This window comes from Paramisgurnus dabryanus, chromosome 1 (assembly GCF_030506205.2).
Source record: "Paramisgurnus dabryanus chromosome 1, PD_genome_1.1, whole genome shotgun sequence".
In the NCBI taxonomy this organism is placed as follows: domain Eukaryota; kingdom Metazoa; phylum Chordata; class Actinopteri; order Cypriniformes; family Cobitidae; genus Paramisgurnus; species Paramisgurnus dabryanus.
In genome coordinates this window covers 67,285,656-67,429,834 of record NC_133337.1, presented here as the reverse complement: position 1 = coordinate 67,429,834, position 144,179 = coordinate 67,285,656, and the positions used below count along the sequence as shown (strand labels likewise).

Below are 144,179 nucleotides of genomic sequence, written 5' to 3'. Positions count from 1 at the left end.
ACATCCCATAATGCCTTATTCTGTATGACCATATTCTACCTAAACTTAACAATTACCCTACTAACATTAATAAACAGACATTTGGATTTTATTAAACAAAATATGGACAAAAGTCATTGTTAATATGTATGTTAGAGAGAATTAGGGATGGGCAATATGGCCTAAAATCCATTTTGCGTATACATTGCAGCCTCGTGCGATAGCGATATGTATTGCGATACAATGCTTTTAATATACTCGTTTCAGAACACATTATAAAGACCCTTAGAAAAAGTGTTTATTCTAAGTCCATAATGCCAGTTTTGCACGTGAAGCAGCAGTTAACTTATGTGCCATCTACCAGCATTACCAATCGACGTATTAGACATCCCTGCTCTACAGAGTATATTTTCCTGCTGCTTGTTGGGCGGCTAAAATCCAAACCAAGTCCAAATAATAGATGTTGCACCGGTCTTTTTCACGAGCTCCTCTGTTTCACTGACGCTTTCAGCCATGTTTATTCAAAATAACAAATATGATTATGCGTTGCAGCCGACTGCAGCTCGTGGCTCTAAATTTCACGGGTAGATAGCGTCATCAACATGCATTATCGCGATAGTGCAATAGAATTAAATTCTCTATCGTATGCCAATTTTGTATCGTTTATATTGCATATCGTTTATATTGCCCATCCCTAGAGAGAATTGGTCCCCAGACTAAAGTATGACTGATAATGAGATTAGTAATTATTTTATCAAGACCCTTGCATCCCAAAATAGTTTTGGCACAAATTCTTCCTTATAGTTGCAGCCTTTTTATTTAGTTTTTGTATTGCATCACAACCTGCTAATATCACTGCACTCAATTTTCGTTTTATTTGATGCATTTTCTCAGAGCAATACTTTGTGGAAATGGAAAGTGTAACCGCTAAGCAGCATAATTATTTTCTTACTGGTACAATGGGGTGCAATGATAACTAAAATTTCAAATGTCGGTTATTAATTTCAAGTGACTAAAAATCGAAATGTTTTATTTCTAATATCCATTTTAACAAAAAGACCTGATTACATGAGAAATGCTCTGACTTTGTAATTGCCAGTGTGTGTGTGAGAGTGTGTGTGTGTGTACCTGGTAATTATCACATTGTGGGGACCAATTGTCCCCACAAAGATAGGAATACCAGTGTTTTTGTGACCTTGTGGGGACATTTTGATGTCCCCATGAGGAAACAAGCTTATTAATCTAACAAAATGATGTTTATTGAAAATCTAGAAAGGTTTTTGTGATGGTTGGGGTTAGGGAATGGGGCAGGTAAGGGGAATAGAATATACAGTTTGTATGGTATAAAATGCATTACGTCTATGGAATGTCCCCACAAAACATGGAAACCAGAATGTGTGTGTGTGTGTGTGTGTGTGTGTGTGTGCGTGTGTGTGTGCGTGTGTGCGTGTGTGTGTGCCTCGCATAAGCTCGCAAATATTTTAATAAATTGTGAGAAGATATCCATTAATTTTGTGACTAAGCTAAAAAAGTAAAAATGTTGCAGTGGTAAGCCATCTTTTAAATGTAAACAGTCCCTGTTAACACATATCATGATTGATTATATTGGAGTGGCAGTCTGCAAATACAACTCACCAGAAGAGGCATCATTACGTCTGCAAGGTAAACAAACAAAGCGCCAAGACCAAAGCCAACGGCAACAGGGAGGAATGCAAAGTCCCCATATTTTCCAGATTCTTCAGCCATCTCAATCGCAGGGGCCAGAAGGGACCAGTATGAGGCCGCCAGCATGACCTGAGGATAAGAGAAGAGCGATAGATTTTGCTAAGTGCAGTTAGTCAGATTTCACTCCTTAACTCACAGCCTTTGCTTGGGATTATCTTCAGCTTTAAACTAGGGCATCATTCGCCAGGCAGCAAAAGAATACTGTGGATACAGCAAAAGTACCATTACAAAAGCTATTCCAGGAAATGTCTATAAGAATATTTATATCACCATTATTCAAATTGTTTTAGGTGTTTTCATGATAATAAAGAATATTTTGAATGATTTTGTTTAACAAGTGTTGCTTTTTTAAATGCACGTTATAAACGACTCAGATTTTACATTGATAAGGACTTCCTACTGACCAAAACCCGTAGTAAATGCACAAGCTGTGCAAGAAACAAAGAATCGCAGCCTTATGATTAGGGCTGGAACGACGCGTCGACGTAGTCGATTACGTCGATTACGTAATTACGTCGATTTGCCGGAAATGCGTCGATGCGTCGCATTGTTTACGTTTTCAAATGAAGGCGGCTTCAGCTCCGACCGGATAATACAAGTGTTATACCAAACAGCCAGAACGTGATCAAAAGTGTGGGAATACTTTAAGCAGAGACCAAATAAAACACATACTGTGTAAAACTGAAATGGCATACCACAGCAGCGCAACATCTGTGCATGATCATCTTAAAAGAAAACAACCTGGAGCTCTCCGACCTCAGAATGACGCGACGGCAGCGTAAGTATTTGAATTTTTACAGTAAGTTTTTATACAACAATAGAATCAATGCAGGCATATATGGTGCTTAATACAGCTGTGTTTACATCTTAGTTTAATACGAGTTGCGAGACGCCTGACAGACACGACATTGCATCGCGTCTGGGCAGTATGTTGAAACAGTAAATAAAGAGCGGGACAAGTTTAACTTTTTATATTAAGAAGTTATGAAATAATAAGTTACTGTGTTACACTGAGATAGGCATGTGCCCGCGTGCACTGAAAGCCAGCTGGCAGCGCGGAGTTCCCATAGCTTATTTTTTTGCTATGTGCGCAGATATTATAAAGCTCGTCTGGTTAGGTATTCCTGACATGCGTTTATTTAAAGTAACAGCAGCGTAAACGCCGTTTATAAAATATTAGAAGATCATGCTAACTAAATTTGTATTTACCCGAGACTTAAGAAAAGTTAAATGTTAAAGTTGATGCTAAATGAGAATGCAGTAACGTTACTACTGATAGTAATAATATTAACAGTAATAATATAATGGTTACATTTTATAATAAGGGTTCATGAATCACAATGAACTTATTTTTACTTCAGTCTGAACTAATGCTGAGTAAATGCATGTACTAATCATAAACGAAGTGAAGAGTCATCATTAAGTACAACATGACATGTTTTTTAGTTAATGTATTAATAAACAATGATTTCATGTGAGTCATTTTGTAGTTAAAGTGCGTTTTGCAGGTAAAATTTTTCCACGAATTTGGGCAATTTGCTTGTTGATAATAAACATTTAAATTGTTATCCATTGTATTTTATGTTGTTGGTTATCATAAAACGGAATAAAAAACGAAAAAGTACAGCGGTTTGCAAGGATTCTCCTTTCCCCCTCAACGCACTGCATGACGTCACGTTGGGGAGAGAATTTGCCTTAAGAGCATTGAGAGTGACTAGAGAGATGAGTAAAGTACAATATTCAGATTATATCAATGCAAATTATAGATAAATACATAGATATAGATAGACTAGATAGATAGACTAGATAGACAGAACGACAGATAGATAGATAGATAGACAGACAGACAGATAGATAGATAGATAGACAGACAGACAGACAGATAGATGGGCTAGTATAGAGAGATAGGCAGAAAGCCAGATAGCCTTAGCATAACTTCGTGTAGAAAGTAAACAAACAATTAACATACTCGTGCATGCTGGTTTGAGGGGGACCATAATCCTGCTGAAATGGGTGTATGCGATCTTCAGCACAAACGAATTCAGGCAGCATGACTCAAATCCTGGAAGCTGAGTGAGGCGTCACGTCGTCACATCTGGTCGCGAGGTAAGAGCCTCGAACACCGATCAAAACGCACACATTTCCCTACAGCCAGTAGCGGAGTTTCAGTCGGGAGAGTCGGGACTTTCCCGGTTGGCCGGTCTGATAATAGTTATACATTGGGAGTTATATTAGCAACACCGTCTGTCGGTCTGATGTGCGGCCGGTTCCCGCAGCCCGCTGGTCAAACTATGCAGCCTCTCTGCTCAACAAATATAAAAGTGCTCAACCCGTTCGGCCGGTCCAATCATGTCCAGGATTTATAAAAATACGGGGATCAGTGATTGGTTTCTAGCCTGTCATCCTTTGATGTAAAAAGCCGACGAACGCCTGTTTATTGCAGTATGCGGTTGGATTCAAGCCCGCTGCAGCTGCTGACCGCTGCTTCTGTGTATAAAATGATCGTGTGATTCGTTATGATCGCATAAACAATATAACAAAACTTCCTTTTATTTCACATAAAAATATATTTTAGATATTATATGATAGACTAGTAAGTGTGGATTAAGGATGTTTAAAACTCTCTAGCCTGGTGGTCAGGACATGAATGGATTGAATCAGCAGATTTGCAAAGTTTTATTTATCTCCACATATATCATAAATAATAATTAGCAGGGTAACTTTGCAGTATACCACATTATATATTTCCTATTATGTATATATGATTTCCATATTATAAACGTAAGTATTAATAAAACGGCAATAAATGTCTCATCTATTTCTATGGCTCTGGCTGAGGCTTTCATCTACTTCTACCCAACGTGACGTCATCGCCGAATTGCTTAAAAAAACCGTTAATACCAAAAACATTAAAAAAAAGGGTCTTTAAGACCTTTTTTGAGACATTTTAAAAATGATACACATATCTTGAGTGATTTATGTACCCATTAATCAACAGTGGTGGTTAACCTGCAACACGCCCTTTAATGATGACTCTTCATTAGTTTATGATTAGCACTAGGGCTGGAACAATAAAGAGCAGGACATGTTTTTATATTAATAAGGAGTTATTATTCAGTTTGATTTATTTTTATTTTACTTCTTTAATATTAATATATTTTATTTGTTTAAGGTGAATAATGCCCCTTTTGCACTGTTTATGTTAGGCTGAATTAATGTTGGACTTGTTTTTATGTGATTTGTTATATTTTCCTTGGCACTGGCACTGTTTGTGTATTTGTTTAATTGAGAAAATGCTTCAATAAAATGTTGGCATTAATAGCAGATGTTACATTTATTATTTGTAAAAAAAAATCTTTATTTAGACTATTCGAATAATCGAAAAAATAATCGATAGACTAATCGGTTGAAAAAATAGTCGAAATTTGCAGCTCTACTTATGATTCAGAATCGATTTTAATGGGACACGTGATTAATCGTCACAGCCCTAGTAGACGCACGGCAGGTGCGCTCAAATAGAGAGCAACACGGTCGTGATACCCTCTTGTTCCAGACGGGCCGGTAAAAATACTTCAACTTTTCAGAATGCTGCGTCAGAAAGCACGTTGGAAAGAAGGATTTTCTGCACAGTTTTAGATGCGAAATGTGAACCGTCCCTTAAAGGGGACATTTCACATCGTTTTTGGGTGTCCTTTTAAATGCAAATGGCTGATAAAATACAAGCACTGATCGCAATAATGATGCTTTGTTGAAATTGAAACTCAATATATAACAAAATCCCCTTCTGACATCACAAGGGGAGGCAAATTTCAATGACCTATTTTTCACATGCTTGCAAAGAACGATTTACCAAAACTAAGTTACTTGGTTGATCTTTTTTTCACATTTTCTAGGTTGATAGAAGCACTGGGGACCCAGTGCTAGCGCTTAAAGGCGGGGCGCACGATCTCTAAAAGCCAATGTTGTCATTTGAAATCATCTAAACAAATACGCCCCTTCTTTTTATAGACCCACCCCACACATACGCAACCCAGGCAACGATATCGGTTAGTAGACACGCCCCTTACTGCTGATTGGCTACAAGTGTGTTTTGGTACTCGGCTCGACTCCCTTTTCAGAAGTGTTTCTCAAAAATCGTGCACCCCCTTTAAACATGCAAAAGGCAGATTTTCATAATATGTCTCCTTTAAAGCTGTGCACGACAACAAGCAACACAGTCTTTGTAATGCAATGGGGCCTATGTGAATAAAAGGTTGCAAAAAAGACATGACCGATCACAACATAATATGTAAATATGACAATGTCATCACTGCCATATTTTGAATACATTAAACTATCAAACTGTTTGCTACTATATTCTGAATCAGAGGTTTCTTACTGGCGGGTATGCCAGTAAAGATTATTATTATCATGTTGCATAGCGGTTACACTTTCCATTTCCACAAAGTATTGCTTTGAGACAAAATTATTAAAAAGAAAATTAACTGTAAGTGCAGTGATATTTATTAGCAGGTTGTGGGGCAATACAACTCAAAACTAAATCAAAAAGATTGTAGCTACAAGAAATCATGTGTCAAAATTTCTTTAGACTAATCTCTTTCATTATCAGTTGCATCATGCCAATGACCCCCCTGTGTGCCACCATTGACTAAGGTTGCCAACCTCTGTAACATGCTTTATCTTAGTATGCCAATCTCCCTAAGCTTTCACGGCAGCTTATGTCAGTACAGTTATTAATAATTCAAGTATGGGTAGAATGGCCTTCAGCAAAAAACAGCATGCTTAAAACTAAATGTTGCTTTTTTCTATACTGTCCAAGACAATTGACAAAGCCTGATCAAAGACTTGACCTGTAGGCATCCTGGTAATGATATCAAAAACCGAAAGGCAGGCATTTCTGCATCTGTCTTAAAACAGTGTAAAACGAGTGCACAAAAGTCATATCAGGTTTTCAAATCCAATTTGAATTCTAAATGTATGCACTGCACGTTTGTCAGTTGTTAGTGTCTGAGTGGTGACACTCTTTTAACAATAAGTTGTAAAGCTTTGTACTGCAGATGATTTGGTATTCACTATGTGAATTTTTCAGCAGTGAATCTGGAACGAAAGTGGGTCGTCATACAGAACAAGACTAGGCTCATGTCTATTATGAAATCTCATAGAGGTGCTGAACTCATTATAAAACCAACCTATCTTCCAACCCATTTGATTGTTAAGGACGTTTGTTCATTTCCCCTAAATACGACCCACAGATAAGTTTACAAAATTAGTTCCTCTACAGGCTGCACTTAAAACGATAGTTCACCCAAAATGTAAAAATAATTTTCTCATTCTCATGTTATTTTAAATAATGAAAAATATATGATTGAAAAATGAATGAAAAATTTTTCATAGTTTGGCTGGTCCTGCGGCTTATAGTCAGATGCGAGTTATATGTCCTAGTAGGGCTGTCACTTTTTATTCGATATTCAAATATGCATTCGAACATGACGTGAAATATCCGTATTCGAACTTTAAATAAACCATCCGGTTTTTTAAATGCCATATGTAACGCATTTTTTACAGTAACACCTCGTAATAGGAAGGAGGCTGAGAGTGAGACCGACAACGGCCACTGTGCGCAAGAGAGGGAATCAAATTGGACCAACATGAACCTCATGTGCATGTCAAGAAAGAATTATAGTTTGTATATAAAATGACATATTAATGTTTATAGTGTTAAATATTATAGCAGAATAAAAGCTTGTGTTAATACGTTCGCATTATGAAATTAGCATGAATGAACATAATTTTATTATTTTTACAACGCAATGTAAACTTTATATTAAACAACAACAGCATTTGTCTTGTAAACGGATTTTTAATGATCATGTGCTGACTGTCACGCGTCACATAGACGACAGAGTCAAGTGAGATCTGCTTAACTCAGCGGTAAGTTTTATTTCATCTGAAGTATCAAAGGGTTTGTGCTCTCTATCATTAAAAACGGGCGAGCAAACAGCACGCGCAGGGTTAATGTACTCTCCATTGACAGCTCACAAACGCGTGAGAGAGGCTATGTATGTGTCCTTGTTGTCAATGAGATTACTTCTCACAAACACGCTCAAGCGCGGGATATGTGTGCTTGTCAATGACGGGCATTAAATCCGCAGAATTCCGCTGAGTTTTCTGCCGAAATCTGCGGGCGCGAATTCCGTTTGGGTCTGCATATATACTCCTGCTGCTATTTAAGTTGTCACGTTATTGTTTGTAACTGTTCTGAATCGTTTTTTTTTTATATATATATAAGTTTTGTATTCATAAGTTGATAACCTGCTGTTTCAAACATTAAGTGAAAAGGTAATCCAGACAGCCTAGTTTATGACTGTCACTGTTAATAATTTTGTGATTGAATCTCCATTAGGGTGGGTGTTTGATGCGCGCCGGGGGGGGGGGGGGGGGGGGGGTGCCCAGATATTCGAATATATTCGGATACATTGCATGATATTCGAAATCCGTTCGAATTAGATTTTTCTCAAAAGTGACAGCCCTATGTCCTAGGCTGGTCCTAGGTTAACCCTGAAAAAATTAACTGAAAACAACTGAAAACTGAAAAACTGTTAACTGAAACATTAACTTAAAGACTTAAATGTCTGTTCTTGGGCTTGAATTTTGTGAAATCATTTTCGAAATAAATGCGACTTACTGTATAGTCCAGTGCAACTTACAGTCCGGAAAATACGGTATATTACACCTTAAACGCTATAGGCTTTTTGAGCAAATAACGAACCTATTCATTAATTAGATAATAAAACAACATAAAAACTGTCACAATTTTTTTTTTTAAAGCCCAAATAGTGTACAAAGGTTAAACGATTGATTTATATGAGGAAAGACATAAATGTAATCACTATCAGCTGTAAATCTCAGATCCGGTACACACTTGTTCAAAAACTGTGAAACGTCATCTTGAGGGCGAAATAGCATTGGCTCTTGTGTGTCTTGTGACAGATTGCATCATCACGTCAGATGGGAATGTGAAACGCTATTGGCTCTCGTGACCAACTGCTTCATGCTCTAATAGTCCAGTTTATGTTTGAAGGAGATCTGACCATGTGAGTTCTTCATATAAAGTATTGTACGGCTTTAGTTCGCAAGGTTTGCAACAAGTTATTTGTAATACTTTTATTGTTTAATTTATGCAATAAATACCAATGAAATACATTTACTTGTTTGTTGTGTTTTATATGTGGATGGGTTTAGGGTAGAGGTGGGGTAAGATGCTTCTCAATATCTATACAATTATAAATGTTTATGAAACCATTTCTAATTTTACAAATGCAGAAAATTAAATGCGTCTAAACAGACGAATTAGGGAAACAACCTTGAAACGTAACCACAGGTTGTAATAACTTGCTGGCCAATAGAGGGCTCTTATCCTTAAAACGTAACTGTTTGTCATAATTAACTGCTTGCACAAATGAACTATGAACATGGTAAGCAATGCCATTACTTTATTTTCTACATTCATGCACATATGCAGTTAACAAAAAGTCTCATTCAACAAAGTAAACTGGTCAATATAAAAAGTGCAATTTGCAATCTGTCTGGTCAGATTGAGGCCCAATTGGCAGTGAGGCTGAACAAGATGAAATCAATGTGTGTGCAGGTACAGTAAACAAAGATCAAAACCCTAAAAAAAATCCTGGTGCACCATTTAAAAATATGTACACTCAAATATTTTAAACTAGTAATGCAAAACACCAAAATGAATCATAGAAATATTTAAGTTATTAAACGTAATTAAATAACAAATTGTTAATAATTAATTCACATAGTCCTGTGCTCAGAAAAAATTCAGTCAAACTCAAGTGGAGTTCTCAAGTAAAACAAGAATATTATCTTTTTACTTTTGGGAAAATATTTGGATAGCTCATTGCACATACTGACAAAATGTATGCTTGTGATAAGTCGCTCTGGATAAAAGCATCTGCCAAATGCATAAATGTAAATGTTTAATTATTACATTAAGCTCGCAAAGAAAACATCATTCAAAGAAATGTCCTTTTGTCAGACATTAATATATATGTATAAGCATTTCTTGGCTTAGAATAAATCATTTTATGAGAGAAACCCATTAGCACATGTTACCAGCACCTTAACAGGCTAGCGGCATTAGCACTTATTTAGTGCTAAAATATTTCAATTACTTACAAGGCTCTTGGAGAGACTGTGCTCTGAATCTCAAGAGGAAAAAGGTGGGAAAAAAACAAGCAACTGTTTTCACATCAGTTTGTTGTGTCTGACAGTCAGGTACTGCGTTTAATCGTCAGCCATTTATTATGTGATGCCAACTGTTTTATATTAAGCTGGAAAATGTGTGAGGCCTAGTATTTAACTTTGAGACTGCTTAAAAGTTTGATTTCACTCATTGATTTCACATTGATTTCAATCTTTGACATGATATTAAGTTTGTTTGTGGGACCTACAGTACAGCAAAAGTGACAGGAGTGCAAACATGACAACTTGCCCCATAGGTGGGTTTAATTGTAACAAACGGAGGGTTTGCTGCAACACCGGATAGAAAAATTTAACTAAATCAATAAAACTCTGTCTATATACTAAAGGTGGATATTGTTTATATATCTGCCTATAATAGACATCCACACATTGATCCATTCATGATCCTTCATAACCATCCGTCTATTATGCATCAATGCATATAAATATATTTTTAAAGGGCCGCACAATTTAGGCAAAAAAGTCATAATTGTAAGTAATTTCCCATGATATTGTATAAACAGTTATCATTTTGATAAATAGTATTTACATTGTTTTAACTCTTTCACCGCCAGCGTTTTTAAAAAAAGTTGCCAGCTAGCGCCAGCGTTTTTCATGATTTTCACCAAAGTTTAATGCCTTCCAGAAAATGTTCTTCTTTAAATACATAAACATACAATATACCAAATGAAAGAACAGACCCTCTGCTTTCAAACAAAATAAACCGTTTCATCCTACCTTTAGTGGTTCTTTTGCAATCAGCTTTTGAATATGGGTAGGTTTTTGCAAAAACACCATATTTTGAGCAAAAAGCAGAGATAATTCCATTTTTGTGACGGACTTTTCATAGAGATCATATTCAGAGCGATCTTTAAAACAGACACAGACATGCAGCAGCTTGCCATAGGGCAATACTTCCGGGTTTAAAAAGTTGCGGAAGGGCACCACCTGCTGGATAATAGCGGTATTGCGGAAAGACGGAAAATCTCGTCATTGGCAGGGAAGCGTTTTCTCTTAATTGACAAGATATCTCGTCAATGGCGGGGAAAGAGTTAATTTCATTATCATTGTATACCCGAGGATATTGTTGACAAATGCATTTCATGCTCTTCATGAGATTACTTAACACTAGTAGTACACAAATCTGTAAAACGTTAAGCGAAGCATTGCATCTTAAGAAGTTAATGCACTTTCATTCTGTTTAGTAATTAATGCCATTGATAAAACATTCACGTACAGTATACTAAATTGTACAAACTGCAAACGTGTAAGTTTCCTGTGTGAAACAGTATTTCAAAGCCATATTTTAAGACGGCGAAGTGTTGAAAATCCTCTCTCAAAATGCAGAAGACAAAGGTAAAATAAACATAACTGTCCCCTCGTTTGCAAAGGTAGATTTGACAAACAATGCCCAATTACAGGAATCGTTTGGAGCTTTTCAAGTTGTCGTCAAATCAATTGACACCCTCGACTTCAGATACTGTACAGTGCCGCTTCATCAATATTGTTAGGCAGCAGTAGGGAATCCAGGTCAGCAAAAACAACATTGGCATTGTGTTTTTTTCGGTTAGACCCAGGGATCTTAACATTTTTTGCAGTTACAAATGCTTTGGTTTTTGTCACAGTCTCCTTTTGGCATATCTAGGGAATGGTTGCAGCAATGCACAAATAAATAGGTTTGAAAACGACGGGTAAATAATTTATGGGTGAACACGTTTTGAACAACCTAGTAAAGCTATCAGAAATCTCCAGCACTTACAGCATCATTTCCTTAGCTGCTAGTTTAGCAGTTTGTGATTTATTGTTATGATTTAGCCTGAAGCCTAAATTTCCTGATGCCCCGCTTGACACCTCTTATCTTACAGAGGAAAGCTGTTATTACAATTTAACAAAGGCCTTTTATAATGACAATCTATTCTGTATTCTTAAATAATGATCTGGTCTTAGCTGTGAATTTCAGGTCGATTATGCGGTGAGCTTTTGACACCTGTAAGAGGTGTGCTATTTATTTTCTTTTGGGAAGGGGGCAATTACTTCATTTTCTTTGGCACTTTCTCTTTAAAGAGGAAATGGTTTGGCTATAAAAAAGGCATAATAAGTTCCTTACTGGAGTGTCCAGACACATGCTCAGGTAATAGCTCATTACTGACACTGTGATTGTACTGGGAGCTCTAAGCCCATTGATTCACTAATAGCATAACTGAAGAAGTCATGGGCAATCTAACAAATGAAGAAACAATGGAAAGCCTTGAGATATATAAAAAAACCTTAGTGCAATGCCATGAAACTAAAAAAAACAACCATTTCATGGCTCGATCAAGTCGAACATTGTGTACTGTATTAGAAGCGTTCTGAAAGTTAATACAACCATTATATATAATTTAGGTACACACTGTGTGTACCTTTGAGTTACCAATATGCACCTTTAAAGTACTAATAAACACGTTGTAGATACAAAGGTGGGTTGAGTGCGGGTTAAAAATGCTTTGGTACAAATTAGTCATCCAAATTGAAGTCACATTTTCAACAGTTCTTATGCTTCACATTGAAAATCTTTACGGAGCTATGACTTTTTCTAGTGAAACAATCTGAGCTCCGTAGTAAAAATACTTGAATTATGAGTACAGCATATATCTATTTTGCATATATCTGTGTGCACTTAGACAGACTACATGTTTGTTTATAATCTGATGATCTATGTTATCCCAGCAGGATGTGAAATGTACTAAAAAAAACATCTCAGTGATGTAATGGAAACAAAAAAGTATTAATGTGGTAAAAGTCACCAATTTGTTTACATCTTATAAATAGTGCAGAAATGAAAACAGACTTCTCCCCACACCACCTCTCCCGTTCCTGTTCCCGTATTGGATTGAGATCTGGTGAGTGTGGAGGCTATTGGTCCACAGTGAACTCATTGTCATGTTCCAAAAAGCAGTACTTCCTGCCGGAAGTAGCCATCAGATGATGGGTACCCTCTGGTCATTAAGGGATGGACATGGTCTGTAACAATACTCAGGTAGGCCGTGAAGTTTTAACGATGCTCAATTGGTGCTGAGGGGCCCAAAGTGTGCCAAGAAAATATTCCCAACGCTATTACACCACCAGCAGCAGCCTAAACTGATAATGCCAAACAGAATTCTGCCAATTCTGACTCTACCATCTGAACGTCGCAGCTCGACAGACCAGGCAAAGATTTTTCAATCTTCTATTGTCCTATTTTGGTGAGCCTGTGCGATTTGTAGCTTAGTTTCCTATTCTTAGCTGGCATGAGTGGCACTCCGTGTGGTCTTCTGCTGCTGAAGTCCAATCTGCTTTATGGTTCAACATGTTGTGCGTTCAGAGATGGTATTCTGCATACCTTTGTCGTAACAAGTGGTTATTTGTGTTACTGTTGCCTTTCTATCATCTCGAACCAGTCTGCCTTTTCTCCTCTAACATGAACAAATATGCTGCATGCTGCTCAAAAAGGGGCAACTGGCTGAGGCATGGACTCTACAAAACCCCTGATGGTGTCCTGTGTATGATATCTGGCACCAAAACGCAGCAGATCCTTCATATAGGCTGCAGGTAGGTCTTTCCTGTAGGCTGCATGGTGGAGCCACCATGGATCCAGCCTTTGGATTGAGATCTGGGGAATTTGGAGGCCAGGGCAAACACTTTGAACTCTTCATCTTCCCAAACCAAGGTCCAGTCAAGGTGGCAGGGTGCCCAGTACCCAGTTTGTGGTTTGTCACCACCTGTGACCAGCAGCAACCCATAAGGATTTTTAGGCTAGGGTTGTACTGCTAACAGTTATATTGGCACAATTAAAGTCTAAGTCTTTGTAGCTGAAAATGTTAATCTCTGTACAAAATCCCGTTTCTTTCTTCCAATTCCATTAATTAGCCTAACTACAGATGAAGACTTTCAATCTTCTTTGCTCTAAAGTTTACACTCCAGCTGTCTAGTGGGATTTCTCAAGACACCCATTTGATGTCTTTTTAAAAGTACCTTCAAACATGACAGCTTTTTTCTTCGATCAGATGGCTTTGTGTTGTTTCCAAACATAACATTATAGATCGCAACACACATCTCACAGAAATCTTGTGTAAATCAACCAATCAGAGGACGATTTCAAAAGTGTTCAGTATGAATCAGACGTGACTTCTGAGGCTGAAAGTCTGAGACTAATCAGAAAGTAACATTTCATGAATGGTCTTAAAATCATATTGCACCTTGAAAGCCTGTGACATTCTTACAATAGCAGAAAAATCACATCTGACTGACATTTGTGCCCCATTGCCATAATGATGATTCGTCCATTTTTCCAAACGCTGAAGTGCAAGTAAAAAGATGAAAAGTATGAATGTGTTTTTTTTTGTTTCTTTGCTGTAATATAAGCAGTTAGTAACAAATATATACAGCCAACCCATTTCCTCACAATCCATCGCTCACATTAAAGTTGCTGTGTGTAGAGTTCAGCAGCACCTAGTGGTAAGATCGCAAATTGCAACCAACAGCTCAGTCCACCACTCACCCTTCCTTTTCGAAACGCATAGCAAAGCTACGGTAGCTGCCACATTTCCCTTCCCATTATCCATTGATCTCAACCTCAGCATTCACACTCTCATTATAATTTGCGTCTAATTTCTAAATGTTTAACAAGGTAAACAGAAATACAGCGTGACTGGGGTGGTCAGATGTAGATATTCTGTTGTATCAGTATAGTTTATACATTCAGCCAATGCATAACCCTTCAATAACATTACTGCTGTGCATTTAATCCCAAAGCACATTTCATAAAACAAGCAGTTTAGCATGAGCAATTGCCCTCAAATCAATCTGCTACACATGAATGGATCCTCACATATACACAGGCGAGCAAGACTACAAATGTCGAAGGACAACTCAAATCCCCATTCAGAGCAACAGCATGAACAGACCGTGTGATTCATAAATAGTAATTGTTAATTTACATTTACATAAAAACAGGGAAGAACCAAACTGAAAAACAATGATTACCTCAATACATCTAGAACAAAGCTGTCATGTCCTATGCCATTTACAAAAGCACAACACCATTTGCACAAACATGCAATCATGTGTATTATTTACGGTCAGTAATTGGCCACATGCATTTCCACATCTGTGCAAACAGATGAAGTGTATTATACAAACCTGAGCATGTTCATCCACCGATACACAAAATGAGTGTGGCAACTTTTTCACATATAGATTATAATAACTGGATTCAATTTATACTGTTTTAAGGCCAGTAATAGTAGCAATGACAACAATGACGTACCTATTATTTAATTTTCCTGAAAGATAACAACCTAACCCTGAAGCTGCTGTGTTTCTGCACTGTTACCTGCACCAAACCGACTACCACATACAGTGAACCTTTTTGAATTTTATGCTTTTCTGAATAAATCTGTCATAAAATGTGATCTGATCTTCATCTGAGTCAAGGGTATTGACATAATGTGTCTAAAAATAATTACACAACAAAATATGATTTTTTTATATCTTTTTTTAACACAATCATTCAACATTCAAAATGGCAGTGGAAAAAGTAAGTGAACCCTAAGAATAGCTGGATCAGACCTGCAGATCATTGAGGTGGAATCTTAGCGCATTCTTCCTGGCAGAACTGCTTTAGCTCTGTCATATTTTTTGGACATTTCATTTCATTTTCTGAAGCCATTCTGTTGTGGACTTGCTGCTGTGTTTTGGGTCATTGTCCTGTTTCATCTCCCACCTTCTACACAGTTTCAGCTGACGTACAGACATTCTCACATTATCCTGAAGAATTGTCTGATATACTTGGGAATTCCTCTTCCCTCAATGATTGCAAGGCTGGCCAGGCCCTGATGCAGCAAAGCCCTAATCACGAAGTTTCCTCCATCATACTTTACAGTTGAAATTATGTTTTTATAATGATATGCCTGTGCCCTTTCTACGCCAGATGTAGCGCTGTGTGTTTGTTCCAAAGAGTTCAATCTCAGTTTCAACAGTCCATAAAACATTTTCCCAAAACTGCTGTGGAGTGTCAATATGCTCTTTTGCAAACTTCAGGCGTGTAGCAATGTTTTTTTTAGTGAGCAGTGGCTTCCTTCATGGTGCCCTGCCATGGATATCCAGCTTATTTAGCGTTTTACATGTTGTAGACTCTTGAATAGAGATGTAAGCAAGTTCCTTCAAATCTTTGGCTGTCATTCGGGGCAGTTTCTTTACCTCATTGATGAGTCTTCGTTGTGCTCTTGGTGTCATTTTGACTGGGCACCAACTTCTTAGTAGAGTAGCAACAGTCCCAAAAGTTTGAGGGGTTTTTATCAGTCAAAGCAGCTGTAGTCCACACCTCCAACTGATTATCTTAACCAGACTCCAGTTGTGCTAAAACCAGACTCCAGTCCGCTTTGTTGATGTTAATAACTCAAGGGTTCACATACTTTTTCCACAAGCATCTCATAATTGTCTGTTAATTAAGGGGCCATTTACACAACCAAATTTTCACCAAAAAAACAACAACAACTAATATATATATATATATAGGCTCAGTGTTTCCCATATATTCATTTATCTGTGGCGGGCCGCCACAGAATCAACACTGGCCGCCACAAATAGATTTTTCATGATTCCCATTAACATTTTAATTTTACTATTTAGAACGGCTTAATTCATTGCAGCGAGCGCTCAGCGCGCCTCCATCCTCCCTCTCTCGTTGTGTGCAGCGCCTCAACAGCGCGCGCCTCCGGCCCCCTCCCCTCTCTTTGCTACGCACCTGCGCCTCTCTCACATAACAGTGAAAAGTATTTAACTCTGTGTTCCTTCGTGTTCTTTCTCTTTTTCGCGTAAACGTCAACAGTCACGGATGTTACGGCTGATCAAGTTCATCATGAGAGTAACTTAACAAAAGGTTAGCAGTAGTGTTTCCCACACATACCCGTTCTGATGTGAGTCTGTGTCCGAGCTCTCTCCCTACCGCGGCATGCCCATGCACGTGTTCTGTAGTAACAGCAACCGTGTATTCTCTCATATTTCTGAATTTGCAACAAATTTTTTGCGCTATACGCAATATACAATAAAACTAACACTCGTATTTCAAATAAAAAAGCGCTCATAACACAACAACACTGATGAGAAAAGCAACATCAGTACAGCCTCCATGTAAACGTATGATGATTATTTTTTTTAGACAATGTCACATTTTTAGCAGCAGTTAAAGAAAGAGCTGATTGGATTAAACAAAGAGTTACTGAGTCGTGGGTCGTTACTGGGTCCTGTTAAGTCACTATTTTATAGACAACAGAACAGAAACTATGTAAAAATAGCATTCAGTTGTGTTAAAATGCAATATAATGTGACAGATCAAAGAGTTAAACACGATGCAATGACGTCACATATATGCTAATCAGCGTGTGACGTCATCACCGCCACAGTATCTCAAAATCCTGTGGGAAACACTGTAGGCTGTTTGTAGATGGTTTGAGACCCAGCTGGGTCAGGAGGTCTTTTACCGGGTTTACTCCAGGTACTCCGGTTTCCTCCCACTTTTCAAAAACATGCAGGTTAGGTTTACTGAGGAGGTCAAATTGCTCTTCTTGTTCACTTTACTTAACAAACACAAGTAACTGCATATAATTACTTTAACTTAGTATTTTCAACAAAAGACTGTGTCTTGTCAGCTTTACTTAAAAATAATTTGTTCAGCCAATAAACCATTGTTTCGTAAAAGTAACAGATTAATAAAAGCAATACAGACTTGCATCTCATTGGCTGATGATGCTGCAGTGTATTATGGGTAAATTGTTGTTCTTGCAGAAGTGTAGCACCATTAGATAGGTACATGAGTAATAAGTGGCCATGTATGAGTCAATTAACTTGTTCTGATATATTTTAGAACTAAACAAACCAACAAACGGTTTGAAATGTAACATTGCATTTCAAATATGTTTGTGATATGTTTGATAAACTGTAATTAAATAAGGGTTGTATTGAGCAGCTGCACTCTGATTGATTGATTCGTTGTTATGGAGTTATTAAATCATTATTTTTAATTTTGTTGTCATCAATTAAATGTTTCATAATAGTGACTTTACTAGGATTTCTTTAGGCCATGCAACATTTAAATTGTCAATTTTACACAAACTTTATTAGTAAATACAACTTACATTTTATTTGTTGACATTACTTAACAAAGCTATGTGGAACCCACTTGACGAAGTTTTTTTAAGTAAATTCAACTTTTTATTTTTTTGAGTGTAACAACATCTCTGTCCATACTAGGGTTGTGCCGATGGTCCGATGGTTGACTGACATCACAATGGAGAGACACTATCGTGATGCCACGCCTCCTCCCCACTCCACTGCGAGTCGACATACACTAACTCTCTTTTATAGACTATGGTTAACCTAAAATCTTTGCGGGAATTACTCTATAAATTTAATTGAAACTATAACTAATGCATATATGCTATTTTACTGTAGCCATATCTATGCCAGAGACATGAAGTGTGTTAGTCTGTGAAAATATCCTGTCAGGCATTTGACATTGCTAGAATCTTGTCTTTTTACATGTTGTACATTTCACTTAAAACATTTAATTTGTACAAAAAATAGCCCATACTATTACATTATTAGTACCCTATTATAGTGTCTCAGGAGATCGTGCTCATTGTTACATAGCTATGTGGCTATACTGCACTGAAGCGGAAGATTAATATATTAACCAAGTATTCAGCAAACGCGTCGCCAAGAACAAGAAAACTGGAACAACACTCCGACCGAAACGTGGGATTTACATACACAGACCATGTTTAAATTTCGATGTTTCTGGACAGAAATACCAACTTGTTCACTTTATCTAATTTTAATAAGCTGCGTATTGGAGTGCTGGCTGCTCGTCGCGGTGCTGAAGACCCACTCTGACGGAGTACTGGTGGCACAGATATTAACGTGCAACCTATTGGAATGCGCGGAGGAGTCATTGGGTTAGTAAAATAACGAAATTATAGCTTTTAAATAGAAAAAAAATATGTAAAGAGATTAAAAAAGTGCTTAAAAGTGCACAACTCTTCTTAAGTGGAATAAAGCTACTTTTTCCCCTTATGTGCAACCTATAGGAAAAAGTCATTTGTTGGGTTAGTAAAATAACAAAATGATAGCTTTTAAGTACAAAATAGTATTCATGTAGAAATATATATTAAAATAAAAAGTTCACAACTCTTCTTAAGTGGAAGTAATAAAGTAAAATAACGAATAATAATTATATAATAATGAATAATAACAAAAATTAAAATACCCCCCGCCTAACGATATCATCGTCCATCGCGATGGTTGAAGGTAACCATCGTCAACTGCCAATTTAGGGGACATCGCCCAACCCTAGTCTATACAAGCATCGTTTTTTTTTTTTTTTACTTAACAGGAAAACTTTTCTGTTTTTTACTAAATTTAAATGTAATATAAACAAACGGAAAGAAGTCAGTCCAAGATAGCCATGCACAATGTGTATACCAATTTAGGTGTAATTGGATAATTTCTCAGTCAGAGGTTACAGCCACAGTATTTAGACAACACTGCTGTTCTCCACAGGTAGCATTGGATCTCTTAAACTCATTGACCCACTATTGATTTAAAATCAAGTTCAGTGAGGGGTATCGGGTGCTCCAGACCATACTTAAATACATCCTGTTTAATTAAATCCATCCAACAACCAACAGAGGTCAGTTCAATACACTGCCTGAACATCACACACAGGAGGCCTGGTTCAAATATGTCTTGAGTGTGGGTATTTTCAATTTCTTAGTGACTCGCTGATCTGGTATGGACCACAAGAAAACTTTGTCTAAGAAACAAGGATGTAAAAGTCTGCTATACCTCAAAAACACACATATACATAGGAAATTTTAATTCAATTACCTTCAATAGTCAATAATAATGCCTTCAATCATTTTTCTCATTCTTATTATAGTACTGTATGTACTAGCATTCAGTTGTAATTACCGGATTAAAAAATACTTTCTACAAATAGACGTCAACAACACCTCAGTCTTCAACTTAACACAGGCAATCAAGAGGTAATAAAGATGATGATTTAATTTTAGTCTAATCTGATTAGCTTTTAAAGCACATTTCAAATTTTGAATCCGCCTCAATGTTAATGTAGGCTTTTTAATAAGGTTTTTATTAAAGGTTGAGGTGGTCAAAACCTACATTAGATGTGACAGCAATTTCACAACCAGTCAGTCATTATAAATGCATAGTCTTAGTTTTAATTAACTGTTTAATTAAAGTGTCAGAGAGAATGGCAATGAACTAACAATCAACTAAATTAACACAAACATTATCATGTAAATGAAGCAAAGGGGAAAATTATGATTAAAACATGCATATGGTCCTATAGTAGTGAGTTCAAGTCTAGACAGCATGATGATTCTCAGTTCCTAACAAATTCTCTCTTTTCACTTTTTGTTGAATAAAAATTCAAAAGAAAGGTCACGCACACACAGAGAAGTGCAACATTTAGTGATTACAGCTATAAATCTCCAGAAGAAAACAAAGACTGAACCGCACAAATCTTTAAACACATTTATTTCCGGTGACAGCCTTTATTGAAAATGTCTTCCACATGCACGTTTTATAATTCGCCACACACACCAGACTAATGGTCCATCAAAATATCTTTAACTTCCCAAAACTCTGTTCAGATGCCGTCACACCCAATGATTTTCTAAGAAGCAATGTTATACTGAAAATGCTACAGTGTGAATCTATCATGAACACAGTTGCTGGAGGTAAAACTAGACCAAATAACTCAAAGACAGTCTGTATGAACAAGAGGCATCACCCTTTCATAAAGAATGTGAACCTAATTATTTATCACTTAATTTGACATAATACACATTACGGAAGACTGTTTGTGACTTTGAATATTATAGTTTGGATATGAGTCTACCCACAAACCCATCATCACTTGTTTATTTACCACCTGATGATCTGTGTGATACTGCATACAAAACTAGAAAGCTCTTTTTGATCTGGCTAGCTTGAATCCGATTGGACAACTACACATCTTATAGTAATGCAAAACACAGAGTTTATCAACAGGTTAACACAATGCATGTTTTTCAAGGGGAAATTTCCACATCTTTCTCAAAAAATGTATTTTTTTGCAATATTTACAAGCAGAAATTTGTTTTGGTAATTAGTTACTGTATGTCTCTGAAATAGCCTACACTTACTCCTTTTTCACTATTTTTCAGAACTATTTTGTAGAGCTGCAAATTTCGACTATTTTTTCAACCGATTAGTCTATCGATTATTTTTTCGATTATTCGAATAGTCTAAATAAAGATTTTTTTTTACAAATAATAAATGTAACATCTGCTATTAATGCCAACATTTTATTGAAGCATTTTCTCAATTAAACAAATACACAAACAGTGCCAGTGCCAAGGAAAATATAACAAATCACATAAAAACAAGTCCAACATTAATTCAGCCTAACATAAACAGTGCAAAAGGGGCATTATTCACCTTAAACAAATAAAATATATTAATATTAAAGAAGTAAAATAAAAATAAATCAAACTGAATAATAACTCCTTATTAATATAAAAACATGTCCTGCTCTTTATTGTTCCAGCCCTAGTGCTAATCATAAACTAATGAAGAGTCATCATTAAAGGGCGTGTTGCAGGTTAACCACCACTGTTGATTAATGGGTACATAAATCACTCAAGATATGTGTATCATTTTTAAAATGTCTCAAAAAAGGTCTTAAAGACCCTTTTTTTTAATGTTTTTGGTATTAACGGTTTTTTTAAGCAATTCGGCGATGACGTCACGTTGGGTAGAAGTAGATGAAAGCCTCAGCCAGAGCCATAGAAATAGATGAGACATTTATTGCCGTTTTATTAATACTTACGTTTATAATATGGAAATCATATATACATAATAGGAAATATATAATGTGGTATACTGCAAAGTTACCCTGCTAATTATTATTTATGATATATGTGGAGATAAATAAAACTTTGCAAATCTGCTGATTCAATCCATTCATGTCCTGACCACCAGGCTAGAGAGTTTTAAACATCCTTAATCCACACTTACTAGTCTATCATATAATATCTAAAATATATTTTTATGTGAAATAAAAGGAAGTTTTGTTATATTGTTTATGCGATCATAACGAATCACACGATCATTTTATACACAGAAGCAGCGGTCAGCAGCTGCAGCGGGCTTGAATCCAACCGCATACTGCAATAAACAGGCGTTCGTCGGCTTTTTACATCAAAGGATGACAGGCTAGAAACCAATCACTGATCCCCGTATTTTTATAAATCCTGGACATGATTGGACCGGCCGAACGGGTTGAGCACTTTTATATTTGTTGAGCAGAGAGGCTGCATAGTTTGACCAGCGGGCTGCGGGAACCGGCCGCACATCAGACCGACAGACGGTGTTGCTAATATAACTCCCAATGTATAACTATTATCAGACCGGCCAACCGGGAAAGTCCCGACTCTCCCGACTGAAACTCCGCTACTGGCTGTAGGGAAATGTGTGCGTTTTGATCGGTGTTCGAGGCTCTTACCTCGCGACCAGATGTGACGACGTGACGCCTCACTCAGCTTCCAGGATTTGAGTCATGCTGCCTGAATTCGTTTGTGCTGAAGATCGCATACACCCATTTCAGCAGGATTATGGTCCCCCTCAAACCAGCATGCACGAGTATGTTAATTGTTTGTTTACTTTCTACACGAAGTTATGCTAAGGCTATCTGGCTTTCTGCCTATCTCTCTATACTAGCCCATCTATCTGTCTGTCTGTCTGTCTATCTATCTATCTATCTGTCTGTCTGTCTATCTATCTATCTATCTGTCGTTCTGTCTATCTAGTCTATCTATCTAGTCTATCTATATCTATGTATTTATCTATAATTTGCATTGATATAATCTGAATATTGTACTTTACTCATCTCTCTAGTCACTCTCAATGCTCTTAAGGCAAATTCTCTCCCCAACGTGACGTCATGCAGTGCGTTGAGGGGGAAAGGAGAATCCTTGCAAACCGCTGTACTTTTTCGTTTTTTATTCCGTTTTATGATAACCAACAACATAAAATACAATGGATAACAATTTAAATGTTTATTATCAACAAGCAAATTGCCCAAATTCGTGGAAAAATTTTACCTGCAAAACGCACTTTAACTACAAAATGACTCACATGAAATCATTGTTTATTAATACATTAACTAAAAAACATGTCATGTTGTACTTAATGATGACTCTTCACTTCGTTTATGATTAGTACATGCATTTACTCAGCATTAGTTCAGACTGAAGTAAAAATAAGTTCATTGTGATTCATGAACCCTTATTATAAAATGTAACCATTATATTATTACTGTTAATATTATTACTATCAGTAGTAACGTTACTGCATTCTCATTTAGCATCAACTTTAACATTTAACTTTTCTTAAGTCTCGGGTAAATACAAATTTAGTTAGCATGATCTTCTAATATTTTATAAACGGCGTTTACGCTGCTGTTACTTTAAATAAACGCATGTCAGGAATACCTAACCAGACGAGCTTTATAATATCTGCGCACATAGCAAAAAAATAAGCTATGGGAACTCCGCGCTGCCAGCTGGCTTTCAGTGCACGCGGGCACATGCCTATCTCAGTGTAACACAGTAACTTATTATTTCATAACTTCTTAATATAAAAAGTTAAACTTGTCCCGCTCTTTATTTACTGTTTCAACATACTGCCCAGACGCGATGCAATGTCGTGTCTGTCAGGCGTCTCGCAACTCGTATTAAACTAAGATGTAAACACAGCTGTATTAAGCACCATATATGCCTGCATTGATTCTATTGTTGTATAAAAACTTACTGTAAAAATTCAAATACTTACGCTGCCGTCGCGTCATTCTGAGGTCGGAGAGCTCCAGGTTGTTTTCTTTTAAGATGATCATGCACAGATGTTGCGCTGCTGTGGTATGCCATTTCAGTTTTACACAGTATGTGTTTTATTTGGTCTCTGCTTAAAGTATTCCCACACTTTTGATCACGTTCTGGCTGTTTGGTATAACACTTGTATTATCCGGTCGGAGCTGAAGCCGCCTTCATTTGAAAACGTAAACAATGCGACGCATCGACGCATTTCCGGCAAATCGACGTAATTACGTAATCGACGTAATCGACTACGTCGACGCGTCGTTCCAGCCCTACTATTTTGTTTTCTGTACAAACATTCATAGAGACTGACACAACATTATTAAACACAATTTCTATTGTTTTAAATTATTATTGTGAAAAAAAACAAGATTGAGCACTCATATATCTATAAATAGGGGAAACTGTTAACTCTTTCCCTCGCCATTGACGAGTTAACTAAACTCAGCAATCCATATTTCCGCTATTATCCACCAGGTGGCACTTTTACCCGACTTATAACATCCGGAAGGGGTAAACAATTTTAAGGATCGCTCTGAATCTGATCTCAATCGGAAGTCCTTCACAAAAATGCAACTATCTCAGCTTTTTGCTCAAAATTTTGTATTGTTAAAGAAACCTACCCATATCTGAGAGGTGATAAAAAGCGAACAAATTAAGGTTTTTTGCTGCTGTTGAAAGCAGAGGGTCTGTTCTTTCATTTGATATATTGTATGTTTATATATCTAAAGAAGAACATTTTCTGAAAAGGCATTAAACTTTTGTGAAAATCATAAAAAATGCTGCCGCTGACTGACAACTTTTTTTTTAAACGCTGGCCAGGAAAAAGTTAAGTCTGACATCATGCACCGCTTCTAGGTCCAACCAATCTGACCAAAACGCGCTAATATACACTTGTATCATAATGTAAAACTACAAAACCCCTAATTTTTATCTCTATAACAAATTCCAAGATGACCAGACTTGGACTCATGTACATTGATTTTTTTTATGAATAATTAATATATTGTGGTCTGTGATTCTGTGAGCCTGGAGACTGCCGTGTACACTGAGTTAATAACATTTTCACTTAAATGTGCGACATAAAAGTAGTGCTCATGAACGGTTGTTAAACATTAAATAGATCCTTTAATGAAATAATTTGAGGCTTGGACCCGAAAACAATATTCCTTATGTCGCTTAACAAGTAAACATGGCTGCTCTGTCCCGACTTCAGGTTAAAAGAACCAACCAATCATCAATCAATAAAGAATAACGATTTTCTGGTGGAGGGGCTCTATGCAGAATCATGTGAGGCATATGCCAACATGTGAACATGCGCCAAAATAACCTTGAATAATAACCAATATTTTGGACAATTAAAGTTTAAGAAAGTTAGTTATCATACAGCTGATGTCAGGATTAATTGTTGGTTAGAAATATGTTGTTTAGATTTGATTTTAGCATGTTACTTAAAATTCTGTATACAGTACTGTGCAAAAGTCTTAGATCACCAGCTTTGCAGTTTAAGCAAAGTTTTAATGTGAATCCATATTTATTTTCAGTCTTTTTATTAAGATACAAACAGAAAATACAGAAATGTGTACACAAAATTAAAAACAAAACATCTTCTATGTCTTTCTCAGTATTAAGTGTGACATAAACACATCTTTAGCTTTTTTTGAAGAGACTAAAGTCCTGAAATCAAGTTATGTTCAAGAGATCGATTAATTAATTACAAAGCCTCTAATTAATTAGATACATTTTTTTCATTTTTACATTTTTTCGAGTCCCGGCCCTAGTTTTAATACTACATACATATTTCCTGTAGTTAGTCTGGTTGTATTTTAATAAAGAGACTGGGAAATAATTATATTTCATCACTATACCAGTGCAAAAACAACAAATCTAATGGTGGCATGGTGCCTTAAGACTTTTGCACAGTACTGTGTGTGTCTTTTTCCCATTCAAGTACACAGGACTTTAGCCTTGCATGACTGAAATAACTGCCAGGAGGCATTGCAAACATGGCAGGTTAATGGCGCAACTTCCCTAAAGGAACTTTGGCTTTACTTGGCCAGAATAAGATGCAACATAGACCATAAACCCTTAGACGAAGGTCTGACTACACAAGACTTAGAAACTAAAAATTGAGTATCAAACTACTAATATGTCATGTGTAAATTTGATAAGACTCAATGTTTGTAATATGGAGGAAAACAAAAATGTATACTCATTATTAATCTGGTGTGATTTTCAATTTAAACATCATGCATTTTTAATGTAATGGAACTTGCATTTTTTCCTTTTCAGTCCAACAGAATATTTTTACGCCCCTTCAGGCAAACACAAAAGGTGAATTGTTGCTTCTGAATATTTGATTAGAGTTTAGCGAACCTGATGTTGCATTCAGATATTTAAGAAAAGAATAATGGGAAAGTATAATTAACTCCGTATCAGATACATAACGTCTATTCTGTTCTAAGACTTCTTGACAGTTGCCTGTTGAGTTTCCTTTAATTAAATACAGCTGCATATAAATATATACTGTAACAACAAAGCCTATCAGATGGTCCTGTCTGTTTTTTCACACTGAATTTCAAAGATCTACGATATTGTGAAATAAGGGAGGGTGAGAAATATGATGGAGAAAAGTAAAAAGATTTGCTGTGCAAAGGTGACCGATGTAAGAAATGATGGACATGTGAAGATGAAAGTAAAATACGAGCTCTCTCACCCCTGCTGCAAATCCCAAGCTTCCATCCAGGATCCGCCTCTGTGAGGAACAAAAGATGGGAGAAAAAGAAAAGACAAAAAAAATCAGCTTGCAGAGTTGTCATTTCAATCCAAACAAGTACAGCTTTCTGTCTTTGGTGGAACAAAGAAGTTGATTTTTTTATAATATCCTGAACACTCTTTTCAATATACAGATACTTAAAAATGAAACACTACCAAAAGAAACATGAAAGTAGACCTCATTTCTTTTGAACTTTTCAAGTCTTTCAGTTATTTTTCACTGATATTCTAGCATTTCACTGCCCATATCCATTTAAATATGACACATTTCCACCCAACACTTCAATATATTGACATTTTCACATATTGAAATGATCTTTACATAGCAGAAATACATTTCTGCTTTTAAAACAAAGCTATTGTATGAATTCAGAAGACCAGACTTGATCAATTTTAAGAAGTGCTTATTATAAAGTTTTGGAACTGCACCAGTCGTCATTCACTTTGATTATATTGACAGTCGTGGTCAGTGTGCATTTCAACATTTTTCCACAACACAAAGAAAGTTACTTAGTTTGCAACTACATAAGGGAGAGTAAACATCACTCTAAATAACAACTTAATTTTACACAATACACTCTTTTATCGTTTTTTCCTATCTGCTTTCTAGATTTCATTTCATTTTCTAGATTTCATCTACAGTAGATTTTTATCTGCATGTAGTATATAATGTGGCTATTTCCCAGACAGGGCTTAGATTAGGCCAGGACTAAAAAACCTTCATTTGGTGCACTGAACTTAATGGCGAGATGTTTGAATGAAAAGAATTTGAAGCGAGAGACATATCAACACAGCATATTAATAACAGTGTTTTATTAAGGTTGGTTCATTATCTTTCACAAGATTCCTATGATAGGAGTTCTCCATTTCTGTAGTTAATCCTGATATACCTGAAACTAGGGCTGTGACGGTCATTATATAACCGTGAGACCGACGGTTATAGTTGAACACCGTCATTAGAACTCTATAACCGGCAAAACCGTGTTATTAAAATATTTAAAAAAAAAATGTATCATACAGAATTTTTAAATACTATTTAAAACAATTGTTAACAGTCTGTGTTATACGCCCCACCATGTTCTCACGCAGTGAAAAATACAGAGCGGAGCAGACACTGACAACGTGCTGACATACAGGACAGACCAGGTTACTTTTCGGTTACTTTTGAGATTAAACATATTAAACAAAGTCTCACCTTTCAAATCATCTCTTCCTTCTAGTTAATTTATAGCATCAAATAAACATGACTGACCATAAGAAGGAATGTTGTTTTAACCGCGGAAAGACGTCAGTACACTCCGCTTTTCAAGTTCAAATTCTCCCATGCTAATCTACTAACTCTCCTGAAAGCACATTCACTGCTTGTCTTGCTGTTAATTTTAAAGAAACGTAGAGTAAGTAGCTAATCAGTGTCTTGTTTATTCAAACGCCGGTTTACTTCGCAAGTGTGAGCACTGAACAGCGCGTACTGTATGTGGAGAGCGTTTGCCGCGCGTGGCCATTGTCGGCTGCGTTTGCTGCGCATACTGTGCAGTTTAGTAACAGTATAAAAATCTCAAGTTCATATTACTTTACTTTACATGCATTTATGAGCAAAACCTCTTCAAGACGCTTTTTAACCCACATTCTGGTCCATGTAATGACAGATATAGACACAATTAAATCTGTTTCTCTGAAGATTATCAAAATAGATGAGAGAGGATTCATTTATTCTGAGCAGAGAGTGACAGCGCAGTCTTCTGTCAACAGTGTGTTTTTAAATATTTCATTGCTTTCTGTTAAATTGCCTAAAGTCATTACTGTTAAAAACACACTTGGCATCACATTCATGATTTTATGGTAAAATGACACTTTCGCGTCAATCCACAAACATTTAAACGAGCAAAACGCCCCCCACAGACGGTTATGTTATGAACCGTCACATTTGACTCACGTCATAACCGTCATCACCAATTCTGAAACCGGCACACCCCTACCTGAAACTAGGGGTGTCAACAATAATCGATTCGGCAATGCATCGCAATGCGGGCATGCACGATTCAGCATCGATGCAGCAAAGTGCCATAATCGATTATGTATGTCATTGTTTATTTTCTGGCCTCGAGTGGACAATAAAGTTGTTTCAATTACTTCCGGGGGCATAACAACAACAATCAAGATGGCTGAGGTGGAGAGAGATGACAGTGATAGACGGGTAAATAAAAACGCACCCTTTTCCATGGAAAGTGGACATATGGGCACATTTCGGATTCTACGAAGTTAATGGGCAACTATACAAGACTTACGCTGTGTGTAAATTCTCATCTCAGGTATATAATTGTCATTGTCTTAAAGCTGCTAGTTTTTGTTGAGAATAGTTGCACTTGCCTTGTTGTGTACAGTAGAATTTTGATGCATCGCAATGCATCGTAGAATCGAATTGAATTGAATCGTTACCTGATGAATCGTAATTGAATTGAATTGTGAGGACAGTGCCAATGCACACCCCTACCTGAAACTATTGACCATGATTAGATCAGGGGTTTTCAAACCTGTCCTGGAGGACCACTAGTACTGCATGTTTCCCTTTTGTGACACACCTCATTCAGTTACCTTACACACCCAGTTCATGTCTTGAAGTCTCTACTAATGAGCTGAAGATTTAAAACAAGGTGTGTCTAATGAGGGAGACATGCAAATTGTGCAGTACTGGTGGTCCTCCAGGACAGGTTTGAAAACCCCTGGATTAGATTATTGTGAACAATTCGGATTTAGAGTTTATATTTAAAATTGTCTTAACAAATGATGAATAAAATGTATATTTATACAATTATATTTGATTTTTGATTTATTTTATTTTTTTATATGTGACACTAAATTTTTTGGGTGGGGCCAGTGAACATTTTGGCAGGGAAAGTGAAAACCTGAACTACTGGCCCGACTGCGCGAATTAAGCAGCCAGTACAACAGCCGACGGGCTTACGTCTCGCGTGTGTAAATGCATGTTTTACAGTCATTAAGTAATCGTGTTATCCAGTTTTTCCCCAAATCATTTACATTTTAGTCATTAACATTAAAGGCACACTCTTTTTATGACTAAAATAACAGTAAAGGGTAAAAAAAAATTGCCAAAAATTAAAACGGATAAAACGAAATTTGCAAAAATTAAAACGGAGAAAACGGAATTTGATTTTATAGGGCCCTACAATCTATATAAAAAAACTTAGACGTTTACTATACGTTATATACTTTAAACATTTACTTAAAGGACAAGTTCAGTATTTTACACTTAAAGCTCTGTTTTCAGATTGTTTATGATGAAATAGAACGGTTTTGACTGAAATGTGGACATATGTGGCTGCCCCGAGAATTTTTGTGTGTTTGTGTTTCACCTTCCACCTTTACAATGGGTTTAATGGTGCACTGGAACAATCCTTCTTAAAATGCATTAAACTTTCGTTTACAAAGACGTGAAACTCACCGAGTGGTCAGGGGTGTTCACTGATATGCTCACACAAAAATCGCTGCAAAAGACGCATTCCAACAGGTTTTATCGTAGTTTTTACCAACTCCATTGACTTGTATTAGATGTGCTGTGAGGTACGGTAATACTCTGCGCCGGGAACTTTGTTTCTATTCTTGCAATTGGCAATGGCGGATTAGCGCCACCACCTGGGCTGGAGTGTCTATTATTCAAGCTCTCAACGGAAGAATGTATGGGTGTGAGGCGTTTGGAAAAAAGGTCCACAAGTTAACAACGAATGCTAAAACAGCTGTTGGAAAGCAAGAGCAAGAAATGATGACGTCAGAGTGTCAGGTAATATCTGTGTCTGTGATCTATTAATCTAGCTATTAAAACTATATGATAATGTTCCTGAAGCTCAGATGGTAGAGCATTCAGTTAGCAGCACAATAATCATCAGTTCGATCCCCAAAGAACATGCATACTGATAAAATGTAATGCACTGTAAGTCACTTTGAATAAAAGTCTGCCAATTGCATAAATGTATTATGATGTAAATAACATAAAATGATTAAGGCTATGTGATAAATAAATAAAAAGATATTATCTAAATCAGTTGTGTCCAACATGGTTCCAGGTACCAGGTTGCCCACACGGAGTCTGTGAGTTGCCCACCAAAGCACATTCTATTTATTACCTAAATTTTAATATTTATTATATATTTTTATATTAGCTTGGCTTCTTTTGTGCATGTTAACATTTGAAACAATGATAAAAAATATTAACAAATAAAATAAAATAAAATAAAATAAACAAGTAAAACAAAGTTTTAAGTAGACTTTATCAAAAAATTGCCCTCCAGATTGTTTTATCTATTGTGGTAGCCCTTGCTCACAAAATGTTTGTAGACCCATGATCTAAATAATTATGCTGATGATAAAAACATACAGAATATTATGATGATCAAATAAAAATTAAGATTAATGTGCTAGGGCAATCTCACTCCTTCACACCTCACGAGTAGCACAAAATATAACCCATCAATAGCTAGCCATACTGGGTCAAGCATCCTTAAAAATACGCAATCTGAAATATAGAGGTTGGTTTAATTTGGTTTAATGGTTTAAAAAAAAACAGATACTAAACAAAATATATAAAATAGTGTCAAAGGTGTGCAAAAACACAAAGGATGGCAACAAAGTCAAATACATTTCACCTCAAGCAGCCTTTACATGTGTAAATTTACCAGAAGTATTAAGTGGTGGTCACAATACTGTCACACTATGCAGTAAAAACATTTTAAAAGTTATTTTTTAATTGGGAAAAAACTTTTCACCTTTCTAATTATTCAAAGCAGATGCAAAAGTACCAGGATGTGTATTATTCATGGTTAAAATTTAGAAAGATATTGCTATAACAAATTTAAGGTATCACACTGACATACCAAAGAGATTATGTTAATTTGCTCACCTGTTTACTGGAGAAGATGAAGACCAGAGCAGCTCCAGCTGCAGTGAGACCCCAGGTGAAGAGGGTCCCGAGCAGGGCCTGAACCACAGGACTGTAACCTAGAAGCATGGTGCTGCCTGTTTGAATGACAGAACAGTAGGATGAAGGATACATTTATACATCACACTGGGTGTGATCCGCATCCTTGTTTATCTAGGATTTGCAAACAGTGGACTGGAGCTCTGTGAGTAAAACAAGCCTGTCTTTAAAAAGGCTCTGCTTAATTACACATTACTGACACATACACTTCATATAAACGTACCAGTAACAGCAAAAATAATAATACAGCAATATAACAATAATAATTCCGGTTTAATCGCTGTCATACACCAGAACACGTTACAACATATCTGATTTAGTATCTAATAATAAGCAAATCAACTGATCATTAAGTGTAACATCAATGCAAATTCTATGAATGAATTAAAGTATTTAGTTACCCACACAGTTTATGTCTATAGCAACGTTTCTTTTACTACACATCTGTTACTACACAATCGTTTCTCTGTGTGATATGAAGTTAATGTGATATTGTTATTTATGCAACGACAGACTACTACTACTTAGTTTGCCTGCTAACTTCTGTTCAGTTTCAGCTTTGCGAAAACGGAGAATAAGAGCTTGGATAAATGATTTTAGAGATTTGGTGCTTGCTTTCATTCATTTTCAATGCATCGACATACAGTATTTATTCATTTATAGTACTTACTGTTTACTGGCACCAGCTGAACACATTCACTTCCTGCTTCACTGTGTGTACACGTGTCTCCGTTACGGTTAAGTCCCGCCTTCCTCGAGCACCTATTGGATAGTGTCATGTTGGGCCACACTACCACTAAAGTTCAAATGACGTTAGACCACCATTTTATCAACGAATATTGTAATGTTGTAAACAAATGTAAAAATAAAAAAGCTTTAAGGGCTTCTAATATTATCTGCAAATTTGATATAGACAAGTAATCCGCACCACATATGGGGGGGTGTTTTTTGTTTGTCTGTTTTCTCTGGCTATCTTTATGTTATTGGATTATATTAATGTAGATTGGATTATATTATGTAGTTTGGATTATATTAATCATTTACATTTGTACATTGACAACATTTATGTACAAAATATTGTTGTAACTCTCTTGTTGTTGTATGTAGTATGTATATTTATATATGTTCATATGCAATAAAAAATATATAAATAAATAAATGACGTTAGACGATATTTGGTGTACCCTGTTTAAACACTTTTACTCTTAGGTTTAATGATGATGTAGATGTCAAATGTGATTTTTGTGGGACAGAAAAGGAGGATGTTGTACACTTTTTTTTAACAGTATTTATAGCTTAATGTTTTGGAAAGAATTGGAAGGCCTTCTTTATAAGTGTTTTGGTATAAAAGTATTTTTTATTTTAACAGAAAAAATGCCACAATTTAAGACTTTTGTTGTTAAGGTTTAATTAATTATGGGAAAATACCATAAACATACAAATATGGGCTAAAGGAAAACCTAACTTTTTGTTATTTCAGATAGATATGAAACATTATGTTACTACTTAAAAAATAATAATAAGGCAAAACGCACCAGGTCCCTATTTGAAGCTTTTATGTTATTTGTTTGATGATCTCCTATCCTTATTTTCTTTTCTTTTATTATTTATATTTTGTGTATGTTCTATGTATTTTTTATTTATGTTTTTGTATTGTTTGATATATTTTCTCTTTTGTACGTTGTCATGATTATTGCTGTAATGTGACTGCAAGTAAATAATAAAAAATAAATGACGTTAGACAATATTTTTATTTGTTTTCTACTTGTTGCGAGTTGTATATTTATGTATAAACATTTGTACAATTCTTGCATTTGAGTAATAAAAAAAATAATAATAATATGCTGTGCGATATATTGAGTTAATTACGGTTTTGGAAAACAGTAAAGCCAAACACACTAGACCTTTGGGTGAATATATTTGTATAATGGCCTCTTAGCAGTTATTTTTTAATTAAGTAATTATTTTTCATATCCGTAATACATTGAACATTGCAAAATGAGTAAATGAATTGCAACACTGTACAAAATGATGTGTTAATTTTTTACACATTGTGTGTGTCATGCCATTTAAGGCATTATTTCATGTTAAAATAAATGAAAGGGACGACACAAGTTGTGTTAAAAACAGTGATGGAGTAACGGGTTACAAAGTAATTCCGTTACTGTAATTCCACTTCTTTTAGCGGTAACAAGCATGTTACGAAGTATTTTTTTTAACAAGTAATGCAGTAATTGAATAATAACACATAAGGTGTGTTAGTTTAGGGACAACACATTTAATGTGATACATGACACACACAATGTGTAAAAAATTAACACATAATTTTTTTACAGTGAAGTTAGCTTGCTGTTCAAACGGATACCTGACCCCAAAACCATAAATCAGCAAAATCCACTTGTTGGATATAAGGATCCATATTGCTATACAACAATTTAAAAGTTACGTTTATCAACATTAACAGATTTTACCCTCTTTAACCACCATGTGCAAAACACCACCATTCACAGTTACTCATCTGTATCTATTCTGCATATGCTGTATAATAATAATGACGTAACAGAATCATTATAGTTTTAGAAACACAGTTTGTAAAATATTCTGATCTGCTTAATGTAGCTTGATAAATCCTGACAAGTTTCCCTATCTACAGTATCATATTTCTTTTTAACTATAGAAAAAATTTACGCTTCCAATTATGCCTGACAGCTAACATAAATCACTTGTCTCTGTCTACATACAGTAAGATGGTTTAAAATAGTTTTTCATTTCTCTGTCATTTGTCTTATAACTAATTATGAAGATGAACTATTCATAGATCATTTAGATTGTTTTAGGCTACTGAAGTAAAACTATACTGGAGAAAACTCTAAAGGAACCAAGACCACCACTTATTCAGGTATCTTTAAACATACAAAGAAGCTTTTTTTGTGATACTCTAAGTTACTGGTAATTATTCTGGCATTTCACTAGTTTATTAAATTTATCAACTTCTAAATTAGAATAATAGGTGTACTCCAGCATCATGCATATACTGTAAAAAGTCTGTAATTATAATCTGAGTAAACACTTTTTCAAATAGTTTGAAAGGTCTGACATTACTTTTATTTATACTTTTATATTATATTATATTATATTATAATATGCTATGTTCCTCTTTTGCATTAAAATGGCATTCGAGCCACAAACATCCACTGATTTAACAAATGATTTACATTCATCACATTCATGACCCACAACAGAAGTAAAATAATTCCGTATCTAAAAAAATCTTCTACATTTGACATCATAACATAGACATATTTTATTTAAAACTTTCTTTTTCACAAACCTTCAAACAATTATACATTCCAGATATTCAAAGTGGTCTCAGAGTTTGAACCCCATTGGGTGTTTTATATTGTTTTATGTGTGCTGCATTGTCCTTCAGTTTATGTTTCTGCCTGCACATTAATCTCCTTGACTAAATTCTTCTTACAGAATAAAAAATATTTTTCTCCCAGTTAAAAGAGAAAAAACAAGCCAAAAACAGTGAAAACACTGGCAATGCAGATTTATTGGTGAAAACTGAATACCTGTCTGTAAGCCAAAGTCATTTGGGACCCTTTCTATTATATGCTCAAACAACAAAGCCAATTCCAAGTTTACAGTAGCACGCCAGTGGAACGCTCCAAAAACTGTACGAATCGGCAATGATTTCGCAGAAATGGGAGTAAGCTGATTTTCAAAACAATTTACAAATTGCATAACAGCATTTCTCCACCAGTGTCAATGAGGTGAGCGTATATAATTCTTAAGCCAATGATCGCCTCCCACAGTCACTGTTTTCTGGCATCTCATGGGAAGTTCAGTGTGAGAATTGCGGTATTCCAACTATGCGTATCTGAGGAGGAACAGGACTAAGGTGATCACTCATTACTTTCTCTTTTATCTGTAGAGGTTTCCACCCACCGAGGCCTTGCGCAGCCTCCATCCAAAGATGAATGAATCACTGACCAACAAATAAAGACAATCAGCATGTAATATAAACATAAGAGGGGTGAAAATGCAATGTATTAAAACAAGCAGAGGGATTCATCACTCATCCGTGGGGATGTATCTAGAAAGTGGGTGGCCTGGAGGGGAAGTTGGGGGTTGATCAGCTCAGATTGACCCCCCACTGAACTGCGAGGAGAGAGAGGAAACAGAGGGGTGGAATGAGGGAGGAAAATGCGAGGGAGAGATTAAGGGAGTGTGAAAGAATGAAAAGTGCATTTAGTTATAAAAACAAGAGTATTGTAACAGATGGCACCTTAGAAACCTCATGACAGCGGATTGGATCGAGTCGGCACAGCTTATCACATAAACAGGGCAGACGGGGAAAGGCTGTCAACGAATAACTTTCCACACACACTTGGACGCACACACGCACACTCTCACACTCCGGGCGCTGTTGGGGGGATATATAAGACCTCACCAGGAGGGTCTTAGACCCACTAGATTTCTCTGAGGGAATGCTTTGCAGTTTGGGTTTTTCTTTCACATTGATCTATCTGCAAAAATCTTACATGCCCTTTGAGTGCCAGAGAGAGTAGCAGTTTTTGGGTAAAGTATGCTTTTCTTTGATGCCCAATGCTGATTTTTTTTTTTTAAATGGGAAAATAAATCAGCTTTATTGACACGAGAAGAAAGAAAGCTTAAGGATGTAATCTTGAAGTAAGGACTATTTTCTCTGCAACGTTTTAGACTTCGCTGGCATTTTGAATTGTTTTCTTTCTTTTTTCTGTTTAAACTGCAAACCAAAAATGGAAACACCAATGCCTTTAGGAATATTTTATGACAATGTATCAGTTCTGGATCTGGACAGTGCTTCAATAAACAACATCTTTATTAACAAGGATTTTGATGCCTTCAGTGTCACCATGGCTGTCCTCTACCTGGCAGTATGCATTGTGGGATTGGGCGGGAACTCTTTGGTCATCATCACAATCCTAAAGCTGGACAAAATGTCATCTGCCACCACCGTCTACATTTTCAACCTGGCTTTGGCTGATGGCCTCTTCATGGTAGGACTTCCATTCATTGCTATCCAAAATTTCCAGGACCAGTGGATCTTTGGAGACGCGGTCTGTAAACTGGTTATGGTTCTGGATGGCATCAACCAATTTACCAGCATATTCTGCCTGACCGTGATGAGCGTGGACCGCTACATGGCCCTGGTAGATCCGCTGCGCTTCGCTCGCTGGCGGACACCACAGCGGGCAAAAATCATTGCTGCTCTGATGTGGTTTATTTCTCTTTTTCCTGTCATACCAATGGCTATTCATTTTTCGGCCCACTACGGTATGTGCACCATAGACCCTCAGTTGGCCTCGGACACCTGGTGGTTAAGCTTTCTCATCTACACGTTCATACTGGGTTTTGCTTTGCCATTTACTGTAATGATTGTGTTTTACACCGCACTAGTGGTGACTCTAAGAAATGCCAATCGGCAACATGATGGCGCTTCTTCCTCTGTGGAAAGCCACAGGCTGGAGAAACAGGTAACCAAGATGGTGGTGGCAGTTGTTGTGGTATTTGGCATCTGCTGGCTGCCGTTTTACGTCTTCAACTTTTGCTCTCTGCACCAAATAGACTTTCTACTCAACTTCACCCGCGGCTTTGAGTTCGTGGTGCTCTTGTCCTACTCGTGGAGCTGTGCCAATCCCATACTGTACGCGTGTCTGTCGGAAACTTTCCGAAGACATTTCCACGCCCTGCTGTGCCCCCACAAAAGCTCCCTTACGCAGTGTGATAGAGACACTGAGGGTTACATCCTGCGTGACACTAACATACCAGATATGAACGTGTTAGCTTAGGACGGCCTTTGTTGTCACCAATCAATATATTGCTTTAAATATCAGTGCTTGTGTAGCAATATTGTAGGGAGACAATCCCTGCTTTAACATCAATTTTTTATAGTGCTGACTTTTGTGCCACTTTTGCTATTTAACAATTTAGAAGAAAGACTGTAGCATTGATATGGGGGTAAGTGGAACGTCATTACATGATACTTACTGTGGACACAGAGAGTTTACTCTGTGTCTCCATGCAATAGATGGACTCTGTAGAGCGATTATGCAATTTCTGCCCACCCCAACAAAGTGCTTTCCGATTGATTGTGGATTTTTGGATGATGTCACCGTTGTCATGGCATCCAGCTTGGCCTGAGTTATGTGAGATGGGATTCTCGTGTGACTGCGGCCAAATGACTTAAGAATGTGATTGTAAATCTTGGCCGAGCAGTTGATGAATTACATGTTAATAGCCACAACTTCCAATTTACTGAGAATTATCTACACAGGGTATTATTTTTTTTTTTTTATGACATTTTAATGCCATTTGTTATGGAAATATTTTAGTGAAAATTATGCATCTTATTTTCCAGATCAATTTTTTTATTTTACATTATACTTTGATCATAAATTAATGGTGCCTTTTAATGCAATCTCATGGCAATTCGTACATATGTTAGGAGATGGCTAATTCAAATTATTTAGTACGACCACACTTGTTTTTGTACGATTTGCTTTCCTGCCTATGATGGTGTTGTTAGGGGCAGGGTTTCATTATTGTTTTTTTTTTTTAAGATTACCATGCGTTTTGTACGATTCACTTTGTATGAATTCAGAAATTGTCAACTCTTAAAATCTGTACGAATTTCTGTGAGATCAGGCTGTTTTGTACAATTCACTTTATACGAATTTATGCAAATTAGCCAACTCCTTAAATACGTACAAATTTCTGTGAGATCAGGCTGATTTTGTACAATTCACTTTATACGAATTCTTACAAATTAGCCCATTTAAAAAATCTTTATGAATTTCTGTGAGATCTAGCTGTTTTTGTATCAATTTCATAAAAATCAGCCAACTCTTAAACTATGTATGAATTCCTGTGAGATGAGGCTGTTTTGTTTTAATGTATCACAGTATGATATATATATATTAGCTTTGTAATGGCAGTATATTTGTGCCAATGTTTTACTATATTGCATGTATAGGATATGAATTATCATTAAAGAACATAGTTTATACTACTTTATACATTATGAAACCAAATATATGTAAATTATCATTGTTCAAAAATATTAAAAAAGTGCATCTAATGAGACTAAAGTGTATTTACATTTTGCATTTGTCTGATACTTTTATCTGAAGCACATTCAATCTAAACAACACAAAGCTCTACCAAATGAGATATAGGACAACAATTCTTGTTTAGGAAAGGTAGTCTAATTAAACATTTATAAATGTCTCGTCTCAGCACATCCAACCAAAACAATTTACTAGCTGACTTTACTTTCTGGAGAAACAGACATCTGCCTCCAATTTGAGTAGTTTCAGAATAAGCGCAACACATTTTACAAGGGAAATTGTAATCTATCATCTACAAAAAACTTGATTTAGGTTGGTATTAATTTTTAGACAGGGTTAGAAAAATTGCGACACAGAAATATGGTGGACAACTGAAACCCATCTGGTCTTTCTCTCACATCTGGCCACATTTGAAATTTGAAAACATGTTTTTGCAGCAGTTTTATAGACAGCCAAGGTGCAATACAAGCCTATAACATGCCTTTCCCTTTTTTATTGTTGAAAATAAGGGTACAAGCAAAAAGGCTTAAACTATTTAAAGCATTCCCATGTGTGAATGTAGAAAACAATATCCCATGATTCCAAGCAACACAATTACATCCATCAAGAATTAATATTTTACATAAAACAGATGCAATGTCAGCTTATCAAATCTTCCACACAAATCAATCAAGATACAAAATTAGAAGGATGGGAATAGCTCTGAACGCTAAATATGTACCAGAACAGTTTAAAATATCATCTCTCAGGGGTTTATGAAATCACATCTCTTACACTGACCAAAGGGCAACACTACTTCAGAAAAAAATGAAATTATTTCAGCATCAGTAAACAGGACACTATACTGTAAATATAGCATTAACTCAGTTCATGAACTCGTAGTCCATGTTTATCAGCTTTAAGGTCATCTATAATGCTAGCCTACTATTGAACTTTAAGCACACATACATATTTAAAACGTTTAATCTTTGTGTCCTGAGAAAACAGACCAAAAATGTTGAGTATGTCCATCTTCACCGAGGCATTATTTGAAAAATAAAATGATCTATAGAGTAAGAAGATACCCAAATACTGCTGAAACCTACTGTAATAGCAATATTAAGTAACAGGTATGGTTTTATTGTCATTTAAGCAAAAGGTTATAGGCTATTTTAAAAATGGATGAGTCCTTTAACATATTTGACATAACCAATTGTCTTGTTTCAACCGGAAATGCGTCAACACAGGAAAAAAAACTCTTGCACATCTTTAACCAATGACTTATGTGGTCTGAATTTTATTAAAGATGCCATCCATCAAATGCATGTTAAACACATTTATTTTTGTTTCCCAGTCTTGGTTGTGTTGTGTTTATTTTATATTCAGGAATGTTTTTTGACCTTGCTATTATAAATCAGCCTAAATCTGTTCAGTTGAAAGTGATGCATATTTTTGTGACCAGAATCCATTATATTCAAATGGGAGCCTACAACAACATCATTACAGTAAGTCATTCTTAGCAAATTGTATTTTCATGAGGGATTCATTTTCTCCAGTAAATAGCAACGACTTTTAAATCAGTCATCACCCGGACAGTTTTGGAGGTTTTATTCATGGCTTCACAACCGTTGGATTTGAGCCTTAAAAACATCCTTTTAAACTCTTGGCTTCCTTATTTGACTTTAATTATCTATAGTATCCATAATAAACACTTTTTAATTGGACTTTACTTGGATTATTATGCAGCCTTGTTCATGTCAGAATGAAGAAGCCAAGACATCACTTGAGGAGAAAAGAAGGAAAATTAATAAACAAAATGCCTTATGATTTTATCTTCTATCCATGTTTAACTGCAACTAAAGTAATGGCAATATGTTACAATTTTTTTGATAATTAAGAAAATTAAGATCCTTAAAGGGATAGTCACCCAAAAATTGAAAATTCTGTCATCATTTTCTCATCCTCATGTTCTTCGTCTTTTTTTTTTAAACATTTGATAAATGATGATAAGCACACAGCTGATTGTAACCACTGACTTTCCAAATAAGAAAACAAATATTATGGAAGTATTGCGATAAATGACGAAGAAAATATTTTGATAAATGATGGTAAGCACACAGTTGACGTATTTGGTTTTCCTACTAGGGAAGTAAATGGTTATAATCACACCATCATTTATTAAGATATCTTCTTTTGTGTTCATCAGTAAAGAGAAATTCATACATGTTTAGAACAACATGAGAATGAGAAAATTATCATGAGACAGAATTATCATTTTTGGTTGAGCTTTAAGCTACACTGTAAAAAAAATCCGTAGAAATTACAATGTTATTGCAGCTGGGTTGCCGGTAATTTACCGTAGATTTACATTTATGTTATTTACTGGCAACAGTTTGTTCAAAGTTAAATACATTTTAAATATTAACAAGTCTTTATCTTTATAGAATAAAACTATACAATAATAGCCTCATGCAAAGCATTCTGGGAACCAGAAATCATCATAAACCTTTTTCTGTTTTTTGCTTCAGATTTTCTTTCCCAGAATGTTTTGCTTGATGCTGTTTTTTTAGTTTTACTCTGTAAAGACAAAGACTTGTAATTGTTTAATGTTCATTTAACTTTGAACAAAATGTTGCCAGTAAATAACATAAATTTAAATCTACGGTAAATTACTGGCAACCCAGCTGCAATTTCTACGGAATTTTTTTACAGTGACACCAAGCTGATGATCAGCTGTCAGACAGGTTTGAAATGTGTGGGCTTAAGTAAGTCATTGTCAATCTTTTTTTTGGCAAATTTAGCATGGCAAATTGGCGGTGGAGCCCACCTGAGATTCGAATCATTCTGATTGGCTGTTCAGCTTAGACAACCACTGCACAAAAAGAAAAACAGAAGTGACAAAGCAAGCAAATTAGAAAGTAAATTTTTACATTTCTCATTCCAATATGTGAATTTTTTTAAAGGGGCCGTGGCACAAGACTTTTTTAAGATGTCAAATAAATCTTTGGTGTCCCCAGAGCACATACAGTATGTGAAGTTTTAGCTAAAAAAAACATATAAATAATTTATTATAGCATGTTAAAATTGCCACTTTGTAGATGGGTGCAAAAAAGAGCCGTTTTGGGTGTGTCCTTTAAAATGCAAATGAGCTGATGAAATTCAAACACTGATCACAATGATGGTCCATTGTTGCAATTAAAACTAAATTGTGCTTTTCTCTGCACTAAATGGCAGTGCTGTGGTTGGATAGTGCAGATTAAGGGGTGGTTTTATTATAATAAGAGCTCCTTATGACATCATAAGGAGAGCCAAATTTCAACGACCTATTTTTTCATGTGCTTGTAGAGAATGGTTTACCAAAACTAAGTTACTGGGTTGATCTTTTTCACATTTTCTAGGTTGATAGAAGCACTGGGGACCCAATCATAGCACTTAAACATGGAAAAAGTCAGATTTTCATGCCATGGCCCCTTTAAAGCTCATATAACACACACCGTTTTTGGCAATTTAATGTTAATCTTGGTTACCTATAGAGTAGTATTTCATCCTTCATATGTCCAAAAAGTCTTTCATGTTGTTAAAAGATTATTAAAAGACAGAATGCTCATTCCGTTTTTTGCTGAAAAAAGATGAACACTTAAAGGAGTATGGTGCGTGGAGCTTAAGAGTTACGAGTATGCGCAGCCTTTAGATACTAATCTAACAGCTGTGACATTAATGGAAATCAAACTTAAATAAAAACTTTTTTTTAATAACTATGGCTTACAGTCAGATACAGCCTTACACATATGATCCAGAATCGGATACAGAGTCGGTAATTGATCAACAGGAACAACAGCACGACGTCTCTATCTGGTAATTAATCCTTGTTTGTTTATCCGCTTTTTTAATAAAAAACGTAAATATTGATGTGTTTTTTTCCATTTGCCCATTTAAAAGGTGTAAATGTCGTTGTGCACTACAATGCCAACTGAGGCGGAAACTGTTTGCTGTTTTTTGTGTTGTTTACATTACATGCATGTATGCGCTGATTCGATTGCAAACAAAACACGTAGATTATGATTTACTTATGCCTGTGGTTGCGACTTCCAAACAGGTTTGTTGTAAACAAGTGTCAAATCCGTGTCTGAGCCTTGTTTGTAAAGTAATCCTCTCCGAAATGCAGCCAGGAAACAAACATAAACCCATTCGCAATACCATTGCTGTCCGGGAAAAACGAACTGCATCCACTGGTGTCTTAAGACAGGTTTACTTAAAAAGCCGATGGATACCCCTGTTCTTAAAAAACTTTCCAAGACTTGTAGGAAAAAGGAGGCATGAGTTTGGTACTCCATCACAAGCTCAACTGCTCTTTTGACACTTTGCTTATGTACTGTATAGCATGAGGGTTACAACTCTTAACTGTGTTAATAAGTCAGATGAAATACCATTAACCCCCACTTTAAATACTGTATGGTTTATAAGGCATATTTGAAGGATATATTACAAATCCTTCTGTGTTAAAGGAATATTCCATTTTCTTAAAAGAAAAATCCAGATAATTTACTCACCACCATGTCATCCAAAATGTTGATGTTTTTCTTTGTTCAGTCGAGAAGAAATTATGTTTTTTGAGGAAAATATTACAGGATTTTTCTCATTTTAATGGACTTTAATAGAGTCCAACATTTAATACTTAACTCAACACTTAACAGTTTTTTTCAACGGAGTTTCAAAGGACTATAAACGATCCCAAACGAGGCATTAGGGTCTTATCTAGCGAAACGATTGTCATTTTTGACAAGAAAAATAAAAAATATGCTCTTTTAAACCACAACTTTTCGTCTAGGTCTGATCCAGCGCAACCGTGACGTAGGGAGGTCACGTGTTACATATATAAAACGCAAATTTGCGGACCATTGTAAACAATAAACTCACAAAGACATTAATTAGTATCAGTTGACAAACAACAACGTAAAAACGGTCCTCTTTTAACACATTTGTAAACACTGGGGCGGAATTTCGCGTTCGTCTTCTGTGACCTCTTGACGTCATGACGTATTGCGTGGGGTCACATCATGCATCACGACCTGATCTAGACGAGAAGTTGTGGTTTAAAAGTGGATATTTTTTATTTTTCTTATCAAAAATGACAATCGTTTCGCTAGATAAGACCCTTATGCCTCGTTTGGGATCGTTTATAGTCCTTTGAAACTCCGTTGAAAAATACTGTTATAGTGTTAAGTATTAAATGTTGGGCTCTATTAAAGTCCATTAAAATGAGAAAAATCCTGCAATGTTTTCTCAAAAAACATAATTTCTTCTCAACTGAACAAAGAAAGACATCAACGTTTTGGATGACATGGTGGTGAGTAAATTATCTGGATTTTTCTTTTAAGAAAATGGAATATTCCTTTAAGCGTCATTTGTGGGTGACTGGTAAGGGGGAATTCTCATTCTCACCAGGATGTATATATGCAAGATATTTGCCATTTCTGCATTGCTTTACTCAGAAATCATTTACATTAAAGCTGAAACTTAGATATTTTTTTGTTTATAGAGATGAGAATAATTATTTAAAATGGCTCATTTGTACATGTCTGACCCTTTACTTGTGTTTTTAAATAAGCTGTGTTTTTAGGAAAAAAAATTCACATGGAGAAAATAAAACCTTTCCTTTTTCATTTATAATCGTTTATCATTTTGATTTATATCGCCCCTTTTTTCAAGTAGCGTCTGTTTATTGTCTCTGTCACAGTTTACCTTCCATCAAGGATTTTCATGGCTTATCAGCTATTGACCTTTAACATCATATATTCTCAGTTTCAGCCCTTTTTGTTGACAAAGTGCTGCCAGAGGTGAAGGCCCACTGGTGTGTTGACTTGTGCTCTCTATTCCTGTTGCACATAAGTTTTTAGGTCTGTTTTAGGCAGACAATACTGTTGTTTACAGTCAGTTGCATTAAAAAGATACTCTAAAAACCTTTTATTTAGGTACCCAGTGTGAATGTAGCTATATTTACCACAAGTCAGTAAAACAAGTGTTTCATTTTAAATTGTTTGTATTTTTCACCCTCACTTTCTGGTCTCTGTTAGTTTAAGAAGCACATCCTTTCCATGAGAAATTAGATTTTTGTGACATGGTAGGGAAGTGAATAAAAATTTATGATTGATCAGTTAAAAAACAGGCTGATAAGATTAGCACCAATTTGGTAGGTTTAGAGGTAGATAGGGCTGCAGTCTGTGCATGCAATGTAAACAGGTTTGCCGTTGGGGTTCGTTGTACTTTTTAGCTGCCCCATCCTTCAATAATAGTTACTTTGTAAAGTGCGCATTATATTTGTCATAAAACAATGCATGCTAAAATGTGTTTAATTTATTTGTTTAAAAAAAATAATGTTTAGATACCTTAAAAAAAAACTAATAAAATATACTTAAGCTTCAGAGCGGTATTCAAGCCTAAGCGTTTCCCATCATGCATTATGTTCCGCCCTGATGTAAATTGTGAGACTTTTGCCCAAACCTTGCAAGATGTCGAATATAAATAGATATTACATATTTTGGTAGTATAATTTCTTTGGGTGCAAACATTGTTATGTATTTTGTAAAAAATCATATCAGATAATTAGAAACAACATTATGTTAGTTTATTCAGGGACTACGGTACTGAATAAACAGTGAACTTTAATAAAGCTACATGCACAAAATAAAGCGTTTTTCAGAGGTGCTAAGAATTCTGCTTCTGAAAGTTTCAGATAAGTGTAGATAATAATCTTTAAGTTTAGCAAATGTTCATTTCAGAGTGTTTATGTGTTTATTCTATTTAAAGAAACACTTAAAAAAAAATTAAGTAGCCTAAATAAAAAACGAATATGCTTTGGTGCATATTGCTACGTAAATTGACATTTTTACACTTGCTAGGTGTGTCCCTTCCCGTGAATAATTCTACATCCATGCTTGGGATCTTAACGCCCACTAGCACACTTGGGGCAAATACAGGAAATACGTCATGTAAGTAGTCAAGTGGTCAAGGGCAAAGACCACAAGTGTGAGTATTTGGACGCAGCCTCAGTTTAAATTTATAAAAAAAAAATCTTTCAAAATCATTGCAGAATATGCAACCATAGGTTTCTTTATGGTCAAACAAATTTTCTCACATTATGTCATTTGTTCATCTGGTGATAAGAAAAAGCCATGTTCGCATTGCAAATAATACCGCAAATAAAATTGCCTACATATGGTTGCCAGAGTAACGGTTAAGAATATCAGTTCTAAGATGTCATCACGTTGACACTGAATCAGTTTTTAAACTCAAAACAAACATTTTGTTGGAAAAGGATGTAATTGTAACTGGTTGTATATTCAAGAAGAACAAAATCTTCAATGTGCAAATCCCAGACAACCCCACACAGGGATAGTCCCCACACAAAATTTAAAGTCATCTGAAGTTGGGAAATTACTCACATCAACCATTAACCTTTCTGACCTGTCCATACTATATTCACTCCCACTGGTAGTCACTGCAATAAACTGGACATGGCCACATCCTGTCTCCAATAAACACTATGGCTTGTGCCTGAAGCTAAATTAGATCGAGCCATTCTGTCCATACAAAACCTATTAGCATCTATCCAACTTTGTCTTTATTGTATATCATTGTAAATATAAACCATTGCTGCAACCCAATTTGACTACTAATATTATGCCCTAAAATATGTACTGTTTTTGTTCTGCAAAAAAAAAAAAAATTATTCATAGAAAACAGTATGCAAGTGCTGGGACAAACAGTACTAAATGCATAACAAAAGTGACCAGTGGTGCACAGATAATGTTGTCATGAACAATTACACAAATTCCTAACATTGCAACTGGTTACACGTTCTATCGATGGTTCACTTTGGACATTTTACTAACTATAATGCGACTAGTATATACATTGTATTAATCGGTTGGGTAACACTTTACTTGAAGGGGTGTTCATAAGACTGACATTACACCTTCATAATCATGACATGACACGTGTCATGAACATGAAGGAGATTTTATGCATGTTTATAACAACATTAAGTGTCATTCACTCAATTATATAATTTTTAATGCAAAGATGACATTGTTTTAGATGTCTTTGTTATGACAACATGACATAAACCAATACATCATAACTTGACAACATACCTTGTCATAAACATGACATACCAGATTAATTATCAAACTTAAGAAACTATACCTTTGCTTCAATATTTAGTTGAGGTCAAGAAAAATATTCATGATGCTATTATAAAACAACTTGACAGCGTATTAACACTGACATTTGACAATGACATTTTAATGACAATTTCAATTTGTTTCACTGGCAAAAAGTGATCAGAAAAATATTCATGACACAATGATAATGGCCTCATGATAGCCAATGACAAAGCCAACCAAATGAACCATAAAGCTAGGTAGTGTCTTAAGTTTGATTATTAATATGCTATGCCATTGTTATAACAGATTAATGACAAGTTATGATGTATTGGTATATGTCAAGTTCTCATAACAAAGACATCTAAAAAAATTTAATCTTTGCATTAAAAGTGACATAATTGAGTGAATGACACTTAACGATAGTTGTCATAAACATGCATAAAATCTTCTTCATGTTCACAACACGTGTCATGTCACACTTTAAAAACAAATGCTGCTAAATAGCAATAAAAGTGTTCCTTTGCTCGTAATCATAGAAGAACCATTTTCAGTGCCATATAGCACCTGTGTAGCACCCATGTAGAACCATATAGTGCTATGTAGAACCACATGTGGTGCTATAGTGGTGCTATATGGCCCCCGTATAGTTCTTCATAGGTGCTTCACTGGTGCTATATGGCACTAAAAATGGTTCTTCCATGATTAAGAGCAAAGAACCACTTTAGTGCTATTTAGCACCTTTTGTTATGAAGGTTTCATGTCAGTCTTATGCACACCCTTTCAAGTAAAGTGTTACCGTAGAGCAGGGATGTGCAACTTCAGTCCTGGAACGCCGGTGGGTGTCCTGCAGAGTTTAGCTCCAACTTGCCTCAGCACACCTGCCAAAAAAAGTTTCTATGCCTACTAACATAGATATGTACACTAGATGTCGCCTTGGCTACGGCAGTTCATTGGACCGCATGGTTCAAATAGAGCCGCCATTTTGAAACAGGGGAACACCGCATCAGCGTCATTGTAGGCAATGGTGTAACAGAAATAAAATCACCATAAATCATCATTAATGCGATTTTCTTGGTTTTCTTTTGGTTCGTTTCAACAGTCAGACATGTATTTACAGGTAGCACTGAGTCCAGAAAAAAATAAAAGTTTTATACTTTTTATAAATATAATGAATAGTGCTAATAGGCCTAACATCAAAAGTCCAGCATCGTCCATGAATTCGGAGTAGAGGCAGAGATAGCAGCTTTACCTAGCTACTTCCTATGACAAGACCCCTGTTCTAAGATGGCGGCGGTTTTGACGCATGCTTAGAACCCCAAGGCAACATATAGTGTATCTATATATGGCCTACTAAGACCTTAATTGGCTGCTTCAGGTGTGTTTAATTATGGTTGGAGCTAAACTCTGCAGGACACCGGCCATTCAGGACCGAAGTTGCCCATCCCTGCCGTAGAGTGTTAGGGGCTGGGTTAGAAAATGGGCTGGGGTTAGTAGAATAAGTTGACATGTAGCTGCAAAGTTACTTTAGGAGAAGGTCTGTTGGGGGTCATGCTTGTTTTTAGATATTAAGCAATTACGAAGTCTACATGCTCATGTTATTTGACAAGAGGTTGCAATGTTACTTCATACAATGTCTAAAGTGGACTATCAAAATAAAGTTTTATTAATTATTTTATACATTTATTATTTCTCATGTAATGTTTGATACACACTCTACAAACAAACAGTGCTAAATAGAGGAACCATTTTTAGTGTTATATAGCACCTATAAAGCACCTATGAAGAACCATACGGGGGACATCACTATAGCACCACATATGGTTCTACATAGCACCATATGATTCTACACCGGCGCTGCACAGGTTCTTCATCAGTGCTAAATGGCACTTAAAATAGTTCCTCTATGATTACGAGCCAAGAACCACTTTTATTTAGCAACGTTTGTTTTTAGAGTGCATGATTTAATTTTAAAATGCAGTAAAGCATCACTTGTTTAAATAAATAAATGAAATTGTGGGAAATGCCAGGATACTACTTTCACTAGAGATGGCATACGAATCCTTTATGGATTTTAACATAGTATGATGATGACCATACTCAAATTTAAAATACTATATAGGGCGAAAAGTATGCGACTTGAGACGCAGGTCATGTTCTTGTATCATCTCTGACGTCAGAAACTTGCATAACGATTATTAATGCTAGGAAAGGATCAAGTTAAGTTTAATTTCTCATAATACAACCCTTTTAATACTGAATTTATTCCCACAAGTGTTTATTTTGATCTAATCTAATATTAAACATTTTTTTTTTAGGATCTACATTAAAGATTGCGTTAACCTTTGCCCATTCCCTCATCCTTATCAAGACCACCCAGCAAAAACCTCTGAATATAGCCTTTCACGTCGTTTAGATTAATGTACCTCAGGCGCGACGCAGCATATATATCGAGGACGAGCGGGTAGCTCTCGCGGATCAGTAGCTCCATCTTCACGCGGAGCTGGAAGCTGCAGCACGCGCTCACTCACTTGACTCACTCACTCTCGCGCTCAAGCAGAACACGCGCTCTTTGCTCACCAGAGTCTGACTGAGATCTGTGCGCTCTGAGGAAATTATTTCCAACCTAATTCAACGAAATTGTGTTATTTTCATAACTTGAATTTAAAGTTCGTGAAGTTTAATATTGGTATTAGAACTGTGATTTTGTGTCCTTTATATTATCTGAGGATTATTATCTGATGTGCGTGTCCTGACGCACAGGCGGACACGCGCGGGTTTATCAAGAGGCGTGAAGTCACAGTGTCGTTATTCTTGGTTGGATATCGCACTTGCTCAGACACTTTATCGTTAAAACTATGATGTTCTGTGGACTCATATGATGCTGTTTTATTAGGCTACTGCAATGGCTTTCCAACGACGTTTCATCATGACAGGTAAATCAATATGGTAAGACAAAATAAAATACATCAGTGCATGCTTTGTTTTTTTGCATAGCCTACAAAATATGACTCATAGTTAATCCATATAGTTATTAAATGTTGTTGTATCTAAGGCTACTTTAAAAGTAAAAAAATAGAAAAGTATGGGCTAGTACCAAAATATTGTACAAAATTGCCTTAGCTGTGGTTATTCTTTTTATATTAAAATCAATTGGAACCCATCTGATTGCCACTGTCAAGAGAATGTTTCTGCTATTATTGTGAAAGTGATAAACCAATATGTCTATTACAGCTTCTCCAATAGCAGGCTGATGCGATGTTTATTTTTTATTTTAAATACAGAGGTCTATGTGAGGTTATTTCAATTGTTTTAAGTGGAACAATACATCATTGCATTTCTCTGGAAGTGTGAACCTTAAGTTTTTATAAAATATTTCATTTTATGGTAATGCATGACTTGTGTGGGATGGAGACAGATTTGGATGGATGACTGTAATCTGAACGCCTGATAAAGACTGCAGTTTCACATTAATATTAATTCATTTCGGTCACAGATGAACTATATGGCAAAATTAAGTTGAATTTATTTGTCATACGGCTATATCTAACAGTGTTTGCTTAATAAAGATCGATTAAACCAATATTTGTTGGGGCAAAAGCCATTGGGGCTGTAGAGTCCACGACAGACAAGGTAAAGTCCAAACCTGCAACCTGTGGCAATATTGACAATTCATTGCATGACCTTAAACGCAGAGCAATTGTGTGGCTTTGTGAGCCTTAATGAGTCTGTTAGTTTAACAAAACAATTAGTTTATTTGGAAAAATATGGCAAAAGCTTATTTTTTTAAATACTTTTTTATTTAAGTGACATTGCTTCGATTAAAAGATTTTTCAAAGCCAATCACTATCCTTAAAAGAACAGCAAGGTGTGAATGGACTTTTGTTGTATTTTTCCATGACTGAAGATGTAGATGTGGCAACATTTGTCCTGCTGGATCCTGAGTTCGGTTGTTAACTCACATTTTCTTCTTTTTACAAATGCACACAGGTTTCATATTAAACTGCGGACTCCATCTTCATAAGCTTTACCCCAGTGAATAAACACCACAATGGAGACATGGACGTTTATGCCCATTTCCAATCTGTCCCTCTCCGAGCCCCTTCTCAATAACAGTTTCTCCCCAGGAAATGAATCCGACTTCGGTCTGGAAATGTACCCCCACAATGGATCTCACCCTGACTTTGACCCAACCAGTTCAGTAGTGATCACGTTCGTCTATTTTGTAGTATGTGCTGTCGGGCTCTGCGGCAATGCCCTGGTTATTTATGTCATCCTGCGCTACGCCAAGATGAAGACCGTCACCAACATATATATATTAAATTTGGCTGTAGCAGATGTACTGTGCATGCTGAGCCTGCCCTTTATTGCCATTCAGCTAGCACTGCTCCATTGGCCCTTCGGGTCCGCTATCTGTCGCGTCATTCTGACCGTGGACTCGATGAACCAGTTTACCAGTATATTCCTTCTAACAGTCATGAGCTTCGATCGCTACCTGGCCGTGGTGCATCCGATAAAATCCACCAAATGGCGAAAGCCACGTGTGGCCAAGGCTATAAGCCTGGCCATGTGGGGCGTGTCTCTGTTGGTCAACCTACCGATTATGATCTACAGCGGCGTGAACACTAAAAAGAACGAGGGGCAGACATGCACCATGTTGTGGCCGGAGCCGCAGAACACCTACTACACCGCTTTCATCTTCTATACGTTTTTCTTGGGCTTTTTCCTGCCCCTGATAATCATCTGCCTGTGCTACCTGCTCATAGTCATCAAGGTGAAGTCTTCGGGCATGCGGGTGGGTTCCACCAAAAGAAAGCGGTCTGAGAGGAAAGTCACGCGCATGGTGTCTATAGTGGTCGTGGTGTTTGTGCTCTGCTGGTTACCCTTCTATGTTTTCAACGTGACCTCTGTGACCGGAACTGTGCCGTCTACACCTGTGCTAAAGAGCACTTTTGACTTCGTGGTGGTTCTGGGTTACGCGAACAGCTGCGCCAATCCGATCCTCTACGCTTTTCTGTCGGACAACTTTAAGAAGAGTTTCCAAAACGTCCTGTGTCTGAAAAGAGTCAGTGGCTTGGACGAGATCGATCGCAGCGACAGTCGACAGGACAGGACACGAATGGTCAACGACATCATGTCGGAGACGCATAACGCTGCGCTGCTCAATGGAGACCTTCAGACCAGCATCTAAGGATGTTATGTTGTTTTAGGAGACTTTGGCCTGAAAGTTGTTGCTGGGATGTGCAATGTTAAATGTTTCCCTTAAAGGGGTAATTCACCCCAAAATAAAAATGTGCCTATGTTTTACTCAAGCCATCCTAGCTGTATATGACTTTCTTCTTTCAGCCGTTATATTAAATACTATTCTTTTTTTGGCTTTATAATGGCATAGTGCCCCATTTTTAGAGCTTCAAAAAAGGCCATGGGGTTATTAAATGTTTTCTGATGTGAAGCAATGGGTTTTTGTAATGTTGGGTCAGAGGTCAGTCTTTCACCCGACCTCAACCCTTTGTGTACACACAGACATAGTTTATAAAGATTGAAATGCTTTCTTACAAAGGCCCATCACTTCACCTCCTTCAGAAGACATTATGGATTAGTTTTTGATAGATGGATGCGCTTTTTGGTGCTTTAAAATTGGGGCACTATTTGATGCTATTATAAGCTGAAAAGAACCAAAAGAAAGAGTTTGGCTTAAAGAAAGTCATTCACATGGCTTAAGGATGAATAAAATCTAGACTAATTTTCATTTTGTTTGAACTTTCCTTTAAACAGTCCCTATCTGCTATGAGGGACTTTCACACAAAAAGTATTTAAGTGCGCTGTTTAAAGGAAAGATTTAGTATTCAAGAACAATGATAAAACGTTACATATGTAATTTATTAACGTATTAGTATACTGTACCATTCATTTAACCAGCGACTACTTTTCGAAGCACATTTCTTCTGGGTGTCCTAAAACAATCTTTCTGAATATTTTACTACAAGGAGATCCTTCTGGACAGCTTATTCTGACTGTTCTTGTGTATTTAAGCGATGATGAGCATGTTATTTACTGTAAATAACTGTAGTTGTTTTCCTTGGTGTCAATGTCTGAAAAGAAGCTGTTGTGTTGCTGTGTTTTCTTCACTTCAGTGCCAAAAGCGTTTGTTAGTTAGATACTGCTAATTTAAGATCTTTGTCCTCATCATGTAAACATCATTTCGCTGACTCAAGCTCACAATGGAACTACAAGGCCAATTAGAGAAAGCTTATTAAAAGCTTTTAATTATTCAAGACCTTCCAATGATGATTACAGCAAAATGGCAGAATACTGAATATTCAAATTAGATGTTAAAGAATATAAAACTGTTACCAAAATCTAAAATGAAATCAAATCTAGTTAGGTTTACAGTATATTTATTTGTTGTTGTTGTTGTTGTTGTTTATAATATCTTACCCATGTGCTTGCATTTTTTGTTTTGTTTACATGTAGAAATAATCTCTCTGGTTCCCAGTGGGCTTTTCTTTTGAAAAGGAAATTTACATAGAGATGAGGAAGGAAATGTAAGGAGGATTGTTCACCTCTGTCTTCGTTTGCCTATCCTTGAGTTCTTCCAAACCTGTATATCTTTGTTCTGTTGAACATAAATGAAGGTATTTTGAAAAATGTTAATCAAACAGATCTCGGGCACCATTGACTTCCATATATAATTTATTTTACTGTGAAAGTCAATGGTGCCCAGATCTGCTTGAGTACAAACATTCTTCAAAATATCTTCATTTGTGTTCAGCAGAACAAAGAAATATATACAAGTTTGGATCAACTTTTGGGTGAGTAAACAATGACAGAAATACATTTTTTTGGGTGAACTATTTATTAAAGATTTGTTGCAAAACCTACTACATTCTGCCCAGACAACATTTTAACATTATTGCTATTAATTCTTGTTCCCATGTACCTTCAATTTTGGCCATTTCTAGATAAATATAGAAAACATTGCATGTGTCCATCACAGAAATGCCAATCCCAGAAGGCAGTGTGGTGAACTTTGATAAAATAAAATTCATTCGAAATGATGGATGAGTCAAAAGAAATGGTTATTAATATATGACATTTAACACTAAAAGGTATGATGATAGTTTTACAGTATTGCATTGTTAATCTAGCAACACGATAATGTCAGTCTATAAAGGAATAATGGTGAGTTAACAGCTATTTTCGTGGCTATGTTTAAAGTAAGGAGGTTTTCTTAAAAACAATACAACATATTAGGTTTTGCAACAGACCGATTATGATTGTTCTTTGACTTGCACTGTAAAAGTGAAAAGTTAAACAATTCTTCAATTGGTAACACCTAAAAAATGTATGTTTTCTCAACTGAAATTTTTCACTTAAACATATACAGTGACTTAGGTTTTACCAATTGAAGTCATTTTTAAAGTTAATTCAACTTTTTACAGTGTGAATAAAGTATTTTAGGGCTTTTTATTGTGTTTTGTTTGATTTTTATAAATACATAAAGTCATATTTGGTTGTTGCCCCTGCATACTAAATTAATCCAATTCATTCCTGTTGTAACCCTACTGACAGAAATAAGCTTCAAGTTGGCAACATTTACTGATTTTGTGAAAAGTTTTGAAACTGTAAAAAATGCAGCATGAAGTTAAACAACTTTGCAAGTCAATTCAACCTACCCTTTTAAGTTTTGACCTGGGATAAGTTGACATAACTTACTTGACAAAACACTAATCTGAAATAAGAATGTAATTCTTGTGTCAAAATGTTAAATACCTCATTGTGAAACAACATAAGATGAGCAACCTTAATTCATCATTATGATTATGTCACAAAAACCAAACCATCTATGGTATGCTGAACATATATACTGTTAAATAATGACAATGAATAGGATCCTCTTTTCCATTATCAATATTCATTGTTAATCATTGAACTATTATAAAGAGGCTGATAAAATGACACTGAAAGTGCCTTAAATAATCACTTGAAAAGACACATCGAATGAGAAATTTCCTGCATTCACATATAGAGCTTTACCTATCCAACCTGAATGTACAGATAACTCATCTTTAAGAATATTCTTGTACAAAACCCCTGTTAACAGATTTGTCATTTACAGATTAGCATAATGTGTAAATAATATATTTTCAACTCTTATAAAAGGGGTAGAAACGTTTTAACATTTGTGAAGGGCTAAAACAGTTATATCTATTTGTCCGTATAACTTGTGTAATCTGTGGGCCTGGTGGTTGTCTATAAGTTAATGATCTGTTATGATGCAAGTGATGCTGCATGAATGAGTTCATGTCTGAAGTTTTGTGTCAACAGTTTTTTTGTAGGTTCGACAAGCATGTTATGAAACTGTCAATTTGAACAAGTAGTTTTTATCTTGAGTTAAGTTCAACGTGCCTTTAACAGTTTGTGTTAGTGTACAGCACTTTTGAGTTCTCATGTCGACTCATATAGGTTTTTTTCAAGTCTCATAGATGTGTGATTACAATAAAGTATTACTATTTTAGCTTTGTACGCAGTGATTTCTTCCTTTTATTCCTTAAGGTATTTTCATGTGATCCTAGAACGAGTAATCTCTCATAGCAGTAACAACGATGTGACGATATCGTGTTCACTTCCCCCTACTGTGTGTTAGAGATATAGGGTGATTTTTCGAGATGTACCATACCTCATTGCAACTTTTATGTCAGGCTGATCTGATACAATATGTCAAGGAGTGCCTGTCGTTCCCCGCGTGGCTGAACCGCCTCAGCTAAGACATTTCCCGGTATGAGTTATTTTCAAGATCCAATTTATTGCAAAGCACCCAAGCAGAATAATCCTCAGGTCTAATAAAAGTATTCTTCAATCACTGTTCTTGCAGGTCACTTGTGGACAAAGCATGGTTGTGTTTTAATTAAACTTTACAAAGGCGCAGTTCTGACAAGCAGGTTTAACTAAATTAACCATAACAAAAAATGTGACCCTGTCTGTGAAATCCAGGCTAAAGTTTTGGAGCATCAAAGTTTAATTTCACAATCATTTTAATCTTTGACATGCATGCCTTAGTCAATAATAAAGATATCATGTTTATATTTTTACAGAATGTTCTTGGAGGATTTTATGTGCAGTAAAGCACAATAAACACTTTAGCTGGCTTTTCACAGACAGGGTCACAATTAACCGAATGTGGTGCAAGTTTACCTCTAACATTGTATTATTTGTTTGTTATTTTTGTAACCAATCCAAATGCATACAGATCTTCATGTAAACGTGTTTGCTCAAGTGGACTGAAATTCCCACAGCTCACGACTGTTACACTCTGATGGTCCTTTAAAAGGGACATATCATAAAAATCTGTCTTTTTCCATGTTTTAGTGCTATTATTGGGTCCTAAGTGCTTCTATCAACCTAGAAAATGTGAAGAAGAAAAAAACAGTAACTTAGTATTGGTACTCTGCAAGCATGTGGAAAAAATAGGTTATTTGGCTCCCCTTGTGATGTCAGAAGGGGATCTTTTTATAATAATACCACCCCTTAATCTGCACTATCCAACCACAGCACTGCCATTTAGTGCAGAGATCAGCTCATTTGCATTTTAAGGGACACGCGCAAAAATGTCACATATTTGCTCACACCTACAAAGTGGCAATTTTAACATGTTATAAAAAATTATCTTTATGGTATTTTGAGATAAAACTTAAGCTAAAACTAAGGAATGAATGGGTCTAGGCTAAATGCTAACACATTCACAACGTGCTATACAAAGATTAAGTGCACGCATTGAATAAAGATAGGTATGTATTAATTTGTCTAAGTTGAAGTAAGAACGTAGTAAAATATTGAAAACAGTGGGGTTTTCCTTAGGACACCAAAGATTTATTTGACATCTTAAAAAAATCTTGTGAAATGTCCCATTTAACCCAGATGACTAACTGCTTTATTAAAACAGAAAACCAACAAAATATCCCTGATATTAGATAACGTGACACAAAACATTAAGTATTGCAAAACATCTCCCTCTGCTGTCCAAATTTGGACCTGTTTTTAAAGGATAAACTTCGTTTTTTCATACAGTATGTGGATCTTGAATAGCTAAGTTGTGGCTTGCACTGTTTATGGATTATGCATTATTTTTATATTTACTGTCAGTTTACTTCAGTGCTTGTTTGATCGCATTGCAGGTGAAAATAATGTCAGTGAGCAAAGGCAAATGATAAAATAAAACTTTTCTGTAAGACAACAACATTTGTTTTCAGGTTTAAAATACAACTTAAAGATAATATTTCAAAATCATATTAAAATTAAAGGTAACAATAAGCTTGTATTTGTTAATATTAGTACTTAATTATTAACATTAAGTAATAGTCACCAATACTACAGTTTTTCAGCCTTTATTTGTCAATGTTAGTTAATGTCAATAATATAATTGTTTATTGTTAGCTAATGCATTAATACTGCCTTCTTGTAAAGTGTTATCAAATTAATATATAAAGTATACTGAATATATGTAACCCTGGATCACAAAACCAATCATAAGGGTCATAATTTTATTTAGATGTATACACCGTATAAATAAGATTTCTATTGATGTATGGTTTGTTAGGATAGGACAATATTTGACCAAGATACAACTATTTGAAAATCTGGAATCCGAGGATGAAAATAAAAATATTGAGAAAATCCAAATGAAGTCCTTAACACATATAACTATTGACAAATACCATTTTGATATATTTACGAATCACAAAATATCTTCATGAAATGTGACCTTTACATCTTTACGTAATATCCTAATGATTTTTGGCATAAAATATAGATAATTTTGATCCATATAATGTATTGTTGGCTATTACTACAACCGTTGCGACTTAAGGTTTTGTGGTCCAGGGTTGCACAATCCAAGCAAGTTAATGCTAATACATTTTCTTTTTAACACACCCAAAGTTATGGTAAACACTTAACAGTTGGACAGTTTCAAATGTAACACATAGGTGACACATCTTTAAAATCATACACAATCTCAGTATAACGTGACAAAAACGTGATGATGTGTCTGACACACAATGAAACGAACGGCATTAATTAATTCATCATGTATAGTAAATGAGGACATTACTGTTGCTTTGAGTCAACAGGTGTAGAATATTGAGTTTGCTCTTCCTGCCCCGAGCCACCATCTGTCTTTTCTGTTCAGCTTCACTGCTCCAAAAACTGTGAACCGCAGTGACACGAGAGCTCTGACTGCAGTGTCATGGTCTCCCCGTCTCACTCCACTCCTTCCTGTTGCCTATTTTAATAGGTTTCTGTAGGCAGTCTACGAAACACCCTTGTGTGCTTTGTCTACTTCAGGTCTATTTAAACAGACTGCAGGTGCAAGGATGTGTTTAAATGTGTATGTGATTAGTTTCAGGTTTAACGAAACAAGATGACTCATTTATAGCCACAACCGAATTGATTTTGTGGCCCAATAAAACAATAAAGCGTGGGAGAGTTCACATTGTCTACCTGTAGATTAAAAAGATGAATCATTTTTATGAATTGAAATATGAAGTAATCCATGGATAACAGACTAAACCCATGAAACATAAACAGCGTGTCCCTGGAGGATAATGCATCTTCATATTGAACCCGAGTCAACTTTACAGATTAATATGAATAATTCCCTCTTTATGCTTTGTTGAGTCATTTAGTTTATGTAACAGTGTGAAGGTGTTTATGTCTTTTTTGAGAGCATACAAAAAGAAATGTATTTTGTACAGTAGATATTTAAATAAATAAGAATATTTTGGTTTGCTTTAAAGTACATTAAAGTTATCATGTTAGTTCGAAGCACACAGAAGCTACAGAAACATTTTTGGCTGAATGGTTTCATGAAGAACTTTAGCAGTGAAGAAAGATTCTCTAGATGATAAAAATGTAAGAAATAAATGATTCCTTGAAGTACATTTGACTAGATAGTTCTATGATGAACTTCTAATGAAATCCTTATGAAAATTAACCATAGTAAAAATGTAGTAACCATTTTTTTATTATAACTATAAGCAAAACAATGCACTGTCGGTTGCCAGTAACTTACTGTAGAAGATAAAGACTGAAAATGTTTAATGTTCATTTAACTTTAAACAAACTGCTGCCAGTAAATAACACAAATGTAAAATCTACAGTAAGTTACTGGCAGCTAGTTGCCAGTAATACCCAGTAATACGGTAATTTCATTACTGACATTTTTACAGTGTGGTTTTACTACAAACTACTGTGATTTTGCCTCAGTAACCATGCTTTTTGGTTTTAACTTTAGTAAAAAGTTTTTCGTAAGGGATTTTTGTGAGGAATGAGTGTAACATCACAATATAAGATAATAATAGTATGAAAAGTGTGATAGTGATCTTATAATGACAAAAACCTCTAAAAAAAGATTCATAATGACTAATAATGGTTTCAAAATGCTCTTTAAAGCTAAAGAGCTTAGATGCAAAACCCTTTAAGCACTTTACAATCTGACATGTTTTCTTGTAAATGAGAATTTTTATCAGACTTCTTAATGGATTCTTCCAACAAAGTGGTATTTCTGAATGGTCTGAGACTGGCATTAAGCAGATTTGAAGCGAAAATATGAATATTTCATTTAATATTTAATCATACGTGCTGGGAGCATTCGGTTAATCTTACAATTGAAAGAGATGATGTTTAGTGGCTTTTGTATCAGCTATAGACAATGTCAGGTACAGCTACATTCTTGCCTGGCTGCCAAACCTCTCCACACAGTTTTGATCCATGCTCATCGTCTCCCCTTGTATTTAGCAAACCAAAACATTTTATTTTCAACAAAGTGTTTTTTTCAGAGATCAGTTTAGCCATTTTGCCAAAATACAAACTGGAAGTTTACTTCGGTTCAGCTACGTAACCGACAATGCATGCGGATCTGATGAAACGGTCTATACAAATAGGCTATATGAAAGATGGATCAACAGTACACAGCAGCTGCTGTTTGTTTGGGAGACGTTTAGACAGTCATAATGTGTTTCCATTAAAGGAACACGTGACTTTTTGGAAATTTAGCTTATTCATCGTATCCCCCAGAGTTGGATAAGTCCATACATACCTTTATCATCTCCGTGCGTGCTGTAACTCTGTCTGACGCACATATAAATAGGAAAATGTTGGCGTTATTTTGTCACTTATTGGGAGTAGTATGCTAGCTGGAGCCATTTACTTTTAGTCTTAAAGCTAAGCTAGGCTAGCGGTGGCTGCGTCAGACAGAGTTAAGGCAAGCACGGAGATAAAAAATGAATGTATGGACTTTTCTAACTCGCGGGGGGGGGGGGGGTACAGTGAATAAGTGAATAAGCATGTTCCTTTAAGAATCTTTAACATCCACAGAACATCTCTGTTTCATGAATGGTTCTTTGTGGAAAATGGTTTACAGATTATAACAAGGTAAAAAAGAAGTGGTTCTTATTCAGGAACCACTGATTTTAAAGGTTCTTCTATGACATTGCTGTGAGGTACCCACTAAATGAATCTTATTTTAAGAGTCAAATTAATCGTACTGAAGTTTTTTTCAGGGCAGTAGCAGTGTAGTCTCATGAGACTCTCAGTGGTTATATTCAAATGATCTATCAGTACAAATGATGCAGACACGCACAGAAACCTAACTACAGACCACCCAATGTCTCCATTCTCAGTCAGGGTAAGTGCTTGCGTATGTAATGAGAACTGTGAATTGTAGAAATGTTAGTCGTATTTACAGATGTGCAAAACTTGTTAACATCTTGAAAAAATGATTTTCCTCTGGCATATACAGTACTAGACAACTTAATACTCTCAGTGCTTTTTATGTTTGTAATCGATGAAATGTAGTAGTAGTTGTTTTTAGAATTACAGTATATAGATGTTTGGTAAACCACAGTGAATCTTTAAATGCTACTATTTAAAATGGTTGTGTGCATATCTTTAACTTTGCTGTAAACAATAGGCCTAAATCTTGTATGAGGTCTTCTTTGTAAATTATCCTGTTTGTGTCATTGAGTGCGGCATTAAAAACATCAATTCTGTGTTATTTTCAACCCAGCGTTGGGTCCCACTGTATTGTAATTTAACCTGTGCTGGGTTGTTTTAACTAAACATGCTGGGTCAAATATATAAAAAAAATTGGGTTCATTTAGCACAACGGATGGTTTTGTCCCTATTTTGACCCAACATTGTGTTGAAACGCAGCATTTTTTAGAGTGAGGGCCCCAAACATGTTTGTTTTGAGAACCTTTATTGTAAATGTTTCTTTGAAGAACCCTTAGAAGAGCCTTTATGTTTAAGAATGTAGATTGAAAGCATACATATTATTTCATTTCGAATATTCAACAAAATTCCAATCTCTGTATGTTTGTTTCCATTTTGAACTGTGTGTTTGTTATTCCAGGAATCAATGTTGGAATGTGACTAGACATGTGTGCGCTTTAAAAACGTTTATCTTTTAAACTACTGACTACGCTTTTGCTCCATAATGCTGAAATGATTTTAAAGTCTGTGAACTAGTCAGATAATAAATGTGTTATCAGTCACACCACAAAATCTGTGTTAATAGCCACCCAGACTAATTTGAATGATTAAAAAAAAATCAGCAGGAAAATAAGATAAGTTATTAAAATCGTAGAAAAACAGGCTTACAGTGCTAAAACCACGGCACTGCCACATAGACTGTAAAAAAAATATGAACGTAGTGTCTGTGACCCATAGGTGTGCGAAGAGCTTTTTTGAAAGCTAGCGGATAACCGAAAATGGGTAAAGAGGCGGGACGTGTGTTAAGCTGAGGTGGCTGGTAGTTGAAACCACGCCCACCTGACTCAACGGTAGTGACCGGCGTCATGTTTTTGAATGGTCAAGCATCATTTCCTCAGTTGCCGCTGAGACAGGAGAAATACAGATTTCACTGTTGCACTTCCTTCTTTCAATGATGTAAAAATCATCATTTTGCATCATTGAAAGAAGGAAGTCCAATATCTTTGTTGAGGGGTGAGACTACAAACACCCCTTTTCTCGGTCAAATAGGCACAACATTCTAAATGTATGTAACATTTCGACTACAAATATGACACACTTTCAATACAGATTAATGTTTCTATGGGTGAAATGCTCCTTTAAAGGGACATTCACTTTTTTTTGAAAATAAGCTAATTTTTCAGCTCCCCTAAAGTTAACATTTGATTCTTACCGTTTTGGAATCCATTTAGCTGATCTCCGGGTCTGGCGCTAGCACTTTTAGCATAGCTTAGCATAATCTATTGAATCTGATTAGACCATTAGCTTAGCGCTAAAAAAAATAACCAAAACAAAAAAATAATATCAGAATGAGAATATAGTTCCTAGCCATATCTGCCTAGAAAATCACAACTTTTAATTTTCTGTTGGTCTTAGTACACAATGTAACTACAGAAGAGTCAAGTTTTAAATAGGAAAACTCTTTGGTTATTTTTTTAGCACGATGCTAATGGTCTAAACCAGTGGTTCTCAATCCTGGTCCTGGAGGCCCACTGCTCTGCACATTTTGTATGTCTCTCTTATCTGATGGACAATACGATCTCTGCTAATGAGCTGATGATTTGAATCAGCTGTGTTAAACAAGAGAGACATCCAAAATGTGCAGAGCAGTGGGCCTCCAGGACCAGGATTGAGAACCACTGGTCTAAACAGATTCAATGGATTATGCTAAGCTATGCTTAAGTGCTAGCGCCAGACCCGTAGATTTGCTGAATGGAATCCAAAACGGTTAGAATCAAATGTTCAACTCTAGGGGAGCTGGAAAATTTGCATATTTTCAACAAAAAGTGGAAGGTCCCTATAATATAATTTAAACGGATGAGTTACAAAAAAGTTCACCAACCTCACAGTTGTCATGAAGGAAAAAATTTGCTATATAGACCAACATCACTTTTTGTACCAGGCTGTAAACATATAATTTTCTATGTAAAGTTGGGCATTTTAACAAGAAGGTCTATTGTAATTGACTCCCTTTTGGAGCCACACCTCTAACGGCCAGTCGATGAATTGCAGTTAAAGTTAATTCAGTATTGGCTTCATCAGAGAGATGGAAAGGATGCTCGCAATTATGTTACGCGCGGGGCCATTTTCCGTTTTAGCCCCGCCCAAATAATTCTGAAAAACCTGGAAAAACTGTTAAACAGTGTAACTCCACAATTCAGTACTACATAGTTCACAGGCTTTGCAATATATTTCAGCAATGCGTTTTTTTTTAACATTGATCATGTATTTAGAAGAAGATCTCTGAAATTACTTTACACAGACTTTAAGGAGCATTTTTATGCAACCCGTTTGAATAATTTTCTAAGACTAATTAAATAATGAGTTTAAAATACATGCAGGTATTTTTCAGGGATTAATAAATGGCACAAAGTTGTACAGAGGGGAAGTATTTGGACGTGCTGCTGCGAGAGTGTATGCCCTGCAGCATGCGCTGTAATGTTTCAGGGATTCCCACACGCTGTTCAGAATACTGTGGTAAGTTACACTGTCTGTAACCTGTCTTATGCTCCCTAATCCTGATATTTACCTATTAAAGGTTGCTTTAATTAAATATGGCAGGTGTTATTGTAAGAAAAAGCAATTCATTAGGCACATAACTTCAATTCCTTTTTTATAATAAAGACACTTCATATAATAAACACAAAGTGATGCCAACCTCCGCATAATTTCTCCTACAGTGCTTAAAGGTGCAATGTGGGACTTTTAGCGGCATCTAGTGGTGAGACTGTGAATTGCAGCCAACAGCTCAGCCTTAGTCCACAGCTCACCCCTTTTTTCATGCATAGTGAAGCATATGATAGCTGCCACATGACAAACACCTCACCATCTGAGACAACATAGTAACAAAACACGCTCTGTACACTCTAAAAACAAACGGTGCTGAATATCACTAAAAGTGGTTCTTGGCTCGTAAATAAAGAGGAACAATTTTAAGTGACATATAGCACAGATGAAGTACCTGTGTAGCACCGATGTAGAACCATAACCATATGTGGTGCTATGGTGGTGCTATAAGACCCTGGCGTTGTTCATAGGTGCTATATAGTACTAAAAATGGTTCCTCTATGATTACGAGCCAAGAACCACTTTAAGTGCTATGTAGCACCGTTTGTTTTTAGAGTACTAACAGTTTCTCCATTATGAGCTACTGTAGAAACATGACGACAACTTCCATGTAAGGAGACCCGCATTATAAGTAAATAAAAAAAGCTAATTCTAAGGTTATAAAAGCAGTACAGTTCATTTTGTAAGATCTTTATACACCACTGGCAGTTATGTATATTATATTGCATTTCTGTCAAGAGATCCTTCAAAAAGTTACACAATTTACCTTTAATGAAAATAGTTGAATGCACATTCAGTTTTTCAAGGTTTTAAATTATTACTGAAGGATCTTTGATGTTTGTATTGGCAGTGGGCTGGAGATGCAACGAGGTGTCTGGCCAGTTTTATGACAGATTGCTGAAGAAGTGTTTGAAGTGCTCAGAGCTGTGTGGCAGTCACCCACCGCATTGCTCAGGGGTGTGCAAGAGTGAGTAAAACACAAGACACCATGTACAAACGTGTTCTTATATAGCTGAACATACTGATTCCTGTTGTCTGAATTAGTAATATTTCACCCATATATGACTAATAGGCCTGTTGCATTAACAATATTTGCCATATAGATGTGACCAGCTAAAGTTGATTTTCTTTTCCTTCCTAAACATTAAACGTTTTTACTATCGATTTGCTACTTTTATTTTAGCCATTATATATTGCCATTATTCCCTGCCTTATAGTCTGGGGTAGGTAATGTTAAGGCAGTAGTTTCTATTGTATATGTTCCAGAACAATCGGTAGAGCATTGCATTAGCAACGCAAAGGGCGTGGGTTTGATACTGAGAATACAAACTAATTATAAAAACAATGCATTGAACGTACCACATGTCTGCCAAATAAACAAATGCTAATATGAGCAATTGCCCATGTGAAGAGTAACCAGTTATATATTACATCAGGATGTCAGGTTATTATAATAATCACCCTAAACTTGGTCTGTAACATTTAAGTCTTTATATTTTGTGCTGGAAGAGTGAGTAATGTGTTTGTCATACAGGCACAAATGCAGTGACCGTGTCACAGAGACCTAACGGTGTGTCTGCAGTACAGTCGATCAGCACAGGAGGGCACCCGACAGCTCGAGCAGAGCTTTACTCAGAGCTGCTGCTGTATTCACTGCTGGGTCTCTGTATAGTTGTGCTCACGTGCACATTGACTGCAGCCATACTGGTTCTCCTGAAGAGAGCAAAGGGACACCAGCAGGAGCACCAGAAGCCAAATAAACATGGACAATCATCTGAAGGTGAATAATAATATACTCCTTATCAAAAAAGTACAGTGGAATAATTAAAACATGTTTTTCTTCACTTTGTCTGTAATACCATGCAATATAGGCTACACACTGTGAAAAGTGAAAGTTGGATCTACTTAAACAAATAAATGGAACTGGTAACACTAAAACATTTTTTAAAGTTTTGTTATACACATTTTTTAACTGAAAGGGATTAAAGCAATTTTTTAAGTTAATCCAACCTTCACTTTTTACAGTGCAGGGATACTTTTCCAGGATTTCCAGTATGAATACTCAAAATGTTTTTTATTCTTGTAGCTCAGTTGGTACAGCACTGCATAATTTATGCTGATAAAATGTATAGCTTGAGTGCGCTGTTTATATTTATACATAAAAAATAGTTTCAACTTTCTTAGAATTTTGAGTTCATGCAACTTAAAAAATTTTGTTGACATTACAATTTTCATAGTTTTTTAAGTCCAATCAGTGTAAAAAAAAGATTTTGTGGCTTAGTAAATTTAACTAAATAAAATGAGTAAATTCTATAAACAATTAATTCTTGTTTTTAACCAAATTTTAGTAAAAAATAACACAAAAAGGTGAGTAATTCTAAATAAACACATTATTTAGCAAATTCAACTAAATTTTATCATGTAAAATTTGTAAAAAGGAAATTAAATGAATAATTTTAGGTTGAAACTACTTGAATTATTTTAGTAAATATAACTAACTACACTGTAAAAAAATTTTTTGTGGATTAGTAAATTTAACTAAATAAAACGAGTATATTCTATAAAAAATCTTGTTTTTTAAACACATTTTTAGTATAACACAAAGTAATAAGTATTTCTAAATGACCAAATTATTAAGTAAATTTAACTTAATTTTATCCTGTAAAATTTGTAATAAGGAAATTAACCTAATAATTTTTGGTTGAAACTATTTGAATTATTTTAGTAAATATAACTAACTAGGCAGTGGACTTTTATATCCATTTTTAGTAAGTTTTAATTTCATGGAATTTTAAGCAATTGCTTAAAAAAGCTAATTTTAAGCTTAAATTGCTTCAAATTCCAGGTAAAACTTACTTTAAAAAATTGCAATTGCTTAAAATTTCACGTAAAACTTCATTTAAAAAGTGGATGCAAAAATTATGCACTCTATTTTATTTGTTTTAGTTATTATTATTGTAATAATTACTTATAGTATTTTTTTTTTTTTAAATGTAAGTTGAAACAAGTTTTCCTGGTCCAGAAACTAAAATTTTAATTTGTTTCATGGCTGCAAAAATAAATGAAGAAAAGGAAGACCGTTTAGGCTATGTCATTCGCATCATTTTTAATGCAAAATGACCTATCCAGTAACTAAAGTTTAACTATGGTATTATTAGCTATTAACATGATAGTAACCACAAATGTATTATTGTCTCACCATACAGTAGCAACCATAACATTGAATCTTAGTAAAACTACAGTAATACAAATGATAGTTCAAAATAAATAATTCTGCTAAAATCCTTGTTAACAACACTTTTACTACAATAAAACCATGTTTAATTTCATTAGGTGGTTTACAATACCAATTTTGCTGTAAATATCAAAAATGTGTCATTACGCTATATAATGGAAGAAGAAATGCATAAAAATTACACATTTCCATGTCCCATAGTTCACACAAAAAAGGAAATTCTGTCGTCATGTTGTTACAAACCTGTATAAATTTCTTTGTTCTGATGAACACAAAGGAAGATATCTTGAGGTATGTTTGTAACCAAACTGTTCGTGGACCCCATTTACTTCCATAGTATTCTTTTTTCCTACTATGGAAGTGAATGGGGTCCACAAATGATTTGGTTACAGACATTTGTCCAAATTTCTCTTTTTTGTGTTCATCAAAACAAAGAAATGTATACGGGTTTGTAACAACATAGAAGTGTTTAAATGATGACAGCATTTTCATTTTTGGGTGAACTATCCCTTTAACTTTGGTTTTATTACAGTTAGTCTAGTCATGTTTTTGGGGGGGTTGATTATCATAAGTATTACTATTTACTACAAATATCACGGTTAAAGTATGGTCAGAAAAAAAGGCAAAAAACTGAACTGGGCAGACTTAAATGGGTCCTAATATTCTTTTGAAACCAATGCTATATAATCAATTTTTAACCATTGTGGTTGGTTACTGGCCGTTTAGTTAAGGTATTGTTTGTTTCAGATTCTCTGATGGCTCGGGAAGATGATGTCTCTCAGGAGGGCAGTGTGAATCAGGACAGACCGAGGGCGACAGAAACCTGTGCTTATTGCTTCTCTGACCACACGAGGGCGCCACACGTGCTTTACCAGCAGGCCGTACCTCAGCAGACACCACCCGCGTGTCAGGACAGCCGTCGCCATGACAACGGGCTGCTCTATCATCCGGCTAACGCTAATTATGACAAGAGAAGATCCTTCCGAATTATATGTTCACCTACACAAACAAGCATGTGAATATTCATATCTGCCATTTAAATATCTGTGCGGGGGAAGAAACAGAAAGTAAACGTATGTTTGGTTGTTTATTAAAAACTGATTGGTTGCAATAGTAAATATGTACTGAACACGTTTCCTCTTTAATTCCTATGGAAAATCAAACTTAAATTCGTTTTAAGAAACTTTGCATTTAATAAAGCACTGATCGCCAATGTTTTAATAGCCATGATCCTTTTTTCTCCAACATATTTTCTGTATGCATTTCAAAACAATCTATAAAGTCCTCTTGAACAGGAAGTTGAGATCGACTTCCTTACTGTGAAGTATTTCCAAATGAAACGAAATATCACATAAGGAATTAGTGGACGTGGCTTATGCTGTCCCCCATACTTTAATTAGGGAGATGGCAACCTTTAGTAGGGGAGAGTGGGGTAAAGTGAGACATCGGGTAAAGTGAGACACCCCCTGTATCTAGGCAACGGAACACATTTGTGGTCCTATGACCATTATGTTTTTAAGCCCCTCAAATTTCCCCTTGGCCATGAAGGACAGGACCTCATGCTGCTGTGGTTAACATGTTTTTTTCACAAAAATATATTTTTTGCTTGTAAAAGTAAATTTTATTGCTGTCATCTTAATCAACTGTTGTGCCAAAGCAAATTGATTCAGGTAGAAAAACTTATATCACACATGTTTATGAACTACCAACATATAAAACCTTGTGTTGATGCTAGCTGAAGATTAGCCTGAATTTCCAAGAGAGAGAGTTTTTTTCCAAAATGTGGTGGTGGGGTAAAGTGAGACAAATGATGTGGGGTAAAGTGAGACACGAGGCACAAGTTCAGTTTAGTCTAAAACATATTTTAATGTAATATTACATTACATATGTTTTATTTTTAATGTTATAAACATTGCAGAAAAACCATTATGCCTAGTCAATACACCAGGAAGACAGCCTGGGGAAAAACACCCCTTGAGGAGATGGAGAGTGCAGCTGCTTAGGTCAAGGAAGGAAAGAATTCTCTAATGCTATGTACACACCAAACGCGAGGCATCATGGTACTGTGGGTTCACACCAGACACAAGTTCAACAATTTGCGCAAGTAGATTACATACAAAGTCAATGCAAAGACGCAATCAGACACGTCCTCGCATGTGGCGATGTGAATGACGTGATATGGGTGGCGCGTTTTCCACGAAAACACGCGCTATTCGCCGCAAACATGTCTTCGCCCAATTTGAAAATATTCAACTTGAGCGAAAAATTCCATTACACAATGTTAAATCCTGCGAGTAATCCAGATCAAGTAACGCACTGCCCCACATTTGGTGTGTACGTAGCATTATTCACTCTAGATTACTCACGGGATTTAACATTGTGTCATGCAAATTTTTCGTTCGAGATAAATATTTTCAACTTGGGCGAAGACATGTTTGAGGTGAATAGTGCGTGTTTTCGCGGCAAATGCTCCGCTCATATGGCGTCATTCGCATCGCCCCAGGCGAGGATGCGTCTGATCGTGTCTTTGCATTAACTTTGAATGTAATCTACTTGCACAAATCGTTGAACTCACGTCTGGTGTGAACCCACAGTAAGAGCAGCTGCAAGGGATAGAAATATTGATAGATGGTTCTGATTGTCTTTTGCGCTGACCCGCAGACACTAGCTGGCTCTAAGGGTCCTTTGTTCTGACCCCCAGACTGCGTTCTAATCTAACTGGTTCTATATGTCATTTGAATGTTAATTAAAAAAATTTGAATTGTCGGAGCCAATGGTCTACAGTGGGCAGCGCTCCGACATGTGGTGCTTTCACACTTTCTGGGAGTTTGATTCCCGGCTCGTGGTCATTTGCCGATCCAATACCCTTCTCTCCTCCCTGTACTTTCCTGTCCTCTCCAAAACTCACTGTTAAATAAAGGCAAAAACTGGCCAAAAAATATAACTTTTGAATTATGTTATGTTGTATTTGATTTTGGTTCAGAGTTACTGTACTTTCAAGTGTTTAGAAAAATAATGTTCTTAAATGACCAATCCCCTTGATTCTGTTACTAGTCCAACATTAGTTCTGGAATGTGTGGTTGTCAAGCTAGCCGTCAGGATTTTATCTGTTACAATATGTGCTGTTATAGTAGTTTCAGAGTGTAAAAAGTAAGTGGATCAGTTTACCCCGAGCTGGTTCACTTTACCCCCTTGATTTTTCTGGTCTGTCTCAGTTTACCCCTAAGCTGGGGTAAAGTGAGACACAAGACCACTTTTTTTAAAACAATCATATTTTCACTGCTCTTCGTCCTGAATACATTCTGGTAATTTCCATAGCTAGGAAACATCCTGAATTAATGGGAAATGTGTAAATTTGACTGATATATCATTTTAGCTCGCTTAGAGGGGAGCAAATGTAAAAAATGTCTCACTTTACCCCACTCTCCCCTATTCCATTGTAACGGTCAACTTGGCTAGCGTGCATGATCTAAAACCATACGTTTTTGAAGATCATTTCTGAAGCCAATATTGGGCCTTCACTCACAGAAATCCGAAAATGGGTAAAGAGATGTGGGACATTGTGTCCACTGTGCTTAGATTAGATATAGAAAAGTAGGCGTTTCAATCATCAGTTGCAGGGGGCGGGGTTAACAGATGCCAAGCCCAAGCTGTCAAACTGACATCATCAGAAAATGATCGCCACAATAGTGCAGAAGTACATTTTCTGATTATGATTAAAGTTTATAAGTGAAAATAAATACAAAAAAAAAGGAAAAAAACATGCATAAATTGTTCAGAACGAACACTACAATACTCAACAAGAAATATCATTTTTGATTTCACAGGGAAGTCAGTATCAATTTACTTCCGTGTTGTGAAGTATTTACGAAAGAAATAGACTTATTTGAGATGAGCAAATTCTGGCAGAAACGATCACCAGTGATGGCCGCGAGATGCATGCCGGTTACAAAATTGTCTGAGTCACGTCCGACCTGCTCTGATGTCACGCTGACCTGTGCCAAAGAACTCTTGCCATGGAGAAGCGGTCTCCTTTGATTTTGCAGTCGGCCGCAGTTGCTCTCGCTGGATCGACTTAAAAACTCTTTATCACTCCTCCCCTCACTGCACCCATCTGCTTTCATCTAAGGTCCTGTCCCAAATGGCGCACCTCATGTGGATTTTCGGTCTTGTGGCCTTAAATTGCGCATTCTCACTTAGTCTACGAGTCCGTAGGGTGTCCAATCTGTCAAGAGCGACTGTCCCAAAATACGACTCTGGGGCGCCCTCGTGTCAAGGTTCCCTAAGCTCTGCACAACATGATGTCATCAAAGTGTAGACTCCCAAATGGCACACTCCAGACATCTGAACTTCCTCAGAGTCCACACTTTGATGACATCATGTGGTGCAGACTTTAAGGACCCAAGCCAGAAATAGGAAGAGAAGTTGCCCATCAGTGTGAACTACTCCCATTCTGATTGCTCTTTCGCAAGGACTTCTTGGTTGGTAAAGTGTGTGGAGCCTGCAGCAGTGAAGGGGCGCTGATGAGCACACTTCGGAGCGTAAAAATGACAGATAGGACACCCTACGGACTCGTAGACTAAGCAGGCATGCGCAGTTTAAGGCCACCAGACCCATAGTCCACACGAGGTGCGCCATTTGGGACAGGGCCAAACAAGCCTAATATCATATAAGGAAAATTGTGGGCATGGTTTGTGTTTACCATTGTGCTTTGATTGGATATAGAAAAGTAGGTGTTTAAAACTGGCATCAGACTGATAGTTGGAGGGGGCGGAGTTAAAACATGCTCCCACCCAATCAGAGAATGATCGCCACTAGAGGGCAAAAGTACATTTTCAGATTTTGATTGAAGTTTATGAGAGGAATTATCAACAATGGGGTGTTGAATTTTTAGAAAATAATGCCTACATAAGGTAGTAATGCGACACATCACATTAAATACGGTAAGCTAATCTTTAAAAAAATTATTAGGGAATTATTATTGCAAGTACACTCTCATAAATAAAAGTACAAAAGTTGTCACACGGAGCAGTTCCCCTTTAAAAGTACACCTAAAGGTCAATATTGGTACCTCAAAGATATATACTTTGTTTGTATGACTGCTTCCTGTAACACAATTACCAACATTTAACTGGAACCTCTATTTAAAAATCAGTTTAAAAATGAAATAAAGTAAAAACTGTGAACAGATTAAGATGCATAATAATAATAATAATTGTAAAAACTAAAACCAAAATAAAATATTTTATCCTTAATCAGAGTAAATGCAGATAGATTGGCAGATTTGACATTGGGATTAAATCTCCTCTATATGCAGAAATCTTGTGTTTCTCAAGACTGATACGTTATAGAAGAAAACAGACAACACAGCACCATTTCCACTATTTTTTCCATTGATTTGTTTTACATACATTACATACATACATACTATACATAGATACATAATTAACATTTATAAAATCCTCCCCAAAGTCTTTTAGCATCCAGTTTGAACGGCATGCCAAGTTTGAGTACTGATTCAGTACACACATACACACACACACGCACACGTTGACAACACCAACACACAGGTGCCCACATACCTGCATGCGCGCACACACGCTCAGGTAGTATGAATATGCATACGTGCGCACCTTCGCACTCGTGCACACAAACACGCACACGACTGGAGCAACATGTGGCTGAGAATAACACTGCTGAATCAAGCCATGGTGGCAACAGGCATCACATGAAAGGAAAGAAAAACAAGTCTTCATTCACAATGCATCCGAAAACATGACAAGCCTTCACAACCAAACCTGTAGCAACATATCGGCAACTGAAACATTTCATGTTCAACAAAAAGAGACCAAGATGCAACAAAGCTATACTTCGCACAGAAATACCTTCTTTCCGTTCATGTCGAAGACTTACAGCACATATAAGAGAAGAAAATGGGGTGATGGGGATACAGGACATGTAAACAGGAAATGAATGACTTATTATAAAAATATATTTATATATATTTATGCATGTGTGTGTGATACATTTTCAGCCCTCGACCAAAAGAAAAACACATTGAAAACAAACGAGGGCAGGTAGAGTTTTAAACTCTTTTGTATGAAAAAGAAAGTGCTGGACACTGACAGTATTTCCAAACTCAATTAATAAACAATACAGGATTACATTAAAGTTCATAATACCTCTTTTCTGTCTTTTGCATTCAGTACATCAATAATGCATACAAAGAAATAAAGGGATATTTTCCCTCATATACTTCTTGAAACATTTGGGGATGTGAGTCACATAAATGTTTCATATTCATTATGAGAACTAAAAAAGAAAAATGAGATTGTGAAGTTAAAGAAAAGGAACGCACGTAACAATTGAACCCTGTCAATATTCACACCCCCTCATGTTGTTCCAAACCCACGACTTACTACTGTTTAACAAGATTTTTTTTAATTAGTCAAATAATCCTGGGGCTGTCAAAAAAAAAATGTGGTCCATGCAACTAAAAAAAAAATTATAATAAGAAAAATCTTTGTATTTCTTGTGTTTATGAAGGCTCATGAGAGTAACAAATGTAAAAAAAATATATATATTATACAGTATATTGTCACAACACTTGACTTGATATATATATATAGTTAGTCATATTAACCACTTTCATGACTTTTTATTGATGTTTCATCATCTTGTCTTTTTGGTCATGTTAAAGCTTTGACAGTCTCTATTCACTTTATTTTAAAATGTAAATGTACCTTGTGCATAACACAGAAGAAAGTCAAGTGGGTTCATAACAACATGAGAATGAGTAAATAACTTTTTTTGAGGGGTCATTACTATTCCTTTAAAAGCAGGGTGATGAGATGTCAGTCTGTCTCCTCTATCTGTAGTGAGAGGAAAGAGAACAGGTGGAGGGCTCTTCATTTCTAATGCCGCCGCCTCCTCCTCTCTCTCTCCATCTGTCAAGTATGCTCCGGTTGCTCAGTGCAGATTGGTTTAGCCGTGTCATTTTTTTCATTCTTATTTAGTCGTTTTGATTTTCTTTAGTTAGAAGGGCTGCGTGATTGAACCCTCTTCTACTTTGCCAGCTCTCCTGGGATGAACAAGTGTCAGGCTGGGTGCTTTATGCTGCTTGCTTGCTTTGTTTCTGTTTTCCACCCCACCTTCACTCATATGATCTTCCCTTCACAGCGTTTAACTCGGACCACTTCTGGATCTGGCAATTATTCATATTCTAGGAACTGTTTATGGTAAAATAACAAGTACCTGCAAAAAAAAAAAAATGTTTAAGAACAATTGAATGTGACACCTTATGTAAGTGTTAAAATAAACTGTAAAGATTTTTTTGTTATATTTCTTAATAACAAATAATATTTCTTAAGAGAAAAAAAAAACTACTATGTTCATACTTAAGTACTTAACCCCATACTTTCTTTGAAAATCCAGCTATTCATTTTTTGCGATTTACTATTTCTACATAAAATCATCTTACATATTGTAAAGAACAGTCTGTGAATATATAAAATTGATATTGACTGAATAAGTTAAGGTTATGTTTAAGATTGAAAATGTAAAAACAAACTTTGATGCTCTTATCATTAGATCACAAATATGAAACCAAGTGCCACAGCATTTACACTTTTCGAAAAAATTTCTTTTTTAAATCATACTAGAAAATAAATTAGTTAGATGAAGGGGTCCTTGGCCATAAAAAGAAGACCTCTGCTCTATGTATCAAATGTAGATGATAATACTTTATGATGATAGTTATATTACAAATATATTAAAATGAGCATTTTTGTTAAGAAAACAAATTAACAGATAAAAACTGTTAACATACTACATAACCTTTTAAATTTACTGAATTGATTTTAACAGAGGAACATTTATTTTAATTAACTATTTTATAATTTCTATTAAAATCCTATTAATGCTTTTTTTGTTTGATGCCTAATTAAATTTTTCCAAATATATATATATATATATATATATTTTTTTAATTCAAAGAATATTTTCAGAACCCCAAGTCATATCACCATGGACCCGCTGTTGAAGACCTATGATTCAGGGCAACCCACTTGGGGGTGGGGATTTAAAGCCATTTCATGCATTCTGACTTATCAATAGTGTTTAACACTTGGATTCCTCAAGCTAAACATAGGCAAAGTGTCAAAAAACCATTTGGACGTGTGACAAAGTATTTCCGTGCTGAATGCACTTCGCAAGGATTTGTACAAGTTTCTGAAACATTTTTCAAACATAAAATATTCATGCATTCAATCTTGCTTTATTTCTTTTATGGGCAATTTTAGTGCAGGAAGTACAGTGGAAGTCCTTATATGGGCACTTTAACCGGAATAGCGCGCATGCACACACTAACCAAGAGCTGACACGAAATCAAAGTGTTGTTGTCTGTGAGGGAAAATTTGTCTTGTTCAGCTTTCCAAAAAACCCAGCATTGTAAAAAACAATGAATATAGTTTGTTTATTTGGGGTAGCAGCAGAGTTGTGCGAGTGTGTTTGCTTAACGCTGGATTTCTTTGAAATGGGGCGGCCCCAACCGGGTCATCATTAGTCGTAGGCGGGAAAAATGCATCAAATGTCTTTGCGTAATTGCATAATATATAAATGACACGAACATGTAGTGAATCATAAGAGAAAGTGGGATAATGTTTTGTGTGTGTTGGTTGCTCGTGACCCGCGGTACACCTCCAGGAACTCAAGATTATTCGGAAAGTAGTGGTACAGCTGTCATTTATGAATCTGATATAACTAAAGACTCTTTGGATATAAAAAGGATGTAATACTGTACTCAAGATTAACATGAGATAAGTAGGAACAGTCTGTGTCATGTTAGAAGCAACTCGTATGAATGTTATTGCATTTAATATCAAAAATATTAAACCATGTTAAAACGAGGTCGGTGTGACTCGATATGTTTGTGAGTGTTAGAGTAATTACTTTTAAAGCACTGCTACGAAATCTCATCTATAGATTTATCTGCCGGCTAAATTATTCTAATAATGAGATTATTGTGGGTCTATCTAATATAAGTGTGAGTACTACACGATATCAGTCAAAGCTTTGGAGACATTGGTATTGTTGTATTCTGTAGCTATTTATTGTGTGGGTTGATGTGTGGGTTGTTTATTTTGTTTTAATGTCTTGTCTGTAGTATTCTTTTGTTTTATCTGGACCCCGAGTCTGTAATAAAGATTGATTGATTGATTGATTGATTGATTGATTGATAGTTTTAGGGGGACTGTATGTATGGATATAAAAGGCTGAATTGAAGACTGACCCCTCACTGTCCAGAACGTCTTTAATGCTGGCCTTAGTGATGATGGCATCATCACATTTAAACCACTGGTCCTTGTGCTGACGGATAAATGTGGTGTAATGGCCGCTCTCCAACGTGCCCTGATGATTCACCACTGCAAAGAGAGAATACCTGCATGAGAGAGAGAGAGAGAGAGAGAGGGAGAGCGAGAAAGAAAAAAAGAAAGAGAGAGCGAGAAAATCATTGTTTTTAGACAGAATTTATACCCATTAATACAGCAGTGTGAGCTCATACAAAGTGAACAAACAGAAGATGTTTCGGGTCTATAACCTCATTTGAGTATTTATACACACTTCCACTTACTTGTTATCATTGTTTAATGAATCTACTGGCTGCTGGTACTGTCCATTCATTCGGCTCTCTTTACTGCAGAAGAAAAACATCAATATTAGCACTCAGTTAAGCTGTGAAGTCACTCAAATACTTTTCTAGACTTTTAGAGAACCTTCTAGAACTTGCTAGCTAAACAAACACTGGCTGCGTCTCTAAACCTAATGAACTGGCTTGCTGTCTACTGTGTACATAAGCTGATGTTTTTATCTAAATAGAATCTCAGAGGTGAATGCATCAAAGTCACTGCTTGTTAATAGCAACTCACCAAAGCTGACACATGCAAACAGCATTACTCATAAAAATCCTGAGAGAGTTTTGTGAATAAATCTATACATTTTATCATCTATACACGACCATATTTAAATTAAAATGCAGTATTTTTGGATGGCACCATCCCTTTTGTTTTCTACATTTTGAGATTGTTTGGGTGGCGGAGCCATGACATCCAAAAATGCTGCCTAACTAGGCAGGTTAATTTATACCAGACTTACTCAAATCAACAAAATTAAATCACAAAGGTGACAACAGGTTACATGCTAGTTTGTGAATGCACACAGCATAAGGATGCAAAACATCCAGACAATGGAGCAACCAATGGCACAGTCCACAGCTCACCCCTCCCTTTCGAAGCGCATACAGAAGCAACAGTAGCTGTATCAGGACAAAAACGTCATCGTTTAAGACAAAACCGAGGGGGAACATTCTGATTTCTCTGATGAAGCCAATACTGAAGTTACTTAAACTGCAATTCAGGGACTGGTCGCTAGAGACTCCCCAAAAGGGAGTCAATTCCCATAGATCTCCATGTTAAAATGCCCAACTATACAGCAGAAAATAATGTTTACAGCCTGGTACAAAAAGTGTTTTTGGTTTATATAGCAAATTTTGCCCTTCAGGACAACTGTGAGGAGGGGTGAATTTTTTTGTAACTCATCAGTTTAAATGATATTAAGCCTTAAAGTTCTGCATAATTAAGGGCGTGGCCGTTTGAGTGACGGTTGAACAGCCACTGCTGTCACTAGAGTCCAGCTAGGCGGGCGTGGTTTCAGCAACCAGCCACCTCAGCTTCACCCACGTTCCCCCTCTTTACCCATTTTTGGTTATCTGTGAGTGATGCAAGGTGAGGCGCTGCCAAAATGGCGACGGAAGGTTCTGCCAACTGTTGGCTTTAAAAAGCTATGTGTGACCTCACAGACACAACGTCCATATTTTTTACAGTCTATATGGACAAAATCCTCTCTATAGAACAGTTTGTTCATTTAGGGTAACTGTAGAAACAAGACGACAACTTCCTTGTTCATTATGTAAGGTCTTTATACACCACTGATAATATAGTTATGTATATTATATTGCTTTTCTGTCAAGAGATCCTTCTAAAAGTTACATGGTGCACCTTTATGTCAGTTAAGGTCCAACATTATCCATTAAATCATACGCTTTTATGCATCTCCAAATACATCACGATGACCTGTACCCTAGAAGACCTTTCTGTCAAAACCATAATGAAGATAATGATTCTTGCTGCCGTCATCTTGAATAACAAATGTCAAATACCGATGACAGCAATGATGACAGCAAACATGAGTACCAGTCATACCTGGAGGCCATGAAGGGTGTCATGTCCAGCTCCAGAGGAAATGACACATAGGTGGTGATCTTTCGTCTGAGTTTTGCAGAATGCTCAAACCGCTGCAAACGAACAAAATAAAGCAGTTGAACAGGGGTGACAGAGTATCCCCTGGCATGCACTCATAAATGTTAGTAACATGTCTTCATACCAAACAAGCATATGATAGATTTAAATGGCTATTTAAACCCTAAAGTCCCAGTTATGCTGTGTTTTTAAATTTAATAGAGCACCAGTGCAGACACCCATGTGAAAGCGGTGTCATCTTGTGGACACTGCATGGATATTGTGCACACATATCACTGGACTTTGCTTATGGCATCAATTACAGTACGTCACACCAACTGTACACTTGCCGGAGTGGAACAAGGACAAGCGACCAGTTCATTGTTTTCTGTCTCTTTAAGCAATGACTTTATCAAGCAACTTTTTGCAAACAGACTTGAGAGCATTGAGACATTTATTGCTAGTATATGGAGGGATTTTGCGAACAACTTTAAAAATGTAGATTATATCTGCAGTTGCGTTTTCAGCTTGTGGATGAAGAAACTGTGACGCAACTCAAGCAAATGCATATCCGTTAACACAAACATACAATATATGCCAAATTTAAAACTTAATAGTGCAGTAGAATTTCCCCCATCTTATGGAGGAAACTCCCATATTTTATGCTCAATAGCAATTTTTATTTGCTATTGAACTTAAAATCGCAGTGCCCGTTGACTTCTTCAGACACCGGTCCATCGGTGTTGGGGGTGGGGTTATACTATGGGCATATTTACATTTATAAGTGATGTCACTCACAGTCGAGCATATACAGTTACAAAAAAAAGTATGTGAACCTTTTAAAATTTCTAGCCTGGGTTTACCCATGCTGCCTTGTGCGCAAATTTATTCACGCTGCAAGTCTAGCATGGAAACTCTGGCCCTTTTTTGCCCCTGATTTTCTGAATAAATTTGTCATAAAATGTGATCTGATCTAGTCAAGGGTATTGCAGGGCTCAACATAAAGGACTGCCCGGTGGCCCGGGGCAAGCGTGAGAGACGTTCGGGTCAAAAAATATATTTGACGTTTTGAATTATTATTTTTAAATGCGTGACACTGACATTTTTTATTGGGGCCAGTGAAAATTTTGGCAGGGCAAGTGAAAACCTGAACCACTGGCTCAACTGGGCCAGTATAAAAAATAATTTGTGTTGAGCCCTATAATGTGTATAAACATAATTACACAAAAACTTCTGATCTTTCATGTCTTTATTGAACACATTCATTGAACATTCAAAAATGGCAGTGGAAAAAGTAAATGAACCCTTAGAATTAATAACTGGTTGACCCCCATGGCAGCAATAACCTCAAGCAGGCAGGCCTGTAGCTGTGGATTAGACCTGCACATTGTTGGGGAGGAATTTTAGCCCATTCATCCTGTCAGCACTGCTTTAGCAGTCATATTATGTGGACCTTTAATGTGTAAGTCAATCAATAGCATCTCTATTGGATTGAGGTCTGGGCTCTGACTTGGCCACCCCAAAAGGCGGATTTTTTTTCTGAAGCCATTCTGTTGTGGACTTGCTGCTGTGTTTTGGGTTGTTGTCCTGTTTCATTACCCACCTTTTACACAGTTTCAGGTGATGTACAGACATTCTCACATTATCCTGAAGAATTGTCTGATATACTTGGGAATTCATCTTCCCCTCAATGATTTCAAGCTGGCCAGGCCCTGATGCAACAAAGCAGGCCCAAATCATGTTGTTTTCTCCACCATACTTTACAGTTGGAATGATGTTTTCATGATGATATGCCGTGCCCTTTCTACGCCAGATGGAGGACTGTGTGTTTTCCAAATAGTTTCATCAGTCCACAAACCATTTTGCCAATACCGCTGTGGGGTGTCAATGTGCTCGTTTGCAAACTTCTGGCATGGAGCAATGCTTTTTTAGTAAGAAGTGGCTTCCTCCGTGGTGTCCTGCTGTGGATCCCGTGATTATTAAGTGTTTTACGTATTGTAGACTCATGAACAGAGATGTTAGTAAGTTCCAATGATTCCTTAAAATCTTTGGCTCCCATTCGGGGCAGTTTCTTTACATCATTGATGAGTCTTCGTTGTGCTCTTGCTGTCATTTTGACTGGGCGCCCACTTCTTGGTAGATTAGCAACAGTCCCAAAGTGTCTCCATTTGTAGATTGTTTGCCTAACTGTAGATTAGTGAATTTCTAAAGTCTTTGAAATAACTTTGTAACCCTTACCAGCTTTATGTAAAGCAACAATTCTTGATTGTAGCTCCTTTGAAAGCTCTTTTTGGCGAGGCATGGCTCACATGACTTAGATGAAGATCAGATCACATTTTATGACAAATTTATTCAGAAAACTATGAAATTCCAAAAGTTTCACATACTTTTTCTTGCCACTGTATGATAAATATTATCCTGCCATTATATTATGCTAAAAACAATCCAATAGCAACATACAGCTGTTGCAAAATCTGTTGCGAATTGGGGTCCCCAAGGCTTTGTTCTCACAGAAAAGTTAGCTTTTACTTCATAGCTTTTATCAGCTTTGGTGTCATGTTCACTGCCTTCATGGTGTTTTCTTGTCTTTGTTGGAGTTCACAAAACCAGCTTACTATCAATTTACATCAGACAGGTATGACCAAAACCAGATCAGTTGAGAAAGGCCTATAATGGTGCCAACACTGATCCAGGTATCAGATTAATAGACCACCATTCTAAAGAAAAGTTTTTGCTTGCTGGTCTGTTGGGGCATTATCAATTTTGAGACCTATTGGCACTAACCAATACAGCAAAACAATGCTGGTCATTTTTATTATTGATTAGATGTTCCCCTCCCTTCCAAGTAAGCGATTCTTGGCCAGAACAAGCTGCAAAGTGGACCCGATTTTATGCTGATTGTCAAAACTCTGGCTAAGTGAAGCTAATGACTACCTAACAAGCCAAGAACTAAATAAACAACACTTGATGCACTTTGATACGCAACGCTTAAAAAAACACAAGCACTTACTTTAAGGTGGAAGCATGCCACTATAGGAAGTCTCTTCATTGTTAGTTGCTTAGTGGACTCTTGGTAACTATGACAACCACTGCATTTGATCTTGGCGCTACTTCCTAAATGTTCAGGTCGGGTGAACCTGCAATGCAGAAACATGTGTCAGGGACAGCCTGTGGGATATGGAGATACTGTAGTATGATTAACACTCGCGTACCTTCGTAAGCAGTCTGTGAGTGTGGTTGCTCCAGTGGGATGGCTGTCTCCATTCACAACGCTACCATCACTGCCCGGACTGAGGGGCCAGAAGGGGGTGGAAGAACCAGGCAGGTCCAAACTAATGTCCCAGAATGGGTCTATTGTCGTGGACACTCCACTGTGGATAAAGAGACGAAAAGAGAGAAATATTTGCAAGGAGAAACTAAATGAAACAAAACTGTTATGTAATGGATGACTTTGCACTTAAAGGGGTCATATCACATTGTTTACATTATAATTTTTTTGTATTTGGTGTAATGCTATGCATTTACACGATTTAAAGATCAAAAAAGACATTAATTTCCACATACCCTACACTATTGTGTCTCCTCTATGCCCTGCCTTTCTAAAACAACTTTTATTAAGCTCATCATTCTGAAAAGCGCAGTGTGCCCTGATTGGCCAGCAATCCTGTGCATTGTGACTTTCCGAATAACTCAAGCGTGTGATGGATATGTTACGCCCCTTATTTGTACCATATTTGTTGAATATCAGCTCCTACAAAATTGCTGTGGCATCAATAATACAGCGAGAAATAAAGTAATGCCTTTTTTCTTTGCGTATAGATTTTGGCCCACACAATGACGTAGATATGCTTAGGCGTGTTTGAATGAGGCATTTTAGGAAGGCGTGGATGAGACTTTACCAATTTTTGATACTCCAATAACAAAAGAAAACATCATATGACCCCTTTAAATTATTAAGACACAGCAGGACTTTACACAGTAGCATAGAGACTAGCTCAGGTAAAATGCAATACCTTTATTTACAACAAGGTGGTGCTATTAAGCATAAATGGCATCTTGCAGAATGGCTCTTTATTAGGGATGGGCATTTTTTTTTAGAATATTTGAGCTAAAAAAAAATAATATTTGATTATTTGTTTATTTAAATGACGTTTTTTAAGACAATTTTTTATATATTTTTATGTATTGTTTTTTATTTTGTCACAATTTCACAAAAAGCTTATAATTATGAAATATCAACTTATATTCTGTATGTGTATTTTGGTTAAAAACCAAAATGGTATCTTCTTTAGTTTTACATGTTTTTTTGCTAAGAAAAACAATCATATTTATCTGCTCTGCTTAGAATCTGTTCCTTATTCTGTTAGCAATAATGTAAAAAAGTAAAAAGCATTCAATGATCATTTGTGTAATAAAATCCTATAATGCACGGCAAGACGTTGTCCATATTAATTCCTTGTGTGTATATATATATATATATATATATATATATATATATATATATATATATATATATATATATATATATATATATATATGTCAAAATATAGCCGTATGCCTTAACCTCAGGGTGACGCATTTGAAAAAAAAAATTTGAATCGCATTTTTTAAAATAATTATTCCAATAATTATGTCATGCACATCCCTAATTTTGAGGGCATGATTCAAACTGGGTTATATAAAGAAAACAGGATATGTACTCATCGGCTCTGTTCTAAAACCTAGTGAGTTGAATACAAAGGAAATACTTTGAAAAATGATGGCAACCACATGCTTTATAGCACTTTTTCCTACTATAGAAGTGAATGGGTGCCGTCAACTGCTTACAATCACTAGGTGAGGGTGGCTTAATAATCAGAATTTTCATTTTTGGGTGAACTATCCCTTTAAGATTTGAGGCCTGTTCAAAAGGAAGAGAGTGATTACACTTCCTCCTGGGACAGCACCTTGTAAGTTTTAAGGTAGGAATGTATGCATTCTTTATGGTGAAGGCAATCCCATAATGCATTTGCTGTCAATGCATATTTCAGTGGTGAACTAAAAAAATGTGACCCAGTCTATGTGAAAATCCAACTAAAGACATTTTTGAAGATTTACTGCTTAAAGACACATAAAACCATCCTACATAATATAAAGGACATTTTGTAAAAATAAAACCTTAATATTGACAGAGCAGGTCATGTCATAATTTAATCAAATAAATAAAAATAAAATAAATGATTAAAATCAAACTTTAACGTCCAGTCTAAAAATTAGATTATGAAACTTGTGTTGATTTCACAGACACGGTCACATACTAACCAGTAACTGCTGTGTGTTATAATGCTTCTTAGTATATGGCAACATTAGCTTAGCAACATGCTAATGGCAACCTTAAATTAAATCTTGTTTAAGTGTAATCTTCGATGTGAGGAGCACCATTAGAATAATAGGCCCACAGCATCCCAAATTGGTCACTTATTATAAGGCTTCATTACAGCCAGGATGCTGGTAATGCTGTGGCTAAAAGTGCCTACTCACACACACAGAAAGGGTGAACTGGTCAAGGACAAATGGAGGGTTTCATAGATATAAAACATTAGAAGATTAAACACAAACACTGTGGTTGATCTTACTGGCACACTTGGCAGGTCACGTCCGACTGCAGGCCTCCCGTGAAGATTTGGTCAATGATGCAGTTGCAGTGGTTTGGGTTGTTGGCTTTTTTCCCATTGTCATCTCCTTAGTGGACATGCGAGCAGCATATGAACACACACCGAGAAAGAAAGAGAGAGAGAGAGAGAGAGAGAGAGGTCTGAAAAGGTCTGATTAGAAAGCAAAGCTCGGATTGCTGCAGAAACGCCCCTCCCTTTTCGCTTCACGGTCCAGGACTGAGGAAGGGAAAAGGGAATGTAGAGTGAGATGTGTCTACAAACTCTACATCTTCAACCTCCCCCTCACTTCCTGTTTTGCTGCGATTCGATTCATTTAGCAGCTCGCTGTACCTCCTCGATTCGTCTTCTGTGTGTTTGCTCCAGTCTCCCACCCACTCTCTGACCCTGACACAAGTACAGCATGTTCAGTTCTGACTCTCCTTCAATCTCATTGGTGTGCTCGCAGTGTATGAGTTGAATCAATCTTTTATTAAAGGCTTACAGAATACAAAATGTTCTAATAGCTTTTAAAGTGACGAATCGAAGGATGTTAACTTAAGTCTGAGTATCGTGTATTGTATTGTTTGTGTACCACTGACACTCTAAACAGCTCAACTGGTACAGCATTGCGTTAGCACAAGGTCATGGGTTTGAGCCCCTGAGAATACACATAATAATGAATTAAAGCTTTAATTAAAGGTGCACTGTGTAAATTAAAGCAACATCTAGAGGTGACGCTGCAAATTACAACCAATAGCTCAATCCACCACTCATCCCCTCCTTGCAGTGCTGTGCGATTCCCTAGAGGGAACGTGACGCTGTGCTTCTCGGCGGATGTGTGACAGGTTTAAGGCTACATTCGTGTGTAATGTAACTTTTGCTCTTTGTTCTTTTTGTCAGTCATTGTGAAAGTGACCTGATTGTGCAGTTAAATTCAAGATTTTATAATACTGCAGCTGTCTACATACGCAACAAGCAAGCTATTATTAGAGCAATCGGCAACAACTGTTCATGGTTCCCACACCTTGGTTAACTTCAAATTCAAGGACTTTTTCAGGTCCAATACCCTCAAATTCAAGGACTTAATGTGGGTATAAATTTAAAGTGATTCCATTGTATAACGTGGTAGGATAGATTGTTACAGTTTTCAACAGAACTATGCAAAAAAGCATTTTGTTATGGATCAAAATTCGCATACAGAAGATATAAACATTCAAAACTGTTTAGCGCATGTGCTAAATAAAGTTTCTAAATTTAATGACGTCATCCTACACTAATCAGGGAATATGGATTTATTCCAGAAACATCTTGCATAAAATAATAGATCAGTACTTTCAATGACCTGTATCTATGTATTTTTATTTTTAAAAACTTTTCAGGGCTTCAAATTTTTCCCCAGATTCACAAACTTTCAAGGATGTTAAAACCCGTGGGAACCCTGATTGTTGGACCAGCCAGTCTCTGACTAGTAGTGACTAGTGTGTATAATAAACTTCCTATTTACACATGTGCATGCATGCCCAGTGCGCACGAATGTCATGTGACATGCATTTAGGTCATGTAGTTTGGATGGAGACCTGTATTAATGGTTTCTGTTGTAACAAAATCTTATCGACCCGTGAAACCCCCTCCTACAACAAGGTACATACCGAACAGTGAATTGTGTGTAGCGTTACACCCAACACATCAGCTCGCATATTTGTAAGTAGTGCTATAGGGATTATGTCAGCTAGAAGTGTAGAAAGTCAGATCGTAAATGAATTAAATTGTATAAGCTTATACAGAGAGATGGCTACAATCATATTACAATGTATTATATAATGCTGCGTTCCAGGCAGGTTTTTTAGCCTGTGAATTACGACTCCAAAACCACGACTCACGACTCTGAACAGGGAGTACGCGTTCCAGGCAGCACGTAACCCGTGTTTTTTCCAACCTTCTACGCATGAAAGTGCACTGCAACGGCAGTCAAACCCGTGACTTCACACCCGTGAACTCGTACTAGATCGACGTACTCCAAGTTCAGAGTCGTGGTTTTGAAGTCGTGATTTACGGGTTACAGGTTGCCTGGAATGCTGCATAAGTTTGCAAGATCCCGGCTGAACAGCACAACAAAATATACAACGGTGTATATACCTCTATCACAGTCAGGGCTCAAATTGGGGACTTTCTTGCTGGGAGGCAACATGGTAGTAATAGTAATGCATAGTAAGTATGTAATAAGTTAGTCTCTACGTAACATTATTACTAGTATACGAATTTAAACAATCATGGGTTTCTCTGATTGCCTAAAGTAAGGTAAGTGCAGCTGCCTCTGAATGGCCGTAGTACCTTTGCAGTGTCTATGCAGCACATCCAAAGCAGCAATGAGGAACTCGTGTGCATCCTGCTGCTCGTAGCCAGCGAGGTGTCTAGCGTGGGTCCACACAAGATGCAGCAAGCGGAAGGGAATGTGAGGAGAACGATGACCCGAGTAGAACTTCAGGAGAGAAAGATAAAGAAAGTTGATGTGTGATTTTTTTTGAGAGGCTATGTAGATGCAAAGTGAGTGTGTTGAGCTCTCACCTCCTGAAAAAGCTGAGACATTTCACAAACTAGACAAGAGTTGGATTGCATCTCACACTTGTGTCTGTCGGACAGGAAAAAGTCCCTCAGCAGCGGAGTATGTGTGAGAGCCTGAACGATACAATTCATAAAGCATGTGTTCCCAAGGTTTATCAAACCCCTCAATCCTAGAAAAAAAGAAAATGAAGAGAGAAAGAAAGAGTTTTAAAACAGAAATTGGGATTTTAGGCAATTGTACAGTAAAATAACTTTAGGCTTGTGACTAACACAAAAAAAAAGAAAAAAGGGTAGAAATAAGTAATTGATCCCTCAAATAAAAAAAATGAAGATGCACAGATGCACATCAGCCTATAATCTGTATCGGCAAATTAAAGTAAAGCATTTTTCCTCATGAATGGAAATCGGACGATTGTTTAAAGTTTTTTACGGAAGTGTCTGGAGGGGAAACATTAAAAAAATAAATAAAAATAATGCAAAATAGTATATATGTTATACATAAAAGATACAAAAAAATAAGGCTTGTGTTGGTTTGCGGCATACTTTTGTCACAAATTAATAAATAACAGTCATTGCACTATTATTACTGCTAAAAGGTTTTGACCTATGAAAATTACATTTTTAGACCTTTCCGATGATTATAGTTTATCATGATAGATTAACATTTACATGCAAAATATTGAGGTAAACTCAGGTGTCCCACTAACGAGACAGCGCCAGTTAAGGGTTAAAGTGTCTCATTTAAAACAAGACTTTGGCTTCTAGAACAAAAAATGCCAAGGTTATATTAATTTGAAGGTGTATATTACCTTTTCACCCCCACCCCCCCAGTCAAAAAGGGCTGCACCAGTTAAAGGGCTAATAAACAGCCGATGTTCAGGGCAGATTATATCCCAGCAATCGAAAGGTGAAGAACAACACATCAATACTCGTGTGATTATTTGAAATTGCATCGCAATTGTTTTTTTTTTGTATTGTATTGAATTGTAGTTTGTACGCTCTTCACTCCTAGAATTTCATAATAATTTGAAACAAGAAGTAAAAAGCAAAACTATATATGTTTTTTTATATGGTATCTATCCATATCAGATGATGGCATTCTAATGGGACACACACACCAAATGCGAATTTCGCTTTTTACGCAAGTAGATTACATACAAATTCAATGCAAAGATGGAAATAGACACAAAGTTGCGTGGGGCGATGTGAATGACGCGAATTGGGCGCCGTGATTGCTATTCGCCTCAAACAGTCTTGCATCTTTGCGCAATCGGAAAATATTCAACTTAAAGCAAAAAAATTGCATGACATGAAGTTAAATCCCACGATTACTCTAGAGCGAGGAATGTAATGATTCGTGTTTGGTGTGTACGCAACATAAATACTCTAATATCTGTATCGGCACAGAAATTTTAAATTGGTGCATATCGATGCATCCCAAACAATTATTTAAATTAACAAACAATTATCATAAATTAACAAAAATAATATTTTGACATTTTCCAAAAACATTGTGTTACATATAAACTGCATTCTCATGGTTTTGTTCATGTGCAAATGCGTCCATGTGTACAAGAAAAACATCACAAGTGGAACAGCAAAGTAATGCATAAAAGTCTGCTTTTGACTCATGCAGTTGACGAAGAAACCTGCGAAATTAAAAACTTGTTGCATTAGCAGGTACTGCAGACTTAAGAAGAGATACAACACTATAACCCATGTCAGATTTCTCCTGCTTTTGGAATGAAGCATGTAAACAAGCTGATTTTTTATATAGTTATACACTTATTTTGTGCATGTTAACACATAAGTATAAGGGGGCCGGTTGCACCAGCTAGACGTTAAAAAGTTGTACTCCTGTTGCACAATCTAATACTATGACCAGACACAGCTATGCTCAGCATAGATCCCAGTGTATGCTGTTAACCACATTGATAGTTGAGACTGCATTCCCGTCGCTATGGTTACAAACTCACATTTACTGCCGCCAGCTAATAGATGATAAATTACAGCTTTCCATCCTCTCACACATTTACAAGTGCGCTCTCCCCAAGATGCCCAAGTCACGTGCAAACCCATCAAACCTGCACATTAATGAAAGCCTTTCCTGTTTGCAGGTATGAGTATTATATGATATAAAAATGTATTGATGCGGTCTTTTACTCTGCATGTATGAAAGCCTAGTGCTTGCGTATGCATTAGACATGTCAATGTCTCGTCAGTTTAATTATATCTATACTGCCAAACAAGTCAACACTTTATGCTTACGCCTACCTTTGACTAGACGTAATATTTAGTCTCCAACGTACGCTACACCTAGATGGTGCAAAGGTGTAAATCCTACGTGGGATGTAAAGCGCATTTTAGTCTTACAACCGGGTGTACGCCCAGCTGGTGCAAGCAGCCCTATATGGACTGTGACAAGAACTGAATATACCAGCAATAATGCAAATATTGCCACATTTGGATGCAGCTGAAGCCTATGGCACCATCCCTTATCACTCACAAAGTGTCAACCAATTCAATGAAAAGTACATTTCATTACGCTGTACGACAGGCACAAGCTCCAAGGTAAATAGCGCAGGGTTTGAATAGCTGGTGCAGGACGTCCACTTAACTAGTTTTGAGATAAAAACAATGCATTTATACAGCACGCATCAGTACACCGACCATACACTGCTAGGTCCGTATTGTGCACCATTATACCATTCTTCCTTTTTCAATGCCTCTGTCAGTTGGAGTCACTTCCCTGCTGCGCTGACATGGCCAACCCCCTCTCGCGTACACTTTGACAGGTTACAGGAGGCTCGTGAGGTTTGGGAAGAGGTCTGGTCTGTGCAGACAGAAGGCTACGCTCTCACAGGGAGCCTAAATGTTTTCAACTGGCCTTGCTCCAAATCTAGCGCTCTCAAGACATCTGTTCCCAGTGCTTCTTAGCGGTTAGTTAAAGAATGGCTGGAGGACAAGGGTGAAAGTGTGTATTCTTCTGCTATAATAGTGTGTCTATATAGCGGTGTCAAATTTGTAGAATGTTTGAATATTTAGTAGTCATTACACATCATCTGAATGATGTGCTGCATCTGTTTAGATCAGGGGTGTCAAACTAACTTTAGGTTGAGGGTCGGATGGTAAATAAAGTCATCATGCGAGGGACGGATAATTTCTTGAAACCTTAGTGTGCTGATAATGTGTTAATATTAACTAACTACAACTTATTTAGCAAGAAAACTAGAAAAACATGGCACTATGAATACTTGGATGGCATGGGGTGAGCAAATTATCGATATTTTTTATGAAAGAGGAATATTGCTATAAGGCAGAAACTGATTAATGGGCGGTTCATACACCATACGCAACAAGTAGGTGTGGCTGCCGCTTTTCTTGCCACCAACATCAAAGAACCATGCACGTGGAAACGGAAAGAAATTTTGCATGCATGAGCACCGCGCGCGCTGTCTATATGCTTCTCCTGTGAAACATAAGTGTTTTGCCGCTCTCCTATTGAAAATGAACGAGACACTCACTCACGACTGCCACATCCCGCTTCAAAGGAATTTTAAAATATGATTTTTATATTTAATAATCTGTATAAATCATGCAAGCCAGATTGGACACATTTGTGGACATGTTCGACCTGCGGGCTGTATGCTTGACACCCCTGGTTTAGATACTGCGAGTACCACATGCTACTATCCCAGAAGGCCATGGGAGCCAGGTGTCTTTTCAGCTGCATTAAATACGAATAAAGTTGAGCATTTAGCTGAATGTGGTTAGTACATAATATGTCAGAAAATATGCGTCTTAAAGAACAATGGATATGTTACACATCTGGCAACATTCAAAGTACCATCCAAACCAAGTTTTAATCGAATTATGAATGCACATTTTGCATAGTAACTTGAATAACAGATAGATGGAGGCAACCATTTTTAAAGGCGGACAAAACAATAGCACTTTTTGGGTTTCAGTATTTTACAATACATTATGATTTTACAGTTAGAACATGACTGCAGATAAAGTATGGGACACCAAACTATTGTAGAATTGTTTTGTTTTTTCACTACAGTAATCTCTATAAATATTGGGACAATAAAAGCTAAATTGAGAGAGAGAGAGAGAGAGAGAGAGAGAGAGAGAGAGAGAGAGAGAGAGAGAGAGAGAGAGAGAGAGAGAGCGCGTGAGAGAGAGAGAGAGAGCAAGCAAGAGAGAGAGAGAGAGAGAGAGAGAGCGAGAGAGAGAGATCCGGCTACTTCCAGCAGTGCTTTCTGTGGCATTTCACTCTTTCAAGTACTAATATTTTATTTATGTACATGAGTGATGGAACATCATATACGTGCCTGATCCAACACACACATCAATGGTGACGCATCACTGTTGACAACACCCCCCATCCAATCTCATCAGAGGCTCAGTCGAGCAAGAACGTAAACCAGCATCCCCAAGAAATCCATCTCGCACAATAGCTTTATGAAATCATCATACATTGGCCACATTACGCCCTAAATGATCAATGAAAGCTCAGGCACTCGTATAGCTAATCGCATTAGTTTGTTTCTCCGGGTGCGAAAGAGGCTGGCGTTTAGCGCCTACGCTAAGCTTGCAAGCAGACATTTAACACCATTACTCCACTGCCAGGCCCTCTGACTGCGAGTAAAACAGGCGAAAATGAGAGAAGGGAGAAAAAGGTACCACAGAGGAGAGGGAGAGTTATTTCTCCAATGGCCGACGTCCATATCTCACCCATTATTTGCTTGTGCGTTTACAGTTTCTTCCCTTCTCAAAAACCAAAAATTGACCAAAAAAAAGCGATGTGAATTGACGGCACCTGTAGCCAAGAAACAACATGCGGTCTTGGCTCCGGTACAATGCGCAGTCTCTAGACATTGGTTGACTAAAATGTCATTTGAACTGATTGTGCCACTGAAAGAAAGCAGACGCAGCGAGATACAGACTTGTTTTGGCCGATCGCTTATTAAAAAACACTCATGTGCCGAGCTTTGTTATAAAAAAGGGCATAATCTTCAGAGCCTTCGGGAAATAAATTGCTTACCTATGGTGCAGTTTGCCGTTATTTTTCTCCGTTTGGGGTTGTGCCGCAACAACTCCAGTTCACGTTTCGTGGGCTCCCACATTGAATATTTCTCACCGATTCCTGAAGAATTAAGAGAATTAATTCAAAATTTATTCAGGGTTTTTTAACAAACTGATATTCCTGAAAAGTCAGATAAGTGTACAATTTTATATTAGAATATTATAACAAAATATAGCCAAAACGACTTATACATTTTTTTTTAATAGTCTCTTGTAAGCCTTAGGGGGCGTGTACACCGGCTGAAACAACAGGTAGATGCCAACTGTGGGGACTTGCCAACATTTCTTTAGTTTTGTTTATCAGTCGTTGTAAGATGCGGCGGTTAGTTGTTGTGGTATTTGTCCTGCCCCTCCTACACTGTGATTGGACGACTTAATGAAGTGACATTGACGAGCTGAGCGGTTCACTCAAAGTTTAAATTTTTCAACTCTGGGCGGTCAGTGCTGAATGCAAAAACATTAAAAACAAAACGCTGAACGTTGACGCTCAGTGAGACAAAACCCAGCCGTTGCCATTTTTGAAAACAGCGACGCATCCATTAGAAATTATTGAAAGCATATGCAGGCCGCAGGCAAAAACGCTTTGGTGTACAAGCCCCCTTAGGTGTGAAATTTATTTTTGTAATATAAACTTTAGATTTATTTATTAATTCAGAATTAGTCTTTGAAAATATTACAGATTTTACAGACTTAAAATCTAACAAATAGTGATGAAGCTGAAGGCTAATTTACACAGATCTGTCAAATGCCAACCAATACCCACAAACTTAATTTAGTTAAATCTAAATTAGAATGTTGTATTTGTTGGCATTAAAAAAAAAAAAAAAAAAAAAAAAAAAATGGAATTAGCTATTAAGTGCAGTTGACTAAAAAGAGACCCCTCAAAGAGCAGCAGCAGCAACTTTAAGGCCAAAATTAATTTAGGCAGAAACAAAGTCTCCCACCTGAGCTTACAAGAAAGTTTAACAATTGTTTTGCTGCCCTGAAAGTGCTGGTATTTTACTATTTTAAATAGGTATTCAACCCATTTAAAACTTGACTCTTCTTTCTAAAATTAAAAGTTGTGATTTTCTAGGCCGATATGACTAGTAACTATACTCTCATTCTGGCGTAATAATCAAGGACTTTGCTGCCGTAACATGGCTGCAGGAGGCGCAATGATATTACGCACTGCCTGAAAATAGTCCCCTGCTATTGAAAGTTAACAAGGGGAATATTTTCAGGCGCTGTGTCATATGAAAAATATCTAAACTCTTTGGTTATTTTTTGGTCTAATCAGATTCAATGGATTATGCTAAGCTATGTGAAAGTGGTACCCCCAGACCCAGAGATCGGCTGAATGAATTCCAAAACAGTAAAAATCAATTGTTTAACTCTAGGGGAGCTGAAAAATTAGCATATTTAAAATAAGGTGGAGTGTACTTTTAAAGGTACACACATGAAAACAGTGCTTTGGGGTATTTTAAGCTGACACATTCTAGGCACACTTATCTCTTATATTACATCTTGTAATAATGTGCATAATATGTGCCTTTTAAACATGAATATATAATAACAGGATTAAGAAAATCACACAAGATTAGGCCATGTTAAGGACAAACAGGCACACGAGAAAAGTGTGACAGCGACAACAACACCCACCTTGCAACTTCCACGCTTTTCTTTGTTCTTCTTTGGCAATCTGTTCCATGTCTTTGTCATATATGTAGTCTTGGCACACAAAGCAATATATTCCACCGTACAAAAGGTCTATAGCTGAATGAAATAAAGAGAAAGAAGGGAGGACCTATTAGAGACCTTCTGGAGAAGTTGACGTTTATGCACTCACTGTAAATATGGAGGTATTAAGGAGACATCCCAAGCACAGCTCAGTGCGGTGAATCGACCCCCTTGATGAGAATAATAATTACTGTGCAGCGGAGTAAATATCCATCTTTGCCTATGCTACAATACTGTGTCCTCTGTGAAATGTCATGGTGGTTCAATCTCATCGCGGTATACATAGGAGCACAGCAATAGCTCGTAGGTAGGGATGGGTATTGTTTGGGTTTTTTTCGATACCGGTGCCAAATCGATACTTTTAAAACGGTTCCGGTGCCTAAACGGTGCCTAAAGCGGTACTTTGACAAAAAGAGTCACAGAAAGATGGTAGATGAAAGTACAGCATAAAACACTATGAAAATTCTTCTCTGTTTGTCATTTGTTTATTAATGATTTGCCTAAAGCACCATCATCTTTTAAGACCCGCATTCTTGATTTCTTTTTTATGAAATTTTTGATTTGTGAATTAAATAAAATCTTCTCAACACTCCACTTTGAGCTCAGAAAAATGTTCTATGATTGGTTGTTAATAATCTGTTCAATGATTGGTTAAAGCGGCTGCCGCTCACAAACAGATAAAGGGCGAGTTCTAATCGAAAGTGATCCTCCCTATATGTCCTATTCCCTTCGAAGATCAGATCTCTTGAACTCTAGAGAAAGTTGCGCAATTGTGTCTCATAGTGTGGCTAATTAAACACACTTGGCAAATAGAGCAATAAAATACAGCGTCTTTTTCTCTTTATTTGGATCGACTGTTCATGCGAAATCCTATTCGTGAAGTTCCCTTCAATGGCGCAAAACGGCATTTGGAATTCACCCAAAATATTTTCTTATCGGCTTGTGAAACCATTCACGTTTTGACGCTTTCTGCTTGTCTCCGATGAACTTGACACTCGTGACTGCCGCGGCCCATCTCAGGCCAATATTAGCCGAAGTACTAATAAAAACATTAGTGAGGTAATACGTTTTAGCAAATTCTCTGAAGGAATGTTACCATATAAAATATTTAATAGAAGAACAATGTCGCACACCTGTTAGTTCCGGTTAGGTGCGTTGGATGAAGAGACAATGAAGTCCACCAAACATTTATAAAAAAGGGAATATCCCGCACACTATTAACTTGCAAAATTATGCTTTTTGCAAGTTAATAGTGTGCGGGATATTCCCTTTTTTTATAAACCATATAAAATAAGCTGCCGTCAGATCAATTGCGGCATTCACGCGCTCCTCTGAGGATCTCATTTTCCAAATTGTTCTTTTAAGTCAGAATATAAAAATAACCTGGACATATATTCTTACAAAATTTGTTCGATTTGTATTATTAGGGATGTGCAGATGAGGATTTTTTCACATTTTAAACTTATTAAACACAGCGCATATTTTTGAAAATATATTTGGCAAAGAAGTTTAAAAGTTGGCTATTTAATCTTTAACATTAGATTATTTAATATTTCCATTTATTAATAAAATTAATTTTTAAAATGTTTGTTCATTATTACTCTTAACGAAAAACTCAACTCCAATAAAATAGTAGCTCCAATGACAAACTTGCTTATATTGCTTGTTTATTAATAAAACGAATTCGACGGATTGTATCTGCGTTAAAACACAAATAAATGAAAGATTTAATTGACATAATTTTCATTACTACGAATGCTTATTTGTTCATTATTATTTTTTTATTAAAACAGAACAATAAAAATGTAAAATGACTCGCTTAACGTTTAACAAAAACGAATAGACGGTAAACATTTTATCCGCCCTATAACATAAATAAATCTAAGATCCTTAGATTTTTCAAAACAAATGATTGGTTTCCGTTTTTTTATCAATATAAAACTACAATAATGTAAAATATGAACAAACTCACCTAAGTTAAGCAAAGAAATCAAACTTGAATCCTCTGTATTATCAAATCTTTCCGACTTTCACATTCACGTGAATTTTGTAAGTGAGGAAATTATTTACACCATATGAGTGCAGTATAATTTAACTAGCGATTGTGCTGTGCTTGTGTGATTATGCTTTTTGCGCTACAGAGAGCAAAATACTTCAGTCAACCGTTCATGCATTAAGAGGCACCGAAATGAGGCACCGAAATCTGTGTTCTGATTCGGTCCGGTAGGTACCGCCCATATAGGCTTCGGTGCCATAATGGCACCGCATTTCGGTACCCAACCCTACTCGTAGGTCACGTGTCATCATTTGTAACCCTATATGCTCCCTATTGCTCTGACTGATGCGAAAATTGTGAATGAGATGTATTAACTAGGATTGATCTCTCTTTAATGAGGTAGGAACGCATGTGCTTAAAGCTCATTCGATGGTATCCTTCCATTTCCCTAACCCTGCAGCCGTATTACCTGCTTTTTAGTTCCCATGGCAACCTGATGATGGTCTGTTTCACGCAGACACACTAAAATGTTTGCAGGTGGAGCAAAGCAGTGGGGACAGGCTGCTATTTGTGACACGACACTAATGCACAGCCTGGCAAAACTTGCCGACAGGTGCTCAGACTATGGAGCTTTTAGTGGCTTTGCGAGTCACAGATGGACTATAACACAAATGTTCAAGGCTATTTTGAGATATTTGGAAAAGACAGGAGGTCTTATTGTATCTGGTTCCAGAAGAGATCAAGTGTATGCACGATTACGATTTTTCAGGGTTTTCATGCAAATTTACTTTTATTGTCAAATGAAAATTCTGTCATCGTTTACACATCCTCATGTTGTTACAAACCTGTATTCATTTCTTTGTTCTGCTGAAAAGATATTAAGGAATGCTTTAACCAAATTGTTTTTGAGCACCATTGACTGCCATAGTAGTATTTTTTTCTACTACAAAAGTCAAGTCAATGGTGATTCTGTTTCTTGCTTCATTACAAATATCTTCCTTTCTGTTAGAAAAAAAAAGAATACAGGTTTGTAACAACATGAGGGTGAGTAAACGATGACATAATTTCATTTTTTGGTGAACTATTCCTTTAAAAATTGATACACACAGGCTGGAAAAAACTGTCAACCATTGATATGATCAAAAAAATTAAAGAATAATTTTCCACTCAACGGTCCATTTAATGCATCACATTAAGTAGTTAACGGTGTTTGTGAATGTCTTTGTGATGGAAGGGGGGTTAGCAAATGGAAGGGGGGGTTATTACATACGCATCACATGCCGTTGTGATAACCCCCCTTCCATTTGCTAGTTTTCTTTTTTTCGGCCCCATTGACGCTGCATTACATTAAAAATGTACGTTTTTTTTTTTAAAGAAATATGTACAAAAGACAAAATTAAAGACAAATGTCTGAGAACATCTGCGACATTTCCCTCTCTCCACCCTATACCATCATGTCCTCTCCAAACTGTTAATTAAAAGGGAAAAACGCCCAAAAGTAAAAAAAAAAAAAAACGAATTCCAGAGTTATGATCACCCTAGAACTGTCACAATCGTTACTTTTCATAAAGCTACGCACACCAAAAGATGTTTTTAATCTTATCAGATTTTCAAAATGTAAGACCACAAACATGATGAATAAAAATCGACGATTTAAACACATTTGTTCCTATAGTGTGTGGAGTGCCGCTATGTGGTCACGACAGCACACCATGCACCATCAGATTAACTTCACAAACAACGCAGTCTCAGCTGAGAACAAATCAGGGTTTCCCGCAGAAAGTTTGTTAGTTAAGGTGGTAGGGTTGTGCAGGTGGGCGGGCCGGGGGCATGGCAATCAAAGTGGCAGGGCATACGCGTCATGATGAAAATATTTTTGATTAAAACACTCAAATAAAACTGAAAATGAACACATCTAGATTATTAATGAATTAAATGTTTTATCAACAGGCTAGTTATCCTCCAGACATTGAAGGACCATGTCTTTCTCTCATTTCGGCCTTGTGGCGCGTGCCCGCTAGCAGTGTGAAGCGAGTCCACGCTATTCTTCGAGATGCACTCGACGGCCTTTTGTGGCGCGAAATTTTTTTTGGACGACCTTGTTAAGGTGGTAGGGTATCCCAGCTTAGGTGGGCCGCCCGAACTGAAAAGTGCTGTGGGAAACCCTGCAAATGATATCCTGCAGAGATCTTGCGATGTTTCTCGCAGGCAAAAGTGACTTCACAGTAAACAAACATGGCGAACAACGGGCATAAAGAAATGGCATTAATACAATGGACAGCTTTTTTACATCTCTGATGTCCGTCTAACTTTGGACTGTGCCTGCTTCGCCATGACTGTAGTTGTTATGGTTTTATCTTTAATCAGCTCATTTTCTGATTGGGCAGGGCTCGACATAAGGGACTGCCCGGTTGCCCGGGGCCAGTGTGAGAACTATTCTTTACTAATAGTTAACTCTTTCCCCACCAATGAGGAGTTTAAGGCAATCTATATTTCCGCTATTACCCACTAGGTGGCGCGCTTACCCAACTTATAAAACACTGAAGCATTCACTGATATGATCTAATCTCTAACAAAAGTCCTTAAAACCCTCCCATATTTGAGAGGTGATGAATAAAAGAGAAGATGGGATGAAACTGTATTTTGTTTGAAAGCAGAGGGATCAGCATTAAACTTTTGTGAAAATCATAAAAAATGCTGGCGCTGGCAACTTAAAAAAAAACATTTGCTGGCGTTAAAGAAATAAGTCCACTAAATGCTCCACTATTTGTTAAAATGGATAGAACTGCATGGAAATATATGCAGGATATATTTTCCATACTTCTGTTTGTTTCCATCACACTATGATTTTGACCCATTATAACATTTTCAGGGCTCCAGACTAACTTTTTTTACTAGGAGCACAGTGGCCCCCAACTGAAAATTTTTGGGGCGCAACCCAAAAATTTAGGGGCACACACCGTAAATCAACATGCTAACCAAATAATAACATTTCTACAAATTTCCACCTTATTACTAATAAATACTTTGATGAGAGATGCAGAAAGTACAACGTGCAGTTTCAAATTCAGTGTCACATCACAAAAAAAAGGTCAAATTTACTGGTTGCACATGTGCGACTGGATGTAAAATTCAGTGGCACACTCTCAAATTTTGGTGGCAGTCTGGAGCCCTGATTTTCTAAATATTTATAATTCTAGATTCACAGACACCATCTTTGAGGTTCTTTGTAAAGAAATGCTAACTGAGATTAAGGCAATCCACTTTATTAGCGTGCTGGCAGAAACAAAAACAACACTGTATAAAATGTAATATAACACTAAAAATAAATAACATCGTTTTAGTAATATGGGTTAGTTAACGTTCTTGCAACAAGATTTCTTTTATGAATTATCTTTTGTGCAGTTTTTATACTGAAATATCTAAGACCATAGTCATGACAGGCTAATGATGAATACATTGTGAACAATTATATTTGACTTTTGAATTAGTATTTTTAATAAGTGACACAAAATATTTTTTGTTGTGGCCAGTGAAAATTTTGGCAGGGCAAGTGAAAACCTGAACCACTGGCTTGACCGGGCCAGTAAAATTTTTTTTGCGTTGAGCCCTGTTGGGTATCGCTTTGTTTCACGTGACAATCCACAACGTGTGTGTGCGTTTGTCCTCTGGGTTTACCCCACACAAGATTTCTGATCGTAAATATTCAACATTGTGAATCAGTAAATGACAGAATTTTAATTTTTGGGTGAACTATCCCTTTAATTCGCTTGTAGCCTGTAATAAGAGGAAACTTTAGGACAGAAGCCTACTGTTAAAACAGCAATTGTATTAAATTCATCAAGCATTGGTATCTCTTATCATACAGCTGTAACTCTTTCAACCGGGTTCTCCCTCCCTACTAAAATCTATCTATAAACTGTATTAAATGACATGTAAAAAAATAGAGAAATTGCATAAGAAAATGAGGTGGGGCTGTATGCTGCACACACCAGATGAATAAACCTAAAGCATAGCAGGCCTTCAGGTAACCATGGGAACCGGCGCAGGAAAGAGGAAAAAACAGAGAGATCACGGCTGACAAGCGTAAGCCGATAAAACAGCTTTGGCAATAACAAATAAATAAATTCGCATCCGCAGATATACAAAAAGATGCTATAAAGGAGGGTAAAAGTAAAGTCGGTCGATTCAGCCTTAATTACTCTCTGATTTGTGGAGAATAATCACAGTTTTGCTCCTCAGGAGCACATCCTTCATTCACAGATATCACTCATACAGAGACGAAGCTAATTAAATGTTCAATCAAACCCCAAAGGGAACTTAATGCAGACAGGGGAATCTTTTAAATTCTGTGTTAAGACTGACTGAAGGCCTCACGGTCTTTAAATAGTAACCTAAAAAGCAACTAATTTAGCCAGGTAAAACACATATTTTCAGATTAGTCAATAGACTGTCCAGATGATTAGTAAACCAGGCTGTTTTAAAGGGTGGGGGTTCAAGAGAAAAATTCATAAGTAACAATCTTGCTTTATTTCTTTTATGGTCAATTTCAGTGCAGGAAGTACAGTGGAAGTCCTTATATGGGCACTTTAACCAGAATAGTGCATGCACACACCAACAAAGAGCTGACACAAAATCAACATCACCAGAAAAGTGTGTTGTTGTTTGTAGGGAAATTTAAGCTTGTTCAGCATCCCAATGAACCCAGCATTACAGAAACAATGGATATAGTTAGCTTACCGCTGGATTTCATTAATAGGGGGCAGTTCCAACCGGTTCATGAGTTGCAGCCGGTAAGTAAAACTGTATCAAATGTCTGCGTTTTGTTGGCAATTAGTGCGTAAGTGCATATAATGTTGACGACACGAACCTGTAGTGAATCATAAGTTATCCAGAGATGGGGGATAATGTTTTGTGGGCGTTGCTAGCTTGTGACTCGCTCTGCCTCCGTTTGCTTGTGTTGTTGGTATGTTTTACTGGTTTTAATGCTTAATAATAGAAGTCTAAATACAATAACTTCGTGTGGATTTTAGCATGCACACTGTAGCACGTGATGCTCTGTATCTGCTCGTCTATGCAATTATGTGCTGACAGTGAAATCTTTACTAACTTTCAATCTCTTGTCACCTTCAAATCCAGGTTTCTGAAGGTTGCTATCATTGACCACTGACATCAACTGCAAATCACAATGTTATTTACACAATGTGTCAATACGGCCCCATTCTTATCTCTAAAGCTCATTCAATGTGTCAGTTTTAGCTTCCCTATTAACTGTTTGGTCCATCGGTGACAAGCGCTGCCAATTTTGCTTAAATAAAGGTTTTTACAGTTCTTAAACATGAAAAGAAATTGTATATATGTCAGAACACTGTCCAATAAAGAGCTTGGCCTAGTTTTGAGCATAAATAGTGCAATGTGTTTTTGAGCACTAAAAGTTTTATTCTAGTACATAAAAACAAAAATGCTGCTGTTGCTCAATGTTCGCCCTTTTAGTTTTAGGAGAATTAACTTACAAATGACTTATTGGAATAAAACTTACGTAAATGTAATATCCAGACAGCAGATGACTCCGGACCAGGGCTGCGTTTTCCAAAAGCATCATTAGCTAAATACCAGTTGTTACCAGTGAAATCGATAGGTAACGACAGAACTTTCAGGAAATGCACCCCTGATCCGCACCGCACCTGCTGACCTCGTGCCAGATCTGCCCTAAATCTGAGTCATCTGCAGACTGGGTTAATATTTGTTTGCAGCCATTTGTCTTTTAACACACAAGAAAAAACCTGAGAGAAATTTAGCATTAAAAAAGGTAGAAGTTCTAGGGAAAACTTTGTTCCTCGTCTCAACCTCATGTTCTGGGTATTTCCAGTTACTTGTACAAAGCAGGTAGGTGATGAACCTCAGCCACCGGTGGAGTAACACACATGCAAATCATACATTCAAGCAAAGTCAAGGACTATTATCCGCTCGCATGCTGTAATTAGCCACATACCCGTCTGTTTACGTCTTATTTGTTTGTTTGTTGTTGGAGGGTGGCACCCCTCCTCATTAAAACAGAGGGGATAATTACACACCACTGAAGCACTCAGGAGCTGGGAGTAATCCAAGACACCCCATCCAAACATCCATGGCCAGATTTGTGCACTTACAGCCTCCTGAACAGAAAAGCATCTTTGGCTTTGGAGCATTAAACTAATGTTTTGTGCCAAGTATGACTAGGTGAAAAAAACAAAATAAATTCAGCCTTTAGAACAATATTTTTGTGTGTCCTCGAATGGCTTAAAGGGTTACCACTATTTGAACAAATTTCAAGCTATTAAAGGGATAGTTCACCCAAAAATGTTGTCATTATTTACTCAACACTCATGTTGTGTAAAACCTGTATGAGTGTCTTTATTCTGTTTTAACACAAAATAGGATGTTTTAAAAACAGAATGGTAAGCACACAATGGTATTTTTAGCCAAACAAAAAGCACATGAAAGTCATTATTTTATAGCGCTAACAAAAGCTCGAGTGAGTTTTCAATGTACCGCCCATCTCTTACACCTAAGGTGCAAGTGCTATTTAAGGGTTCAAACAGATTCTGGCTGTATGTCACTTTGGATGTGTTTGGGACTTGTTTTGCACACGGCATGCATGTTTCTTTGAAGAGTCGTGCTCATGTTTTCTATTTTTCGCTAATGACATCAGTCTCTGTGGGTGTTCGTCTTACCTTGGATGCTTGGAAACAGAAACACGGACAAATAAGATTAAACTAGATTCAGTCTGTGAGAATAATGGCTGTGCGTCTCTTACCTAGGTTATGTCTCTTGTTTTTGGCGTGCTCGTGGATGTGCTTCTTGCTGAAACAGCCGAAGAACACACAGTGAAGACAGGAGTGAAGCCGATTTAAATGAGCTCCACACATGTGACACATACATGACTTCGCCTATAACAGAGGAAGAGAAAAAGATAAAGGTGTTAGCATTGCCTGTGGGTAGAGGTGCACCACAAAACCTTAATTTAAATGGGTATTTGCAAAAAAGTCTACATTAAGAAAGATGTCATGCACACATTTAGTTTTGTTCAGTTCTGGCATTTCTATTCATAAAATACATAGGTGCCGGTTCCCTGGAAGTTTAAAAAGCAGATGCAGGCAACACAAAAGTAATCCCTGTATCTTAAGGGCTCATAGTTGTGCGTAGGTCCTATGACGTAGCGTTGACGCCGCAGGCTACGTGACGGTTTTCATAAATACTTCTGCGTCGTTGGTCGCTCCACGTGCAGATCGCTAGTAGGCAGTATTCATGCGATAAAAACACATTAGCAGTGCAAAAGTCGGAGAAGGGACTTGACCAGAAACCCACCAAAGAAGAAGCAGCAGTTGGTTGTGTATGATCTGAGCAGATTAGCTGTAATGGAAGAAAATGGACAGCGACTATTGTTGCAGCTTCAGTTTATCGTTCCTCAACTTGATCTTAGTTTTTACTGTTGTTGGCGGAAATCCATATAAGGACCCAAAGGAAGGGGTTTTAGCTGTACAATCACAGTGCTTGCAGTCCGCATAGAATGGACACATTAGCCTCTTTCACACAGTAATTCTAGTAAATTACCATGAGTTTACCAGAATGAATTTACCAGTAAATACAAAAATGTGCTGTTCACACATGCAGTGACGTTCCGTCTTTTTACCAGTAAGACATCATTTCACACATTAGTATCAAAATACTGGTAAACTCGGAGAGAAAGCGGAAGTTACCTGTGGCGCGCGGCCGCAAGCTCCGTGTCGTATTTGTACACAATGGCGGGTTATAACTTAATATCGTCGGTCCGTATTTTGTTGTTTTCACATCTGTGGCAAACGGTCGCAAAGTTGCTCGTGACCAAACAACATTGCGTTAGGTGGCGTCAAACGGAACCTGTGTTTGCACATTAGGCTTCACCGAGGGTGTGCTAACGACGTCGGCAATTTGGCAAAAATATATGGTAAGCGATTTTAAACAACTTTGAAGAAATGTGGATGTTAACTTCAGGTGTGCTCGACTTTTAAGCAGCATGGGTGTGGAAACGAACGTATACAGTGCGGTGGTAAACGCGTCATCTGTTTAAAAACGTTCTGATTGGCCCGATCTGTCAGCGTGGTCAATGGGTACAATCAACCATCATTTATCAAAATATCTTCTTGTGTAATCTAATGATGGGATTTTTAGCCAAACAAAAAGCACATGAAAGTCATTATTTTATAGCACCAACAAAACCTCAAGTGAGTTTTCAATGTACCGCCCATCTCTTACACCTAAGGTGTAAGTGCTATTTAAGGGTTCAAACAGATTCTGGCTGTTTTGGCGGGTTATAACTTAATATCGTCGGTCCGTATTTTGTTGTTTTTACATCTGTGGCAAACGGTCACGAAGTTGCTCGTGACCAAACAACATTGCGTTAGGTGGCATCAAACGGAACCTGTGTTTGCACATTAGGTTTCACCGAGGGTGTGCTAACGACGTCGGCAATTTGGCAAAAATATATGGCAAGCGATTTTAAACAACTTTGAAGAAATGTGGATGTTAACTTCAGTTGTGCTCGACTTTTAAGCAGCATGGGTGTGGAAACGAACATATACAGTGCGGTGGTAAACGCGTCATCTGTTTAAAAACGTTCTGATTGGCCCGATCTGTCAGCGTGGTCTGACGTTGTCCGTTCTAAATGCCGGTAATCCTATATTTTTCGTTCACATATAGCGCTTACCGGTAAGTTACTGGTAATCTTACAACCTGTCTTACTGGTAAATTGGGAGCACTGATTTACCGGAAAGGTTCTGTTCACACATGACATGTTAACTGCAAATTACCAGTAAATTACCAGTAAAGACTGTATGTGTGAAAGGGACTATTGTAAAAATTTTGCATAGGCTATGCGTAGCTCTACGTAGCCGGTTGTGCACCTATGGCGTAGAAACTACGCGTGACTCTAAAACGCACTTAAGACAATATATGAAGAGTTTGGTTGCAAAACATGATAAACTCCTTTTTTATTAGCTGCCGCTAAAATCAGTATTGTGTCTGGTCAGTATTAAAAAGTATAGTCTTAATTTTACGCAAAATCGAATATCCGCCATGTTATTCTGTCATCTTTTCTCTCTTTTCTCCCAAAACGCAATAAACGCCACTCCTCCTCCTCCTCTGCAGAATGCAATAAATCCACTCAACCAATCATAGCGCACCATTCCACGCATTATAAAGAACAATGGCGGGGCATTGACTACACACGGAATCCTAGTTTTCATCATCTACTTTGTACTTCGTGATCAACAAACAAACACAAACAAAATAATACTTTGATGGCATTGATAAACACGTGCCGATTTTCTGTGGCGGGAAAGAAACGTAAGCCATTAAAATAAAAAAAATGTACGTAATATATACATGGTAACAGTGAATGCACATTAATATACTTTTATAGCATTTTGAAAAAAAAAAAACTTTGATTTATTGCATTTTGTGGAAAAAATAATACATTTTTATAATAAATATTAGAAAATCTAATTATGGATTTGATTTTTTTAATGTTATTATAAACTAAAGATGCTATATCAAAGTTTGTAACAGAAAATAGTGGTTTTCATCTTGTCCATTCCTTGGTATAGAAAATACATTTTTGTCAATATGGATTTAATGCGTTTGGAGAAACCAAACTCTTCATATACTGATGTCTTATAGGAGGAATCAATTGACATGTGCAAGAATTTGAATGTTATTTACTAGCACCTGAAGACTCATAATAAAATTGAGATTTGGAGCATCACACATAGATTTCACATTAATCTTAATCTTTGACATGACCCTACTCAGTCAATATTAAAGATATCAAGATTACACAGAATGTTTATTAAATTATGCAAGATAATTTCATGTAGAAAATAAGATTTTAGAAGGGTTTCACATAAAGCGTTACATTTCGTATGTCTATTCTTACAAACAGAGTAACCTGATAACAGCAAAAAAAGGCAGCACTACAGATTTGGCCAGAAAGAAAGAATGAGAAAAAACAAGGCCAGTTTTGTCTTTCATTGGAAGCAATTTGATCCGAGGCATTATGGGAGAATGGACTTGGGTAACATATGATACCGTGTACAGATACATATGTACGCACCAAAGCACTAAAACATCCTTATGGGATCATTAGCACATGAGGGGGCTATTACAGATTTTGGCAAGTTTTGTGATAAATGCTAATGTACTTCAGCCATATCATATTCAATAAATAGCGTATGAAGTGTAAATGACATGTTACACCACCAGTTTATTCTACCGCTGAACATTTCGACCCAGATCCATACTGCTAGCCGTACAGCATTGCCACGCCCAAACTCTGTGACCATGTTCAGAATTGCATATTACCTGTGCTATTTTTGTCGTATGCACTGCATATTGCATGCAGTATGGAAATGCCTGGAATAACCAGATGACATCATACAGCAAATGTGCAATACTGAATAGAGCACAATGCATGCAACACTTTACCCTGAAATGCTATGCGCTCTACTCAATCTTTTATATTTATCAAATATGCATGCACTAATGTCACAAACGCAAATTGTTTTTATTTTTCTTGATCTCTTTCTTAATTCATTATTGTATCAAACTACAAAATTTAAAGACTTATCTACGGAAAAAAAGTTGGACATCCTTCAAACACATGTAAGGAGGGCATGTGACCACAAAATAGCATACACTAGTTTATTATGTTCATTGTGGCATGTCACATACCTTCACATACTATTTTAGGCAGTAGCCAGCACGCTTTTCATACTGCAGTGTATATAGTAGGACACAACCTTCAAGTCTCTGTACTACCTGATTTTACTCTACAAATTTTGTTTCGTTTAGCTCCTTTGTGTTTTTACACATACGATCTCTACTTTCTCATCTTCACTTCCCTTCTCACTCCTCCAGTCCTGATCTTTTCACCTGCCTACACAGTAAGCAGCTCCATGCTGTCAGCAGTCTTTGTCTCTCCTGCTGGTGCTAATGTTGTATTAGATGATGCATTGATCCTAACCTCATCTAAAACAGTGAGAAATGAAACACGACAAGACAGATCAGCTTCTACTGCTTGCTCAGAAGCAGTCACAAGCACTGCGTGCACTTGTTCATGAATAAACAAGAACAAAATATTTTCTAGACTTAAGAGAGCAATAGGGTAACAAACAGGACCAACTGTTCCATTGATCATAAAGCTAAATAAAAAAAATATCAATTGAACCTTTGCATGAAACAATGCTTAAAGACCATCTACAACAAAACAATAGATTTTGCCATTATCCCATTAGGCTTTCCACTCACCGCTCAAACAACCAAACTTGCACATTTTAAGCAAGTTCACTGAATGTCTGACTGGTCTGTGGGCAGATGACATCAGCTCCCGAGCAGCTAGAGAGAAGGGCTTCACTGTTAGCCACAGCAGCATGCTATGGAAATGTGACAGTGATGCTGACTCAATAAAACAGACATCAAAAGAAAGGAAGACAGCAGTGCCTGATCTCACTCTCATTGGACAGATCCAATGTGGTATCTAACAAAGCAGCACTGTCATCCCACCAAACCAAGGAAGTGCAATTGTTCTTCAATTACTCGATAGTTTTGACAGGGGGTTTGTTGGAATCACCGAATCGAAGCATAAAAATGGAATTTACTGTACAAGCAAAATGTCACGGAATTCGGCAAATTTTTAGATTCGTTAATTTTAAAAACCATAACTTGAATTTTTAAGTGCTTGTTTTTTTTGACGTGGTTTCATTAATTTGCAAATCGCAGAAATACGCAGAAAGATTTTTTTGGATGTAAAGAAAGGTACGACTCTTTCTCCTATCCATTGCAAATAGTAACAAGCGTTGCCTCATCACAGCAAAAGCAGGTTTCGTCAAAGCCCAGCACACAGCAGACCATGGGCACACTCACATTATCCAAACTAAAACTCTCCTTACTTTTAAATCCAGACTTAAAACTTTTTTATTCTCAAAAGCCTTTGAAGTGAATTTAAATTGATGTGATTCTATTTTTCCAGTGTCTTTTGATTTGATTTGATTTTATTTCTCTTCTGTTTTTTATCTGTTATTTTATCTATATGGAAAGCAAATTGGTTAACAGCGGTTGTTTTAAATTGTGCTATATAAATAAATTGTCACTGTCATTGTCAAAGGTGAACACTAGGGATGCTCAGATCGATCGGCCGCAGATTGGTATTGGACAATAACGGCATTAAACGACTCAATCTGTACTCGCTAAATTATACATATAATACCACACATATCTATCGCAGACTAGGGTTGGTGCGATGACAGAATTTTCCAACTGGTAAATCAGCGCGTGACAAACCCGGTGATACCGGTTTCACTGGGTGGGAGGGGCTTATAAATGCACATACAGACGTGCGCATTTTACTTTCACTTTTTAGATGCAACTGTTGTTTAAATCCAGCGCTTGCGTACGCTGCATTAAATCGTGTATGAATTTGCATGCAATCGTGAGTGCAACAGCTGGTTTAAATGCTTGAGTCAATGTGCACAGGTACTTCTGACAGAAACCCGCCAGTCCCAAGCAGAGCAACCAGCTATTCCTCCATAAAGCGCTGCTTGAATGATGGGTTTATTATTATTCTTAATGAAAAACACAACAACAAAACAATCTCACTTATATTTAACTTCATATATGTATATTATAACAAAAACGAGTAAGCAACAAGCCTATCGCAGACAATTGCATCCTTATGCCGAAAGACTGCATGCACATTTATAAGCCCCTCCCACCCCGTATCGCCAGAAATTGTCACAAATTCAATCACCTCAACAACCCGAGTACCTGCACTCACCTTTATCTCCAACCACAACCACTGATCAACAATTCAGTACTAAAGGGAGGAACTGGGTTACTGTAGCATATATTAAGAACAGGAACACCAAACACATTCAAACGCAGCCCACTCAAAACCAAAACTGTGACAAAAAGTATTAGTTTGGAAGCCCTTCCAACTCCAAGAAAGCCATGCCAAGCGAATCATAATCTAGGCTGTATTTTTGTTACTGACCTTCACAAAGTTCAGAATAAATGCACCACAAGTAGTCCAATTTGTCTTGCTCCCAGAGGGGCGGTGGACAACGCATACTTGACACTAAGGGTCAATAACCAAAGTAAGCCTATACAAACCAGCGCCTCACTGCCAATCACATTGGTTCTCATAGTTTCTGCGGCAACCAAGCATCCAATCAATGGCCTGCTGCTGTGTTTCCAAGATCACAAATGCAGTAGGAGGCATGTGGGTGATGAGAAGAATCAAGGGAAGCGAGAAACATAAAAGAAGAGAAGCAAAAAAAGAGATAGAGGGAAGGCGCTGATGATAAAGGATGGATGACAGTTCAAACACATGCAGATGAGGTATATGGGTGCTTCTGAGCTGCCTTGACTGTGATAAGCTTGCTAGAGGCTAAATAAATGAAATCAGCTGAGAGAGAGAGAGAAAGAGAGAGAGACTATGAAAAGCTAAAGGCAGCTCCACAAATGAAATTAGAGGAGAGGGTTTGCCAATTACTAGGGATGGACCGATAAATCAGCTGATGATGCTCGCTGTGCTTCTCAATGAATTATGGTGAAATGCCTCTACATCCAAAAGCCAGGCGGCGCTCTCATGCAGAAGCTCAATCCGGGCCGCAGATGAAGTAGCCGACCATTTAAACACTAGTGGTGTAACAATACATCAATATGGATCAATGCATCGGATCGTTACAAATGAAATCAATGTATCGACGCCACACGTAAAAAATAGATTTGATGTACCTTTATTTTGACATTCTTCACGTCCTCATTCCTTGACGTAATGTCCATCTATGCATTTTCCGCCAAAGCGCACATTTTCACACAACGAAAGTGCAGTGTCCATTCTCCTGATTAGATCTGATGTTGTGTGACAGATCAAATGCTTTCGTTTAAAAGCTTATTTTTTATATTAACTTATAATCACTATTGCACATTTTGGCACAAAACACTAAAAGACTTTGACTGTTGCCGGCTGTGCGATTCAGACTAGTTTTCAGACAGGTATTATTGTGTATATCGGCATTCATCGTACCATCTCTACCAATTTCCCATGATACCCTTCGGCTACAAGTCCAAATTTTGAATGGGAAGGGTGTACACGGCAGGGGTGTAAGACAATATCGACACACGCTGCACTTTCTTTCTCCCATTTTTATAAATGTCTTTTTATTTCTGCAATGGTAGTAGGAGATTGTAGTAAATAAGCAATGCTAAGGTCAAGCCCATTGCACTGAACGAGCAATCATTATTATAGTTCAAACAGGCAAACAGTCCTTATTATGTAAATTGACTCAAGATTAAAAATAGTCACCCATCACAGTGACAGCATGTAGATTTATAAATCTGGAATAAAGAGTGGATTAAGCTCTAGAAAGGAATAAGGATTGTATGCATTAACGTCAAGCAACTCACAAAGGAGAATGCTGCTAAGGTAAGACAATGTTTAATTTTCACAACTTGTGCTGTGGAATATGTCCCAACCTGGTCCAGCTCTCAAATAATAAGGGTTTGGGTATTACATTTATTGCATATCTTGGTTCTACACAGGTCCAGGTCCAACTTTTAACTTAAACGGGTCCGGGTTGGATCTTAACTCACTCTGGAACAAACAAGTATCGCAAAACGTACCGCATCACCGGATTCTTGCTGACACACAGCCCTAGTACAAGGTGCACACGTGGAATGTTATTGCAGTTTATTCCTTTCTCTTCAATTAAAATATTTATCATTATGTCCTGAATAACAGTGCTATTTTTCTTGAACTATCTTTCGTTTATCTTCGGTGGTAAAGCCAACCTCCTTTGCCACATGCAGACAATTTAAAGAACAGAGCATTTTGGGATTAAAAAATATCTTGATTTGTATTCAAGTCACAAAAGCGCTGTGTTTAGGCATTTATAGGGCTATGAATTATGAGCCAGTAAAACTGTAAGAGCATGAGTCTTTAATCTTTCTCTCTGATTCACTTTGCTACTTTTCTTCACTCTACCTGATTTAAAAACATCCTCAAATGTCTTGAGAAAATCCACGGTGGCCTGCCACAGAGTGCCGTGGGCCACCTTCTCCATAAATATCTGCTGATACTCAAGAGGGTCGGGCCCATGGTATGGGAGTGTATAAATTTAATGCACATCTTCCTAGGGCATGTATCAATATGACAAAAGCGTACATGGTTTAATTAATTATTGATGGAGTTCATTACATGCAGACTAGATGTGGCACAACCGTGCCATAAAAATAGTTTGAAATGGTTAATGAAGACTTGCTAGTAATTGGACAAGCTTCATTACAAGCTGGTGTTAATCATAGCCATGATTTAGATTAATCTGTATGGTTGATTATTGTGCTATTTTTCAAAGGAAGCCAATTTTCTTGGCCAGAAACTAATGGCTGATCTACTGGTGATGTGTAACAAATACAGCATAAAATGTTCATTAGTATCACTTAATGTCTTATGGGTATACTTCATTGTCAAGTATTTTTAAAGGTCCCATTTAATTTAGATAACATAAGCGATTATCTAGCGCTGTTCATCTATGATCAGATTATCCGTGACAGATATCAAAAGCAGGTGTAGATGGGTCGATAATGCGAAGCTAGTCTTGGATAAACACAAGCATATAAAATAAACACACACAAACACCCGCATTCTGCTCTGAATACGTAACGAATGATCTGTTCGCTAACCCTCTGAGTACAGCAAACAGCATGCTGAAATTCATAAAGCCATCTTTGCTGGGATCATTACGTTCAATGCAAATTATATTTGGAAGTGGACACACAAACATCTCAGAGACACCTGTAGCTCGGAAACGACCAAAATCCATTCACTCGTCTGTTTGTCCTCACACATTGAAGAGTGTTTTGAAAAAGACAAATTAGCCAATCACGTCTTCATTAGCGTGGCTTTCATGGTCAAAGTGTTTGTTTTCTAATCTCTTCCCTTTCTCTGCTCTAGACTGTGCATTTACCTTAATTGTGGTAACCATAGCAAAGGGGACGTACTGCAGTGGCTTCTCCGTAGATACAGACGTATGTTTGAATGTACGATCTGTGACCGGTTGAATAAACTATGTAGACTAGTCTTACGAAGTTATAATTTTTTTCCTTCAAAACTTAGCGTAACTGTTTTGAGTCACTTTCATAAAATTGTAGACTTATTTCAATTTGAAAAGTAAGACTGATTAGCCCTAACTAAAGTGCTAGTTGGTCAGACACAGTCTTACCTTACCAGTAGCTACGTTTATCCAAATGGCCCCTGTTCTGATGTCACTGCTGGAACAGAGCTGCAGATTGGAACAGCTTGGATATAACAGTAGAGGACTGTGACTGCACATAAGGGAGGTATCTTTCTTGCTAATCACATGGTTTATCGTGTCCCGTATTTATATTAAGCAAGCGTTGCTGAGAACGACAATTAAACACAGAGAGAGCTTGTCTTTTAAAGGGGACATTACATTTCATTACACTTTTTCATGTTTAAGTGCTATAATTTGGTCCCCAGTGCTCCTATCAAACTAGAAAACGTGAAAAATAACAACCCAGTAACTTAGTTTTGGTAAAACATTTTCTGCAAGCATGTGAAAAAAATAAGTAATTGAAATTTAACTCCCCCTGTAATGTCATAAGGGGATAATACCGCCCCTTAATCTGCACTACCCAACCATGGCACTGCCATTTAGTGCAGGGATCAGCTCATTTGCATTTTAAAGGACACACCCAAAAACAGCACATATTTGCTCACACCTACAAAGTGGCAATTTTAACATGCTATAATAAATTATCTGTGTGGTATTTTGGGCTAGAACTTCACATACGTACTCTGGGGACACCAAAGATTTATTTGACATCTTAAAAAAATCTTGTGAAATGTCCCCTTTAATCTACTAAATCAAAAACACTGGAAAGCAAACATCCATAATATTCCATGGTGTACTCAAATATACTGTAAACATTACCCATTGGAGCAAACTTGGTAAACCATGTTGATGGACACGACACCGTTAAATGCCATTTACCCACCTAAGAAAAAGAACAAGGGTAATCTGAACCAATTCATTGTGAGTACATAACCAACGATCCTTTAATTGGCTAATCTCATATAGGCTTGTTGCGATAGTCGGTGAAACGGTGATTACCGGTGCTTCAGCCTCTCACCGGTTAGATCACTTGCCCACCGCGACACCGTCTTTCACCGTCGTTTTAATATTTTCTTGTTATTAAATAATTTTGTTTCGTTAGAGAGAGCAAACACTTACAACTGAATGTGTCTGCTGCCTGAATTCAGCGGAGCTGAACCCGCGTCATTACTGAGCAGCGGCTGCAGGTGTCAGATTTCATTTATTCCTGTCATACTACTGCGAGCAGACGATGGCAGAAGCCGCTTGCTTACTCGTTTTTGTTATAAGATACATATATGATGTTTAATATAGGCGAGATCGTTTTGTTGTTGTGTTTTTCATTAAGAATAATAATAAACCAATCATTCAAGCAGCGCTTTATGGAGGAATAGCCGGTTGCTCTGCTTGGGACAGGCGGGTTTCTGTCAGAAGTACCTGCGCACATTGACTCAAGCACTAGCTGTTGCACTCGCATTGCACGCAAATTCATACGCAATTTAACGCAGCGTACGCAAGCGCTGGATTTAAACAACAGTTGCATCTAATTCAAAAGTGAAAGTAAAATGCACACTTCTGTGCTTTTATAATCCCCTCCCACCAGTTGAAACCGGTATCACCGGGTTTGTCACGCGCTGATTAACCAGTGGGAAAATTCTGTCACTGCAATGACCCTAGTCTCATATAGCCAGACTCATGGCAACATTTGGAAAAAGCTAAGTGGACAACATTATGACAAGGGCCGGATGGAATCTGCAGATTTTTGCTTTTTCCGTGAAAATTCTTTGATTTTAAATGTTTAAAAAAAGTTATTCGAGAATTTAAGCTGTAAGTATTACAAAATCACACGTAAAATAATTACTTTTTAAAGGCTTACAATAAAAATACTTGCACCAAACCAAAAAATCATCGGAATTCAACTGGACCCTCATAAACCAGATAATTATTCATGTCAAGATAGAATTATAATTTGTATATAAAATATCATTTTTTGTTGTTTATAGTGTAATATAGTAGGATAAAAAAGCTTGCGTTAATACGTTCTCATTATGAATTTAGCACGTATCAAGATAATTTCATCATTTTTACAACACAATGTAAACTTTATATTAAACATAACAAGAGCATTCATCTTGTAACGTCACAAAGACTTCGGAAGTTTGAACGAGAGGGGGAGTAGTCAGGAGTTCGAGGTGCTGCAAACTAAGTGCTCTTATGCCATACAATATAGTTCTGATATTTATCTGCTTAAAAAAAATCTGCATGTTTTTTTTTTGCCAAAATACTTGTGTCACTACTCATGTAACAGTCTTTAAATAGGGAAAACATCGAAGTGTTTGTTGGCTTCTAAATTCATCCCTATTTGGATCCTAAGGGATGAATGGGGCTAGGCTAAATGCTAACATATCCACAACGCGCTGTACAAAGATTACGTTCACACATTTAAAAAAATAGGTATATTAATTTGTGTTAAGTTGAGGTAAGCACAAAGTAAAATATTGAAAAACAGAAGTGTTTTCCTCTAACTCCACGATAAGTTTTATTTCATTTTTTTTAAATATGAAATGATTCGTGCTATCTATCATAGCACGCGCAGGGTTTATGTACTGCTCGTCAATGACGGTTTACAAACACGCACAGCGCGTGTGCTTGTCACTAGCCATTTTTTCATCACTATAATTTTATGCGCATGTTGAAGTATCGCATTAAAAACGGACGATGGAAACGCCAATTTAGATTAAAAATCTCTTTATTTCACAAAAAAAATTTTATGCTCGCTTGAGATGGTTTTGATTATGGGAGATTGGGTAATTGGCATTGCAGAATTAATTCTGACTTGGCGAACATTAAACCCACTGGACTGACCATCTAGCTTTTTCCACTGATGTTGTCTTTACCATATATGGGGCTTGAAATCGTTGCAGTGCCTTCATCAAAAATTCTGCATTTTTTCTTCTATGCACAGCATTCAGTTTGGCAATTACAAGCTGCACTGCTTATAAATTAATAACTTGCAACATTGTGAGTGATGAATGCAAGCTGCTTGAAAAGCAAGATCTGTCAATGCTTCGAATGCGCAAAGTCCGTCTCCAAGAGGATTCCATTCTTGATCAATTGACGATTGGCTGTTTTTACTAGAAAGCAGGACTAGAGCGGCCATTCTGACCGTTGCAATCTACCCCATTCATATGAATACCAGTGACGCATCTTGTTAAAATTAAATATCTTTGGCTTACATCTGACGTCAATGTACACCTATGGCAAAGCTTCTTTTGCAAAGAAGGAGGGTCATATCAAATCATAGCGATATAAACGGTTTTGTCTTACCCCATATCCCGCTGAAAAAAATACAGATCATTACCCAAACTCGATATACCGCCCAGGCCTAACCACGATGACACTGCACGCATCAATGGTGGACACATTTAGTGTAAACCAAGCTTCAGTGTCACAGTGACTGACGCAACGTGTATACAGAACCTGTCATATGAGAGAGAAGTGGTGAAAAACACGATGTGCAAAAATCTATTTGTGGCCGTCAATTTTGATTTGGGGGGGCCGCCAAAAATAAATGAATGTATGCTAAACACTGAAATACTATTATTGAGTAAATAGTGAAACAATGTGCGTCTCATTACCTAACCCCGATTCGCAACGGTAAGCTTAAAATAATGATTTATGACCCACGCAGTCATGTCTGTTTTTCTGGGAAACATAAATACAAGTACGTACAGTATCTGCAATTTTATGTTTGAAAAAGATGGCGATAGAGAGGCACAAGTGACTGACTACAACTTTAAGCGTTTACAGTTTAAGCGGCAGACAATCAGACTGTGGTTGGTTGGTGTATGGGGGGGACCTTGCATCAGTGCCCAATTTATCTAAAGTCCTTTATAACATATCTGTTGTTCTGCAGCAAGGACACAAATGCCTCTATGATAAGCTCCTCACATTCCCATATATTGTCTCTTTTTGGGTACGGCAGGTCAGTGGAAAGGTGAATCAATTTCCTTTAACACCTGTGCTCCAAGCTGCTTTGGATCACAATGTTCTCTAGTGGTACATTTCTTAAAACTGGTGCATGGATTATGATCAGTGACTACATGTTATGTGCCATGGCGTTATATGGGTAAATATATCTAGTGATTTTTTCTTTATGCGATTCATGTTTTCTATTTCATTTTTTTATTTAAGCATTCCTAAACATGGTAATATAACCGTGTTCTTGTAGCTCACTAGGCAGAGCATTACGTCAGCAATGTAAATGTCATGGTGGGAAACAAACAGACATTCAAAACGTATGAATGAACTGTAAATCACTTTAAATAAAACTGCGTAAATGTAAACACCAAAACTGACTACATAACTGTAGTAAAAATAGCTGCGAATAGCGGGTGTGCCTTATAGGTCAGGCACTGTTTACTGCAACCTAAATTCCAGTTTTTTGTAAGCATCAAAGACATGTAATGCGACTGACCGACTACAACACTTCACAAACCATCTCCGTACAATAACTCAAAGGGTTTTCATCCAAAGTACTGCACACAAGACGCAATAAAACATCAATGCCCACCCTAAAACATTTATGGTGCTTGTTCATAGTTTGTAATTAATAATGCAAACGGTAACCTCAGATGGTTACATTTTAATTATTTCCTGTGCAAAAGAACAGTAAAATAAAAAAATGAACAACATTGGGCCTGATCTTGACCTCAATTGTGATGATGAGTCATTCCATCCTGAATAAAACCAAATGCTTATCAACAAGGTTATGTTCGCCCTGTATTAAAAACGAGACAATAGCAAAAATACATACTTGAATTAATCGAAAATTCACATATTGAATTCCTAGGCATACTTGGAGCTTACATTTCCATAGGGGCGAGATGTGATACCCACCCTGAGAAATAAAGTCCAATCGTTTTGGGGGGCTGACATAACTTTGGACTCTTGACGCACATTTTCTTCAGAACATTTATTTAGTTTTAAACCGGAAGTGAAGATATATAGCGATTAAACGGTCCTTTAGACGCCGCTAGTTAGTTTCATCGACGCATCATTGATGCTGCTGTCGCGCGAGGGCCGCGTGCTGCTCAACACATAAAAACACAGTGCGGCTTTATTGCATTTAAAAGCAACATTAATATGCGAGTATTAACAACGTGATGCATGATTACACAATGGCTATAATGTGTTCCTCCTCTCGGTCCATGGACAGATGCGATTACAAAGAGTCAAATTGAAACCTCAGTTTGAGCAATAGGAAATCAATGAATTCTAGGCCTGGCAAGTCCAGTGTTTGCATCAGAAAATGTCTCAGGATCCAGAGAGAGTGTTTGGATGAATGGCATGCATTCATCATGATTTGCTGGCATCTTTGTCGTTGCAAAATTACATCTTGTACTAATTAGACTGAACTGCTCATTAGTTGCCTAAAGCAACCAATACACTGGCAGCCAAACAACATTTCTAGAGATACCCACATCCAGCCCTATGCAACGAATGCATAAGGAGTCTGCGCAGGCCAGCCTATGCATCCACTTGTGTTCACAGAGGCTAGCGATCAAGAATTGACCTGGATTCATAACTCGTCAAATGAAATAAGACACGTTAGCTTTGGGAATCTCGCGTCCATTTGCGTTTGACAGGCCAATGCGACTTGGCATCGAAAAGGATGGGCCGATGCAATGCACCACTGGGCTCTGATGTATTTTATTTACCTTGCGTTTCCTGGTTTCAGCAGAGCCACTCCACACAAAGCACTGGTAAATGACCCGCAGATTCTGCTTCCAGTTCTCCACTTTAAAACCGTTCACATGGGAGCACCCGGCCGGACTCATGACAGAAACCACATTCGAGTTTCTATCTATTTCAGCGATGAAATATACCCAACTTTAGTCACGAGGAGAATTATCCACCAATTGTTCCGTTTTGCCAGGCAATGCAGCGAGCCACGACAGGGTCGAAGATGCGTGCGTTATACATGCGGGGATCTTTTCTCAATATCCCTGCTCCATAAATATGTCATCCTTGATGTTATATCCGCATGTAAGCTTCTAGTATAACTGAGCACACTTTGATATCGTATTTTCCAAGTCGGCTGTTTTAATGGACGGCAATGGAATTCAACTGAGCACCGTGGGCGACGCAATCCTGGCCATGTTAATGCCGATTGGCGGATGGCTTATTGTTCGCGCCTCTGATTGGCTATAATCCGTGCCATTTCCGTTCAACGCCAGCTTTTTTTTATAGAAAAGCGCGACCTGATTGGGTAACGAAAGCGCCCGTCTTTGTTCAAAGACGCGTAGTCCGCTTGAAGCTTTGTGATTGGCTGGAGAGCGGTTCGAGTCGCTCCTTCATGTTGGTTATGTCATTCAAGCAAAAAACACGGTACACATGCCTACCTGCATTAAAGTTGTGAAAATGAAAATCAATGTGGTTATGAAGGTGGTGTTCATTGACGCCTCTTCACTTGTGCTTTGTGAAAGTAGAGTTTATGTGCTGGTCATGCAGTATAGATGAGTCATAATAAAAATACATTTAAAAAACAAATAATTTTTTGGCTTTTTAATCTGCTAGTGACGTAGGAAACTACTTTTGACCAGAACATTGTACCTCACAGTTTGACTAAAAAATAATAAAGTATAGAAAACGAAGCTTACTGCTTACTATTATGGCACTGAAAATGTAAACTTAAATATATTTTAAAAAATAACAAATAAAAATATTTATAAAAAAAAATAGGGCATCGCTAAGGCTATTGTTTTTTATATTTTGCCTTTCATCTGCTTTTGATTTGGATTTAAAATTTTACATGAACATGTTTTCATTAGATTACTGGCAGTTTTTGAAAGTGTTGCATTGAAGATATATTTATGTTTTAGTCCGAAACATGGGAGACCTCTAGAGGCTTCAAACAACAGCACAGCTCTTTCATCACATCTGTTTACTTTACGAGTTACTCCAGTGCTGTATAACTTTAGTTTGATTATTGAAAAGCATTCATGATGTCACTCTTTGAGCAGTCAAATATGTTCTAGAAATAGAAAGCGAATCTAATAACAAAATCTGAATCTAGATGTTAAAACTGCCAGTTTGTAAGTGTGAGCAAAAAATGTGCCATTTTTGGTTGTGTCCTTTTGAATGCAAATGAGAGGATATCTGCACTAAATGGCGGTGCCCTGATTGGATAGTGCAGATTAAGGGGCAGTATTATAATAAGATCCCCTTCTGACATCACAATGCGAGCCAAATTCCAACTAACTATTTTTCACATGCTTGCAAAGAATGGTTTAACAAAACTAAGTAACTAGTAACAAGGACCCAGTTATAGCACTAAAACATTGAAAAGTCAGATTTTCATGATATGCCCCCTTTAAGACTTATAATCTAGACTAATAAATCAAAAGCAGGTTCTGGCCAAGGGTTGGGAGATGTGCTCTCCACATCCAACAGCCTGGCATGCCATTATGTAGTGCTGAAATGATGATAAGTATACAAATATTATTTGAACAAAGTCCGATATCTTTATTTGTATTGATGCAGTGGCATTTCAACCGAGCACTGATAAATAAAACACTGACAAAAATGAGTTCTTGTTTAGGGTGCACTGTGACAAAACAAAAGAGGGTAATTTCACACATTTATCTTTTCCTTTAATATAGTCCATATGAAACAGAACTGATTTTGCTCTCATGAAGGTTTTCCAGCTTTGGGATGAGGGAGGGAGGCGGGACTAAGCAGCGATCCACCCAATCTTCTCAAGAGTAGCTTGACGTCTTGCTGCCAACGTCGTCCTCTTGCGTTCCCATACTCTAAAAGACAAAACAAACAAAACGGATGCTGAAATCAAAATTTTATTGTCCTCTATGTTTAATTATTTGCACAAATTGTGCCTAGGCTTAAAAAAAACCCCTGAGACCTGTACCTTTTGAACAAACTGGGGGTTTACGGTGATTTCTTGATCCATAGACTTTAGTTTCTCATCCAACTCTATACATTTCATCATCTGTATGAGGGTCAAAGGCAGAAAATGTCATGAATTTTGATAATTTATGGGGTTTTTTTTCACAATACAGGTAAACGCACCGAAGATCTGTTGAAAATTACAGTATAATACATTTACATTTGAAGATATCAGATGCAAAACCCTCTATGTGCTCTGACATGTTTTTTTTATCAGGTTCTTATGTATAGGTTTAGTTATTTCATTATAATGGAAATGTAAAGGATATTAGTCAGTAATTAAAATGCCTTGTTTTCGCAAATGTCACTTTGGTAGTCAAAGAGCCACTTATATGGATTTTCACTTTTTTAATTCTAGTTACCGTATAATGTAGCAGTCTGATCATAAAAGGAATGTGCAGAGTTACAAAGTTCTGAGTCCAATTTCAAGGAAAATATTAGGGATGCACCGATACCACTTTTTTGGAATATGAGTACGAGTACTTGCATTTCAGTACTTGCAGATACCGATACAAAGTACTTAATAAAAAACAACATGATTTAAATTTACAGGTAACAGCTTTAGTCATATAATTTAACAAAAAAAAAAAGGACTAGTTTTCCAGTTTGTTGTAAACTCTGTCTCTTTGGACAACACAAGAGGCATTAACCCCTTACACGCCGCTCAAACAAAGACATTTCTCAGACCGTGATATCGATTCCAGATATCGGGGGACTTTTAACGAGTACTTTAGAAAATGTGGTATCGAGGCCGATACCAGTATCGGTATCGGTGCATCCCTAGAAAATATTGCCCTATAATATATTTGCTTATACCCGCCCACTTGCTGTTGCCAATAAGACCCGATTTGTTAACTAGCCCAAGTCTGTTTGCTAACGGTATTGCAGAGTTATTGATTTCAGTACGTCTAGAAGAAGCTGTTTTAAACACTTTGGGGGCTTTACCTGTATATCTGAATATTAAACTTTGTTGGCCCCATTTCTGCGGCCATGGTTACTACACATCCAAATTGGGAAGGTGCTTCTGTTTGATTTGTTTCTTCCTCCAAACTCTCTAGATTTGCTTCGGGCCTAAACTGGTATGGCAATCCCAATGCCATACGCAGTTTACAGAGACAATTTTGTTTGATTATTTGTACATGCAGGTAGATGCTGAAACCCGATTATGGTCATTACATTTCGAACAGCTTAAAACGATTGACCAATCACAATAGTTTAGACCCCTTGACCAATCAGAGTATACTTAGCGTTTGTGGGAGTGAGGCTTTAAAAAGACACGCTGCAATCAAGCATAGAGAGAGATGTTGCCAATATCAATATTATAAAAATAATGTGTTTTTTTTTACTTTAAATCATACAATAGTATTTTGGTAGAACCCAACAATAAATATATAAGCTTTGTGTAGTCAATTTAGTGGCAACAATTTTCACAACTAAAAACATCTCCAGTAACCACTGTATTTTTTGAATAAAGGTAAAAGGTGATGCGGTCAATATCCTAATATATTCAGCGAACCTCCTTTAATAAAGTAAAAAAAAAAAAACTCTTGCACCTTGAGGTAGACACACTGCCGATCATCCAATTTGTCTGCAGTGCACTTAGAGGGCTTTGCTGATAAATCATTGTGGCGTTTAATGGATTCTGGTAACAAAGCAATGTTTCCAAATGGCCTAAGGCCGGAATTAAGCAGATTTAAAACAAAAGTATTTGATAAACGTATAATACGTGCCGAGAGCATTAGGTATATATCATTATTAAACTTTTGACGAAGGTGGCGTTTAGCGATTTTTGCATCTGAGCTCTTCATTTGCTATTGCACTTACTTATTGTTAAACACTTTAGGAAAGAAAGGAAAAAAATGGTATGGCTTGATATCATGTTGCATTTTGTTCTAAGACAGCTTCTTTGGGGTTTCAACCTACTTACTTAGGTTTTTACTCAAAAATAATTACAAACCTCTTGGTCAATTTTGTGGAGCATGGCAGGGTTGTTGTATTTCTCAGGGTTATCGTGGAAACAGACCATGCCGTCTTTCTGGTTGATACTTGCATAAATTTCTCCATCCTCAATCTGTGAAAGGTTATGAGAGAAACACCACCAAAATCACACGTAATTTATGTGAAGCACACATATTTGCACTTTGTCTTGTGTTACAAGAAACAACACAGAGGAAAACATTAAGTCATCGCAGAAGTATTCAGTCAAAAGTTCAATCCTTCTTAAAGCCACGTCTGATTGAAACTGATGTAAAATAAACAGATGTGATTACAGAAGTTTTATGTAAAGGTGAGACTGGATTCATACCATATGTAAGACGTATTTTTCAGCTTCTTGAGGGCCGGAGAGCTGAACTCGACTTGCCATGTCTTGTAAGGATAACGTCAAGAATGTCTGTAAATTGAGGGAAAACAAATGGTTGACTTCTCCAAAATGATAGTTTGATTGACAAAATGAACAATTACGCACTCCAATGGCAAAAAAAAAACACATTAAAGGGATAGTTCACCTAAAAATAAAAACTACAAGGTATAAAATATAAAGAATTAGTCTCCATGTACGCTAGTTACACTGACCTTGGTTAGCCTCTGAATGTTTTTCTTATAGACCGATGACAGGCATTGTTTGACTAGGCCGGTGTTGTTATCCCGTGTAAACGTCTCGCTGTGTTTGTTGACCACACCGCGGAGCTCTGCTGGGTTATTGGTGGCGTACACCTGTGCCAGCTCGTGGTAAGCATTACTGAGGGGCTTTGGAACATAAACAAAGAAAAGACTTTTAACCTTTAAAGTGCTCGCCTAGATCGTGGCAAAAAAGCACATTATCATATTGTGGTTTACCTTGATAAATCGCCCTACGATCTGTGATGTGTATTTGGGTAGTTGCTGTACTTTCCCATGAAGGATGAGTGACACCAGGATGTATTTCTTGTATGCTTCTAACATGATGTGGCTGACAGCCATTGCTGGAGTGGTTATTGCCTGAAAAGAGAACTCTCTTAATGATAACAAAATAAATACTTATAATAAATGCTTAGAAAGTGAGAGATTTCCTATTCAATAAACAATCATGAAAATTTTGCAACATTACATCTAATACAAATAGTAAAAAACAAGACTTTTGATTAATCACCTAGCCTTAGGTGCAGACTGACTGTAAAAATGAAAAGTGATAAATACCTGTTCAAAAAAATACAGTGCCCTTTCAAAGTTCTTAAGACCCGTGTAGATCATGCCGCCATAGTAGTAATAACATAGAAAGTGCTTTGCATCATACGCCCCATTCTCCTTACAAATATCCATCATGTCCAACTCCAGAAACGGTACTGCAGGTTTGAAGCACTTTGCTAAGAGGCATAACTGTGAATACAACATTGTAACATGAGCAATTCAAAAGCTATAAAAGCTACATGCATCAATCATAACAATAGCACAACATTTATTGATTGACAAAAATACAAGTCATTTTTAAAGTAATTGTATAACAACATGTGTAATTCCATGCAAATGTCAACCCTATTATGAAAAATGTTTTTAACCATACTGGTATCGCAGATGGCAATATTTGGTTATTTAAATACCCATTCAAGGTATCTGAAGTTTTTATAGCATTTTTTTTTCATACTCATAAACGCATATACAAAAAATTGCTCTTAGAAGAGCCATCTTTCTCCATTTGTATGGTATTAACTTCTCTTTTTTTTGTCACATCCATTATGCATGCATCTTCCACTCATCTTAAATAGAAAACGAGTAAATAGATACATTTTTCAGATATCTGGGTTCTTTTTTTAGAGGTTAAGGAAAATTTAAACAGATAGTTTAATATATTGGTAATAAAGCTTTCTGAGTATTAATATTTAAAGTTTTGACTACAAATATCACATCCATAACGCTGGAATTGCTCATGCAGTTATCTTTTGTTTTGAATGTCCACTGAGCATGTATCATTACAGACAAGCCAATCCCAGAATTACCATACCAGTAACAAAAAAGACCCCAAAATGGCAGATGATCGTTTTATTTTCAAAAAGTAAAATTTCATTATATTGTTTGTATTATTCGTTTATCATTTTTCTTATTATCATTCCTGTTTTTGTCTTGTTTTCTGTTCCTTTTAGTCGTTTACACTTTTAATAAAAAATAATAATAATAATTTGAATTTAACAAAACATATTAAATTATACAATGTAATGCTGTTGGTTGGTGGCTATATTTTTTTAGGTTAGATTTCACAGAATGTATGACAAATGAATGTATTTTATATAATTTCATAAAACTGCACTTCCCCTGCACCATCTCACACCCCCAAGTTTAGGAACCACTGCTGCAATGTATATTACCTTAAAGGCCAACTACTGTCATTGAGCCGTTTCATTTCATAACTTACCTGACACAGGTCTGCATGAACTGAGGTAAGCTGGTTTGTGTTCATCTGCATTTTGTCTATGGCCTGTTTGATTATACTTATTCCACGCAATGGCTGTGGAAAAAGAAGAACTTAATGTGAGTTTTGTTATTCAATACAAAGGAAACATTGAATGAACTTGCACATTAAACAGAGGTTAACTTCACTTGCCTGTTTTCTTTCTACAAGGGCGTTTGTCAACTGATGGCACAGACCGGCAACTGTAAGGAAAAGAAAATAATAAAAATACGAAGAACAGAAGAGAAAATCAAAAGTTTAAACTGTGCTGTAGAAAGCAGATGTGTTTATTTTGCCATTTTATGTACATGTGTCTGTCGCATATCGGATGTGTTCTCCATTGCAGGTGCAGATGAAGAGCTGGACTTGGGAAAACAAGGTCTCAAAATCAGGGATGTTTGGCATGGAAAACTTCACAAACCTGGAATGAAGTTACAACAACTTTTTTTAGATCGACACCAAGAAATGAATAAAAAAAAAAATACTGAAATGTGGATCCACTACAAATTATTTGGGAATATTGAAATTATTTTATTTTTACTTTAGGTTTTCAAGACCATGACTTATGATTTCAAAAGTATTTGGGACCCTGTAAATATGATGTATCAGACCAGCAGCCATGTATATTAATAATCCACTAACTTACAGAACAGCTAAAACACCAAGGGAGTGTTCTTGGATGTCCAATGCTCCGAGAACAGTGTCCAGGTGGGAGAGATTCTTGGCCAGAAGCTCACCACTTTTGTTGATGAGTTCACATAGTTGGGTCATCTGACCTGAAAGCCGGAGAACAGACATTTATAAATAAAACGTTACATTTACACTGAAATGCTGAAAAGCAAGCAAAGTGGAATGCAATCAATGTATCATTTCATTGATGCTGCAATGTTTTAGGTTTTAATCCTGATGTTGTCCTGTCCTTTTCCATGCTGTAGCTGCCTGTGCCAAACTACATTAACCCTGGTGTAAATCTATATGCAGGAAAATGATTGGACATAGAGTTTACGTTAGGATACGTTAGTTGTGATCTCCCTTGAGAAAAACACACCCGCAGGATTAAATCTTTATCACAGCAAAAATCATGTGACAAGGTGGATTTGGACCGATCACAGCATCCCATTTTGCTGTCGCTCAATTCAAAACCTCTCCAATTTGATTTATTTCATAAATGACTCAGCTAACGTGACACGTTCAGTCATTGCACCAGGATAAAGTCTTAACCGTTCTTCAAGCAAATACTATTGTGTGTTAATAGTATAAAGCATTTATATGGCAAATATCGGATTCATTTATCATTTCCAAGCACCATGTGTTGCTGCATAAAATATAAACAACTAGCACGCTATCGCGCTAACATGTCCTGCTATCGGGTTTTAGCATTAAGCTAGTTAGCCGATGCATTCGTTAGCCTGATTTTATTTAAGAGTGTTTACGGGTCGTGTTCACGGTCGTACCTTGAGCGGAGAGTTGCCGCACATTATTTACGAACTGCTCCAAAGCTGAAGCCATCGTTTTGCGCTTTTGTGGAGTTGTTTTTCATTCAAATGTCAGAAGCAGCTCCGCTGTACAGAAGGGACGGCCCCAGAGCCGCCAACAAAATATCGCGAGTTTTGAGTGACAGCTCTGATTCGACGAGATTTCGGAAAAGTGGAAAAGTTAACTGTCTCGTTCCAGTGGAAAGTGAACTGCACGGTAAACAGTTACTGCTTGACTTTGTCAAATACACATATAGCAGTTCTTTATTATACATGTTTAATTTTTTACATTTCGACACGGAAGTGAGCATACCTAGGCCCTACTCCCCTTGAAGGAGTCTCATGTGTAGTTGGATCGCTCTCGGCGAAATGAGAACCTGCACATGCGCGTGGATCCAGAATTCAGTTGCATAAAATGTTATTTTAATATTTCTTGTAAATGTTGTTTACGTTTGTCTTATATATCCCCATCAAATGTAGTAGACATAGGGATGTTCACTTCCGTTTTGGTACTTTAATCCTTTAAGAAGCTTGCTATGAGAGGGAAATTGGGCAATAGTGTCTAATGTAGACCTGTTTTTACAGTCTATGGTGTAGATCTGATCCATACTCCGGAACAGAAGGGGGCAGTAATGCACCTAAACGCTGGATGCCAACGGCCGTAAAAAGAAGAAGTTGTGTGACAAAGATGCTCTGATTGAATAGATGATCCTCTTTAAACCGACGTCCAGTGAAAGCGGAAGTGCGTGTTGTCAGATTTGATGTAGAGCGGAAAAAGATAACAATATTTAAGTTAAACATAAATTTTTGTGGTTTAGATATTTAAAACAAACTTCATATTTTATATTCAGACTTCTAATTTAGACCAATTCAATTTCCTTTAAAAAAGATAGATAGAAATACTGCCGATTTAGCAATTTGTTTATTTATATATTTTATTAGACTTCATGCACAAACTAATTTAAATTAAACAAGTTAAACATTATTTTGTAAAAACAAAAAAGTTTTTAACACTCTGAACGTGTAACCGATTTCTGGGTGGGCTATCTCTCTCTCCAGTGTATTATCTTGGTCCGGCTGTTTTCCGTGGCCGTTTAGACTGAAAACAACATTAGTTTGCTGACATGGAGGAAATAAACTAAACGGCAAAAACAGTGCATACTTGTATTATATTGTTTACAAGGCTTGCGTTTGGCATAAAGTGACACTTTGCAGCTGTTCAGGCATTTGTATAACGGTATACAAATACAAAAACAGGGGTCTATGGGGGAGGTCACCACTGCAATTCAATACCATCGAGTACTGGAAAAACATGAAATCGTGACACTCTGACCCCGCTGAAACAAACAAAAACACTGAAACAAAGACAAACGCGTGAACAATGTGCACAACAACTGAGAGATAGCAGAATGAGCTACAATACGACCTGCTCTTTTCTGTAACAAAACACCTCCCTGTTCATTTATAATTAGACAAAACTTTGCACACTGCAAAGTGACAGAGCTGGATTTGGAGGACTTTGGATCGGTGTACTTTGAAAGCTTTCGTTGCGGTACGATCATCATGACTTTACTGCCGAAGATCTTGCGGTGTGTGAAGAGAGGCGCTTCATCATTTCACTTTCAATGGACTGCCAACATGTCAACGAATAACAGGAGACTTCGAGTACTGGTGGACATGGACGGTGTACTTGCAGATTTCGAGGGAGGATTTTTAAAGAAATTCAAGGCGAGGTATCCGAACGAGCCGTATATATCTTTAGAGGACAGGCGAGGCTTCTGGGTATCGACACAGTACGGGGAAATGAGAAGCGACCTGTGTGTAAGTTAAGTGTCTCATCTTCAAATGCTTGATGACAGCTGATCTGTCCGTATTCATTTTTCTTTAGTGTATCATCCTTAGTGTAATATTTACTTTAGAAAATTTACAGTAAAATAACTAGATACTGTATTTTTAGGCATGGGCCGGTATACGATTCTGACGGTATGATAACCTTTAGTTAAAAAATACCACGATTTCACTGTGTTGCGGTATTGCCATTGAAACACTAAAATGTGTTGTTTTCAAATGCCAGGTAAAAATACAGCCAATAGTAATCTATTTTAATTGTTCAATATATTTATGGTCATTCCATAAATGACATAATAACTAAATGTAATTTTCAGAATTTCAGGCCCATGGTATAAACTGTATTCATACACTCCAGTAAAATACATTTGCCTACAGGACCTTTTTGTCTTGTGAAATCTCTGATTTTCCAGTTTTTCCATGACTGACAATCCTATTTGATCAGTTGTCTACGTCAGCATTCCTGGCCATAGGTGCACTACCAAAAATGTTGCCTTGGTCATTAAACTGGTTTTCTGGTCATGACAAAATAATTTTACTTGTGTTATTTACTGATATAGATATGGATGTTCTATAAAATTATGTGTCTATGGTAATTTGTCTGATTTTTGATCAAAAAGACCTGTAATAATCCTCATCTAAGAGACGCATAAACTGTGGTTTTAAAAATAACCTTAATACAAATGCAGTTGTTTTATTGAATGCAGGACAAGGCCATAAGCATTTGGGAGTCAAAAAACTTTTTCATTGAGCTGGACCCTCTACCTGGAGGTGTGGAAGCTGTGAAGGAGATGTCTGAGATGGAAAAGTAAGTTATAACTTTATTCACATTCACCTGACTAACATCTAACTTCTCCACAGTCTACACTCACCGGCCACCTTATTAGGTACACCTTACTCGTACCGGGCTGGACCCCCTTTTGCCTTCAGACTGCCTTAATCCTTCGTGGCATAGATTCAATAAGGTAGTCGAAACAATCCTCAGAGATTTTGGTTCATATTGACATGATAGCATCACGTAGTTGCTTCAGATTTGTTGGCTGCACATCCATGATGCGAATCGGTGCTCTATTGGATTGAGATCTGGTGACAGTGGAGGACATTTTAGTACAGTGAACTCATTGTCATGTTCAAGAAACCAGTCTGAGATGATTCGCGCTTTATGATATGGCGTGTTATCCTGCTGGAAGTAGCCATCAGAAGATGGGTACACTGTGGTCATAAAGGGATGGACATGGTCAGCAACAATACTCAGGTAGGCTGTGGCATTGACACGATGCTCAATTGATACTAATAGGCCCAAAAAAATATCCCCCATACCATTACACCACCACCACCAGCCTGAACCGTTGATACAAGGCAGGATGGATCCATGCTTTCATGTTGTTGACACCAAATTCTAACCCTACCATTCGAATGTCGCAGCAGAAATCGAGACTCGTTAAACCAGACAACGTTTTTCCAATCTTCTATTGTCCAATTTTGGTGAGCCTGTGCGAATTGTAGCCTAAGTTTACTATTCTTAGCTGTCAGGAGTGGCACCCGGTGTGGTCTTCTGCTCCTGTAGCCCATCGGCCTCAAGGTTCGACGTGTTGTGCATTCAAAGATGCTCTTCTGTATATCTCGGTTGTAACGAGTGGTTATTTGAGTTACTGTTGCCTTTCTATCAGCTCGAACCAGGCTGGCCATTCTCCTCTGGCATCAACAAGGCATTTGTGCCCAAAGAACTGCCACTCACTGGATATTTTCTCTTTTTCGGACCATTCCCTGTAAACCCTAGAGATGGTTGTGCATGAAAATCCCAGTACATCAGCAGTTTCTGAAATACTCAGACCAGCCCGCCTGGCACCAACAACCATGCCACGTTCAAAGTCACTTAAATCACCTTTCTCTCTCATTCTGATGCTCGGTTTGAACTGCAGCAGATCGTCTTGACCATGTCTACATGCCTAAATGCATTGAGTTGCTGCCATGTGATTGGCTGATTAGAAATTTGTGTTAACGAGCAGCTGGACAGGTGTACCTAATACAGTGGCCGGTGAGTGTATGTTTTCCATAAATTTAAAAAGCCGTCTTTCAGGTTGTTCATCCTTTCTAACTTTGAAGTTGAACCTCTTAAAATTAAATGCTCTGGGGCGGTTTCCCGGACAGGGATTAGACTAGTCCTAGACTAAAATAAATGTAAGTGCTGTCCAAACTGAAAACAACTTGCGCTGACATATCTTAAAATACATCAGTGCCCTTTGTTTTGCCTCAAAATGCACACAGTTAATGTTTTTAGTAAGGCATGTTTGATAAAACTAGTTATATTTCCTAATTAAACTAAGGTCTAGTCCTGGCTTAAGATAATTTTAATTACAGTGTATTGTTGGCTATTGCTACAAATATACCTGTTTGACTTATGACTGGTTTTGTGGTCCAGGATCACAAATGTAAATACACTAGATCATGGGTCTCCAATGTGGTGTCCGTGGGCTAATGAATTTGCATAACATGGGTGGTGATGGCGCAGTGGATAAGACACTCGCCTTGGTGTGAGAAACCCGGGTTCGAATCCACAGTAATACACCATTGTGTCCCTGAGCAAGACACTTAACCCATAGTTGCTCCAGAGGCGTGTGACCTCTGACATATATAGCAATTGTTAGTCGCTTTGGATAAAAGCGTCAGCTTAATGAATAAGTAAGTAAGTAAGAATAAAAGAAAAGCAGGACTAGTCTGCATATTAAAGAAATATTTCACTTTCATAAAAAATCCAGATAATTTACTCACCCCCATGTCATCCAGATGTTTATGTCTTTCTTTGTTCGGTCGAAAAGAAATTAAGTTTTTGAGGAAAAAAATCCTACATATTTCTCCATATAGTGGACTTGGTAAGCTCCATATAATTTACTGTAAACTGTGGGCCTTAACATCAACAACTTGGATGACATGGGGTTTGAGTAAATTATCGGATATTCCTTTAATATCTGTAAATTGTTGCATAAGTCTTTAAGAGCAAATTTCTCTTTCTTCACCCAGTACAGATGTCTTCATTTGCACCAGTCCAATAAAGCATTACAGCTACTGTCCATATGAAAAGGTACGAGTTACGGTAACCTGTTCATTTTACAGTCAATTTGTGACCACGTGATAGCGAACATGTGTCCTTGTATACATAGTACTCCATGTTTGTCAAACTCAAGGTAATTTAAGCTCCCACTTCATTTTTTTGTGGTGTAAAGTCTGCAATTGTGTTGTAAAGTGTGAAATTTCTATTAGTTTCCATGGATTCCTCTCATTAAGCATGTTTGTCCCCAGTTTGCATGGGTAGAGAAACACCTGGGCCCTGACTTCCTGGAGCAGATTATCCTGACCAGAGACAAGACCATAGTGACCGGAGACATTCTCCTAGATGACAAACCTGATATCTTGGGTGAGCATAAACTGGATCTCGGGGTTGTTGGGCCATTTCTACATTACGTGTAATACATCTACATCACAATAATTTTTTTTCTTTTGAAGGTGTGGAGCCCAATCCTACCTGGGAACATGTTCTTTTCAGTGCCTGTCACAACAAGCACCTGCCATTGAACCCCTCCCAACGGCGACTTCTGTCCTGGTCGGATGATTGGAGGGAAATGCTGGCAAGTAAGCGCCAGTAACCCTACAACCTCAAACAGCCCATTTTGCATCATCTTGCACCAGGTGCTGTCATACATTCAGTCAATGATAAGGGGCAACAAGCTGATTGACGCACAAATTTTAGAATAATAATATAGTTAAATATAACAAACAGCCCTCACATACCATGTTACTCTCTAAAGGTCCATAATAATGCCTTTTATTGTTTGCATGATCCAAGGCATTGTTGAAAATATTAAGTAAAGGGGTGAATGAGGGATGCAAACAAGTTTGATTTTAATATCGAATACCGTATGTGTTCATTTGTGACTGATTTGATTTTTAGCATCACTTTAGTGTCGTTTTATTGTTTATTATGCTTATATTATACTCAGAATTTTGTTTACATTAAATTTACATAAAGCATAAACTGCCTTCCTCTTTAATATAAAGAGGGTGGGAGAAATTGTTTGTAAGGATGGGAGAATAACAAAAATGTGTCTAATCGCACATTTACATATTAGCCCCACCATAAGCTACTTTAAAGGTTCAATCATGGCATTTTTTTAAAATGCGGTTATTATTAGTATTAGTTATTATTGTTTTGAATGGCCTATATTGTGAAAGCAATAAAGCCGATATAACACAGATGTAATTACAGTAAACAAGAGACAAAAAGAAAATTGGTAAAAATAAATAAACATTTGATATGCATGGCCTTTTTAAGTACTTGTACTGCGGATCTGAGACCTCACGTTACTGTTTGAATAAGACTTAGCTACACACCAGACCAGAATGTAATTATGTGTAACACAACGTAACTTCACGTTTTAAAGTGAATCATGATTGATGTCTGTCAGACACAGTGGCGGCTTTTGAAACTCATCAAAACATCGTCATGTGTGTAGATCGTCATGACAAAATATGTGTTTGGCGCGTCATGTTAAACCTATGTGCATGGCGTGTCATGTCAAAATACATGCCTGTTACAGACGCCTCGTAAGGGTTTATGATAAAAGAGACGCTTGGGTTTGCTAGATACTTGCTTAATTTAATTTGTAATCAGAGTTTAGTGATAAGTGAGGGTCTTGCGAGATGTGGTCATCTCTTTTATCATGAACCCTATCGACACATATGCAGCAGGAACGTATTTTGACATGACATGCCATGTACATAGGTTTATATGACGCACCAAACACAAATTTTGAAATGACGAGCCACACACAATAAACCCCGGACACATATTTTGCTTTTTTGCCCTTCTTGGAAGAAGACTCACTGGCTGCCACTGGTCAGACATAGGCTTTACATCTGATTGTCTTCATTATGAATAATAAATATAAGAAACAGAAAGATTCATTGTCCGCTGCAGAAAATATATCGAATTATCTGCAGATATATCATTTATGGCCATATATCGGTCCGTCACTAGTTATTATCATTATGGTAGGAGTATGCATGTATAATTTTATTTGTGGGAGAATGTATTACCCAAAGTAAGACACATGTGTTCTTTGTTGTTATATATCATAATTTAGCTATGTTGTAAGTCTCACTAGTTGTCTAGATCAGGCTGAACACTATATGTTTAGTTAATCTACTGTGAACAGAACAGAGAACGTGTTTTGGGCTTGTAGCACTCTTAACACTAGAGGGCACTCTAACTACATATAATATTATAGTCATAAAAACACCTCTAATACTTGGATGTTGCTTTGTTTAATGAGCCAGTGTTTATTCAGATCTCGCTCAGTAATTTATTGGTTTCAAGCATGCATTTTTTTGGGGGGGGGGGCAATTTATGCCTTTGTTTGATAGATAGATAGTAGGCCTATTTAAGGATAGGACAGGAAAGTACAGCAAATGGGTACGGGATCGGCAAAGCGCCTTGAGCCGGGATTCAAACTCAGGTTACTGAAAGTGCTTTTCAAATATATGTCAGAGCACTGCCCACTCACCCCTCGACTCCATGAGTTTTCTTCATGTCTTGAGGGTAGTTTTAATATACTTGGGTGTTGAAAATGTCATTTAAAGAATAGTTAACCCATAATGAACATTTTGCCATCGTTTTTTCACTCTTGTATCATTATTTTATCATTTTTCTTTTGTATTGTAGTAAATGAAAAGTTGTGTAAGTGATGAAAACATTTTTGGGTGAACTATCCCTTTAATAAACCAAAATTAGCGGTAATATTGTGTGTGAAATAACGCATAAGTTTCTTTTAATATTTATACAAAACACAATACATTTATCTTTTATGAGCCATTGTAGACAATACTTATGGGCTCAGTCACAATCACAAATCTTTTGTGTGATTTTAAAACAAGACAGAGTTTATCGTTCATTTGAAAGAACAAACAAACAAAGTGTAATCTTAAAGATTAAATAGTTTGGCGTATTTCATGAAACCGCAGATGATGGAAAGAGTCTAGAGAGTTTAGTGCTGTTCAAAATGACAGAACTCTCTCTCCAGTGCTTATGGGAACACTAAAGCTCAAACACAATGGAAATGAGCTCATGAATTTCATTCAGGATATCAGCTAAGCAGCCTTAGCTTTAATGAAATTCAAAGAAATCCTAAAGGGAAAGATTAAACTGAGCCTTTATTATATGTGCAAAGTACCTGGTTATCTGAAATAAAGAAATGCAAATGTAAAAACAATTAAAACAAAGATACCCTGTAAAGGTGAATGTAAAAGGTGAAGTGCTAAACCCATGCCTCTATCAATTGAGCTACTGTATGCATTAAAGTCAAAAGTTAAATAAGTTTACATGATCTAACACATGTAATTTAGTTTACTCTGCAATAGGAGATCATCTTAATTTTTAAAGGCCGGACTATTAAACGGTAGACAGCCCTAGACCAGTTCAGTGCTTGAGAAATGGTTGCCATACATTGGTGCTGCATTTATATAACTCAGCAAAATATTAGCCAAGAAAGCTGTGTGAAACTGTTCTTTGCTTGCCTTTTTGGGTTTAAAAAATTTTTGTTTTCGTACTTTGTGCCATGTAATAGATATATATAGATTTTGGCTTTAAATTTTGTTGCTAAATTCTGTTTTTACACATTACACTGGAAAAATGCAGCATTTTAGTCAAATCAACATATTTTATGTTACTTGTTTTTGTAAGTTATGTCAACTTAAAAAATAAAAAAGTAAGTTGAATTGACTTGCAAGTTGTTTTAACTTCATGCTGAATTTTTTTACAGTGTAGGGGCGGTTCACATTTCGCATCTTTTGCGTGCGCAAATACGTTATTTTGAATGAAATCTAATAGAGAGCAACGCGGTCGCTACGCTAATTTTTTTCAGGCGTGTCAGTGCCGCAGCCAGTTGAAAATACTTTTCAGAATGTCTCTTTGGAAAGAAGGAGGAAAGCAGTGTGGTTGTGTTTTCCTTAAATGTGGAATGTGAACCGCCCCTTAAGTTTAAAGATCAACAATAGTGGTGCTAGTAGCTCTTGGCTTTAGTAAAAAGCCTGGACTATTCTGGAGACCCTGTGACAGCACCTAACATGTGCTGAGAATAAAACAACCATGAATACCAAATCTAATGTCAAAGCTATGCCTCTGGCATAGTAGTGTATTCATCAGTATTACTGTAGTTTTAGAGAAATGTTTGCAAATATTTAACAGGACTTTTTTTCTGAATGATGTAACCTTTATGCAAATGAGATGTTTTAATCTATTTTAACTACAAAAGAGCAAAATATAAACTCTGTCTGAAATGTAAAAAACACATGTATTGAAAAGATGATGATTGATTGGTGTATAAATAATTTAGATGATTATGTAAATGTTTTCGGCGTTGGTATTGACATGCCGTGCTTGTTTTATCACAGTGTTTTCTCAATAAATAGTTTAAAGGGAAAGTGTGTCATTTTCTTTTAGATGTTTCAATACTTCTTCTTATCATTTAACATGCAGAATCAACTAAAGCCAAGCTGTTTGTAAGTTGATGCCCTTAACTTTACATCTTTAAAAAAACCTGAAATTTTTAAAAAGCATTCCCTGCTGCTGTCACTGGGGATGTACCATTTCAAAAAAGTACACCTTTGCACCTGCAAAATTCATATTAGTACATCAGAGGTAAATATTGGTACCAAAGAGTGCATATTAGTACTTCAAAGATACACATGAGTACCTAAGAAGTACATGTTGGTACCAAATGCATACATATCTGTACCTGTCAATGGTTTTTGACAATTTTTTCTGACAGTGTAAACATAAAGTGTGTGAACTGTCATTGTGAGGCATTATCAAAATATTTCTGTTTTTGATCAGCAACATTGCCTGAATCATTTCTTAAATGTGTCCATGTTTATAACACAGGCTGCCAGTTGATATTGTCCTCATAACAGTGATGTATTGGTCTTGTTGACAAATGCAAATGCACGAGCGTCCTGGCAGAGCTGTAAGTGTGCTCAATTATCTTTTGCCATGAACATGAAAATTAATGCATGCTGTTACTCATCTTGTTAATCACTGTACTGTATGATCTTGTGCTTCCCTACAGTCATGTGGATGTCACAGTTTGTGTTTGTTAAGGCTTGAAGGACTAAATGTAATCACAGATGCTTTAATAAAGATTATTACATGATAGCTTTGAACAAAAGCTGTGGTTTATATAGGATAAAGCACAGTTATGACATCTTTATCAAGTAACTATCACTGGAATATGATATGAGGCATAGAAACTTTATAGAAATTATAAAATCAACCTAATGTAAAGAACATTCTGTAAAAATATTATCTTAATATCTTTAATATTGACTAAGGTCATGCCACTGTATAAATGCAGCATTTTGTTATATCAACATATATTTGTTATATTATAACAAATTAAAGGAATAGTCTACCCTTTTGCCATATTAAACTATGTATTACCCCAACTTAGACGAATTAATACATATCTATCTTTTTTCAATGTGTGCACTGTACAGCGCGTCGTGAATGTGTTAGCATTTAGCCTAGACCTATTCATTCCCATTCATTTTAAGTTTGTTGTGTGGCTGTTTTACGTTTATTTTATGTAAATAATAATTAAAATGTTTTCATAAGAAACCTTAATGTATATGAACTTGATTTGTAAGTGTTCTTTGGGGTTGGACCTTGCTTGCGTTTCTTGGGTCCGATTTCAAAGCTCCCAAACCCTTCCAGCGGTGAGGGTGGACGCAGATCTGTGTAGAGGCAGATCCACCTCCCGTTACACGGCGTGCCAGATTTATGCTGGCAAGCTTGGGATTCCCCCGTCTCCTAACATCATTGTAGCGCTTGGCGCAACGATGGGCATGCCAGCTGATGAGACAATTGTGGCTATTTCCTCTCACGCCTGTTTAACCTACGCTGATTTGGGCGAGTTTGTCCCATCCCCATACAAAACAACTTCTCTGCCTTTGACTGCTCTTACAAGAACGTCGGTCTCCTCGGCTGTGAACCGTATCTGACGTGCGCCTGGTAAATCCGTCATAATAATAGCAACCCGCCATGGAACTTGCGCCCTTGCGTTTAAAGGGAATGTTGGATAGGGTTCTGATTGGTTTATTTGACGTTACGCCCAAACCACACCTATGAATAATGAACCTACTTCAGACCAACTCCTTATTGATTTGCGCCTGGCGCAAGAGTTATTTCTCCCGCCGGGAAAATAGCAACAGCGCCCAAGATCCGCCCACAAAGTCACTTGCGCATTGCGCTTCACACTTGCGTTTCAGATCGTTAAAATAGGGCCCATTATGTTTTTCCAGTCACATACTGGATAATTTTTAACACAGAAAAGTAAGGACTGTCGCTTTAAGAGCAAGTTCTACACGGAGTCACAAATCAGATTTTTTTATTGTGGATTATGTTCACTTGAAGACATAAATTATAGTTTTTTTTACTAGAATACATGCCGAGATTGTTTTGTGTGTATCTGTCTGGTTAAAACATGAGAGAAAGAGAACGTGGGTTGTCGGAAATGCAACTGTCTGTATGTGTGCTTCTGTATAAGTTAGCTTGCGAGTAAATGTCATGCAGTCTATATAAGCTTGTTGCAGGAGACTTAAGGATAGTAATGACTGACACTGATGTTGGAGGAAGCAGAGCATTAATGACAAATCAGTAATGCGCGAACCCGAATGAAAACTGAAAATTAAAAGCGAGTGCGCAGTCAAACGCAATTTCAATACCCGATGCACAAATTGCATAATTACCCAGCCAAATCTGTAAGAGAATAAGGATATATTTTTCCTCCCCAAGATGATTTGTACATTTACAGGTATACAAAACCTAATACGATGTTGTAGGCTACGTTTTGGGGTACATTACCTTTGTGACCAATTGTTTTGTAACCCTAACATTTAACTGGTACAAAATAAAGGTACACAAAAGGCCTTAGAGTATAATATTGTACCCCAAAAGGTACAACATTTCAATGTGTTGTATACCCACAAACGTACAAAAATGAAACATTTGAGGATACCACCCCAGTGACAGAAAAGGTACTGACAGTGCATAACTACATCTTCTCATGCTTATCACTTATGACACCTTATACCTATAGCTTGACTTTACTGTTAAAAACATGCTTCATCAAATACACTATTGATTTAGAAAATGACATTTACACGTGATGGCCATTAAGGGGCGCTACTATACACTCTTTGATTTAGATTTTCTGGTTCCATAAAGAATCCACACAACATTTCTGATGCACAAAAGTTTCTTTGTAGTAGAAAAAGACTCTTTAGACTGTTTAAAATTATGAAATAATTGGTTACCATTGACTTAAAAGGTACTTTGGAGATCCAAAAGCAGAACCTTTTTAGAACCTTTATATATATATAATTTTTATGTATTATTTTTTTTGACCAGTTTTTGCATTTAGATAGTGAGGTTAGGTGGGGACAGGAAAGTACAGGGAGGAGAGAGGGGTATGGGATCGGCAAATGACCACGAGCCGGGAATCGGGTCGCCGAAAGTGCAAAAGCACCACATGTCGGAGTGCTGCCCACTACACTATCGGCTCCAAAAGAACCTTTATTTTTAAGGGTGTATGGAAAAGTGATGCCTGTTCAAAACACTTCCACTTTGGAGGTTTGTCATTTGAACATGCATAAAAACATAACCCGGTTGACTCCACATGAATGAATACATATCCCATTCATTTTCCCCATGAACTGACAGTAACACATAAACATTTCAAGACAGACAAACACAGTAATACCATAGAGAAGAAACATTTTTGGTCCACAAAGAAACTTTCAGTCAAAGGTTCTTTAAATTGTTATAATCTAAATAACCTTTTTTTTTTTTTTTTACTACAAATAACCTTTTGTGAAACAGAAAATGTCTTTAGATGTTTAGCCAAAAATGGGTCCTCTACATTTTGAAGCACCTTTATTTTGAAACCATGAGATCGAAGGTTGCTAAGCATATAAATTACGAAAATGTTGCTTCGACTATAGAAGTTATACAAGGTTATATAAGGTCTTGGAATTTGCATTCTGATTACATTTAAATTTGCATCATGTTTGCAACCTCTTTTCAATGTGGTAATTACATTTTCATGGGTTTTGAATACTGAATGTTGTCTGAAGCAACGATCTGCCACATAGTACGTCAGAAGTCACATTTTGCTCTAAATAACAGTAACGTATCTGTATCCTCATGCTGGGGTCTTGCCATATAATCTGTGTTTATTGTGTTGCAGCCTGCAACTCTTTGTCCCAATACAGTATGTGTAAAGGGACTTGAGGTTGTGACCCCAGCATTGCCGAGGGCTATATTCGTAACAGGAGCTGCAAGGTTTGCATTCCCTCCCGTTTAAAATTGGGACAATTTTGTTGAAAGCAATTACGCAATTTGAAAATGACTGCCATAATGGAAAATAAATGGCAAAATGAAAGTCTCTCTCTCACTGAAAGGCTCTTTTCTGTTTCCATGTGACGTCCTTTTAACATCCCCTCATGTTATAAAGTGATTTAGCAAAGCATACAGAAAAAAAGACAGCAAATCCAGAGTATTCTGAAGTATTTGGAAAAGATGAGAGGCAATCATTTATTTTTTATCCTTTTGCAAATGGTTTGCATCAATGAATTAAATCTCTTCGCATAGATTTTCAAAGAATAGCACCCAACTGCTTTAATTCTTCACAGGCACATGTTGTGAGCAGAAAAATTTACTGGAAACATGCAATAGATTAAAGTTAACAAAAAGACACATTTACCTTTGTAATCTGATGTCTTATATAAATATTCAAAGGGAAAAAATGTGAGTCAGGACCTCAGGGTTTGAAACCAAAGGCCGCCTTGCTGCACAACCCAGTCAGTCAATGAGTTCACAGACTTGTTTTGTAAATGACAGACTTTACAGACAGGCCTCCATGGCTCTAAGCAAATTCACATGAGACTTAATATTTAGTGACTACAATGCTTTTCTCAAGAAATAGAGTTGTATATTTTTTTAAAGGGGACATTCCATGAAAATCTGACTTCTTTCATGTTTAAGTGCTATAATTGGGTCCCCAGTGCTTCTACCAACACAGAAAACAGGAAAAATAGCAACCCTTTAACTTTATTTTGGTAAGCCTCTCTTTGCAAGCATGTGAAAAATAGGTCAATTAGATTTTGCTCCCCCATGACGTAGTAAGGGTATCATAATATAATGATACCGCCCCTTCATCTGCACTATCCAACCACGATGCGACAATTTAGACTTAGAAACAGAGAGAAAGAATGAAATCACAATGTGTCTGCACTGCAAAACATTTCTGTAGAAATTACAGTATTACTGGGGATTACTGGCAACTACCTGCCAGTAACTTACTTTAGTTTTATGTTATTTACTGGTAAAAGTTAAATGAACATAAAACATATTCAGTCTTTATCTTCTACAGTACATTACTGGCAACCAGCTGCATAATTACAGCTAATTTTTTACAGTGTGTATTTCCTCAAACACACATTTAGTACAATCTGATAACTTGTCTTTCTATAGGTTAAAGATGAGGATTACCTTAGTGCGAATGAGAGAGAGAGAGAGAGAGAGTTCAAGTGAATGCTTCTAAAAGTAAAAAGTATTGATATCGGTATCAATATCGGCAATACTGCCTCTGTATTTACTTGGACAAATTTACAAAATTTTACAGTTTTGCCCACCACTTGTAAAAATCTCCTGGTTTGTTGTGGCTGTCTGTGATCCTCTCTGCAGGAGCTCTCGAGACTCTGCCCACCTGAGCTGCGAGCACCAGCTCATTTGGATTTAAAGGGATACACACAAAAACTGTGTATTTTTGCTCACATACATAAAGTGCCTATTTTGACATGCTACAATAAATTATCTATATGGTATTTTAAACTAAAACTTCACATATGTACTCTAGGGACACCAAAGATTTATTTTACATCTTAAAAAAGTCTGGAATGTCCCCTTTAGATGTATGTACTTGTTTAAACCGATCAGTTGCGATTTTGTTCTTTTAAAAATTGCAAAACTGCACACACAGGATTGCAGTACACATGTAGAATTGTAATTTCGAAGAAGAGAATGATACATGTTGCTTTGAAAAGCATCCAAAAGATAGCATCTTTACACTCTCAAAAACATACCAAAGTTGTCACTGCAGTACCCTTTAAAAAGGTCATAATACCATTTAGGTACAGATATGTACTTGTGTGGTACCAGTAGGCCTATGTACATTTGAGGAAGTAGTATGCACTCTTTAGGTACAAATGTGTACTTTTTCTTGATGCTAAAATGTCATTTCAAGAGGAATAGCCATGCTATGGAAAATGTGAAATCATGATAAAACAAGAACAGACATGAAGCAATATTAAGATTTTTTTAAGGATTTTGATTTTATGTGGTTTTAAAAATGGGCAAAGAAGCCCATCTTTGGTCATTAAAGTAAAGTAAGTGTCGATTTAAATGCCATTATACCTTGACTAATAAAATAAAAAAATGTTTTGAAGTGCCCCTATTTTCCTTTTCATGATATTACATTTTATTTGGTGTGTAAGTGTGTGTTAGTATGTTAATGATCTGTAAGTTACAATTCCCAAAGTCTATGATAAAACCAAGTTGTCGTCTCCAACTGAATCTCTTTTTTTTTACTTACATGTGACTACTTACACATCTTTCCAAATAGTCTTAGCCTCAGACTGAACACTTCAGGGCATTCTAAAGGTGGTTTTAATGCGTAATTTGCAAAAACACAAAACATTTTGTGTATGTTCAAATAGATGCTAAAGTGTATGTAGACGTATTTGCAATATTTAATTGTAGCAAAGTTTTTACAACTACAAAACGTAAAACATTTACAAGTCTTCCTACCATAAAGATTGCTATAATTTCCCTTAAACAATTTTATCGATAACCTACCCCAAACCTTACCCTAAACCCAAACCATTTTTATACCAAAAATGTCAAATATAATGTCAAATGTAAAATACACACATATTCTTATGAGATCACGCTGGATTTCTGGGAGTATGCTTATATTTAACATGTTTGCTATTGTTGCTAAACTTTAGAGATGTTTGTAAATGATGGTTGCACACTGGTCTGTTATTGTGGCAACATCTCTAAGCCCCTAAACATGATGTTGCACAAAACGAAATATGTTTGTTGCTTTACGTGCACTGTAAAAAATTAGCTGTAATTATGCAGCTGGTTGCCAGTAACTTACTCTAGAAGATAAAGACTAAATAAGTTTTATGTTCATTTAACTTTGAACAAACTGTTGCCAGTAAATAACATAAATGTAAAATCTGCACTAAGTTGGTTGCTAGTTGCCCGTAATACCCAGTAATACTGAAATTCCTAAAGAAATATTTTACACTGTGACAGTCATATGGCCTCTTGGGCGGTCCTTATTCAAAGCTGCCATGGTTCCCGGAACCTTATAGGTCTGGTTATCCTTTCCATAACATTCATCATGTCTATAGAATATGGTGTGAGATGAGTTTTTACAGATTCAAGATACAGTATGTGCAATAGTGAAAACATGCTTTACCACAAACCACAAAATAATCTCTTTGGTTTGGTGTGAAATAAAGACGCAGTTTGCTGTGAAACATTTTTATACTTCTTCAGAGATATGCCACAAATACCTGCTGCTGTTTTGAAACAGTAGTCTAAAAAACCAGCTTAAGACGAAAACACCAGCGATTACTAACTGCATAGTTTCAGAGCTCCAGAGAAGAAGTTAAAGAGAGAGAATTGTGGAGTGAAAATGCGTCAGAGAACTCCCTGCGGGGTTATGAAATGTAGGAATCTGCGTAAGACTTATCTGGCAAACACTTATCTAGACAGACTTCCAGGGCGATCTTTAAAGTCATTTATTCAGTTCATTTAATCCTTCTACTGCATATATTATGTGTACATTTGTCATATGTTCTGTATATGTGACCCTATGTGTAATATTTACAGTAAGATTAATCGAATTATACACTGTGTACAATTTTATTACTGGGTATTACTGGCAACTAGCTGCTAGTAACTTACTGTAGATTTTACATTTATGTTATTTACTGGCAACAGTTTGTTCAATGTTGAATGAACATGAAACATTTTTAGTCTGTATTTTCTAAAGTAAGTTACAGTACTGTCAACCAGCTGCATAATTACAGCAAAGTTTTTACAGTGTAGGACTAGTAGCATCAAAGTTTGATTTTAGTGATTGATTTCACTTTAATTTAAAAAATTGACATGGCCCAAATCACAAAATATAATGAATTTTTTTGGATTATCACAGACTGGGTCAGATATACTTACTGGGGTTTGTAGAAACAGCCATTCAATGCAAGCAATCACTGCTGTATTTTGGACTGTTGTGCATTTGATATAATTTCTACAACACTAGTGTCACCAAATTGCAAAAAAATAACAGCTTTTATACACCTTCTGTCTGGCATTATTTGGACAAACAGGCAGTCCCTAAACTCCTTTCAATGGTCATACTTTGGATAAAAGTGTAAGCCAAATGACTAAATGTAAATAATTACATGTATCATATATACTGAAAACAAACAAGAAGTAATATGAACCTGAAATCCAGCTCTTCTCACTACAATCTTTCATTACTTTCCAAACATTTCTGTTTGTGTTCCCTCTACTGTTTGTCTAGTTTTACAGCTGAATAGGCCACTAGCCGTAATGCTGTTTCTAAGAATCGACCAATCAGAGATGTGGGACAGAGGTGTACCTGTCACTTCACCAGGTGTACTGCACACCTGTTCACATACAGTTGCTCTGTTTCCAGTGAAGCTAATGTTAATGTTAAATGATGATAAGAGTATCCTCTAGAAAAGGTAGAAGCATGTTAATGTTGATTAAGTAGGTTAAAAGATCCTATAGGAGGTCTTAATAATGGTTTATTTAGGGAATGTCAGTGTCCACATTGACCCTGCTTTCACATTAGTCCGAACAGATCCTGTTTTTTCCGAGAAACAAAGTGATTCATGTTTTTTGTATACATGTGTAACTCAGCTGGTTTTTACTGGACCTACCAGGACATTAATGCAAACAAATAAACCATAAAAATGTGCACCATAAATCACCATGTTCATAACATTTTACCTGAATGAGTCACGTAGCTGGAATAAGAAGTAATCTGCAAGATGAGAAGTTTTTGTACAATTCACTTTGCACAAATTAATTCGAATTAGCCAACTTGTAAAATACTTACCTTCACTTCCGTGGACAGAAGTCCAAGTTATTAATATTGTAAATGAAATGGGATTAACAATGTGCAATATGAAAAGAAATTACTGCATGGCACACTTTGAACATTCTTGGAAAAAGCTTTTTATCTTAATAGATTTATGGAGAAAGTCATCATGAGTAGAGGTCGGCGGCCTGAAAGTGAGAGACTGTAAACATTACCTATATACATTACATTTATACATTTGGCAGACATTTTAATCCGAAGTGACGTACAGTGCATTTGTTTCAGGCATTTTATAAATAAATGGAAATGGAAACCTTTACCCTGCAAAAAATGACTTTCTTTACTTAGCATTTTTTGTATTGTTTTTAAATTAAAATGTATTTTTTGATGAGCAAAATGACCAAGTTGAATGCAAAGAAAATAGGTCTGGTTTATGGACAAAAAATATACAATTTAAGTGAATTTGTGCTTAAAAAAGAAAAAAAGATTTTTTTACTTACACCATTTGCATTGTATCCATAACATAACAATTTCTAAGTACACTCTCAGAATTAAAAGTACATAACTGCACATTTTTGGTACTGTTTTGTATCTATACTAAACAGCATAATACAATGTTGTACCTTTTTGGGTACATACTGTACCTTAAAGACATATTGTGTACCTTTAAAGGTATAAGTTAACTGTTTTGTACACTGAAAAAATACTTGCTTCTTTAATGAAATCTTCCTGATTTAATCATATATAATTTCTTCTTTTCTTATATACCACATTATGTGCAAGTAAGAGACTCAGTACTGGCATTAGCAGTTATTGCTAATTCAATGAATTAACACACATCATGATTTTCAGTTAAATTTACTCAATAATGTGTTATTTTTACTACTTTATTTTAAACAAATTGAATTTTTATTTTATTTTGTTAAATTTACTAGATAAAGATTTTCACAATCATTT

The 144,179-nt window shown here is 36.8% G+C and overlaps 7 protein-coding genes across 12 annotated transcripts in view; 4 read left to right on the top strand and 3 right to left on the bottom strand.

The window, feature by feature from the left end:
• LOC135739372 (zinc transporter ZIP11-like) overlaps positions 1 to 32,469 on the bottom strand; it is a 167,529-nt gene extending 135,060 nt beyond the window's left edge. For 2 of the 3 annotated variants that reach the window (XM_073815883.1, XM_073815885.1), the window contains exons 1-4: positions 32,357 to 32,469; positions 31,609 to 31,724; positions 26,638 to 26,676; positions 1,615 to 1,773 (exon numbers count right to left, since the gene is read on the bottom strand). In XM_073815883.1, coding sequence (XP_073671984.1) covers positions 1,615 to 1,773; positions 26,638 to 26,676; positions 31,609 to 31,724; positions 32,357 to 32,465 — 423 coding nt within the window. In that variant the 5' untranslated portion in view covers positions 32,466 to 32,469. The other variant, XM_073815884.1, reaches the window with a different exon arrangement.
• Positions 32,470 to 35,973: 3,504 nt separating this feature from the next.
• LOC135739203 (somatostatin receptor type 2) lies at positions 35,974 to 38,809 on the top strand. Its single transcript, XM_065257454.2, has one exon. The coding sequence runs from the start codon at positions 36,471 to 36,473 to the stop codon at positions 37,521 to 37,523; it is 1,053 nt and encodes a 350-aa protein (XP_065113526.2). The 5' UTR covers positions 35,974 to 36,470; the 3' UTR covers positions 37,524 to 38,809.
• Positions 38,810 to 49,340: 10,531 nt separating this feature from the next.
• On the top strand, positions 49,341 to 55,460 carry sstr2a (somatostatin receptor 2a). Of its 2 annotated transcripts, none has more exons than XM_065257627.2 (2): positions 49,341 to 49,878; positions 50,933 to 55,460. In XM_065257627.2, the coding sequence occupies exon 2, from the start codon at positions 50,994 to 50,996 to the stop codon at positions 52,131 to 52,133; it is 1,140 nt and encodes a 379-aa protein (XP_065113699.2). In that variant the 5' UTR covers positions 49,341 to 49,878; positions 50,933 to 50,993; the 3' UTR covers positions 52,134 to 55,460. The 2 variants fall into 2 exon arrangements, with proteins under 2 accessions (XP_065113699.2, XP_065113697.2); XM_065257625.2 differs by having other exon boundaries at positions 49,342 to 49,891.
• A 5,102-nt stretch (positions 55,461 to 60,562) lies between these two features.
• Positions 60,563 to 67,980, top strand: LOC135734495 (tumor necrosis factor receptor superfamily member 13B). Of its 2 annotated transcripts, none has more exons than XM_065253344.2 (5): positions 60,563 to 60,626; positions 63,324 to 63,448; positions 64,389 to 64,505; positions 65,073 to 65,318; positions 67,521 to 67,980. In XM_065253344.2, exons 2-5 carry the CDS (start codon positions 63,334 to 63,336, stop codon positions 67,790 to 67,792), a joined length of 750 nt encoding a protein of 249 aa, XP_065109416.1. In that variant the 5' UTR covers positions 60,563 to 60,626; positions 63,324 to 63,333; the 3' UTR covers positions 67,793 to 67,980. The 2 variants fall into 2 exon arrangements, with proteins under 2 accessions (XP_065109416.1, XP_065109415.1); XM_065253343.2 differs by having other exon boundaries at positions 60,581 to 60,626; positions 63,313 to 63,448.
• A 4,164-nt stretch (positions 67,981 to 72,144) lies between these two features.
• On the bottom strand, positions 72,145 to 117,408 carry usp22 (ubiquitin specific peptidase 22). Of its 2 annotated transcripts, none has more exons than XM_065253484.2 (13): positions 116,976 to 117,408; positions 101,865 to 101,997; positions 92,995 to 93,108; positions 91,313 to 91,414; positions 86,266 to 86,432; positions 86,032 to 86,179; positions 83,683 to 83,788; positions 81,280 to 81,438; positions 81,078 to 81,204; positions 78,032 to 78,123; positions 76,405 to 76,467; positions 76,063 to 76,212; positions 72,145 to 74,027 (listed from the first exon to the last, which is right to left on the bottom strand). In XM_065253484.2, exons 1-13 carry the CDS (start codon positions 117,093 to 117,095, stop codon positions 73,985 to 73,987), a joined length of 1,524 nt encoding a protein of 507 aa, XP_065109556.1. In that variant the 5' UTR covers positions 117,096 to 117,408; the 3' UTR covers positions 72,145 to 73,984. The 2 variants fall into 2 exon arrangements, with proteins under 2 accessions (XP_065109556.1, XP_065109557.1); XM_065253485.2 differs by having other exon boundaries at positions 83,683 to 83,785.
• A 1,350-nt stretch (positions 117,409 to 118,758) lies between these two features.
• Positions 118,759 to 125,255, bottom strand: cops3 (COP9 signalosome subunit 3). The gene is made up of 12 exons (XM_065253487.1): positions 125,098 to 125,255; positions 124,290 to 124,419; positions 123,952 to 124,064; positions 123,797 to 123,846; positions 123,608 to 123,700; positions 122,398 to 122,577; positions 122,059 to 122,199; positions 121,795 to 121,968; positions 121,526 to 121,612; positions 121,178 to 121,291; positions 119,183 to 119,263; positions 118,759 to 119,069 (listed from the first exon to the last, which is right to left on the bottom strand). The coding sequence occupies exons 1-12, from the start codon at positions 125,150 to 125,152 to the stop codon at positions 119,016 to 119,018; spliced, it is 1,272 nt and encodes a 423-aa protein (XP_065109559.1). The 5' UTR covers positions 125,153 to 125,255; the 3' UTR covers positions 118,759 to 119,015.
• Positions 125,256 to 125,396: 141 nt separating this feature from the next.
• On the top strand, positions 125,397 to 133,709 carry LOC135734628 (5'(3')-deoxyribonucleotidase, mitochondrial-like). The gene is made up of 5 exons (XM_065253488.2): positions 125,397 to 126,939; positions 127,674 to 127,774; positions 129,988 to 130,048; positions 130,267 to 130,381; positions 130,471 to 133,709. The coding sequence occupies exons 1-5, from the start codon at positions 126,682 to 126,684 to the stop codon at positions 130,608 to 130,610; spliced, it is 675 nt and encodes a 224-aa protein (XP_065109560.1). The 5' UTR covers positions 125,397 to 126,681; the 3' UTR covers positions 130,611 to 133,709.
• Positions 133,710 to 144,179: the final 10,470 nt, after the last annotated feature.

Bases quoted from the DNA above. Each gene is read 5' to 3' on its own strand.
- LOC135734628 (XM_065253488.2), top strand. From the start codon at position 126,682: ATGACTTTACTGCCGAAGATCTTGCGGTGTGTGAAGAGAGGCGCTTCA. The intron at 130,049-130,266 runs GTACGAGTTACG...GTTTGTCCCCAG, and splicing joins GCTACTGTCCATATGAAAAG to TTTGCATGGGTAGAGAAACA. The intron at 130,382-130,470 runs GTGAGCATAAAC...TTTCTTTTGAAG, and splicing joins TGACAAACCTGATATCTTGG to GTGTGGAGCCCAATCCTACC.
- usp22 (XM_065253484.2), bottom strand. From the start codon at position 117,095: ATGAGTCCGGCCGGGTGCTCCCATGTGAACGGTTTTAAAGTGGAGAAC. The intron at 91,415-92,994 runs GTGGGTGTTGTT...TTAATTCTTCAG, and splicing joins AAAAGCGTGGAAGTTGCAAG to GAATCGGTGAGAAATATTCA. The intron at 83,789-86,031 runs GTACTACGGCCA...ATGTCCACTAAG, and splicing joins GCTGCATAGACACTGCAAAG to GAGATGACAATGGGAAAAAA.
- LOC135739203 (XM_065257454.2), top strand. From the start codon at position 36,471: ATGGAAACACCAATGCCTTTAGGAATATTTTATGACAATGTATCAGTT.
- cops3 (XM_065253487.1), bottom strand. From the start codon at position 125,152: ATGGCTTCAGCTTTGGAGCAGTTCGTAAATAATGTGCGGCAACTCTCC. The intron at 121,969-122,058 runs GTAAACCACAAT...TATGTTCCAAAG, and splicing joins TCGTAGGGCGATTTATCAAG to CCCCTCAGTAATGCTTACCA. The intron at 119,264-121,177 runs GTTTGTAATTAT...ACCCTCATACAG, and splicing joins TCCACAAAATTGACCAAGAG to ATGATGAAATGTATAGAGTT.
- LOC135734495 (XM_065253344.2), top strand. From the start codon at position 63,334: ATGGCACAAAGTTGTACAGAGGGGAAGTATTTGGACGTGCTGCTGCGA. The intron at 63,449-64,388 runs GTAAGTTACACT...TTGTATTGGCAG, and splicing joins ACGCTGTTCAGAATACTGTG to TGGGCTGGAGATGCAACGAG. The intron at 64,506-65,072 runs GTGAGTAAAACA...TTTGTCATACAG, and splicing joins TTGCTCAGGGGTGTGCAAGA to GCACAAATGCAGTGACCGTG.
- sstr2a (XM_065257627.2), top strand. From the start codon at position 50,994: ATGGAGACATGGACGTTTATGCCCATTTCCAATCTGTCCCTCTCCGAG.